A 144,179-nucleotide genomic window follows, 5' to 3' on the forward strand; every position below is an offset into this window, starting at 1 on the left:
GGGTAAAATACAGCATCAATGACCCACGACTATCCCTTGATAATTACCAGAAGATTTGAGGAAAATTGAGAGGAGAAAAGTGTTGTGATGGTGCAGCAACCTCACGCACAAGAAGCGTTGTTTTTGTATGTGAATTGTAGGGAATATCAAGGGGTTTTGGACAGCATTTAATTTGTGATTGAATGGGATTGATTGTTGGTGTAAATGGGGGGTTACTATGGTGGAAAAAAATGGACAGTAACAGGCCCTTGTATAGCCGTGAGAAATAGGAGAAGTTGGGCTCAAGCAACACATGTGATTAGAAAGCAAATCCCTATATTAAGAATGTTAATTGGATTAGTTTAAGAGGGTTAACTAAGGAGTAACATGGGCTTAAGGAGGGAAAATATAGAAGGGTATACAACTATACAAGCCCTATTGAACGGTTCATTACTAGTCCAAATTCTATTCCGAGCTAATCCTAGTTGGCCCAAAACTAGACTAAGGAACGAATGTAACATGAGGCGATTTGAAACGCGTTTGAAAACGATAATAAAGATTATATCATCGATATCACAATAATAATATCAATAATAATAATGAAAATAATAACTTAAATCACAATACAAAATATATATATATATATGAAGTTCATAAGTACCGAAAAGCGACATAAAAGACGAAATGTGAAATCAGTAATATTATTCATTTATAATGACATGATTAATAAAAAGACATTATAATGAGTTTTATAAATAAAAGAATTAAAGAATACTTTATAAATAATACCAATTTGATAAACGAGTTGACGGAAATCACCCAATACAACTTTATTTATCTTTATTGATACGATTGCATGTAAAACGTTTTTAAAACTCCAAAAATCATTTTATAGATTGGTACTTCAGTCAAGGAATCACCCATGATGACCCGTATCAATCGCAATAGGTTAAATATCAAAATTATATATAATTTAGTATCACTCACTGAATAAATGCTTAAGCTAAAGGAATCACCCTTTAAGGCTAATATCAATTCAGACAAGTCAAGAACAATTCGAAATGATTAAAACTCAAATATAGAACCTTTTTAAGTAATAACTTTCAAACGTTCTGTCAAAATACTATAATTAGGGTCTAATAAGGTTGGGATGACCTTTAAAACAAAGAACGGTCTTAATAATTAAATTAGCATTTTAATTTAGAAATTGAGATTTAAATTAAAAATTAGGCTTTATAGGTTGAAACACACACAAAGTAATGGTTCGAAAATACGGGGTGTTACAATCTTTTTATCTTTTCCATTTTAATTATATTTGCCAAGCATCTTTGTCACGCTTCTAATAGGATTCACGCGTATACCTACTAATCATATTTACAGCAAATCTAAAAGATAAAACTTAACTAAATTAATTTGTTGCGCCAATATTCTATATAAGTAGATTGCTTGGGCTCCACGCAGACCAGGACTGAGTTCCTACTATCACTTGCACTCTAGTTCTAAACTGGAACTTCACAGACCAAATTCTTCCAGAACTTGTTGTCTTCAACGCAGACCAAGTCAATTAACACTTTAACTTGCTGTCTTCAGGTTGCTATTAGGGAATGAACCTGTTAGGGAACTTAGTTCTTGTTAGAGAACTCTTCTTCTATTTTGATTAACCTTTCTTAAAGGTCTCTTTATGTCTTCTTAGTTTAGGTTACTCTTCCACCACCATGGTCTACTTTACCTGTTCTAATCACACACTTATAGAAACCTATATTAATCGAGTTTGCTTGAGTTTAAGATCATCATCATCAAAACCTTTAAGCTTCAACAATTTCCCCCTTTTTGATGATGACAAACTTAAGCAAAATCTTTAGAAAAGTTAAATCAAATAGGAGGACATATTTTTGCATTTTTTTTTTTTTTTGTTTATTGACAGAAAGTAAACATACAACTAAAAATAAAAACAAAAACAAAAACAAGAAAAGCAAATTAAACAAAACATGAAAGTAAACTAAACTAATGGCATCGTATCAGAAGAGAAATTTCTGATACTTTCTCAACTGGAACCCAGAACAACTTCAGCCTCCAAGTTTGCTTATTCTTTTCCACCGTTTGGCATTATCAAAAAGTCATGTTGTTTCAAGTTATTAAACATCTAGCCACAGCCCCACAAGCAATTCATCGAGTGTGGGAAACTGAAGGCAGCGCTGCTAACTTCCCTTAAAATAGTCCCACTGTCCTGCATAAGCTTTCATAACACACAAATACACACATGTATAGGAAATTTTCCAAAACATTCAATTAAAACCAAAAGATAACCATCCTGCTAAGAAAATTAAAGTTATTACAAACCAAAACAAATTGTTAAAAAACTAAAACTACAATTATTCATGACTGAAATAGAAAGAGGCTAGGGTATTTAGGAAAGATGGTAAAAGGGTGGTTGGGTTAACTTTGAAGAAGCTTCGGAATCTTTCTGTTGTCTTCCTTCTGCTGTGCAATGAATGCATCTAATTTTTCCTCTAGACTCTGAATCTTCTACTGGAACTCTAATTTCTGTTCCTTTAGAATTTCTCTTGTCCCTGCATATTTTTCTCCAGCTTCTGATTCTTTCTAGCTGCCTCCTTAAGTTGCTTCTCAGCCAACTCCAGTTTATCACAGAGCTCTACAACTTGCCCCTCAAGCACCCCTTCACCAGTATCCAACTCAAGAGGCTGCTCCATGCTAGTTTAAGGAAGAGAGCTTGTTGATAGCCTCTTGCTCTTTCTCACAGACTATTTAGGCACTTCTTTTTCTTTTTTCTTTCTTATTCCCCTCTTTCTTTTCCTCTATTTTTTGAACCTTCCCATTAACCACCTCTAAGCTGATACCTACTAGTGTTTCTTCATTTATCACATTCTCAGGTTTCTCATCCAAACCCCCATAATTTCCTTTCAAAACTACACCATTTTCGATTAAATTGCGATCGTTTATCTGCGACCGTCATAAAAACAGTCGCAAAAGTTGTAATCTGCGACCTTTTTTTTTAATGGTCGTAATACTGCTACAGTTTTAAAATCGTTTTTAGCTCAAAAAACAGTCCTAAGAGTGTTTGAACAACTCTTTTTTAAAAAATACATGTCTAAAATAATTGAAAAAAAATTATCCGAATAAGACCGTTAAAAGCGTTCGCAAATTGCACAAATTACGACAGTTTCTTACACAGTCGCTAAATTGCGACCGCTTGTAACGATCGTAATAATTTTATTTTTATATATTAAAAAAGGGATGTATAAGGGTCTCCAAACCCTAATTTTCATTCCCCTAGCCACTACATCTCTTTCCTCTCTATTTTCTCACACCCTTCTTCTTTCTCTCTTTTCTCTTTCCTCTGTCCTCATACCAGTGAACGCCCTTCCTTTCTCATTCTCTCTCCTCATTTAGCTCCACGGCTTCCATCTTCTCTATCCTTATTCCACATCTCACGACCCTCATCTTTTTCTCTTTCTCTCGCATCTCCTCCCTTCACCAACCCTAAATAGAGCGGCCACCATCACAAGCAAAGCCCACCGTCAAATGCAACACACAAAGTTTGGTGTTTATGGTAAAATTTGACAATAAAAATTCCAGATCTGGAGTTTTCTTGGTCGAATTTGACCATATTAACCTAAAGAGGAAAATATATTATGAAAGGTAAGTTTATTTTTCTGAAAATTTTGTTATTTTTGAATTTTGTGGTTGAATTTCGTTTTCCGTTCGAATTTCCATGTCTGTGTTAGTTTGTTATCGATTTTTGTTTAAGTTTCTATTCGAATTCCTTTGATTTTGGTTTTATTTCGAGTTTTTGTTAATTTTGTTCGAATTTGTTCTTTATTTGTTCAAATTTCATAGATTTTTGGTTTGATTTAGAGTTCGAACTTGTCGAATTTAGGTTTGAATTTATGGGTTTAATTGTCGAATTTAGGTTCGATTGATTAGGGTTTTATTTCGTTTTTGTTTTATTTTTTGTCGATTTTTTTTAATTTTTTGTTCGTTTTTTGGTTTAATATTTGTGCATTTTATTTGTGGGTTAAATTGTTTTGATAAATTGATGTTGTTTTTGGTCTAATTTTTGTTTGAAATTATGTGGGTTGTTTATGTTGGTTTAATCGATTATTTTAGTTGGTTAAATTACTAGGTGAATATTTTTTAAAAAATTTTTTTTTATGTTTTTCTGGGTTAAGGGTGGGTGGGTATTGGTGGTTGAAGGTGGGTGAAGGTGATGGTGGGTAGAGGGCGGTGGCGGCTAGTCGTTTTTTAGGTTGGCAGTGGTGGTGGTTTGGGTGGATCTGGGTTAAGGGTGGGTGGGTGGGTGGGGTTTTTTTTTTTTTTTTTGTTTTTTTAGTACTTTTAGAGACCGCTTATGACAGTCGCTAATTTCAAGATTTGGGACTGTTTCATAAGGCGGTTGAAATTTTTAATATTTGCGACAATTTTTTTAACGGTTGTTGAAAATAGTTAAAACGACCATTAAAAATCTGCGACCGTCAAACGGTCGTAATATTGTTTTTTTTTTTGCGACCAAGAGAATAACGACCACCATGTTACGACCGTTGACGATCGCAATTATGTTTTGCGACCTTTTTCACTCTTTTTAGCGGCCGTTTGCGACGGTCGCAATTTGTCCGATTTTTAGTAGTGCTACTCCAAGAGACTCAAAGACTGTTGACAGAATAGCTCTATATCCTACCTTAGTCTTTATAGGGACACGGTGTGCCGGGTGTTGGTACATTAGAGTAGGGATTTGACTTTTATTCTTCTAGACAAGAAAAAAATCACAGCCATATCCATTAGACATGCTTCCCCATTCTTTGCAGTTCTAGGTAGTATAGTCTTTTTAACAAGATTAAACAGTAATTTGTTTAAGGGACTTTAATAATTGTGACTCATGATATTCTTCCCCTTTAATCCTCCCAAAGCTTTAACTATATCACCACTCAAGAAATTTCCTACCTTAACACTTGACTTTCCTTTGATATAAGTCTCATATCCCTCAGTTGGAGTTTTTAGAATTTGACCTAGGGTTTCCACATTAAATTCAATTTTCACACCATCAAATTCACTAGAAATCTAATTTTGCTTGAAAATTTTTACAAAATTCAGTCATAGCAATCAGATACATGGAATTATGAGAAGCTTTAGATAACAAGTATTCCCATCCTTGAAACTTAATTAAATCAAGAAATTCTAGAAATCTAGCTTTCCTACACCAACTTAAGTCAATTCGATGGCTAACAACATACCTTCCTGCCTGTGATTCAAGTTCAGCTTGATCAACAGTTTCCTCTTCCTCCTCCTTCTCGGAATCCTCCTTCTTAGAATTTTCCAAATTCTTTTCAAATTCCTCAACCTCCTTGATGTGTTCTTCTACTGTTTTTCTCTTCTCCTTTAGTTGTTTCCACTCTCTTAATCTTTTGAGAATTTCTTCAAAAGTTAAATCCTCTGTTTCATTAGGCTTAGGGTTTTGCTTGTTCGAGGATAAGGTTGGTTCACTTTCGGCTTGAGTTTTTTTTAAGGTTACCATGGGAAGTGAGGTGACTTCTTCCTGTTCAGAATTTTGGTTGTTTTGAGTGTTTTTGGAAGAGCTAATGGAAGTAATGACGGCCATGGTTTTAGCAGTTAAGGGTTTTAGGAAGGCTGTAGAAAGTTTTTCACAGTGAGTAATTTTGATTTGACAGTGATGATGTAAGGTGGGTGAAGATGCCTTTTATATTAATTGAGGCAGTGTGAGGGAGTTGAATGGTTTTACTGTTCAGTCATTTAATTGAACAAGTTCAATTAATTTTACAAAACAATTTAAGCAGAATGAATTTACCAAAATCCTTTTCTTTCCAAATTCATTTAATTTCCAAAAGAAATTACTTTATGAAAATACGCGTATTTGGAACACGCTTTTTACACACATGCAATGTACATTACTAATTACTTACACAATTAAGTGTTTAGTGAACTAACCTCCAATGATCAACAATGGTGACACTTCAGCTATGTTTAGCACACCATAATTGCGCTAAATGCTCTTTTTGCTCTATTTACATTATTTTCGACTTTGACATATCTTGGAACTTTAGAAGCAATCAATTCAGCTTGATCATCCCAAGTTCCAGTCTCAATTTCTCAAATCTTTCTCTGTTCAAGGGCTTGGTTAGAATATCTGCAATTTGATTTTCAGTTTGACAAAATTCTTACTTAATATTCCCTTTCTCCACATTATCTTTAAGAAAGTGATGCCTAATGTGGATGTGTTTTACCTTTGAGTGTTGAACTGAATCCTTAGAAATACAAATAGCACTGGTATAATCATAGTTTATAGGAATACATTCAAAGGTAATTCCAAAATCTCTAACATGTTGCTTTATCCATAGGATTTGTGGACAACATGTTGTTGCTGCCACATACTCAGCTTCAGCTGTAGATAGTGCAACTGTGTTTTTCTTCTTGGAACCCTAAGAAACTAAACAAGGTTCTAAAAACTATACCATACCTAAAGTACTTTTTCTGTTAACCAAATCACCTGCATACTCAGCATCAGTAAAGTCATTTAAATCAAAAGATCACTTCTAGGATAGAAGAGACTCAAGTCATCAGTTCTTTTCAAGTATCGAAGGATTCTCTTTACTGCTATCAAGTGGGACTCCTTTGGATTTGCTTGGAACCTGGCACACAGACTTACACTAAAAGATATTTCAGGTCTACTAGCTATTAAGTAAAGTAGAGAACCAATCATACCTCGATACATAGTTTGATCTACACAAGTTCCAGATGGATCTTCATCCAATCTAGTTGCAAAACCCATTGGAGTTCTGTTGGATTTAGCATTGTCTAACTTGTATTTCTTGATCAGTTCCTTGATGTATTTTTGTTGATGGATCATGATTCCTTCTTCAGTTAGTTTGATTTGCAATCCGAGGAAGAAATTTAACTCTCCCATCATACTCATTTCAAATTCTCCACTCATTAAGTCAGCAAAATACTTGCACAAAGATTTGTTAGTTGCACCAAATAAAATATCATCAACATAAATCTGTACAACTAAGATATTAGTTCCATTTGACTTTAGAAACAAGGTTTTATCAATTTTTCCACGTTTAAATGCATTTTTCAAAAGGAACTTAGGTAGCCTTTCATACCATGCTTTAGGAGCTTGCTTCAACCCATAAAGAGCTTTGTCAAGCTTATAGACATGGTTTGGGAACTCTAGATTTTAAAATCCAGAGGGCTGTTCCACATAAACTTCTTCTTTAAGATTTCCATTTAGGAATGCACATTTAAAATCCATCTGATACAGCCTGAATCCCATATAAGCAGCAAAAGCAATAAGTAAACGAATAGCCTCTAACCTGGACACTGATGCAAATGTTTCTTCATAATCAATCCCTTCTTGTTGATTGAAATCTTGTACAACAAGTCTGGCCTTGTTCCTGACAATAATAACATGTTCATCTAGCTAGTTCCTGAACACCCACTTTAACCCAATAGTTTTCTTCTTCTCAAGTCTAGGTTCAAGATGCCAGACTTCATTTGTTTCAAACTCATTTAGTTCAGCTTGCATAGCACTAATCCAGTCAGCGTCAGTTAAAGCTTCAACATAGTTCTTAGGTTCCATGGAGGAAAGGAATGCATAGAATGGACAGAAGTTTCTAAGCTGAGATATGATCTAAGTTCCTTTAGTGATACCGCTCATGATTGCATCAATTGGATGTGATCTTTGATGTTTCTAGGGCTTTGGTGTAAAGTCCTTGATTGGATACAATATTTCTTGATTGTTGTTGACTGGTACTTCTGTAGGAACTCTGTCTTGAATCTCAGTTTGTACTTCTTCAGGAGCTTCCTCATTTTCTTCACTCTTTTCTTCATTATATTCATGATTCTATTTCTTCAGGTGGAGTTCTTGGTGCATTCTCCATTGTAAGGTCTTCATTTGCTTCAAGATTCGCTTCTCCTTCATTTTCCACTTGTTGCTTTTTGAATGATGTTGATTCCTCATATGGGTCTTGCTTGCGTACAAGTCCAATTTTAAAATCATCATCACAATCCTGTACATCAATTAACTGTTTACTTTCATCAAATATAATATGTACGAACAGATTCCTCAACACACATTGTTCTCTTATTATATACTCTATAAGCTTTACTGTTTGCGGCATATCTTAAGAATACTGCCTCATCACTACGTTCATCAAAAGTTCCCAAATTCCTTTTACCATTGTTATGAACAAAACATTTACAACCAAAAGATCTAAAGTAAGAAATATTAGGCTTTCTCCCTTTGATGAGCTCGTAGGGAGTTTTGTTGGTGATGGCTCTAACAGATACTCTATTGAGTATGTAGCATGCTGTGTTAACTGCTTCTGCCCAAAATTTCTTAGGCAGTCCACTTGAAATCAACATTGTTCTAGCCATGTCTTCAAGACTTTTATTCTTGCGTTCCACAACGCCATTCTGTTGTGGAGTTCTTGGGGCATAGAAGTTGTGATCCATTCCATGCTCAGTACAGAATTCATCAAACTTGGAGTTTTCAAATTCTATTCCATGGTATGATCTAAGATGTATCAATTGATTACCTGTTCTTCTCTGTTCTTTCTTCAAAAATGCAACAAACTCATCAAAAGTTTCATCTTTACTCACAAGAAAGAATACCCAAGTATACCTTGAAAATCATCAACAATAACCATTACATATCTCTTACCACTTCTACTTTGGATTCTTATTGGATCACAAAGATCCATATGAATAAGTTCCAAAGGTCTTTTGATGCTTACCATCTTTTTGGATTTAAAGGAAATTTGAGTATGTTTCCTCTAACACATGCATCACACATTTGATCATAAAGGAACTTAATGCAAGGGAGTCTTTCCACTAATTCCTTGGATTTGAGTTTATCAAGGAAGGTGAAACTTGCATGGCCTAATCTCTTGTGCCATAATAGAGGATCATCCTCAATAACACTACGACATGTTAAACTGCTGCTAGGAACCTCGTTAAGATCCACAATATATGTGTTCCCTTTATGAGTTCCTTCTAGGATTATGTTCCCAGTGTCATTGTGGATGATTCTACACTTATTAGAAGTAAATCTAACAGAGTGACCTTTGTCACAAAATTGTGAAATACTTAACAAGTTGTGTTTGAGACCCTCGACCAAAAATACATTATCAATAGCATGTGAATTTGACCTTCGTTCCTACTTTACCAATAGCAACTATGTCACCTTTCATATTATCACCAACTGTCATAGTCCCACCATAGTAGGCATCTAGTGAGAGAAATCTAGATTTGTCTCCAGTCATGTGCTTAGAACAACCACTGTCGAGGTACCAAGTGTTGTTCCCCCTCACTGGAACCTGCATAAAGAATCAAATGTTAGTGTCAAGAACCTAGGTTTCCTTGGGTTCATGTGTAACAGGTATAGGGTCATCTTTCTTGACCCAAATATGTTCTACATGTTTTTCATTCTTCTGAGCGATTTTTTCTTTCTTAGGACATTTAACCTGTTTATGCCCTGTATTACCACATAATAACAAACAATAATACTACTAGGCAGATCAACATACTTCTTTTCTTTTAGGAACTTCTTTTTAAAACCTAAACCTTTTGTCCTCTTAGTTTGAGCATTAGCAATCCAGTCTGGAACCTTATATTCTATGGGTTGATTTCCTTTCTTAGCCTTCTCAAGTTCCCCCTCGAGTCTTGCTTTATCCATTATTAGATCTTCCAAATCAGGTTTTAATTTTTCAAAATTCGGATACTGGATAAGTTGAGGAACTTCAGAATTAGGAGTATCAACATTATGTTTTAACAAAGACAATTCCACATTCAAAAGTATGTTATCATGTTTCATTTTTTCTATAGTCTCTTTTAGAATAACATTATCATCAAAAAGACTAAAGAACCTGTATTGAATATCAAACTTCATATTGTCTACCCATTCATTGTTTTCTTTGTAAGTTATTAAGGCTTTATCACTTTGATGTTTGGCTCTATGTAAGTCCTTTAGATCTTCTTGAATTTCCAAAGCAACATGTATTAGTTTCTTTTTAGAAAAATATCTTAAACCATTTTGAGAAAACCATACCTCAGATTCGAGTGCCTTTAGTTTGGCCTCTTCATCAGTTTTGGCCATTAAACATAGATATGCGGTTTCTTCTGAAGGTTGGTCCTCTTCCTCTTCTAAATCTGTATCTCCCCAGGCAGCTAGCATAGCTTTCTTCACATTGTCCTTAGTGAAGTACGACTTATAGACTCAGAAATATTTAGATTGATCCTTTACACTAGTAGAAAAATACAAAAAGGCAACCCACAAATGGCACCAGTTCAGGCCAAACCGGTGCCAAAAATAAAAAGGCCACCGGTTTGAACCGGTGCCACTGAACCGGTGCACAAAAAAAAACCGACTTTTTCCTTTATATACCCTAAGCTAACCTACCTCCTTCTCTCTCCTCCTTCTCTCTCCTCTGAACTCGGCGCCTCTCATCCTTCTCTCTCCTCTGAACTCGGCGTTCCTCCCTCCCCTCCTTTTCTCTCCGACTTCTTTTCTCTATCCTCTCTCCCCTCTCTGTCCTCTCTCCCCTCTCTATCCTCTTCTTTCGATCTCCGATCTCTCTTCTGTCTCGATCTCCGACCTCTCTTCTGTCTTCTACCCACCACCACCAATGCCACTAACCACCGCCGCCACCAAGTCCGCTTATTTTCAGGTCAAATTTGAGGTTAGTGCATGTTTCTGGGTTTAATTATTCGGGGTAAGGGTTTCTGGGTTTAATTATTTATGTTATATGCCTTAATTTTTTTGGGTTTGATTGTTGTAATATTGTTCGAAATTGATTGGTGTAATTGTTGAATTATTTGGGTTAATTAACTTTGTCATTTTTTGCACTTAATTGATTTTTCAAAATTTCTGGGTTTAATTAATTTTCGAAAGTTTTGGGGTTAATTGATTTTCTGGGTTTGTTGGGTTTAATTGATTGCTGGGTTTGACTGATTTTCGAAAGTTTTGGAGTTTGTAGATTTGCTGGGTTTTATTGGGCGATTTATTTGGGTAATCTGGGTTGAATTTCATTATAATTCATTGTTTGGGCGATTGATTTTCTCTTTCTCTTGGGCGATTGATTTGTTGGGATTTATTTGGGCGATTGATTTTCTATTTCTCTTTCATGCATGAGTTTTCTAGGTTATTGTTTTTCGTATTTTTTTTTTTAGTTTTAATAATTTCTGGGTTTTAATTGATGCAGGTGTTAATTCATGCAACAAGGATTCAAGACTTTGATTTTGGAATATTGTTTTGATGTTAGTAATTTTTTTTTTGTTGTACAATATCAATTTCTGAGTTGAATTTCATTATAATTCATTGTAATTTTTTAATTTTTTTTTGTATTGTACAATAACAATTTACTTGTTGAATATAATGTGATTATATTTCATTGTTTTTGCTTCTATTATATCGATTACTGATGTTTGGTTTGTACTCTGTATTTTATCATTTATTTCTGTTTGGTTCGTATTTCTGATGTTTGTTTTTAATATTATTTTTATTATTATTGCAAGAAAAAAGTTTAAAAAATACCAAAAAGGCACCGGTTAACCGGTGCCTAAAAGAGCTGCCACTAAAAAAATAATATTTCGCAAAACTATTTAAGGCACCGGTTAACCGGTGGTGCCAAAAAGGGGGGTAATTGGCACCCCCCACATTAGCCCCGGTTCAAATCGGTGCCTTAAGCCGGGTTTGAACCGGTTCCCTTTGCTATTTTTCTACTAGTGTTTCCTTTGGTATTTCATTTGTCACCTTCCTTAAGTGGATAGTCTTTAATGAAATGATCATTTGAACCACACTTGAAACAAGTAGTGTCCTTGGAACCTATAGCCTTCTTGTTCCCATCAAACTTCCTGTTATTCATCATCTTCTTGAATCTTCTGACTAGCATTGCCATCTCATCCTTATCAACTTCTGAGTCATCTGAGTCTTTGGCCTTCAGAGCAAGACTCTTGTTCTTTGAGCTTTCGGTATTAGAACTCAAGTGAAGTTCATGAGTCATCAATGATCCTGCCAGCTGTTCCATGTTGAACTTGGTAAAGTCCTTAGCATTGCAGTAACCTTGGATCTCCAGCGTTCATCTTGTGGTAGACTCCTCAAGATCTTCCTAGCCTGTTCATCTATAGGAATGTGCCTGCCAAAGGAATTCAGTTCATTAATTATATCATTAAATCTAGTAAACATCTCTTCTATGGTTTCCTTTTACTGCATTTCAAACCTCTCATAGCTAGACATCAATAAATCAATTTTAGAACGTTTTACCTCATTAGTACCTTCACGAGTTACCTCTTGTAGATCCCAAATCTGTTTAGCAGACTTACATCCCATGATACGATTATGTTCATGAGGTCCAAGTCCACAGTGCAAATATTTAATAGCTAAAGCATTCAACTCAAGTTTTTGATAATCTTCCTTGTCATAATCAGAAATAAGTTTAGAACTACCTCGTTTTTCTCATTGGTTGAAGTTACCTCAAAATCACCAGATTCAATTACATGTCAAACCTAGTAATTTTCAGCCTTGATGAAGATCTCCATCCTATTCTTCTAGTAGGTGTAAAACTTACCATTAAACATAGGTGGACATTGGGTAGAGTACCCTTCTTCAAGTTCTCCTTGTAATTCATCTCTCCTCAGGAACTTACTCAGCAAAGTTATCTGCTTGCACGTGAGAACCTGGCTCTGATACCAATTGTTAGTTGAGACGAACACTACAAGAGGGGGGGGTGAGGTGAATTGTATGTGAGTTCCTAGTGACTACTTTTTCGGAATATAAAAAAGAATATAAAGGAACTTGCAATGCACACAGAATTTTACGAGGAAACCTTCCAGGGCCCAACTGGAAGTAAAACCACGACCCTTATAAAGGATTTCCAAAACCAAACCACTTCACTATAATAGAGCAAACACACGAGTTACAACCTATTATAATCAGACCTTTACTCATAAGTTTCAGACTGAACTTGCTATCCAGTAGGACCCTATCCTACCCAATCTAAGTCCCACACTAATATGTCTATTTTATATAGTATTTTATCCCTGTCATGTGGTCATAATTGGTAGTGTTTTTGGCTCTTTAGAGTCAATTTTATTTCTAATTGGTGTTTTCTAGTGTTTTCGTAGTTTAGGTTGAGTTTTGTAGGAAATTGCACTTTTAGAGCTTTTTCTCGTGATTTTATGGAGCAACTACGAGCATTAGGGGAGCACGACTATTCTTCATAGCCCAAGGCCGGTTGGATTCATCAAACCGGTGATTAAGGGTTCGATACATGAGAAGACGAGGCCCCGCATTGGACCGAGTGATTAAAGTCCGAGGAGGATATTTGGTTTGGGCTAAGTTACGGAGCCTAAAAGAGGAGGTCCAAGTTGCCCAAGGTCTCTGCCAAAAGGCGCGCCCAATCGAGCAGGGTAGATAGAGGTTGCAGCATCATTCGTCCTCTCTCTACTTAGTTTATTTTCTCTCTCTTAATATCTCTCTACAACTTTTCTCTTGTTCTTGATTCAACTCTTTATTTCCGTTAACTTTGGTAACGATTTCTTCTCTATTAATTTCAGTAATTTTATTTCTTTACTTAATCATTACTTGTTTAATTTCTTAGTTTAGTTTAGATTTAATTATGCGTGGGTAGTTTTCTTTCTAGGGTTTGTAGGGATCCATAAATAATATGAAGGGGTAATTTACTATTGTTGATTTGTCAATGCTTAATTAATTTCCTATTTATTGATTTAATGCTATGCAATTAGATTAGGCCTGGTTTTATTGTATGAGTTTAGCAATATTGATTCGAGATTCGAGAGATGAGAATTGATGTTTAGGCTTAGTTTCAATAGGCAGACTAATTTATAAATGGTTAGTGTAACACCCCCAAATCTCCCTCTACGGAAATACTAGTATAATACATATAATTATACCGTAGAGATAGACTTGGGCGTATTACCGTCGCGTGATTACGCAAGGCTACTCAAAATACTTAACTCAATAACAAAACTTGCAGCAGAAACTCAACTTTCTTTTATTAATACTTATAACAATAGTAACATTGTTATGAGTACTCAAAATTAAAACCAGACCAACATTCCTAAACTAGGTGAAGCAAATCCCGGGACTCCCATATGCTCATTAATGACTCCACCTAAAAATAGTCAACCCTGCTTACCATTACGGTAAACAGGGCGAACCAAAACAAATAAGAAATACGGAATAGAAAAATATGCTAAGCACGATAAATGCAAGATAGTGTAAACTCAATTTATTTGCAAACATGCTTTTAAAACCAATTCCCATAATTTGTCCAATAAATTCAAAACTCATTATTCCAAAACCGATTCCAATGATTCACTCAAAATAATAGTTAATAAAACCAATTCCTTTATTAAGAACCAATTCCTTTTAATCCAATTTCTCACCAAAGTGTGCACACCCCCGAAGCTAGTCTCCTTATATTACAAGGCTATTCTTGAGGAAAGACCCAGTCATACAAAGTCCAAGGCCTTATCAATACACCAAATCCGCATAGTGGGATTACTAACATGCTTATAAAGCATTAATAATAATAATTCAATGGTTAATTAAATCCTTTTAATATCCAATAGTTTCAATATAATTCAAAAATCCTTTTTAATTAATTCCACATGCTTTCAAAATCTAACCTTGTAAATAAATACTTGAGAATAAAATCTCACATTAATAACTTTTCAAAATCAACAAATCTTCCTTGAAAAACCTATATTTAATTCAACAAACCTTTTAAAATCAATTCCTTTATTTAAACACGATAAGTAATCCAAACCGTTCAAAACATGATTTAAAAATCAATCATTCAAAATACTTTTATTAAAATCAATACATTCAAACATAATTTATTTTAAAATCATAATTCAAATCAATTTAAGTCAATCACCAATCAAATCATGTAAAACATGTTATTCAAACCAATCACTTTCAAAGGTATCTAGCCACCTAAACGTACATTGATCCTTGCTAGAGCAACCACACAAAAAGGACCTCAAGAACCTTGATCGAACACACCCTACAAATAAATATAGCCGTAATCAATATGAGGTTAACAAATAATTAAAACCCCCCAACTATATGTACTTGAACCTTTTAAATTAATTTCTCATAAACATTATTGAAAATCTAATTTTATATAATTAAAACCCTTCATAATAATATTTATAAATCCCCCATAATAATAATAATAATAATAATAATAATAATAATAATAATAATAATAATAATAATAATAATAATAATAATAATAATAATAATAATAATAATAATAATAATAATAATAATAATAATAATAATAATAATAATAATAATAATAATAATAATAATAATAATAATAATAATAATAATAATAATAATAATAATAATAATAATAATAATAATAATAATAATAATAATAATAATAATAATAATAATAATAATAATAATAATAATAATAATAATAATAATAATAATAATAATAATAATAATAATAATAAGAAACCAAGGAAAAGAGAAGAATTGGATTTGTGTTGAAAAGAACAGGCAGAATTTGCAGAGGCTATAACTAAACCTAATAAAAAACATCAAGCCTTAAGTCAACCCTAAGAAAAGTACTAGCAAAGTCTTTTGGCAATCTTTTGATTTTTACAGGATACAACTATTCAGCAAAGCTCCTGTTCGCAGCCAACCGGAAGATCGCAACGAACATTCAAGTATTAAATCTCTATTGTTCAGAGACGCGTGGACAATCCTTTCAAGCTCTTTTGTTTAGAGACGCGTGGACATATCATCAAAGCTCTTTTGTTCAGAGACGCGTGGACATATCATATCAAAGCTCTTTTGTTCAAAGACGCGTGGACATATAATTCAAAGCTCTTTGTTCAGAGACGCGTGAACATATAAAAAAAAAGCTCCATTGTTCAGAGACGAGTGAACATCAAAACAGCAAGATAACGTTCCCTAGCTTGTGGAAAGTTGTCACAATAGCAAACACAACAAAACGGTTACTACAGAGACGTGTGCTTGATGGAGCAAGATACGCGTTTCTTAACTCTCTTGTTTGTTTAACTAATGCTAGTTTGCAGGTATCAGCATTACAAGAATGATTTAGGATCGCAGAACGTTCTGAATCATTCTCCGTCCCTATCGCTACTTTGACTTTTGTTTTCGAAACTTGCGTTTCTCCAAACTCAGTCAAAGTGGGGGCTTCTGTAGACACCCATTTGTGTCTCCCCAAAACCAAACCCAGTGATGAGTACCTTTCACGTCCAATCATAATCGAATGAAGTGAAAGTGTGGAAAGTCTAGTGTTGCGTTTAGTTTTTATTTCTTCTCTGTCTCTCTGTATTTGAAAATGTATTTTATGAAAACAGCCAATCCAGTTTAGTTTGGTCCATGGCAAGGGTCCAATAATAGTATAGTTGGGTCGGGTTCAAAAAAAGCTTTCCAACGATATATTATAAGCCCAATTCCGATGAATAATGAGGAAGTTATAGCACAATTACTAAACTGGGCCCCGTTTGATCTTTATATGCGGCCCAATGATCTAGAGGAGGGCCTATTATTGATTTATCATTCCTAATGCGATTAGGACTGATTTTAGTCTTCTAGAATCTTCTAGAAAGTTCTTTTGAATCCTAATTTGATTAGCATTGATAAATTGACTTTTAAGAGTTTTAATTAGAATAAAGAAGTGTTTTTAAGGAAATTACAGTCTTACCCTCTCGTACGCTTAAATTTTATCAAAATAAGAAAACGCGTGGAAAACTAATTGCAGCGCCGTACGACACGTCTGTCGCCTAGCGACAGACCTGGTGTCTGTTGCCAGCCCTGTCGTCTGGCGACAGGTGCGTGTTTGGCGACAGCGTGGTGTTTTATTCTTTTCGAAACTCTGATTTGTTTTTTATCATATCCGGCTGATTTTCTCTATAAATAGCCTCCTAAAACATCCGTTTTCAATCACCAACTATCATCAATTCTCTCTAATCACCAACTCTCATCAAGAAATTCTTGATTACTCTCTCTCTTTCTCTTTTTCTAAACTAGCTTTTCACAAGCAAAATTCCGCATTCACAAGATCTAGACACACCTAGCCAAGTTCGAAGTTGCCTTCTCCCTCGACGTGAAAGGTTTTAATTTTTGAGGGTTTGATCCCAAATCTCTATTTCAATTATTTAATTTAATTGTTTGTTTTATTATTTTCCTTGAAGTTACTAACATGTGTATTTTGTTTTAAGAAAGGGATACGAGGCATCCAAGTAAGTGTTTTAATTGATTTATTGTTATTATGATATAGAAATCATGTCTAGGTTGTTATTTTGATTCCTAGTATCATGTTAGGATGTTTGATGTTTTGAATGACAACAATTATTCCTAGTATCATGTTTAGGGTAAAGGTTATAATTTCAAATATGTTTATTATGATTCCTGCGATTCCTCCTATTTTCTTTCTTAATATACATGTTAGTACCATGTTAGGGTTAAAGCTTTGATCTTTGATGTTTAGTGACATGCTAGGGTTTGTTATTAATCTTGTTAGTATCATGTCTAGGATCTTGCTAATATTATTATGCTTTATTATTAACATGATTATTTTCATGATTATTATTATAATTATTATGATTATTATGTTGCTTGATTTTATATATTGTTATTGCTTGATCACGCCTTTTATGCATGTATAAAGGGAATTTGTACTTGTAATCACACTTAATAAGATAATTAATAATCTTGTTTAGGGTTAATATGGTTATAATTCAAGTGATCACCAATAATAGATTTGTTTGTGCATTAATATTCAACCAACATAGATAAACAGGTTTAGGGTTAATCCTAATGATTGCATGTTAGTCAGAAAGCGCACAAGAATACGATCAGAATAAAAGTAGAGGCCTATTATTAGGGCAGGTTCAATCTCTTTTAGGTTGGATTTGCACCTTCATCCCCGAACATCTAGTCATGGTTCCAGATCTATTGGAGTTAACGATCTCCTGGATCGTTAAGGGGTGTAACCTTCACCCTGTGAACGGTTTACAAGTTCCTAAAACTTGTTGGCGACTCTTTTGCTCTATCTTCTTTCCCTTTGGACGCCACCGTACTTTAGTGTATGATCACAGTGGAGTTCAAGTTTGGGGTAATGCTTTAAATATTCCCTACAATGAGAATGGAACTTGGGATGAATAAGTTATACTAAGAAAAATGCATCAAGTTCCCTCAGGTATGAAACTCAAACTGGTGTGCTTAAAATCATTGTATATTGTGCACAAGTGTTATATGTTTAATTACATAGTTAATACAGGTTGTGATTAGGAGTAACATTTGTTAAAGGCATGTAAATTTGAAAGGCGTAGAATATGAAAGTCCAAAATTGGTAGCATGAGCCTTGTTAAATTGTTCTGTTTATCAAGTTGTATTTGCTAGTGGTTTTTACTGATTAAATTCAAGAGATAAAATTGTAGTGTTTATCTATCTTTCAAAATTCCAAATTCTTTTTATCTAAACACAAAATTTGGATGAATGCAACTAATATTAATCATTATCTTTTGTTCAAAATTAGCCCACTCACATTAATTACTCTCTTAAAACACGGTTTGCGTTTCCCTAAGCAATAAATATGAGTGTCAAAACAACTTAATTCACTTCACCTTCCAAGCGACACCTCACTTCACCAATTTACCTCCACCATAAAAGAGATGTCAGCCTCACAAAAATTTACACCACACAAAAATTACCTTCTCTCTCATCACTCTGATCAAAATTACTCTCCAATGTCTACCTCTCCAGAACTCAAGTTGAAACCGATGCAAACACAAACCCTATCCCAGACATCACTATGGAAATTCTACCAGAAAACACTCCCAACGAAGTTCAGGAGCCACCAAAAGTCGAATCGAGTACCGAATCTCACTTTTCTCGCAAAAGGAAATCAGATGACATGCAAGACGAAGAAGAGAGTGCTCGGGAACTAGGGGTCAATTACCGGAACAATCCTGCAGCTATGAAAAGGCAGAAGAAAATCGCTGACTACTTTGTGACAGGTTTGGCTATTAATCTTCCTTGGTTTAAGTCTGTTAAGCTTCTTGAATTGCTAGATTTGCTTGAGTCACAAAATTGGGTGAATTTGCTGAGTGAGTGTTTTAATCGAAGTTTGTATGTTGATGCTATGAAAGATTTTTGCAAAAATTTCAAGTACTCTAAGGGTACAATTCGTAGCATTGTGTATGAGAAGGAGATTGAGTTTGATGCGATGTACTTGGCTAAGTTGTTTGATGTGCTTAATACTGGATTTGATTTTCCTTAGTTGTTCAAAATCTTCACAAGCTGCCTACTCTATACAAGCAGGTATAATGTATATACAAGTTTTTCCTTAGTTGTTCATTTCAGCATTGATTTTATTTTCTTAGCATTAGTTCCCTTTCTGCACTGTACTTTGTTTTTGCATTTTCTTTCTTTTAGATTATGTTGGATTATCTCTGTTTCCTTGTAAGTAAGTTTTGTTTGTTTGTCATCATCAAAAAGGGGGAATATTGTTGGACTTAATGATTTTGATGATGACACAACCTCACTTTCTTACAGATTAATAAGAGTTTGATTGTTAAGTGTGTGATCAAATGCAATGAATAGGAGAATTAAGTGTCGCACAAAGATACCATGAGGAACAGGAAAGCCAGAAACAGAGCTATCCATAAAGAAGAGTTCCTTTGCAGGAACTGGTGCTTCAGAAATGAAGACTTGAGAATAGAAGGTTCCCCTTAGGGAACAGAAGCTTTAGAGAAGAAACCTCACCAGAGAAGAAAATTTCCTTCCAAGGAACAGAAGCCTCGGAGTAGAAGCTTTATCAGAGAACATGAAGACTAAATATATTTTTATATTTTAGAATTTATGTAAGTATAAGATATAAAGTTACACTCGAAAAATCTGTGTGGAATTGGTCCAAAAAGATAATATTGTGCTAGCATATTTTTAGGAAAGTAGTTAAGTTTAAAACGTTTATCTTTTTATTAACTAAAAAGATTTTATTTTTATTCTGATTTTCGAAAATATCTGTTGCAAATAAAATCTTCCACGTTTTATAAAAACTTGCGGCCTTCTCCTCCATGATCTTCTTCAAGTCATGGTCTTGCACATTGAGGAGTTCATGTTTCCTTAATTTTAGGAACATGATCTTCTTAGTGGGTTGGAGTAGTGGCATAATGGATTTGCTGCACAAAGAAGTTTTTCCTAAATGAATTTTGATCTATAAATAGCTGTTGATTTCAGATGGAAAAACTCACCCTTGCTCACATAAGTTTTCAAGCTTTTAATTCGAGTTAAGTGTCAATTCCACATAAGTAATATAAAGTGTTTTTATGTTCTTATTCTAGAGTTATTCATTCGAGTTGTAATTTGGGGAATGGGGAAGTTTGAGTGAACTTCTGTATGTGAGAAAGAGAAGTGAGAAAGAGAAGAGAAAAAAAAGAGAAAGAGAAGAGAGATAGAGAAGAGAAGAGTAACAAGTTAGGTGACTTGTTCCTCAGGGTTTCAAGTTCGTTGAGGAACTTGAAGTTTGAGTCTTTAGTTTGTAATAGGATCATTTTCCCTATTCTAGTGAAGATTCTTTTCCCAAAATCCCAAGTGGTCGTGGTTTTTCTTCTTGTTAGGGACAAGAAGTTTTCCACGTAAAAATCTCTATTGCATCTTTTAGTTCCTTCAGTTTATCTTTCCGTTCCTTTAGCTTACTTAGTTTTAATTCCGTAAAAAGTTTGGCTAAACTCTCATACTATAATTCAACCCCCCTTCTTGTACTATTCATTGAAACAACAATTTTGTTTTAAATAATAGACTCAAAAGGGATCAGCAAAAGCAACAAAATAACACTTCATTACATTGGAGGATACATATATAAGTTGGGCAAGAATAATCAAAAGTTAGGAATATTTAAAGAAAATTAGTCAAAATTAGGATTATTAAAATCAATTTTTTTTCCTTATTAAAATTAAAGATGGGCACGGGCCGTGCCGGCACGCGGGCGGCACGGGCCCGACTCCATTCTGGCACGGCAGCCCACCTGTGGGCCGTGTCGTGAACAAAAATCTGGGAATCGGCACGGGCACGGCACGAGGCACGGTGGGCGGCGCGGTAGCCGGCACGGCACTCATATTTTTTTTATTATATGTATTGTTGTTTTTTGCTAAATCAATAAAATTATTTATATAAACTTAAACATAATTAGATAAATTATTTATATAACCTATTAACCTTAATTAAAATAAAGTTGTTCAAAACAAAATATATTAACATTAACATAAACATATATTAATAACATTATTTATCTAAAATTAAGTTGTTCTAATGTATATATATATATATATATATATATATATATATATATATATATATATATATATATATATATATATATATATATATATATATATATATATCGTTTTTTATTTACATTTATTATTATTAAAAAAAAAGTGGCACGGTTTGGCCCGCGGCCCGGCACGGCACGACCTGCATGGCACATGGGTCGTGCCGTGTCGTGGGCTGGGGTGTGCCAAATTTAGGCACGGCACGGCACGGCCACCACCGCGGCACGGCAAGGTACGGCCCGCGGCGGCACGGCACGGCCCTGCCCATCTTTAATTAAAATAAAGGTAGATATGGAAGTTTAAATTTTAATGGAATTTAAGTTGTCCTGCAATAATGCAATAATTCAATCTGCATTTATCACCACCAATCTGTAAAATCAGTAACTTTAATAAAATTGAATTTAATAAAATAATTTCAATTGAGAATAATGAAATAAAGTCTTATATGTAATTTGGCCACACCGTGTGGCCAGATGAGATATCGTGTAATATGCATATTTTGAGAGTCTTTTTAGGTAGTTTTCGAGTCTAGAGTAGTTGTTCATGGCATATTTTGGCTTGATTTGGTTTAGTTGTGATCATACGATGCTTTTATGGGTATATTCGTTGTTTTTGATGTATTTTAGGTTTTAACGAAGATTTTTGGAGGTTTTAGGAAGTTGCGGATCGTGATCATAGCTTGCAATTCACCAAGAAAGCCAAAGTTTAAAGTTGAATTCATTTAAGGGTAATCTCCAGCTAGACACGCCCATGTCACTCAGAGACATGGGCATGTCAGTGTGTTTTGAGAAGGCAGAAAGTTGGAAGTTGAAGTTTCATTTGAGGCACGCCCATGTCAAGTGGGATGTTTCTAGCTAGCTTATATGTGCTAAGGGAAGCATGGTCGTGTTGAATGCGGGCATGCCCATGCCTCATTGAGTGAAGTTGGCCCAGCGAGACACGCCCATGCCAATATGAGACACATCCGTGTCTTTATGAGTGTCGTAGTTGTTTTGAGATTCCAGCGAGACACGCCCATGTTAGAATTTGACATGCCCATGTCTTGCTGGAAATTGAAGAACGAATGTTTCTGACTTTAGGGACGGGCATGTCTTGTGTGACACGCCCATGCCTGGTCAATTTAGGTCGGTTTAGTCCGATTTCTTTCCTTTATTAATCCTATCTTTTAGCCTTATTATAACGGCTATTTCACCAAATGCCACTGAAAATTTTAAAAATTCACCAATTGCCATCGAACTTTTCAGAATTCACCAAATGTCACTCAGTTTTTAAATAATTCACCGAGTGCCATTAATGACTAACGGTCGTTAACTCCGTTAGTCATTAGGGTCTAATCATGACACATGTCATGATATGATTAGTCTATTTATTTTAATTCTTAATAAAAGAAAATAAAATAAATTAAATAAAAAACAAAAAAAAACCCCAAATTTTCCCAGCCACCTTCCCACCACCGCCAAACCCTAGCCCCCTCCCCTTTTCTCGCCGGAAAATAGCCGGCCACCCCCTTAACCACCAAAAAATGGTCGATCGGCCCTTAAGCACTCCACCAGACCCACCGCCGACCCCCAAAACCACCCACACAACCTGCCCCGACCCCAAATGCCACCAACATGAACTTTGATTTAAACACCCATCGTTTTCCAACCACCGCGCAAAACCACTCCTCCTATCCTCCACCCTTGAAATGATGAAATCGGCCATAGAAATCGACCATTGTAGATTTCCATGGTTGATTTCGGTCGTTTGAGGGTGAAGGGTTTCCACAGTCGGGTTCTATTTTGGATTTCTGGGTTTCCATGGTTGGTTGTGGTGGCTATGTGATGCGTCGTGTTGGTGCGTGAGGTGGTTGCGGGGGTTGGGGTGGGCATCAGCGCAAGGTCGTCGGGTAAACGGAGTTTTGTGGGTCAGTGCGTGTGTGGGTACTGGAGTTTTTGGGCATTGCGTGAGATGGTTGCGGTGGTTGGGGTAGTTTTTCGGGGGATTAAGAGGAGTCGACGGTTTTGATGGGGTCAAGGGGTTCCAGTGGGACGTCATGGGTTCCGGCGGGTTCCGACGGAAGGTTAGAGGATTCCGACAGGAGGTCAAGGAGTTCCGGCGGTTGGCTTTGGGCCGTCGGTTGGCTTGGGCAGGTGGTTAGGTGGTGGGGTTGGGTTGGGTTAGGATTTAGAGTTTTTTTAATTTTATTTTATTTATACTTTTTAAACCAATAATCGATTGCCATGTGTCATGATTAAGCCTCCGTTAGTCATTCATGGCACTCGGTGAATTATTTAAAAACTAAGTGGCATTTGGTGAATTCTGAAAAGTCCGATGGCATTTGGTGAATTTTTAAATTTGTCAGTGGAATTTGGTGAAATTTCCGTTATTATAAATACTCTTGAGGATTATATTTTCATTATCTATCATCTTAGAACCCTAGTTTTCTCTCTAGACTTTATTTTTTAATTGTAATTCAAGATTATGCACTCAAGATTCTTCATTTATCTCTTGTAATTCATGATTTTGTATTTTCTTATTCTCTTTAATTCCTTTTATTATTAATTATGTTTTCTTTAATTCTTGTTATTGTTTTCATTAATATGTGTGAGTAGTTTCCTTATTCTAAGATCTAGCAAAACCCGAATATGATTAATGCATGATTTAATTCTTTAAATTCTCTAATGATAATTGCAATTGATATGCTTAATTGGTTGTGTTCATGCCAATACTAGATTAGGGATAATTAGTATTGTTATTAATCCATTGTTTTAATCGCAACGGGAGTTGGGTTTTGACGGGTTTGAATAAATCAATTAAGGGTTTGAAGTTCATCACGAGGGTAGTTGAATGGATGATTAGAAAGTTAGAGTAATGTGCTCAAAGTCTTTAATTTACATGATTCCATGGAAGTAGGCTTGATTGTGATTAGGAAAGCCATTGATAACTCGATAGAGACCATTGATACTATTCAGGGATTACTTTTCCTCATTAATCAATTGAATTATATGTTAGGGGTAGAACGACTATTGCATTAATTGTATTCGTGGTGGTGCTTGATCTTGGATGTTTTTAGCATTGATTTGTCATATTAATTAGATTTAATCGTTATAATTAGTTCTTTAGTTAATGATTCTCACTACCTACTTTGGTTACTTGCTTAGTATTTGTTTGAGTCTATTTAATTAGTTGAACCATAATCTCTTAGGATCCGACCCAAACTTGCCCATCTACATAGTAGTGGTCTTGTTAGGTTATTTTTGTTAGGTACATGATACACCTATCACCAGACATAATAGAGTTACATCGTTACTGTTACATGATCGAGTTACTCGTCAGTGTTACAAGGGTTACTTCATCAACTGTTATAAAGGGTTATTCAGTTAGTATTATAGGATACTCAGTCATTATTATAGGGTACTTAATCATTATTACAAGGATTTGGATTAATATGATGTGCTCAGCCGCATACAAGATATGGGTGAGCATGGGACGGGTACCCGTACTGTTATACTAACGGTTCAAGTACCCGATAACCAATATCACTAAAAGTGATTTCCATAAACTGAACCGATAAGTTCGGGTACCCGAATTTTTGGATCGGCTATCGGGTACCCAATAAGGTATCCAATAGTGATAATTAAACTTAATAAATTAGTTATTATGATATTTTTTAACACTAATTAACAACAATACCACATGATGTTTACCAAATTATTAATAATATTACTAATCATTGATATTATATAGTGATTATAAAGTAAAGTAAGAGTTTAAATATTGGAAAAATATATTTAAGTAGAAAAAGAAAAACAAAAAGTTGCTTATCGGATCGGAACGGATAACCGTTAATTTTAAAATGATACCCAAAAGCCATACCCGATAACAAGTTATCGGAACGAGTACCCAAACCGTTGTGGTTATTGGATCGTGTACCCTAATTTTCAAAACGGTAACACGGAACATGTTTTTGGTTTTTCGGGTAGCTTTGCTCGGCCCTAATACAAGACACATCGGAAAAATTTACGGGGCGTTTGGTAGGAAGGATGTGATTAAGTGGGATAGGAAGGTGGGATAAGAAGGTGGAATAAAAAGGAGGGATAAGGATAAAATAGTGTATTCCATTGTTTGGTATGGATTAAGACTAAATTGGAATAACTAATAAAAATACAAAATTACCCTTAGTATCTTTTCTTCATTCTCTTCTTCTTTCTCTTTAATCAAGGATATAAATGTCTTTTACCCATTAAATTAATCCCCATCCCTTATATATACTACCCCCTTAGTTATTAACTAGTTTAAGTCCCGTGCAATGCACGGTTTTTACTTAGCATGTTTATAAATTATAATGTTAATTTAACAATAATTAATTAAAAATAAAAATCAATATTTTTAATTGAAGCAAATACTTGATTTTCTTTTCCATAAAATACCTATTATAAAATATTATATGTCAAAATATTTTCATTGAATGCATGTAGAATATACTTTATATATAGTTGTCAAATTGAAAGTTAAATATTATAGGATATTATAAAATAATGTTCATAAATATTTGTTAAAAAAAGGAAAGTAAAAGTGGCGGGAATTTTTTTAATCAAAACCTGACAAGTGTCATACCAGATTCGCCTTTAGTATAATGTAATTGATGATTTGGAGAAATAACTCTTTTTTTTATATCTCCTCGTAATCCATCATAATCCACATCCCTTTAAACAAACAAAAGACTTCTTAAATTCCACCTTTTCTATCATATTCCCTTTTTTATCCCTCAAAACAAATACCTTCTTAAGGTAAATAAGGGTAAAAATAAAATGAAAAATAAATACGGAGTATGTCATTCAACTTAGAGCTTGTTCACATTTACTGAACTGAGCTAAACTGAACTAAATTGAACTGATTGGAGCTGAACTGAACTGAAATGAGCAAATGAATATTTTATGTGAGAAGAAAATTAGGAGCTAAATTGAAATGAACTGAATTAATTAGAGCTGAACTAAAATTAAGTAAATATGAACAGACCCTTATTTCGTACTCCGTACCTTGTAAATGTGAATGGACGGTCGCCGATGATGTTATTAGATCAGACGGTTGATACTGTATACGTCACTAAACTTCCTCTATGTTTGCATTTTTTTTTTTATCTCTTTAGAGCTTTTCATTTTACGCTGCAGTTTCTCTCTCCTCCATTGAAGCGTACTCTTCAGTTCTCCATTGAAGCGGCTTCTGAGCTTTCTCTCCTCCATTGAAGCGACTTCTAAGGTATGATGTTTTCTCTTATCTTTTAATCACTCAGTATAAACTTTACAATTCAGGGTTCAATTTCTCACTTTCGGCAATTTAATTGTCATTATTGTGAATTTAGGGTTCTTCTAAGGTTGATTTTTGAACTATTGTCTATAATTACCGAAGTTATGAAAGCTTTTGATGTGCAATTTTGTTGCTAGAATTTTGCTATGTGCAGTTTTTGTCATTTCTTAAGCTAGAAGAAGTTTATGTGATTTTTTGAGCCTAAATTGATAATTGAGTCAAATTTGGTTGCTAATGTGCTGCGTTTTTCGAGCCTACGAGCCGAACTGAACTAATTGAGCGTGAGCTTGAACCTAGTTTGATATTCGAGTAGCATTGGGAAAGAGTAGTTATTTTTGTATACATGTTCCGTATATTAGTGATTAGACATTAGTTGTAGGTTTGGGCAATGTAGATAATAGTATGTTGCTTACTGACTGAAGGAAAAGCTTTGGTATAGTTACAGTAGCAATTTGAGGTAGATGATGAATACTTATTCTCTTTGGAAGTCGGGTATAAAGTGGTAAAACTAAATAAAGATCATGATATTAGATACTATTAAGTTGTTGGCCTTTGGTATCTAAGATATCATGGTACATACTCCCTTAGGCCTTAGCCCCTATATTGGATCTTAGCTCTTTTGTTGGTACATATTCTCTTGGTAAATAAATTGTATACTCTTGGAATGGAGATTAATGTGAACATATAATGTGGAAGTGGCAAGGGGGTGGGGAGGAGAAAGAGTGCATGTAAGAAAAATGTTTACGTAGAACTGATTGTGGCACAATTTGAGAGGTTAAAATATGAGAAGTTCTAAGGCGAAGCAAGTCGAGAGATGAAATTATAAACGACAGGTGCAACCGTGCGACATACTTTAGGATATCCAAACTCCAAAGTAAAAAATATAGCGATGTAATTTATTTTTTTTTGGGATGGAGGGAGTAATATATTGTAGAGACTGGATTTATGATGTTAGATAGATATTGAGGCAATTTTGAGGAGTGGTATATTTTGCTAGTGTTTGGTTGGAGTCAAGGCAATAGCAATGTATTTTACACGTGATTAATTGATCAAGTTCTCATCTTGTCAATGTTGGACTATTGTCCCTTCAACTGCTTATTATTTTCTTTTGAGGGAGAGGGTGTGGGATGCTTGGTTGGGATTCAATCTATATTTTCTATGTATGATGTTGCAATTAACCACTTGCAAGTTGCAGCTTGGGCACTACTCTTTGTGAGCTTTTGGCAAGTCAAATGGCCATTTCACCTTGTGGAACCACATGGGGAGTTCAGTGGGGTGTTCGCCCCCTACTTATGTCAAGTCATTCGGTGGAAAGTAAATTTGCAACCATTTCAAGTTGGTGAGAATTCAGCACATTCTCTTTATTAAGCTCATGTCTCAACAATTTCCCTTGAAGTAACACACTTACACCAAGAATCTTAAGTATGTTGAATGACCAATGCCTACTTTATAAATTTGATATTTCCTTACACAATTTTAAATTTTTTTAAGTGTTCGTTGTTGCCTAAGCATCAATAATTTCACATCATGTACCTGAATTGAACATATAATTTATTTGATTCATAAGTTACACACTTTGGCTTTGTTTCATTCATCTTATTTTATCAGTATGAAGTTAACTGAACTAGTTTAGTTTGACAAAAAATAATTTATTGTCTTAAAATGTCCTACTTGACTATGATATTGTTTGGAAAAAATTGTCTATTTTTTTTTTCTTTGTATAAAAATTGTTTGAACTTATCGGAATAAGTTAACATGAGTTGAATAGAACGGGGCCTAACTCACTAATTCTTATTGACAGAGGCTAAGACACATGCCTTTTGGATACAAGATGCACCATTTTAGTTGATTTTTTTTTATTTCTCTCGTATTTAATTATTGGTATGGAATAAAAACCCAACTTATACTTGTCATAAACTCACAGCAGGGGTGAAACAGTAATTACAATAAAAAATGTGAAGGGGGGGAGGAGGGTGAGAGAAGGGGGGTGGGGGAGAGGAAGGACTGCGGAGGGGTTCACAACCTTATTGACTACTTTAGTGACTGGCTCACCACTTCAGAAGGTGCGGGGAAGTGGGGAACCTATCTAGATGAGGGTGACTGAATGAGAAAATTAAAGACAGGTGCTCTTTAAATGGTGGTATAGCTTTCAGATTGATAAACAAGTAAATTTAAAGAGTGGGAATGACTGAAACTGAAAGACAAATCAAAGAGAGAAAGATAAATTGAATAGAGAGAAATACAAACCGAAGAGAAGATATGAGAGAGAAAAAGAGTGGAGAATAAGAAATTACATACCGTATATCAACAACAATTGGCAAAAAAATTATTATTGAAAATTTTATCAGGGATTTGGGGTTATCTTAGACTAATCCTAAACCATGGTAGGTAAGTAAGTCACATGAGAAATCTTAGACGTACCTTGAGGATGGATGTGGACCCACTTTTAAAAAAGATCTTTGGCATTTTACTTATTTTGAATCGTCCTTGCTTTCTTTACATCCTTTTATAAACCCAATAAGCCATTCCATCTCTTTGTTGCCTTCGATATTTGAGAGGTACCAATTGTTTACACCCTTTATGGTACTTCCTTTGTTTCGATTCAATTGCACTACTATAAAAGGCACATTGTTTAATAAATAGGAAACAAAATGTTAAACATGTGACGCTACCCTTGTATGGTTGTGCAAAGAGATGTGAGTGGGGTCATGAAACGAAATTTGAAGGGTAATATAGTCTCTCGTCATAATATACTTACCGAATAAGGAGATAGTGCAATTATTATGACATTTCCTAAAAATATAGATTAATATTGTCAACAAATGTAAATAGGTGAGCATAATTACTTTCACCTTTAAAAATACATTCCTCTTGTGCACGAGAGTGTCAATTTTTAGTACCATTTCCTTTAACCAAGCTTCTTTTGAGCATGCATATTGTGTTTCCTTGCTTGGAACTTGAATTCATTTAGTTTCATATTTATCTCTTCATCTAGATTACCATGTAGAATTGCGGTATATTCTAATGAGAAAATATAGCCAACAAGGCAACAACATCCAAATAGTGGCAAGCTTCACACTATCTAACTAGCTTTATACGTGGAGCACCAACATAAGCCTATTGTTGTGGCCTGTGGGGCAAGTACAATCCCATCGAGGAATAAGAACGTTATCTTTTGAAATTCCCTCCAACTCTACTAACTCCTCTTCAAACTCCATATTTTTTTTTATCACCATAGTCCGTATACAATTTTTGTCTCATTAAAAGCAACATTGTAGTGTCTCAAAAATTTCCTTCCTCTTGGTTTTTAAAAACGATACATACATTTTTTTTAACAATATCCTATAAGGTAGCTTTTTTTTACCTTTGGGTTGTTATCCTCACAAAATTATTTTTGAAGCAACATAATCAATTTTTTTTATTTATTGATTTACTACTTTTCCATTCCATTACACTTTTATAACTGAAATCCATTTGTTTACCCGTCTAATAAGATGTGTTAGGCCGTCATTTCCCCGCATTCCCATTTGATTCAAAATAAATGCAACAAAGTGTTAATTTTATTAATTTGATAATATTGGGTACAATCTCTAATTTTGTCCTCTGATTCGATCTCCACTTTGACTTTGACGTAATTCACGAATTGACTTGATTCTCGAACGAGGGCCGTGTGAGGCTTGATCTCGATTGAAGATTTGATGCAAAACTTTGACTTATTGTTGATGTAGATCTTTGACTTGTTGTTGATGTAGACCTTTAACTTGAATTTTGATTGAGGGCTTGCGAGGCTTGATCTCAATCAATGACTATTTGATGTAGAGGTTGAACAGATGTTCTTGATGATTTAAATTCCTTCTTTCTTTTGTGTCGAGGGCCGTCAAGGCTTGATCTCTTCCATGGGTGATCTTCTAGAGTAGAACGGCACGTTGAATACTTGTTGTTCTTCTAGGTTTGAGAGGTTTTTTTTTTTTTTTTTTTTTTTTTTTTTTTTTTTTTTTTTTTTTTTAGGGGTTTAGAGTATTTGATGAGAGGTTTTCTCCGGAGAGGTTTTGAACATTTGAGAGGTTTTCTCTGTATTTTGATTCTCTTTGTTTACTCTAGGTTTTTTTCCCCTCTCAAATGAAATAGAGAGAGTGAGACACCCCTAGAGTTGGGGTTAAATATGTATTGGGCTTTTGACTTGTAATCATGCATGACCCATTTACAATAGCTTAACCCATTTAAGTAGGTTTATACTATCAAATAAACAATTTTAATTAAAATAACTAAAGTGGGCTAATTTAATTTATCCACCCAATTTAATTAATTTAATTAATAGTCAAATTAGCACAAGTCAATAAATTGACTTTGACTTATCCAACGTGACACTTTAGTTAAAATTTTCATGCCTACAATTGTTATATTTGTTTCCTATTAATCCTCTCAATGGTTTTCCATTATGTTGATGTAAGGTTCTCTTGGAGTGGTCCTCTTTAAACTGATTTTGTATTTCTTACCCCGTTATTATACTTAATGCGCCTAATTTAATCTTATCAATTTTATTCTCGACTTCTACTGATCACTTTTGAAGGTATCACAAACCTTGCACTTATGCTTAATCAAATAAATTCACACTTTCCTACTGTTAGATGATGCAAGCCTCCTTTCTTAAAGAAGGCTGTCAAACATTAGTGGGCACCAACTCTAATTTCCCAGCCTTCGACTCTTTATTGGCTTTAGTGAGTGTTACCCTTTGACTCTTTTCAAATAAATGTATCGCTAAATAACAATAACACATACAATGTGTTTTTTTTCCCTTAATTAATACTCCCATCCGTCCCTTAATAGTCCTATATACCTTTAGTCATATACACACTTATTTAGGTAATAATTTTAAAAAACAAAAGATGGTGGTGTTTGGTTGATTAAAGATGAATATAAAATAGAATATAGTGGGGTTTGATTGATTAAAGTTTTTAAAAAATGTGCGCCAATATCAATAAACCACCCAAACACTTGTCTATCAGCTTTTTATTGTCAGGTTGATACACCTTTTGGTACAGGTAGGTAGTCCTTAACTTGCATCTTACAAAAGGCATAATCTTTCCCATTGAACTTCTCAACCTTTGCATTTGCATCCATTATTGTTGATTATTTCTGAATTTAGACATTTCGCATCCTTAATTGTTGATTGTTTCTAAATTTAGACTTTTATTTGACTGATACCACTTGTAGAGAGCGGTTGATAATGCAATCTATCAAATAACAATCAAACAATAGTATATTCAACAAAATGATCAAAGGAAACGATTGAATGAAGGGACAAAGGGTTTAATGTGAAAAAAAAAAATCTCTTTGTCATAAAAGAGTAGAAAACCACAAACGTGCTCTAGAAGTGTAAGATGTTTAATAATGGTGTACAAATGCTCTCTAAATCTTTCGAAAGCTCTTTTTTGTTGTCTCTCTCTCTCTCTCTCTCTCTCCTAACATGAGAAGAATACTCTAGTTATGGCAATAATAGTTTATTATGTAAGTCTAACATTCTAATGTTGCGTTAAATAGGTAGGATATGTTGCTTCTGCGGTCGTTTGAGGTAGAGTTAGACTAATGGAGCAACTTGCACTCCAAGCAGACTCCTCCTTAAGCAAGCCAAAATCCTCTCGGCGAGTGAATTCCCAAATTTAGTTAATCTTCCCAGTATGAGTTGCATTTACTTGAGACGTCTTTCATGCTTAACCATGTCCACACACCAAACCTTTTCCTGTCTAATTAGATGGCCATTGAAATTTCATTGGACTTCAGTCCATATTTTCGTTGCAAATGATAATAATGAGGTTTAGAATGAGTGCTCCTGCTTGTGCAGAAGAAAGAAAGAGGTAGTATATGTGACAGTATATGCTCGCAAATGGGAAAAGAACTATGGGCTGAAGAGCAGAAGCACCTTTCTTTTACTAATTTAGTTTTGAGAGGTAAAGGGGGGGGGGGGGGGTAGTGAAGTAGTGATGGTGGTTTTGAGACACATTTAAGGAGGTCAAAGACTTTTGGGTGGAGGGAGTTAAGTTTGATACGAAGAAATTGGTTTATGGCTCTTGAAATTAGTAATGAAGGGGATCTCGTTGACAGCTACAAGTAATTGTTTGGATTTGGGCTCCATGATCAGATGCATTTGGTAATGATGATCATACAATCACTTATCACTCTAAATTCAAGTTTTTTTATTTTAAAATTTTTAATTCCTAAAAAAAAACTCTTACATAGACCCCTATAGTGACCCTCATATATGGGTGCCTCAGGTTATAATATGTTTTTGCCTTTTTAGTTTGGTAGAAGTTGGGTAAAGGTGTGTGTATGTTTGTGTCTTATTTTCATTAATTTAACACGGGGCTTGATCTTATAATATTGTACTTAAATGTGGCACTTTGGCTGCTTTACTGTTGTGTTTGCAGTGGACCAAGCAAGATAAGAGCGATTCAATCCCTGAGTTCCAGCATTTTTTCCCCTGAACCGGTGCATTTAATATTTAATGTGGGTTCAGCTCGAAATCCATGCCATAAAAGGGGTTTCCGCTTCATCGTTAGAGCTGAGTCTGTGAGTATCTCATTCCACTTTCTATATTTCATACCTTATTTGTTACGAAGTATTAAATATCTGTTAATCTTTTTCATGAATGTAAGTACTCAAACATTTGAATTCACAGGACTTCTATTCGATTCTAGGTGTATCACGAAATGCCAGCAAATCAGATATTAAAAGTGGTGAGTTGCAGTTTTGCATCATGACCTTAATGTTATCGTAGTTCGGTGTTCTCTTTGATACGAGAATTTCTCACTTTACTATGATACTCATTATATATAACAATTTGTGATATGTTAATCCCTTGGGTTTTAATAATATCATAGATGAGTCTTATCTGTACTGGAATTCTGCTTCCTATATTTTAATATTTCTTGCAAACTGTGAAATGTTATAATTTAAACCAAGCAGGATTTTATTGTCCTTTGCTGAAGTGGAGTAAATTTGCATTGTGCTATGTCTTGGCCAATCTGTAGTAGTCTAGTTAGGAGCAAAATTTAGTATGAAAAGTTAAATGAAGGATGTCAAAGAAGAAAAAAAAAGACAGAATGTCATGAAGCTATGTGCTATTTTTCTGTTTGTTTATGCAAATTATCTGAAGATATTAGCTTCTCTGTTCTCAAGAATGAAGCCAATGCCTTTGATCCTTATTTGACCCAGTCATGAGTTCCTGTTGGTCTTTCATTTCATTGGAATATTTTTTTAATTGAGATATTATATAATCCTGAAAGGATTTATATTCCCAATTTCATTTTGTATCCTATTCTGTTATGGCATTCATACCTCATGCTCATTTATCCGCTTTTTAGCTGAAGTGTTACATTTCTTGCCTTTAAGGAAATAATGTTATTTTGTGTTCAGCTTACCGGAAGCTTGCAAGGAGTTACCATCCTGATGTTAACAAGTGAGTTGTTTCTTCCCAACTTCTTTTTTGCACAATTTTTCTATCTTTATTAATGCGGGTGATTTGATTTTCTTACTTTTTGAGTAACTATTCAGTATTTGATTTTTTCTGTATACTTTAGCTACTTAGGGTCATCTGTGTGTGTTGTTGCTGTTGTTTCTTTTTTTATCCGATTAATTTTATCTATCACTTTTCACATGCATCATTATGGGTAGTTGAGGGAAGAGGTTCTACAGTTGTGCCCATAAAATTGTTTGAATGATTTTAATGGAAGTAAATTGGCTTTCATTTTAATGTTTTACGAGAAGCAACCTTGGTGATTACATTTCTTTCTGTGCACCTTTAGGCTCCCAGTTGAGCACTTGGTTGTTTATTTCAACTTCCTCCGTTGTGTTTGAGTTCTAGTTTCCTAATGGCCTGTTTGGTTTCAAGCATTTCATTTGAAATGCTGGATTTGGGCCATATAACAAGTTTGGGTAATGTTATAATTTGAATTTGTATTTGATTTAAATCCAGCCCTTAAAGAATTATACCCAATTTATCAAAATTTCAAATTCCATCCCAAAACCTATCATTTCAAACTCTTACGTTCTTAGAAAAAAAAAAAAAAAACGACTTTTCTCTCTCCTAGGGTTAGACCCGATTTCCCCCCTTTTGATTTTCTCTCTCCTCAGCTTGATTTCTCTCTCCTCCATTGAAGCATTTATGAGCTCTCTACTCCATTGAAGATTGATGTGGTTTTTCGTACTCAAATTCTCCATTAAAGCAACAAGTGAGCTTTAATTTGTCTTCTCCATGAAAGTGTACTCTTAATTCTCCAAGGATGCGTCTGAGCTTTTCTCTCTCCTCCACTGAAGTGGCGTATGGGCTTTCTCTCTCCTCCATTGAAACGGCGTGTAAGTTCTCTCTCTCTTCCATTGAAACGGTGTGTGAGCTTGATCTCTCCTTCACTGAACCGACTATCACTCCTCCATTGAAGAAGCTTTTGAGCTTTCTCTTGTCCTCCATTGAATCAGCTTTAAGTAACTGATGATATTGATTAATTTGACAGCTTTTTGGTCGAAATTATCAATTGTATATTTTAATTTTTCACTAATTAATTTTCAGGTTTTTCGATTAAATTTTTAATTACTGATTATAATTTCCTTAATTTTTAGTTAAATGTTGATTACTTGATTAGCTAATTTTTTTTTTTTTATTTTATTTTATTTTTTTTTCTACTTGTTTTATTTAATTAATTATCTATCATGACTCGTGAGTATTGATTAAGTAGATGTAATTTTTTATCTTAATGAAAATCTTATTTGCTTAATTCAAAATTTCACTCATCTCCAAATATAAGTTAGAATTTGAAATTTTGGAATTGAAATTCTAATGTTTCCCAAACACCCAACAATGGAATTGAATATCATGATTTCAATTTCTGAAATTCAATTCCAACATTTGAAATGAATATCATATTTCCAAACACAACCTAAAGGCTTTCAGCAATTTATTTTCGCCAGCCTCCTGAAGTCTCAATGAGAAAATATGATTTGGCATTACTTCTAGAATAGGTGAAGGCAGCAATCTCCACCTCCTTTCTTACAGCATGGGAAATCTGCTGTTTAATTTGGATCGTGCTGTCCGCCTGTCCTTTCAGATTTGTAATCAGTCGGTTACTATTGAGTCTGCTTAAACGAAAGTAAATTAATCAATCAATCAATCAATCAATCAAAGCCTTAATCCCAAAAGTGGGGTCGGCTAACATGAACCAAATTTGATTATTCCGTGTAGTCATCAACATAAATCTTTCTCCTCCATCCCTTACGATCCAAAACTTCATCCTCACGTAAATCCATGCACTTCATATCCTTCCTCACTCCTTCCAACCAAGTCATCTTTGGTCTCCCTCTTCCTCGTTTAACCCCTCCATGGTCCCACTCTTCCACTCTTCGCACCGGTGCACCCTCGGGTCTCCGTCTTACATGTCCAAACCAACGCAGACGATTTTCCCTTAATTTATCTACAATGCCCGCCACACCTACTTTCTTGCGAATAACCTCATTTCTGATTCTATCTCTTAAAGTGTTTCCACACATCCACCTTAACATGCGCATTTCCGTAACCTCCATCTTTTTAATATGCTCTTTCTTAGAAGCCCAACATTCTGTACCATAGAGCAACACTGGTCTTATGGCAGTCCTGTAGAATTTTCCCTTCAACTTTAAGGGAATGCTGCGGTCGCATAGCACTCCCGTGGCCGCTCTCCATTTAAGCCACCCTGACTTAATCCTGTGGGTCACGTCTTGATCAATGTCACCATTCTTCTGGATGATCGACCCTAGGTACTTAAAACATTCACTCATGGTCAAATCCTTTCCATCCAAACTCACCACTTCATTGCTTGTCCCCCTCTGAGTGCCAAAACGACATACCAAATATTCAGTCTTACTCCGACTTAGCTTAAACCCTCTAGATTCCAACCTTTGCCTCCATTGCTCCAACTTGACATTAACCCCATCCTTAGTCTCATCCACCAAAACGATGAGCCAAACGAAAGTAAATTAGAAATACAAAATTACAAATAGGCACAATAGAATGTCAGTATGAAGCAGGGGATGGGTCTAGATAAAAAATTACTTCGTATATAACATCAGCAAGAGAAACTACCCATTAGACAAACTAGGAGCATATAGGTACATTAGAGTAATTGCTACCTAGTTTGTTCTGAATTCTTATTATTTTTGGCACTTGGCCTTTCATTGGGGAGTACTGGAACTTGTAAGTTTATAGGCAAAGGTGTAACACTGGACTTGTGATAGGATGGTGATGTCCATTTGAAATGGCCTACTCAGTGCAAGTGAAGAACTGTACTTGCTGAAATAGTGAGATACGATGAGTTAGGATTTTGAAGCATCCTTGAATGTCTTATTAAACATTTAAGTTTGGTAGTTAGCACATTGGAGCTGATTACCTCCTGATTTGTGTAAAAACGTCACATAATGTCTTATTAAACATTTAAGTTTGTTAGTTAGCACATTGGAGCTGATTGCCTCCTTATTTGTGTAAAAAGGTCTCATACTCTGGCATTTGGGCTTTCATTGAGAAGTGCAGTATCTTGTGAGTTTGAAGGTGTTATACTATACAAGACCTCTGATAGCAGTGTCTCACTAAGAAAGTCAGCTTGACACAACTGAAGAATGGGACATACTAGTTTGAACTTTGAAGAAATCTTAAATGTCTTTCTAAATGATTTGGGGTTTATCCTTGAGAAGAAGATAATATATTGGCAAGCTCTTCTAATGGCTGTTTGACCTTATCATAGTTTGGACATAGAGCTGTACTGCTGCTGCTGATGTATAATTTACATGACAAGACCATGCAATGAACCCACTCCCACCATCTCCCATCTCCTGTGACTCTTACCTACCACAGAAGACAGTGAGGCAGCAGGGGCTTGCAGCAGTGGCTTTGCACCAACAACAACAACTTACTAGGACAGCAGCAGCAAAAGGGGCAGAGGACTGAGCAGGGGACAACACACCTTTAATTGTTTGTTTGTTATTGCACCAAAATAGGAAGAGGACAAGGGTAGTGCTTATAGTAATTAAGGCATTGTTGCCACTTATGCATTGTAGTAGTAGTATAAATAGTAGGAGTCTAGGGTAGAGAAGTTAGGCAGAAAGTATTAAGATAGAGAGTCTTGGAGAGTGATGGCCTAAAGCCATTGACGATTGTACGAAAGCTTCGAGCTTTATTTATCCAAATCAACCTTCCGTCCATTTTATTTATCAACACCACGCTAGTTCGTTGCAGACCACAGCTTCAATCCTTTTGATGCTGACATTTGTCACCGATCTTGTATTCCTATTAAACTCTGTTTTGCAAATGTCACATGTAACTGATGTTTTGTTTGCACTCCATATAGGGAAGCTATAAACTCTTCCAGAAGTTGCATGTTGGGCACACATTTCCTTCTCTTACCTATGCTATTAATCATACACTGATTTGTGGATCATACCTTTTGTCATGTTCAGCTCTATGTTTCTCTTAATAAACTGTTTAGTCTCAAAATAGATATTTTTCTTACTCATTTCAGTTGTTCCTTTCTTTTGAGCTTATCTTGTACATGTGAGTTTTGTTTAAGTTTAACCTTGTTATCCTGCTTTATTTGTACTGTAGAGAGCCTGGAGCAGAGCAGAAATTCAAAGATATCAGCAATGCTTATGAGGTATGTATGATAACGTTAATTTCATTGTGCTGCCCTTCATTGTCAAGTTGTCTGGCTGTTGCACATTTTTTTAGCTCACTTGATTCTTGTCTTTAGGTTACTGTGATTTATAGTCTCCCACTTTATAAACTAAGTTGACAGGTAATAATATTTGTAGGTCTTGTCAGATGATGAGAAACGGTCTATATATGACAGATATGGGGAGGCTGGTCTTAAAGGAGCTGCAAGTGGCCCAGGGGTAAATGATCTATTTAACTGTTTACTCCATTTATTTTTTGGTGGTTGTGAATTCTTGGTATTAAAGTTTTGCTGCTCTGAACAGGATTTCTCAAATCCCTTCGACCTATTCGAGTCTATATTTGACCTCGGTGGTATGGGAATGGGGGGAATGGGAGGACGAGGTGCTAGAAACAGGGCCACTGAAGGTGAAGATCAGGTTTACAATCTGGTGCTTAAATTCAAAGAAGCCATTTTTGGCATTGAGAAGGATATTGACATAAGTCGTCTGGAGACCTGTGGTACCTGCAATGGATCAGGTGCCAAACCTGGTACTCAGCCAACCAAATGCAGCACATGTGGTGGCCAAGGACAGGTCATCTCTGCAGCACGCACTCCCCTTGGTGTGTTCCAACAAGTTTCCACTTGCTCAGCCTGTGGCGGGACTGGGGAAAATTCTACTCCTTGTAATACCTGCAGTGGTGACGGACGGGTGAGAAAATCAAAGCGCATTAGCTTGAAAGTCCCAGCTGGTGTTGATGCTGGTAGTCGGCTGAGAGTTCGAGGAGAAGGTAATGCTGGAAGGAGAGGTGGGCCCCCTGGAGACCTCTTTGTTGCCATTGATGTCATCCCTGACCCTGTTTTGAAAAGGGATGATACAAATATTCTCTACTCCTGCAAAGTTTCTTACATTGATGCCATCCTTGGGACAACTATGAAGATCCCAACTGTGGATGGGTCAGTAGATATGAAAATACCACCGGGCACACAGCCCGGGACAACTTTGGTGATGGCTAAGAAAGGTGTGCCAATGTTGAACAAGCCCAACATTAGAGGGGATCAGCTGGTGAGAGTGCAAGTTGAAATTCCAAAACGTCTTAGTGATGACGAAAAGAAGCTTGTTGAGGAGCTTGCTAATTTAAATAAAGCCAAGGCTCCCAACAGTAAAAGATAGCCCAACTGATAAGTTATAAAACGTGTTCTATTGTGTTGATGGTGATTTTGCTCGACTTCCCCTGTCTGATTGATCTCATTAAGCTCTAAGCTGAAGTAGATGGAATAGGGATATTTCCCAAGGCGAATTTTGTTGTACGTATTATACGAATTTTTGAAGAAGGAATCAACTTAGGTATCTGTTCACATTTTCGCTGTTGTCACATCTTTTTGTTTCCAAATTTTTGACTTTGCTGAGAATATTGTATATTCATTGGTGCTATAGCCATTTAGAAACTGGTGTAAGGTTTTTTTTTTTTTTTTTTTTTTTTTTTTTTTCAAACAACGGTAGCGAATATAGCAAAAGAAATTTTATCTGAGAATGATGAACAAGGCCTCTTCACTTTTTATTTTATACTTTTCAGTTTATCTTGGCACTTCATCTATTTCCAGAACTTAAAAATACTGTTCTTTAAGTTTTAAAACACCCCAATATGCTTCCCTTCAAGTCCCTTGAAAACCTGTAAAAACCAGAGATGAAATTGGATTGGGTTTGGGGCGGATGGACCATCACCCGCATCCATCCACCCCACCCGATCCATCCACCACCCGCTATAACATTCACTCGAATTTTATACTTTTTTTTAAATGCATCACCTCTATAAAATAAATAAATGTTATTATATAATATATCATTAGGACATTAGATACATCATAAGGTCTAGTTTCATAGTATAATTTTGTTATAATTTTTACTAATTAACAATTAAAGATATTAATGGTCATATTGCGTCTCGACAAATGTGCTGATTAAACTGATGGACATAAAAAAAAAAAAAAAAAAAAAAAAAAAAAAAAAAAAAAAAAAAACAGAGGGAGTAGCTGTTTCAAAATAGGCAAGCCTCTTGGGATGAACCTAAACATCACATTAAGAGGAATGTGTCATGTGTGTACCTGGAGCCAAGGTGTATGTAGATCCTCAAACTGGTTTTGGGTTGGCCCGTGGTGGGTTGGTATTTATCATCGGCTAGGGTTGAAACGATTTTACTTGGTCAAATTGGTTAGAACATGTCACTATCAGGATGAATTCAGTTATTTATTTGCTTGCTTGAGAATGGTTTGGATTTTAGTCAAGTTAGGTTAGGTTGAATATAGTTATTACAAATATGAAATTAAGGATATATAATAATATACGAACAAAATTAATAATAAGGTGAAAAGAACCAAAGCCTAACTTGAGTCACGGATAGTGTCTTGAAGCGTCATATTGATATGTTTAGTTTGACAAGTCCATTAACCCAATTCATTCAACACTTGATAAAGTATAAAGTCATAGAACATATTTTCTTTGGTACCACTTCAGTCACCTTCTAGCTTCTATTTTTTTTTTTTTTTTTTTTTTGTGTGTGTGTTTAGATAGCCACTAGGACGGGGGTGAGAATCGATCTCAGGATCTCCTGAAACCGGGAGGGAAGCTCTAACCACTTGGTGTATCACTCACTCTCTACCTCCAGGCTTCTATAGTTCTATACCATAATGAGCTCGATTTTGTACAATGTAGCATGTATAATTAACGATAAACTCTTGCTATGTTTCTAACGAATTTAACTACCCACAACCAAATATACAATCGTATGCAATCTCTACTATGGGCAGTGAGCTGTTGCCGCTCTCTTGTGAATTGCCAAGCAATCCATGCCGTAGTAATCAAATCCCAATTCATTAATAATGGCTTTATTGGTTATCGTTTAGTATCAATATATACGAGTTTGGGCTTCAACGATTATGCACGTAAGCTGTTCGATGAAATTCCTGACAAAGATTTGGTTTCTTGGAATTCATTCATTTCTGGGTTTTCTAAAAGGGGGATTCTTGCTTTATGCTTGAATGCGTTTCAACGCATGCGAAATGAAACAAACCTCAAGCCTAATGAGGTTACCCTATTGTCGGTTATTTCGGCTTGTACGGTTGATGGAGCTTTGTGTGAAGGGAAATGCTTTCATGGGTTTGGTGTAAAAATGGGATATATGGAGGAAGTTAAGGTTATTAATGCCTTGATTAACATGTATGGAAAGTTGGGTATGTTTGATGCAGCCTATGTATTGTTTAATAGCATGAAATTGCGCAGTTTGGTTACATGGAACTCCATTCTTGCTTTACATGCTCAACATGGGCATTCTGATGAAGTTGTGGGTTTATTTAACTTTATGAGAAGAGCTGGAGTTAAGCCTGATCAAGCTACTATGGTTGCTTTACTTCAAGGGTGCACTAAATTGGGGGTTGTCAAACAGGCAACAGTTGTTCATGCTTGTATATTCAAGTGTGGGTTTGAGAGTGATATGCTTGTTTCGACTTCTCTTATGAGCTTATATGCGAAATCAGGACAGTTGATTGCTGCGAACATTGTTTTTGGAGAGTTAACAAATCCAGATGCAGTAGCTTGGACGTCTATGCTTGCAAGTTATGCTATGCATGGGTGTGGGAGTGAAGCAATCAAGCTTTTTGAAAACATGGTTGATGGTGGAATTTGCCTTGATCATGTTACCTTCACTCATTTGTTAAGTGCTTGCAGCCATGCTGGTCTTATTTCCGAGGGAAGGAAATACTTTGAGGATATGTTCAGAGTCTATGGAGTTCAGCCTAGGATAGATCATTATTCATGCATTGTTGACTTACTAGGCCGTGCTGGGCTTCTTGAAGACGCTGTTAATCTGATTAGGAGCATGCCAATGGAGCCAAATTCTGGTGTTTGGGGTGCCCTTCTCGGTGCTTGTAGGATTCACAACAATGTAGAGTTGGGGAAGGAAGCAGCAGATAATTTATTTTTGTTAAACTCATCTGACCACCGAAATTATATCATGATGTCAAATATATATTCTGCCTCAGGTCACTGGAAAGATGCTTCCAAAATTAGGTCTATGATGAAAGGAAGGCGTTTGGTTGGGGACCCTGGATATAGTCTGATTGAACATGATGACAGAGTTTATCAATTTGTAGTAGGGGATCAGTCTCATCCAAATTCGGACAAGATCTATGCAAAATTGGAAGAAATAGTCAGGAAAGTTCACGAAGCAGGGCTGGTGCGGCAAACAGAGTTCATCTTGCATGATGTTGAGGAGGAAGTAAAGATAGATATGATCAATAAGCACAGTGAGAAGTTAGCACTTGCTTTCGGTTTGCTGGTGACTAACACTAGCATTCCAATTACTATAATAAAGAACCTTAGAATCTGTGGTGACTGTCATTCCGTGATGAAGTTTGTGTCATTATCTGAGAAGCGTACTATTATTGTCCGGGATCCAAAACGGTTCCATCATTTTGCTGATGGGATGTGTTCTTGTAAGGATTATTGGTGATTATATTCCTTGGCTTCTGCAAATAGTTGCAACAGATGAGTTAGGTACTTACCAAGACCTGAAAGGATTTCCGTCAATTAATACATTAGAGTGAACATGATTTGTGCTCAACCGTGCTATAATACTCTTATTATTATCTCTGCCTTGTTAAAAGTTTGTCATGCGCCCTAGGTTATTCACATGGCTGTTTCTGTCATATTGAAGTCTGCACTAGCTTTTAATTCTAGAATGCAGTCCATGCCAAATACCAAGCTGATACAAGCACACTTTTTCTCAGGTCATACTACGGCACAGGTGCTCTTCAGATTGAGTATCACCTTGGACAATATGTTCTGCGTAAGCATTTACTTATTACCATCGTACCTATTATGCTTTCAGGGACTTGGAGATGACCATCAATGTTCAAGTCCCCTTCTCCATTAATATTGGAAACAGCAAACATCAAATCGAGATGCTGCTAGTAGTCATCTTAGCAACTAAACTAAGGAAAATTGAGTATCAAAAATGAATTGGAGCAGTTATATGGTCAAAAGAACTGGAAGGTTCTGTTAGATGCATTGAAGACTTCATCTTCATGAGCGAATTCCAAAATTTGAACAAAAGACACCAATGCAAAAAGGGAATTATGCATGAAAAATCAACTGTTTGTTCTCTATCTAAAATGAAAATTTATCAGGTAAATGAATGCCTTAATTACTTACAGATAACAGGAAAATTAGTTGTTGCGAGTAGGAAATGTCAAGACTGATGAGTAATGCAGCCACAAAGGTACAGGGTAAAACCAAAAAAGGATGAATGCAAGAATCATATGTCAAGCTGCATACATTAATGGTTTGAAATTTTTATTTGACATCATTAAAGACTACTCACAACCTAAACAATAGAAGTGCTTAAAAGTTTTCAGGAGTAAGTAATCCTGCCCTACAAGCAATAGCAGCATTTTGAGCTTGACAAAATTGAGATCTTGAGACCTTGTGCACACAACACCAATTCAACTGCAAAGCTTGACCTCTGATTTCCTGGATTGTCCATAATAGTGTAATGTCCAGTGGCATACTTCCCTGTAAAAGCTCTACCAGATTACGAGAACCAGTGTAGATGCTTACATTGTGTAATCGGTGTGTTGCTGCCCATTTGATACCATGTAAACAAGCCAAAGCATCCATCTGTAAGGCAGAGACTCCAGAGGTCTGCAAGCAGCTACCATGTATTGTCTGCAATCGATCATCCTTCATAATCCAGGCTGCCCCGCCTGTCATAGACCTTTTGTGCCATGAGCCAGCAATTTGCAAGACAGTATCAGCTTCTCCACATGGATTTCGCCCAATATTTGCTACTCGGGAATCCAGGCGTTGAGCTTCAGGAAGTTGGTACTGCATTACTGCATTCGATGCTTCTGCTAGGATACTGGCTGAATCATATGGCAAATTTCTGAACACCGCATCTCTTGCTGCAAAATGACCCTTTGAAACTGCTTGAAATAGTCTTAAGGACCCCATGTTGGACTCAATCTAGGGACAACACTCAATATTTGAATTGAACGCTTTCGCTCACAGTTCACTCCTGCTACATATATGAAAACCTTAATAATCCATTCTTACACAACAAAATGGAGGAATTTGCATTCCAAAATAGATAATGAATTCCAATCAACAGATATGAAAAAAAAAAAAACTCTACACTGAATTACCAACAAAATGGGGAAATTGTATCTCACAAAGAACCTGCATATTATATAGTCAATCAACAATGTTTTGGGCAATTGTTCATTTGTTCACGAGTTCATTCGTATTGATCATGAATTAAATTCAGAAATACTCCATTATAATCACGTAAACGGACAATATGATTATTAATTCCGGACAGAGTACATTAAGCGAAATACAAAAAAATTACACTAGGAACCCAATTTCAGTTGATAATTAATTCAACCATTACAAATTTAAAAGCAGAATAATAAGACGAGGTTGAAGTTTAATACAATAATAATCAAAATATGAGTAGCTAATAAAGTAATTAAACAAAAACCAAGAAAGCCGTACTTCTATAGTTCATTAGTTCTATTAGGTTAAAATGAGCAGCACAATTTTGCAGAGTAATAACACGAAAATAAATATGAAACAAAACAAAGATGAGGAATTAATATACATACAGTTGTTTCTTTGATAAATCGAGGTTTCTGAGTTAAGAGAAGGGAATTCCCAAGTATGAAACAAGCAGATCTTAATGTATTCCAAAGTTAATTAACCTAGATGAAGACAGGTTACCCATTGCCCAAGCCTAGAGCAGAGTAGTAATACTCCCTCTTATTTTTCTGTTGAATAGTTTTTATAAGAGCAATTTTTTGGTGCACTAGGCCACACCAATACATCATGCGGCAAGGATTATTTGAGGGTTTTTTTTTTTTTTTTTTTTTTTTTTTTTTTTTGTTAAAGGGTCACCCGAGTGATTCAATTATGGGTTACTCGAGCTACTCGCTTAGGGGTTATTTCAGGGTTTCGGACATAGGTTACTCGAGAGGTTCATTTGCTCAAGGGTTACTTGGTCAGAGGTTATTCAAGTTACTCGGTCAAGGGTTACTAGGTCATGAGTTACTCGAGTTACTCGGTCAGGGGTTATAAGAGTTCGATCAGAGGTTACTCGAGTAATTCAGTCAGGGGTTACTTAAGGAGCTTAGTCAGAGGTTACTCGGTCAGGGTTTACTTGGGGCTAGTCAGTCAGGGGTTACTTGAAAGGTTACTCGAGGAGTTCGGTCATGGATTACTCAAGGGGTTACTTTATCAAGGTTACTTGAGGGATTACTAGGTTAGGAACAATAACTCAAGTAACCCCTGACTGAGTAACTTAGTCAGTCAGGGGTTACTTGAAAGGTTACTCGAGGAGTTCGGTCATGGATTACTCAAGGGGTTACTTGAGGGATTACTCGGTCAAGAACAATAACTCAAGTAACCCTTGACTGAGTAACATAGTCAATCAGGGGTTACTTGAAAGGTCACTCGAGGAGTTCGGTCATGAATTACTCAAGGAGTTACTTGATTAGGGGTTACTTGAGGGATTACTCGGTCAGGAACAATAACTCAAGTAACCCCTGACTGAGTAACTTGAGTAACCCCTGATCGAGAAACTCGAGTAACCCCAGACAGAGAAGCTCAAATAACCCCTGACCGAGAAACTCGAGTAACCCCTGATAGATAAACTCGAGTAACTCTTGCCGCACTGTACATCAGACCGCATACAAAAAGTTGTGTTTTATAATGTTTACGGTTATTTTTTCTTTACCTAAAATTTTGCAGAAATGATATTTTTACTGAATTAAAAATATTTATAATGAATATTATTTTTTAAGGTGAAGTGAACAGGACGTACTACATGAACATGGGTACATCCTTCGTATTTTTTAATATTTGATTATTATAACTTTTGCTTAGGCTCCGTTCTCTTCACCTTTTTTTTTTTTGAACTGGAATTATTTTTACTGAAATAAAATTATATTTGCCGAACTTAAATTATTTTTACTGAACTTAAATTAATTTTACTGAAATAAAATTATTTTGGCTAAACTGAAATTATTTTAACTGATTTTCTGTTATAATTCTTCTTTAAGAAAACTGAATTTTACTAAGTTGAACTTATTTTTACTGAACTAAAATTAATTTTACTGAATTGAACTTATTTTTACTGAGCTGAAATTATTTTTACTTAATATTATTTATTTAAGGTGAAGAGAATAGGGCCTTATTGATGATTAAAGATATTATTGGTTAAATTTTACATTGGATACATATCTTAAGAGAAACATTCCACATTTCTTTTTTTAAAACAATGAATTGAATTAAGTAAAAAAAAATTATTTCCGTAAAAAAAAAAGTAAAAATAAAATAATTTGATATTATGAAAAAATTAGGATGAATCTAATAAAATCCCATATTACTATAGGAAAGCAAAGGAATAAAATTAGTATAAGATGTCCTATGCAAAAAACCATAAATTTGATTAATGACTTTATTAATTTATTTTGATTCATGTTGGGACTAACCAACAAACCATGACCAAAACTAAACAATCTTACATAGGTTCTTTATTAATTTACCCAAGTTGTCACGAAAGTAAAAATGAAATTATTTGAATTAAGTAAAAATAAGATAATTTGATATTATGAAAAATTTAGGATGAATCTAATAATAAAATTCCACATTACTATAGGAATAGCAAAAGGAAAAAAAAATTGATATAAGATGTCCGATGCTAAAAAACCGAAAATTTTGATTAATGACTTTATTTTGATTCATGTTGGGAGTTTGGGACTAACAAACAAACCATGACCAAAACTAAACAATCTTACATAATTTCTTTATTAATTTACCCAAGTTGTCACGAATGTAAAATTCCGATGCTTAATATTATACAAGTAAATTCCACTATCAGTTGCTTTCCAAGAACAATGACGACCACCACAATAATCATCTACAAAAATCTTGTTATCTTCAAATGCAGCGAACGATAAATGACCGTGATTAGGCCATGTCAAGTTACATTCATAAGATATGCTCTTCACAATACTGGTGTTGAACGTCCAACTATAATTACCATTTCCAGGAATATGAGAAATCCCAAGATCTTTGGATTTAAAACCAGATTTTTTACAATGAATATCAAGAATATCCATAGTCGTTAATCCATTCACTACTTCAACCGAATACTGTCTTGGCAACAAACTCCAACCCATTATCACAAGTGGTTGATCTATCAATCCCATACATAAAATTAGGACTAGTAAATTTTTCAACATTTTTTTTTCTTGAGAAGTTTCTGAAATTTTTTTTATAAATTTTTGGGATTAGCTATTTTATTGTATTTCACATTAATTGAGCACTATATATAACAATTACTATGGAAGGAAATCATACTAATATGGTAGATAATCAGGTTTAATATCAGTACAAAGTATTTCTTAATGACATTTAATTTTTTTATTAAATTTGAATAATTGCAATCATTTAATTTTCAATACTTTTAGAAAAAATATTAGAAATTTTACCAAAATAATTTTATATTTACAAAAATAAATACTTCCTCCGTTTATTAGGTGGATAACAAGAGACTTAAGCTAGTGATAATAATTTAGTGAAAGTCATGCGTAGCATAGCATGACACTTAAGCTAGTGATAATAATTAAGATTTGTTCTGATTTACTGAACTGAGCTGAGCTGAAGTGAACTGATTGGAGCTGAACTGTTTATAAGAGAGGAAAATTAGGAAGTGAATTAAACTGATTGGAGCTAAACTAAACTAAACTGAAATCAAACTGAAGAAAAAAACTATTTTTTTTTATCATGTTGTCTTTTGTAATTTTCAAGATTTGATAATATCATACTTCATATTATTTTATTGCTTAAATTGTTTTTCAAAGCCAATCAATCAATTATCAATAGGTTCAATTTCTATATTTTTTGTCACAAAGGTCTATAAATTATTTATTTTTGTATTGCCTCCATTTTAAGTACTACATCCATTCTTGTATGCTCTACTCACTTATTATATTGTAGATTCGAATTGTAAGAAGTTAATAACTTATTGAAGAATGTGAGTAAGTATAGAATTAAGTAAGAGAGAGAATCAGAAAATATAAAAAGGTGAGGTTGTGCAACAAAAAGGTGAATAAAGTAAGAGAGCATGAAAATTAAAGGTGATCATAAATGCCCCAGACCGATCCGGCCCAAAAATAGGGCGAGTTTGGGCAAGCCTAAAACACATTTTTAGTTAAAAACTCGAACCTGACGCGAAAAGGCTCGAAAAGCCCGCTATTTTTTTTTACGAGTTTAGGAACAAGATATGGTGTTAAGGCCCGGCCCGACCCAATTTTATTTATCAGCTATAATGAAAATATGTAATTATTATTGTGGGAATTGAGGGGGTAAGACCGTTAGATAATAAAAAGGATATGTCATAAATAGAATAAAGCAAAGTGAGTAGAATTTACAAGAACGATCTAAAATGAAAAGTGAGTAGAACAAGAAAAATAGGAGGGTCATCACTACTTTATTATAATGAAATATATATTCAATGTACTTTTTTTTTGGAAGTCTATATTCAATTGAGGAATTCTTGGACTCTAACTATTAGAGTCTTTCATGACTCTAATAAGGGCATAATCGTCCTTTTATTGTGTACCCACTTAAAAAAAAAAAAAAAAAAAGACTGTAAAGTTGAATAGAACAATAAAGTAAGGTCGAGGAAATGGATTGAAAATGACAAGTCTTTCTTCTCCTTGCAAGTGTCATAATATATATTATCCAACAAATCAAAATCAAAGTTTATATATTATACTTAATATCTACAAGAATACAATCAACGACAAATAGAAAAAAGGAATACCATCAATGATTGTTAGATAATACCATCAAGGGTTGTTAGTTACTAAAAGAATACCATCAAAATTTGTTGGAGAATACCAACAAGGATGGTTGGTATCTAAAACAATACCATCAAGAAGTTGTTGGTATCATAAAAAGTACCATCAACAGCAAAACATGTAACAAGAACAACACCAGATTAGTAGTGGAAATTCGGGTCATCGGGTCGGGTTCGGGTCGGATTTCGGGGCAATTTCGAATTATGCTTAGAAACTATCATAAATAGTTCAAAACATAATATATTATGAAATATGAAATTTGGGTTAAATCAGGTCGAATTCAGGCTGTTCGGGTTGGGTGATTTTGGGTTTCTCTTAGTAACTTCAGGTCGGGTTCGAGTTATCGGGCTACACCAAATACCATCAAGGATGGTTGGTATCTAAAAGAATATCATTAAGGACTATTGGTAACTTGGTATCTAAAAAAATACCATAAAAAATTGTTGGAGAATACCATTAAGTTCGGAATTGGGATTTCACCATCATCGCAGTCCGGAATAGGGATGTTCAAATCCAGCAACGCCGCCATTAGCGGTTAAATTCAGTAGTATTTGCTAAGATGATGAATTTGGTATTTTGTATTTTGAAATACCTAGCCCATTTCGCCATTTCTATCTATGATCGTTCGAAATTTGGACCGAATTTGCAAAGGTATGTACCAAAGCTTGATGAGTTGTTACTTGTAGGCCGTAATTGTATGGACTTGAGATTTAATTTTGGTCAGGAAAAGATCGTCTTTAATAGGATAGTCGCCGGAGATATTCAACCAATTTAGAGACAAAGCTTGTGAAAATTTAGAGAGGAGGTGTAACACCCCCAAATCTCCCTCTACGGAAATACTAATATAATACGTATAATTATACCGTAGAGATAGACTTAGGCGTATTACTGTCGCGTGATTACGCAAGACTACTCAAACTTACTAAACAAAGCCAATACTTTGCAGCGGAAAACTTCAATACTCTTTTTTTTTATTAATAATAGACTATAAATAGTAACCATTGTCATGAGTACTCAAAAAATAAACTTAAAGACAAACATTTCCTAATCTAGGTGAAACCATTCTCGGGACTCCATATGCTCAGTTATTGACTCCACCTGAAATTAGTCAACACTGCTTACCATTAAGGTAAACAGGGCGAACAAAAACAAAATAAGAAATACGGATTAACAAGATATGCTAAGTACGATAATTGCAAGATAATTAAATTCATTTTATTAGCAAACATGCTTTTGAAATCAATTCCTTCCATTCCAATAATTAAACCAACAATTCCAACTCATAATTCCAAAACCAATTTCAATAATCAATATCAATTGACAATTCAATAAAACCAATTTCTCAATAAAATCCAATTCCTTTAAAACCAATTCCTCACCCAAGTGTACGCACTCCCCAAGCTAGTTTTCTTATATTACAAGGCTATCCTTGAAGAAAGACTCGGTCATACAAAGTTCAAAGTCTTATCAAATAAACCAAATCCGCATAGTGGGATTACTAACATGCTTATAAAGCTTTAATAATAATAATTCAATAAATCCAATGATTCCAAATTTTAATAATTCAAACTCCTTTTTATTAAATTGCACATGCTTTAAAAAATAAAGATATTCAAACATGAATAATAATTTTAATTATTCAAATAAGATTATAAAATCAATACTCAAATTTAATTGTTAAAACCAATTATTTAAACATACTTTTATTTCATAAATCATAATTCAATTCAATTAATTTAATTCAATCATCATAAAATCATTCAAACATGCTTATTCAAACCAATCAATTTCAAGGTATTTAGCCACCTAACGTACCTTGATCCTTGCTTAGCAAAAACACACCAAAAGAACCTCAAGAATCTTGATCGAACACACCCTACAAATAAATATAACCTTAATCAATATAAGGTACATGATCCTTTAAAATTAATTTCTCATAAACATCATTAAAAATCAGATTTTATTTAATTAAAACTAGTTATAATAATTTCTATAAATCCCCCATTATAATAATAATTAATTGAATAAGAGAAAAGAAGAAAAGATAAGAAACCAAGAAGAAGAGAAAGAGGAAGTGGCGCCAAGGGAGGCTTCCAGCGGAAGCAGGTGGTGCCGGAGAGGTGGTGGTGCACGGTGGAGGTGGTGCGCAAGGAAGAAAAAGAAATAAGAAAAGAATTTGAGGGAGAAATAAGAGAGAATTATGAGAGTTAGAGTGAGTGTTTATCATGAATTGAAGGGGTATTTATAGGCTAGAATGAGCATGAATTATGGTAGAAAAATGTAGGAAGAATTATGACAAGTAGGGTTTATTGGATTACTTGGAGAAGTGAATGAAAGAATAACGTGGAAAGTTTTGTATTAAGGTGATTGTGTATGTTAAAATATGGAAGGTATGTTTGTCACGAAAAATAATATGACAAGGAAGATTACTTGGGGAATAATCAAGGGAATAAAAGGTAGGAAAATATGATGATCAAATATTAAGAATATGGAAAAATAGAATTAATTTAAGGAAAATAATAGATTTTTGGGAGATAATTAAAAATACAATTTTACCAAAATAAATTCCCCCAAAATAATTCAAGAGGGCCGAAAATCTTGACCTTCCCATAGCTCAGATTTTCGGATTTCTCTAGAAGTATTTAGGAAGATTTTGCTTGGTTTTAAGGAATAAAATAATTGTGTAAATAATATTGAATAATTGATTGATTAATTAATTAAATGCCAATTATTCACCAATAAATAACAAAGAAAAATCAAATTTTCCATACATGGAAAATCCGAAATCCCTAGCTAGCTAAATATTGGGAATTTTCGACCATTTAATATAATTAATAAAATATTATTTTTCTTTAATTAAATTATCCGAAATATATAAATAATCCGATTTTTAAAATAAGATAAATGGATAATAAATCTTAGCCAAAATAATGATTAGTTTTCAAAATACTTTTGGCGCCAAAATTCAAATATTATTTTGGCTCAAAATAATAAATTTACTAAAATACTTTTTTTATAAAATAATTTCTAATTAATTAATTAGAAAATACGGGGTATTACAGGAGGGCGTAATTAAGAGAGAGAAAGTGAGTCATGAAATTTTTTGACTGTTGTCATTTCCTCCTTTTTGGTTTCTTTAATACCATAAGCTGTCATTTTCCCACCCTTGGTTTTGGTTTTCCTTTTCATTTTTTTTGCAACTAGGTACACAGTAAAAGGACAATTATGCTCTTCTTAGAGTCATGGATGACTCTAACAGTTAGAGTCCAAGAATTCTTCCCAACATTCAATGTAATTTTTTTTTTACTGCTGTCAATTCCCCTTTTTTGGTTTCTTTAATACCATGAGCAGTCCTCTTCCCATCCTTGGTTTTGGTTTTCCTCTTCATTTGTTTGGCAAGTGGTTACACAGTAAAAAGGACGATTATACCCTTGTTAGAGTCATGGATGACTCTAACAGTTAGAGTCCAAGAATTCCTCCCAACATTTAACGTACTAATTAATATGAATTTTGCATAGCAGTACTCAATTTGCGGATAGCCTATTTCCATTGGTTGATTTTAATATGAGTACTGAGGACATATTACAATTTATGGAGTTTGATCTGACTGGTATTTCTTTCTCCAAAGGTCTAATTTTCAAAACTATTGAATTAGGCCATGTTCATTTCATCTTATATTTGCTTAACTGATATTATATTGTTTTTACTAAAATTAGATTATTTTTATTGAATTGAAATTAATTTAATGAACTGAAAATAATTTTACTGAACTAAAATTATTTTTTTTTTTTATTGATTTTCTATAATACTTCTTCATTGAAATGACTGATTTTTACGAAATTGTAATAATTTTACTAAAATGAACTTTTTTTTACTTAACTGAATTTTTTTTACTATTTTTTTTAATTATTATTTTTTTTTTTTTTCTTTAAGGTGATGTGATTTTAACATGACCTTAATCATATTTTTGTTTGAAAAGTCACACCTCACACCTAAATGTCCTTTACAGAAAAAAGTCCTACGTTAAATATGTGGAGTATATAGTGATTTAAAATACGGTTTCTTTTGAATATCCGTAAGTATCCTCTAAAGAAAAGGTCATACTTACTAATGTGGAGTATATATAGACTAATTGAGAATATTTTTGAATCAATTAGATTGGTACACCAGCTTACATTAGAGTATATCAATGAACAAGATTAGTAAGAAACTAACATTACTACGAGTGACTACTTAAAAAGCATATCTCATTTATTCTGATAGAGTTCAAGAGTGTACAATCTATATATTGAGAGAGGTGTAATACGAAGCTGGGTCGGGAGGTTCCGGTACTTGTACAAGTCCTTCTAGCATTGCTAAAACCACCCTCATTGTCGGCCTTAGATTAGGCTCATCATGAATACACCATAAGACAATCTTGAGCATTTTCTCTAATCTTTCCCTGTCATTAAGTGCCTCTGTATCGTGGTTGACAAGTTCATCAATTGTTTTCATCTCGTAGCAGTCCAAGGCTCGATCAGTGAGTAGTACAACACCTTCTTCTTCATTATTTCCTGTTTGCACATTCATCTGACAACAAATAATCTCTAGTAACAAAATCCCAAAGCTATAAACATCCACTTTCGTCGTGATTGGCATATTCTTGAACCACTCAGGGGCAACATACCCTCTTGTTCCTCTTGCCGCGGTATTGGTTTGTGTCTGGTCTGACCTCAAAAGCTTTGCCAATCCAAAGTCTGAAATCCGAGCACTGAAATCATCATCCAGCAGTATATTCTGTGGTTTTATATCACAGTGGATGATCTGAGTGTTGCAATGCTCATGCAAATAGAGGAGACCTTGAGCAATCCCTGTTGGAAATGGTAATGCAAACGGATTCTCGCACCCGATTGGACGGTGGTTCGCCCAACCGGGCGGAGTTGGCTAAGGAAAATAGGTAGGGCTCTCGCGCCCCCGATCGGGCGGCTCTCGCCCGATTGCTCGCCCGAGGTGGGTTTTCTAGATCGCCCGATCGGGCGGTAATTCGCCCGACCGGGCGTGACACCAGGTCTGGAAAAACTTAATCTCGCGCCCGATCGGGCGGCTGGTTGCCCGATCGGGCCCGCCTTTTTCCTAGGTCGGTTTATTTTATTTGTTTCCTAATTTCGGGACACATATAAATACGAGCATTGCCTTTCCTGTATTCATAATTTTTAATATTATTAAACCCTAAACACATAAACAAAAAACCTACCCTTTGAGATCTGAACAGTTCTCGAGCAATTCCACTCTTCGGGTTCGGGTGCACGAATTACGGGGAGAGTTGCGTAAAACTTGGGGGGCGTGCGTCATCAGGAAACCTGTATCGATGGTGGCGTATTTCGCTTATAAGGCAGTGGATTATTGTTCCACGGCGCGACCGTAAGTTTGAGATCTTCAATCAAGTATTTTCCCTTTCATCTTCTTTATTTTTTTTTGTTATTGGAATCGACAGGTATTTTACCAATAATTTAGAAGCGAAATAGTATTAATTTATTATACCGTTGATTCCTGGATTATTCAATTATAAATCGTTTTGATCGAGATGGAGTTTATAATGATTCGGATAAGTATATTTGGACTAAGAATAAGGAGTATTAGTTGTGAACAATATCAATTTAATTGATCGTTTGCTGATCTCCTGGTATTTGTCATATTGATCATTGGACATTGGCTTTAGTTGAATGGAAAAAATTAATTTGTTCCGTCAAATATGTCGGTGAAGCAAGGAGCTTTATTTTTTGATATGATGTTGCCCATTAGTTGAATGGATATTATTACAAATCATGATGTGTAGCTTCGTGTAAGGTAATTACTCATTGATTTATGGTGATATTTTACCTTGAAGTCCGCAACAAGATCTTGAGGAATATTGCTGCTGATCAATTATCATTATATGACAAAGGAAAGTCAAATGAATTTCCTTGTGACTTCATGATTTTGTAATGGCTGTGAGTCTTTGACGACGGAAGGGTCATTAAGAAAAGTATATGTTCCGGGTAAAGTGGATGTATGGTTGTTTATAAGCAGTTGATTGAAATCAACTGAGATAAAGTACAACAGATATATTGGTCGCTCATGGCTAGGGATGGCAACGGGTCGGATCTGGACAGGGTCTGAATGGATTCGGATCCAGATCCGTTTTTGTATATAGGATCCAGATCCGACCCGGATCCATCGGGTCTAGAAAATGAAGACTCGGATCCGGATCCAGGTCCAATGTAATGTTCGGGTCAAAAAATTTATTTCAAACTTACGTTGTTGGTTATTAAGTTCAACCCCAAATTAACCAACTTATACACTCATATTTTGAATTAAAATTATAAACAACAAAAAAAAAAAAAAAATACGATGTTACATATGAGCTAGTAAAAAAACAACGATCATGTATATAATATGAGCATCCGAAATTCATCTCTTGAAAGGGTTAATCTTTATCATTACTAATATTATCAACATTTTTAATAAAGAAACAAACAATTATAGTTTTTTTTAATAGGAAAAAAAAAACGGGTCCACGGATCTAGATCCAGATCCGTTTTTGTCAGCAGGACCCGGATCCGACCCGGATCCATCGGGTCCAAAATTTGAAGACCCAGATCCGTGAAAAACGAATCTGGATCCACGGATCCGGGTCGGGTCCAGATCCATTGCCATCCCTAGTCATGGCAGGATGATTCAGGTTCGTTGATGATTTATGTAGTCTATGGACGAGTATGTGGCAACGAGATCGATTAAGCCTCGTAGCTGTACAAGCATTGTACAACAATGAAAGTCACAACTCGAAGGAGTCGATCATGCTCGATATACCAGGGAAGTTCCTTCTCGTATATTAATGTTCATCAATTTCTAATTTTACATAATATTGGTGTCTAATATTATGTGACCCTGTTTTATATGCATAATTTTATTATTATGAGCTATTGCAACGCAATGTGGGGATGAGGTAAGTTAGATCTTGTGACTAACTAGTAAGTTATTTAGTTGTTTGTACTCTTGTTGATGAGTGGTATAGAGGAGGAAGGTCTCCGTAAGAGACGTTAATATGTGGTTATTTGCTTGTTGGTTTGCAAGTAATTTATTTCTGCTAATGTATGTTTCGTCCAATGGTAATTTATTTATGTTCATGGACTATGATGTGTTTTGTCCTAGTAGATTAGGGATGACATTTGTTCTATCTTACGATAATGTTTTTGTTGTTATTTCTCCTAATCATGGATAATGTTTTATTGAGCACGGAGTATGTGATAAGCTTGTAAGTGTTCCTTTTTAGATTAAAAAAGGGATTTAGAATTATTGATTCTTTTAATTCTTGTGATCTTAATTAGCTTTGTTCACGAACTTGAAATGTATTTATTTTGCTAGAGGTTTAGCAATTATTTTTTCCTTGTTGATGGTCTAGTTGAGACCGGGTTGATTTCCGTGCTTATTAGCAGAATAAAAGTTAGTATTGTGGGGGTTGCAGATATGTATCAGTTGTTTATTTGTTTAGTAAGTATTTCACCCAAGAATTTGGTTTATACTCCCTAATTTGTTACCTGATTCATGATTATTTTCATGTGGTATATGTGATGTGGGGGTTTCCAATAATAAAGAATTGACTTCTAGATATGTTTCACGTAAGGCATGAAGGCTTGTGGGACTGTGAGTGATATGTATGCTGAATATCTGCTACGTTTATCATGTATGAGCTTGATATGTTAAATCCTTGAAATGTCTCAAGTATATGTTTTCCTATGACATGACATGTTAGTTTTGCTCGTTCATAGGATTTGTACTTGCTTCCTAAGCTTTATTCTGCCAGTAAAGTTGATGAGTTCATCATCTAAGGTGTATTGGATTAAAGCTTAAACTAGTTGTGTATCATCTTGGGTTTTACTTTCTTGATCGAAAGTTGTATGTAGATGGTTGGTTGTGTGGTATATATTCACGTAGTGGTGGATGAAAACCACCTGAACCATATGAATACACTTTGATTAACTAGTTGTTGAAAGAAGCATGTTAATGCTAGTGTGCGCTCCTTTGAGTCTTATATGCTTGAGAATAGTATATCTTTCCTTGCTATTATAAATCCATCAGTTATAAGTATCTTTCAAGGTGAGTTGAAAGGTGGTTGATTGAAAATGGGCTAAAGGTAAGATACTATGTTGTTAGGATTTATTCTGTAAGTTTGGTGCTGACCAACTCTTATGACTCACCTGGTTTGTTCTAAGCTTGTCTGGTTTGCAGTAAGGTTGCTTAAGCTTCCTAGCATGATTGATTGTAAATCAAGGGTGTGTATTTAAAACGCATACACAGGTGACAACTTAGAAGATGAGGTTTTTTTTTTTTTTGCTCATGATGTTATATCCTTTGTGATATGTATGGTGAGTGGGGGGTTATATTTGAGTACTCTAACGTGTTATGTTAAGTTTTTCTTGGCATGTGAGTTGAACTTCTTGATGCATGTGTGATGTTACTATGGTTCGCATTGATAGAGTTCATTTGCTAGAATGATCATAAGTTGTTAACTTCACATGCATGTTGTTAATTGAGATAAAGATGTATATGTATCTCTAAGCCAAGAAACAAGTACAAGATAATGAGATAAGCAGAATGGTTCTAGGCAGTATGCCAATGAACTAATAAAGGCACGCATCAATCTCATTATTGTGATGTAGAGAAAGTGGTTTGGTAAATTATATTTATCATGTCTAAGCCAGAGTTATCTTTATGATTTGGCCTTGATGTTTGATTCAAATGTGCTAATGTTTTGCAATCTAAATGATGAACAAACTATTCTTGACGTGTAGTGGTTTTGTTGTGAACTATATTGTTCATTCTGTTTGTCAAGAGAGAATTACTCAATTATTTTATGAGTTTTAGATAGTACAGGGATGAAGGTTAAAGTGAGAAAGTTTTTCAAGTACCTATCCAGTAAATTCTAAGAGACAATGATTGAATGAACAACGATGATTAGTTGAACCTCTTCAGTGTATGGCTTTTACATGATGAAGGGTGGTGCTCTGTTTCGAGTGAGCTGCAAAACAAATTGTTATACACTATCCATTATGAAGCAAAGGTTCATTAGATTGGATGACGTGTGTCAAGAAGATGATTGTTGCAAAAAATTAATCTCTGGAATTCTTGTCCATTGTGGGGGTAAGTTAATCCTCATGTTCTCTACATTATTTTTCCACAAGTGTCTATGTATGTTGTCAGGAACTACAGATGTAGTGACAAAGTTAGACAGATCTTGTGGAGGTGATGCTCATGTTAGAGTACATGAAAGCAAAGAAGAATCAAGCAGGTCCTTATACAAGGATGAAGCACAGGTAAGTGCTTGATTGTCTAAGAGAATATATTTAAGATCCTGTGGGGTATTTTAAATTATTCTAGTGACGAAGTTTAAAAATTGAGTCTACGTCCTGAAGTGATCTGGTTTGATAACCCTCTAATTTATATGGTTATGAGATGCTTTGGTAGACTTGTTGCTTGACGTTTGCAGGTTGAGCTTTAAGTGCTCTTAATATGTCCATAACCCAGGTTGGGTGGTCAATTGAGACAGCTTACATGGACACACAAATGTTTTAATTTGTTGAACTTTTGTTCTGAATGGGTCTGGAGCCTTGTTTTGGTTGACTCATTGCTGGATTTACACCATATATGTTTATTGAATCTATAACTCCTTTTTGCGGTTTGTTGACCAGGTAGATAGATTCAGTAAGGTTGAGCGTGGCTCTTAATGTCATTTGTCCAGTTATTTTTTGAGCAGGGATTGATAATGGTTCTTAAGTGGATTTAAGGCCGTTAGCCCAATGGCTCTTAGAGTAGGATTGAAAAATACACCGAAGGTGGAAGGTTGAGCATTGCTTGCTCTTAATACTACTAGCCCAGTTACTTGAGAGTAGGGAACGATAGTGATCCTTAAATGAATTAGAATCACTAGCCCAGTTACTACTCGAGTAGGGAACGATAGTGGTACCGAATGACTGAGGTTGGAAGTATCCCTTAATACATCTAGCCTAAGAGCTCATTGAGCAGTGGATTGGTAGATGCACCGTCGAGTTGATAGGGTTGAATTTTTCGTTCTTAATGTTCTTATTCCATTGCACAGAAAATCTTGGGTTTGCAAGGTGCTTGAATGTATTTTAAGCATGCAAGGAAAGACCCTAGATGTGCTGGGAATGTGTATTTTATACACAGACGGAACACCTACGTGAGTATGAGGGGTGACCTCCTTCAAGGGAAAATTGTGGTGTAGTTTTCCTGAATTACTCATGAGAGCCCAAGGTGTAGGCCAAGATTGGCGGAGTTGCTTAAGCTCTAAAGTCAAGGTATGTGTATACAAGGTCCCTTCCTCGCTCCTAGGAGTTCAAATATTAGGATACTCACTAGGGAAGTGTTGAAAACCTTGTGCACTAATGTGTTAGTTCAAACCTTTGGATACTAGCATTTAAGTACTAAGACTTTCATTTACTGTTCAGATTTCATGTTTGATGATCCGCTTGCATTAGTGGGGGATTGTTGGAAATGGTAATGCAAACGGATTCTCGCACCCGATCGGGCGGTGGTTCGCCCAACCGGGCGGAGTTGGCTAAGGAAAATAAGAGGGCTCTCGCGCCTGACCAGGCGACGGAGTCGAGTTTTGACGAGCCCGATCGTGCGGCTCTCGCCCGATTGCTCGCCTGAGGTGGGTTTTCTAGATCGCCCGATCGGGCAGTGGTTCGCCCGACCGGGCGCGACATTAGGTCTGGAAAAACTTCATCTCGCGCCCGATCGAACGGCTGGTTGCTCGATCGGGCCCGCCTTTTTCCTAGGTCGGTTTATTTTATTTGTTTCCTAATTTCGGGACACATATAAATACGAGCATTGCCTTTCCTGTATTCATAATTTTTAATATTATTAAACCCTAAACACATAAACAAAAAACCTACCCTTTGAGATCTGAACAGTTCTTGAGCAATTCCACTCATCGGGTTCGGGTGCACGAATTACGGGGAGAGTTGCGTTAAACTTGGGGGGCGTGCGTCATCAGGAAACCTGTACTGGTGGTGGCGTATTTCGCTTCTAAGGCAGTGGATTATTGTTCCACGGCGCGACTGTGAGTTTGAGATCTTCAATCAAGTATTTTCCCTTTCATCTTCTCTATTTTTTTTTATTATTGGAATCGACAGGTATTTTACCAACAATCCCTTGAGCAATTGGCCACCTTTTCTCCCAAGATGGTCTAGGGGTTCTACAAAGGAAGTCAGATAGAGTGCCATTACTCATAAACTCGTACACAAGCAACCAATGCTCACCTTCCACGCATTAGCCGATGAGCTTGACCAGATTCTTATGATGTGTTTGACCTATGGCATTCACTTCCACCTTGAATATATTTTCAGCATCTTGTATAAGACTGTCCAATTTTTTTACTGCAATAAAAGTTTGAGAACCCGAAAGTTCTCCCATAACGCCTTTGTAAACCACACCAAAAGCCCCACGTCCTAATTCTTCCCTGAATCCATCAGTAGCATCAGTGAGCTCCTTATAACTAAAGCTAGGAACAATGTATGTTTCCTGAATTTTGTCCCTAATGCCCTGCTTCAGTGTTTTACAGTCGAAAATGAATTGAATTCCCTTTAATATAACACCTAACAAGATAATAATGGAAAACCCGGAGATACATAGTAAAATAAGTAGAATTTTGTTTAAGCTCTTGAAAGATTTATTTCTGCCAACACCAGGTTTAGTCAGACCACTATTATTTCTCACCTTGATGAATGCAGTTCTTTCGACAGATCTGTTGCTCTTCCCGTTGGTGAGTGGTAACTTCTTTTTCCAGCAATCTCCGTTTTCTTTGTAAATTGCTACTGCACACAAGCAATCCAGCAGGCACATATTCCTGCACCAATCAATGGTTAAATTCTGATAACGCTCGTAGTCTGACAGTGGCCAATCCACACTCTGCAGCACCTTCATATCAAATTGATGATTTTTCTGTGATGCCTCATCACAACTTTGCTGGACAAGTTTCGGATCGCACCCACCCATCTCATCGTTTGGATATGAGAGTGTGTAATCCGGAGGACATATGCAGTGTGGTTTGCTGTCATCTCCTACCTTGCAGTAGCTATTGTAGCCACACACCCCGCTGCCTGTTTGCTGGTAAAGAGTAGTACATATGTTACTGGGGGCGTAGCCCTTAATTAACTAGACTCCTGAATGAGAAGATGGTTTTGGGTAGACATAATGTCTTAATACGCCATCATAATCAAGAATCACCCTCTGGTAGAATATATTTTCAATGGATTTTTCACCAAAAAATATGTGTATAAGAATGCTACCATTTTTGGCTATGAGATACATGAAGCCAGACTGATTGAACACCACCTGGTGTCCTAACCCTTCCATTGTGTTCGTGTAATCCTAATAGTCGGAGTTTATACTTGTGTATAGAGGGAAATTTGTAGTGAATAATGAGAGGTTTCCACTCTTTGTTAGCTTAAACGAGAACCTGCCACCGGAATAATTGTGTTCTTTATAACGAGCAATGAGCTGCCCGCCTGGGTTCAGTACCTGTGTGGGCAAAAGAGTGTTAGTTGGCTCATCAAAGCTTTGCCAAAGTGTAGCAGAAGCTTGAGTCGCCAGCACAAAGTTGCCAGTGTCGAGCATGGCATCATAAGCGAGTCTTTTACCACCACTACGGTCAGGTAACTTAGCTCTCCATATCTCTTGGCCACTAGGGTCAGTAAGTATTAGGCCTTTATCAGTGTTTAATTCTACTTTTGAACCACCGGGTAAAGGTTGATCTCTGTTGGCCGACCATGTTATTGTTTTTTCAGGGACTTGATTGAACCAAATGGCTAAGAGGAAAGTTCCTGTAAGTTCGATCTTGTTGTGAAAACCGAAAGCAAAGTCATTAGATGGAGACAACCATGATGAAATGGCACCTCCAGCTGTGAGGGATGAGCCTAAGGTTATATTTTGGTAAGTTTGAGCCACAATATTTAAAGGGAGAAAAAAGAATATATAGATAAAATCGAGTCGTATTGGTAATGCCATGCTTTGCACACTAAGGTAGCTTATCACACAAAAGATAGTTTTCTTTTTTATTTCGTAAAGGATGGACAACAGTGGGAAGTGCTAGTGGAGAATGGACAACAGTGGGGAGTGCGAGTGGAGTGATGAATTACGTTGTAGAAACGCTAGTGTTGGAAATATTGGTATACTATACTCAAATATTTCTTTGATGAATTCCTTTAGAGACTTGGTATGCATGACTTCATAGCTAGGCCCTGCATTTACGCTGTGGCCGTGACCACACAAGTCACAGACTCACAGATGTGCAATGACAGAAATTGAATTGACTTGAAGACTTTTCTTCAATGGAAATTTAATAGCTGATGGTTACAGGAAGACAGCCAAGTAGCCAATCTATACTATCATTGATACTAGACAGTAAATACCATCTATACAAATGCAGCCATCTTATACGGGGTGTTATATATAATGACATGGGGCATCAAGCTGGGTACTAAAACATAACTTCAAAAGTGAAGGATGAAATGAAGCAGAATGGACTGATGTCTTGACTTGGTCAGAACTACTACATAAATTGAAAGGATTAAGGGCTCAAACTAATTGCAATCAACCCACAACAATGAAGAACATGCAAGCACAACAACTAAGAACAACCATGAAGAAATTAAAGCAAATAAAAGGGAGACAAAGTTACCGTGGGAAAACCCGAGAACCGGGAGAAAAAACCCACCTTTCACTATGGAGTAGTATTGATGATGAATGAATCAAGATTACAAGCATGAATTGTATAGAATTCCAATGCTCCTCACAAAACCTCTCATAAACCCTCTCTTAGTGTTTAAAGTTTGTGAATACTTGGGGAAGAAGCAAAACAAAACTATATATAGTCTAGGTAATAAACGAAAATCCAAGGGCTAGCAATAAATCAAGTAACACGGGCTGAAATCGCACCGTAAAACAGAGTCGCACAGAGGTTCGGCCAAACCAACCCAGGGTTCGGTCGAACTTAGGGTGGTTCGGCCGAACTTAGAGTGGTTCGACCACTCCTTCACTTTTGCTGAAATTGCACAACTCCCTGTCTCAAGGTTCGACCGAACCTCAGAGTATGTTCGGTCGAACTTCCTTCAACAAGCTTCCTCTTTGATTCTTCCTTATGCCTCCATATATTGATGCATCTCCACACTAATCCTAACATAAATAACCTAATGAAAAAGTATGAGGTTTCATCCATATATACAAGAATTTTAAACATAATTTTCACTTCCTAATAAGCTTAAATAAATAATGTCCCCTTTTTTTTAAAAAAAAAATCTGAGAAATATTTAACTTGAAGAATTCCTGCATCTCTTCCACTGTTATCCCATCTGAATTTTATTTAGCCTGACACCCCAACCCCCTCTTCCCAGCCAAAAAAGTAAAGAGAGAATGCACCAATAAAGTGAAAATAGTATAGTGCACCCGAGTGCACCATGCGCATGGTGCACCCGGAAAGAACATTAGGCTTATTTTAAAGAACATGAGAAAAAAAAAAGAACATACGAGTGTTTGAAAAAGAACATGCTAGTATTTGAAAAAGAACATGCATAATAGTGTTCAACACAAGAACATGTTTGTGTTTAACAAAGAACATGGCCTCCGAAAAGAACATTAGGCATATTTTAAAGAACATGGAATAAAAAGAACTTGTTAGTGTTTGAAAAAGAACAAGCCAGTGTTTGAAAAAGAACATGCTAGTATTTGAAAAAGAACATGCATAATAGTTTCATTAAAAGAACATGTTTGTGTTTGACAAAGAACATGACCTCCGAAAAGAACATTAGGCATATTTTAAAGAACATGGAATAAAAAGAACATGTTATTGTTTGAAAAAGAACAAGCTAGTGTTTGAAAAATTAACCTTGCTTGGTTATCTTCCAGTTGGCTTCAATTCATTACTATTCTTCTTTCTCCTCTAATTGTTCTTTTTTGAACAACTTGTACTTTATAGCTTTAATTATTATTTTTTTTTTAAAAAAAACAACCCCAAATTCACAAAATTAAACACTTTAACTTTAAAATTATTGAAGAAAAACAATTTGCATGTACAAAATTTATACTTACATTTTACTTGAATCCACCATTTGTTTAAGTTTGAAGGTTGAATTGTTGAAATAAGTTCAATTTTTTTCTTGGGTTTCACTTTGAAGATGAACAATTTTGCTATTTTGAAATTTTTTTGAAAAATAGAAAAAGATAGAGAGAAAAGTTATGGAGAGAGAAAATGAGTACTTTGAAAATGATTTTTACCCAAATTCATTGAAATTCTTAAATGAAAACGATGGTGTAAAGGAGAGTAAAAATTGGTAGCAAGAAAGAGAGTGATAGGAAGGGAAAGAGGAGTGAGAAATTGCAGGAGAAGAGAGTGATGGATTTGCAGTTGTAAGAAAATAAAAACATGTTCATTTTTTACCCATGTTCTTCTAAATATACTAACTGTTCTTTTGGGTGCACCATGTGCATGGTGTACCCGGTGCACCAACCACAAATTACCAATAAAGGGGTAAATGATGTAGGAAAGTTGGAACCTTCTAACAGTTCTAAGCATGGCAGTATCATTGCCTGAGTTAATTTATATTTTTCTCTTTCTCCCATTTCATATTATGGCTCAACCTTACCAAAACATAACCTTAGGTTCATCTCTCAAGGCCGGAGACACCTACTCATCATGGTTATCTTCATCTAAAGACTTTGCTTTCCGGTTCCAGGAGATTGATCCTGCAGGAAATTTTCTCTTAGCCATTTGGTTCAATCAAATTCCTGAAAAAACCGTAACATGGTTTGCTAACAGAGATCAGCCACTACCAAGTGGTTCAAAAGTAGAATTAAACACTGACAAAGGCCTGACACTTACCAATCCTAGCGGCCTAGAGATATGGAGAGCTAAGTTTCCTGTTCACAGTAATGGTGAAAGACCCGCCTATGCAGCAATGCTCGACACTGGAAACTTTGTGCTAGTGAACCAGACTTCTGCGATAATTTGGCAAAGCTTTGATGAGCCAACTGACACTCTTTTGCCCACACAGGTACTCAACCCAGGTGGGCAGCTCATTGCGCGTTTCACAGAAAAAAATTGTTCAGGTGGAAGATTTGCATTGTCGCTAACAAACATTGGAAATCTTGCATTATACACCACAAATTACCCTCTTTACAACAATTTAAATTACAACTATCTGGATTACAAGACTGAAGGGTTCGGACTCCAAGTGGTGTTCAATCAGTCTGGCTTCCTGTACCTAAAAGCCAGAAATGGTAGCATTCTCAGCTTGTTCTCTAATGAAGTATCCGTCGAACAAGAGTTCTACCAAAGGGTGATTCTCGAATACAATGGTGTCTTAAGACATTATGTCTACCGAAAACCACCGCCTCATTCAGACAGCAGTTGGTCAATCAAGAGTTTCACTCCTTGTGACATTTGTACAGCAGTTACACAGCAAACAGGCAGCGGAGTGTGTGGCTACAACAGCTACTGCAGGTTAGGAAATGACAACAAACCACTTTGCATATGTCCTCCAGATTACACACCTTCAAATCCAATCGATGAATTGAGTGGATGCTTCCCAAACTTTCCTCGACAAATTTGTGAAGGAAATACACATGATGAGAATTACTATGTTATGAAGGTGCTGCGAGCTGTGGACTGGCCACTGTCTGATTATGAACACTATCAGAATGTTTCCATTGATTGGTGCAGAAAGCATTGCCTGATGGATTGCTCCTGTGATGTAGCAATTTTCGGAAGAGACGGGGACTGCAGGAAAAAGAAGCTACCACTCACAAATGGAAAGAACAGCAGCTCTGTCGATAAAACAGCATTCGTCAAAGTAAGACTTAATGATACTGTCATCAAAAGTCTTCATTCTAAGCAACCAAACCGGGTACATAATCTTCTATTAATTAGTCCTTTCGAAGTTTTGGCCATCTTTTGTTTTACTAATTGCAGCATTTTTTGTCCTTCTTTCCCAAATCTCACTCTGCATTTACCACTTACTGATTACTTTGTTAAATAATCTGTTTCCTTTTATTGATTTAATACCTTTGATTTTGCAGCATATAATAAGGACATTAGCTGTTACTATCCTTCCTGTAATTGCTGTAATTGTGACAGCAATAGTTTTCATAACTTGTTATAAGAATGATCAAAGGAAAATGAAGCGAATTTGGGGAATCAAAGGTATGTATTTTAAGGAAGCATTTGTTAGTTGCAATAGACTTCATCTTAGAGTCTTTATAGGGATAATGGCTTTAGACTTATTGCATCAGATCTTAAAATGATTAAGAACTTTTTAGTAGCTCTGACAGAAAAATGATTTCTTTTTAATTATTTGTACCGAGATTTTTATTAGTCATAAAAAAACAATGTAAGATGGCATAAATTCTTGCCTCTATTATCTAAAATGTTGTGAGGTAAATGCTGTTTTCTGAGAGACTTATTTTTCACTTTGTATGTTCATTTATCCATGCTAAACAGATGACGCAACTAGATCTGAGAGTATAGAGTCATGCTTTGAATTCAGCTTTAGTACAATAAGAGCTTCAACAAATAACTTCTCCAGTTCCAACAAGCTTGGACCAGGCGGCTTTGGTATAGTTTACAAGGTAACCTGAGATGTTAGTTTGTATAAATATATTGATTCAAATTAATTTCATGTGTTAGTGTTGTGCAGTATCTCGGTATCTATTAATAGCACACATACATACAGGGTAGGCTTCCAAATGGCCGGCTAATTGCTGCTAAGAGACTAATGCGTCATTCTGCACATGGTGAAGTGGAATTTAAGAATGAAGTGAAATTAGTGGCCAGACTTCATCACAACAATCTTGATAGGCTCATTGGATTTTGCGTGCAAGGGAATGAGCGGATCCTAATCTATGAATTTGTATCCAATGGAAGCCTAGATTTTGTCTTATTTGGTAGTTTCTCCACCTTTGAAATTTACTGTATGTTGTTTGATTGTCAGTTTTGTCACAACTAAAATGGGTGTCATATAAGTGTTACATAAGATATAGAAAATGTCTTGTGTGATTAATTGATGTTTACTTTTCCTATTGTAGTGACTAGTTAGTCTTCATTGTGCAGTAGGCAATGATACTTATCAGATTTGCATTTAATTTGCAGATGCTATGAGACGAGAAAATTTAACTTGAGAGATTCGATACAAAATCATACAGGGCATAGCGCGTGGATTGCTTTATCTTCATGAGGAATCTCAAGTGAGGATTTTTCACCGTGATCTCAAAGCCAGTAATGTTTTACTAGACGAAAACATGAATCCTAAAATTTCTGATTTCGGGACTGCAAGACTGTTTCTCGAAGATCAGACCAGTGCTTCCAGAATTGTGGGTACATAGTGAGTGCCTTCTGTTAAAGCCAGAAAATTATTGCACAATTTTTAACAACATTATCAGCTGGCCTGAATCTATCTATTCCTGTAGCTTTCTGTTCATGCCGAACCATATATTTCCTCTCTTGCTGATAACTGATTTTACACTGCAGTGGTTACATGGCTCCTGAATATGCAAAGTATGGGAAGATCTCGGTAAAGGTTGATGTGTTCAGCTTTGGTGTCTTACTCTTGGAGATTGTCAGTGGGAGGAAAAATAGTACATCTCACAGCCCCAAACAAATGGAACATCTATTAAGCAAGGTGAATATAGACAGCTCTAGAAATTAACAACTCTCATCTAGTTGACAATGCAACATCTAAACATAAAAAATTGAAAAAAAAAACAAATATATAAGGTCAAAAAATCAGTTTGTTAAGCTAAAAATCTGCATACATTTAATGCAGATCATGCTCTTGAAAGAACATACGGTCAAATAGTAAAAGTGCAAAAAATTTAAAACATACAGTCAAATACTAATGTTTTAGCTTTACCTTCAAATGGCATAGCTGAAAACCAAAGTAACTCCAATTTCAAACTGTTCCTAAATAATAATGCTAATTCATCACGGTTTAAATTTGGATTCTGTGTAGATAACTTAAGCATTAAGCCTTGATTCAGATTTCAGAGGGAATTAAATGGCTGTCACTTAATTTCTATTGCTACTTGTTAAGTGCTCTAGCTGTATGTTCTTGCAGTCATGGAAACTTTGGACATCAGGAAAAGTTCTGGAATTGATAGACCCTATATTACTGAAGACAGAATCTCCAGTGGAAGAGATAACAAGATGCATCCATATAGGGTTACTGTGTGTTCAAAAAAACGCGGCTAGTAGCAAACAACTGACTTTACATTCTCATTATATATTGTTGTCTTTGAATTGTATCTGTAATACATGTATAAATCCATCCACAAACTTTTAAAAAAATCGGGTGTACAATAATTATTGTACATCTATTATAAAGATAGCTTAAAGTGATTAAAAGTTACCACTGAAATAAATAAAAGTTACCCCAATATGCGTAAAAGTAACCCAATTCAAACAAAAATTATCTACACTTTATTAGTAAAGAATTACATTTTAAATGACTAAAAATCAATTATTAGTGATTGAATGTAATTAAATTACCTTTATAAAACTTTTCTTTTTGTCTATTTATATAAAAATTGTATTATGTCTAAAGTTACCCAAAAGCAGACAAAAAGATACCCTAAAATTAGCTAAAAGTTACCCTTATACTGCTCGATGTACACTAATTTTAGTGTAAACCGGATGTATACAAAAGTTTTTGAAATCCATCATCACATGCAGATCTACTAAGACCTATAATCCTGCTCTATAGTTTTAGATAGAATTATATTGAAAAATATATAATTCTAGGGACGGAAAGAAAAATTCTTATAAATAACTGTAATAATTTAATCTATATGAATGATACGAAGCATAATTTAACAAAGAGTTTCTATCTATACTGTATTAGAGTACTGTCATGAATAATACTGTCTTGCATGAAAGATTTGAGTAATTTCCAACTCCCTTTTTAAAATAACAAATTTCTCATGATTTCTTTCAACTCTCCTTTGAGTAACACTGGAAAACTAGTTTTGAGAATCTGAAGTCATTTCCAGATTTGAAGCATTAAAGGCTTTATGTACAGCATTTTTCCCCCTTCAGTATCAATCTGATTAAATGAAATCAAAGAAATTGAAAGGCCTTCCCCTGTTTCGAGGATACCTTGAAATATTAAGAAGTAGAGTAGTATATAAGTGATAAAGTTTAGGGAAATATGTCAATCGACTTGTATTACTTTGCGGAAGCTTTACAATATATATAGCACTAGGAATACAGAAAACCCTAATTATACATTGACTAGGTAGCCGACTTAACCAAACTTAGGAAACAAATACTTGTTTCCTTAACACACACAACTTCCCTAAATTATATCCACAATACTCCCCCTCAAGTAGGAGCGTAAAGATCACGAACGCCCAACTAACTTGGACAATAGAAAAGAAAAAGCAGGAACCCCAAGGGCCTTAGTGAAAATATCTACCAATTGGAATTTAGTACCAACATGTGTCATAGAAATGATACCACGTAGCAACAAATCACGCACGAAGTGACAATCGATGTCAATATGCTTCGAGCGTTCATGAAAAACCTGGTTTGAAGCTATGTGGATTGCAGCCTGACTATCATAGAACAAACAAACAGGTTGGAGATGTTGGACCCCAAGGGAAGCAAGCAACACGTGCAGCCATTTAACCTCAGCACACGCATGAGCCATAGCACGGTATTCAGCTTCTGCTGATGAGCATGAAACCGTTGACTGTTTCTTTGTTTTCCAAGATATTGGAGACCGACCCAAGGTCACAAAATAACCACTAACAGACGGACGCAAAATGGGACAACTTGCACAATCAGAGTCACAAAAGGCATAGAGTTGCAAGTCACAAACAACACGTAGCATTAGACCTTGCCCGGGGTGTCCCTTTAAATACTTCAATACACGAATGACAGCATCAAAATGATCTTGTCTCGGGGCTTGCATAAATTGAGACAAGATATGAACAGCATATGATAAATTGTTGGCAAACGGTTTCAAGAGACAAGGAAAACAAGGAATAAAAGACTTTCTTATCAATCCCCTTAATGTTCATTATAGTTTCAAAGCCTCTTAAGTGAAGATAAGGATTATCTGTTGCCTTGAATTTAGGGATGTCAGTGGCATTGAACTTCTGCGGAAGAAACTCTTTGTCCACCAAGACCCCTTGTGAACTAATGCCTTGAAACTTGTAATCACTAGATAGCTTGCTCAAGCTTTCTTGCATAAGGTCCATTTGTTGTTGCTTCACAGGGTCATTGATTTTGAGGGTTAAAGCCTTCAACGCCCCAGTCACGTCAGTCAATTGATTCTTAAGTTCGTTGACTTCTTACTGAGTTGCCATTATCTTTTTAGCTTTCCTTTTCCAACTCACTGGTTTATCAAAAAGTTGAACTTGAACAACTATGTTGTCCTTGATTAATCGTTCTTCTCTCCTTGACCAAGTACTGTGGAAAGGGAAATTAGGGATATTCATTGTTAATTATTTGACTCAAACTCTATTCAACATGCAATAGATGGAATGAATATTGTGATATGAAGGAATCATGTAGGCGGGGAGATATGAAAAAATTAGGAATAGAATAATGTACCCCCAACTCAAATGATGGAAAAATTTGACTCATGCATGAACCTAAGACATGGTCATGGTGACATATACTCAAAGTGTGTGCTAAGACTAGTGGGTGTAGTGAGCGTAGGTGACATATTAAGACTCTTGTGTAAGACCATGTGGCTAGACTATGTGACTAGACTCAATTAAGGACTTAACGAAGGCGTTGTTACTAACAAAATAATCGAATTGATTAGCAAACTGTTTAATTAGACTCATAGTGATGACTCAAGCAAAATACCGAACTGTCATCAAAGCAACAAGACTGGCGCCGCACTTTGCAGTGTAGCGCCAGACGACAGATTTGTCGCCAGGCGCTGCACAACAAAGTGTGGCACTGCAGTCTAAATCTTGGCGCCATTGCTGGAACGTTGATCTGGGACTGCTTTCAGTATTATTACTCTACAGGACATGTCTAAAGTCGTACTAAGTCAGTTCCGATTAAATTATTAGACTTTAATTACTCAAATTAATTATTTAATTAATTAGGCAAAGTCCTTTTAGTCATTAAGCAGTTTATTTAGTCTTAAACACAAGTCAAACAAACGGTTAGGAAAAAAACACATAGAGTATGCACAACAAATAATGCACAATAATTAGGCAAGTAGGCACAATATGATGCAATGAGTTTGCAACCTAACCATGGCTCTAGTTCTCTAAAGTTCGGGATATGGGTTAGTCAAAGAGGGTCCATGGTTAATTGTCCGGATGCACCACGGGGAAGCCTTACCTTTGAAGGGTTGGCGCGAGTGGAAGGGACACCGCGAGTAAAAAATTCGCTTCCATGGTTTGGTGAATTCAACATTCTCGGATGTACCCTTTGTTGCACAGAGCGTTCAATCAGGTAGATGGAGCATGAATTCCCAGAGAGTTATGTCCATATGTAGAACACATATGGGTTTCAAAAAAGTGAGAAAAACTCAATCAGGAAGTAGGATCGAGCAAATAGTGCTAAAAACTGGTCAAAATTAGAACGCATATTTCTGGCTTGGGAAGAACTTGTCGCTAGAGAAAAGAGGCCGGCGCCGCGATTTGGCTCTGGCGCTGGAGTCAAGTCCTCGGCGACAGACTCGGTTTTCTGACCCTAGTTCCTACATGCCTTAGCAGCTTTCTGTGCTCGATAAAATTTTTCAGTTTCGCGCAGCATTATTTCGATCCTAGTTGTGAAAGATATTCCTCAATTTCCTACGTGTAAAAATCCTATGTTATAACTCATTACGGATGGTCTTTCCAATGAGATCTTTTTTTATGCATATGACAATAATGTTAATCAAAATTACGCACATGAAATACTTAGAACTTTTCGAGTCTCATCCACTCATTCTAAATCATTGCCGAAATAAATTTCAGGAATTAAAATAGAAATCCTCCCCAGTGGAGTCGCCAAAAAACTGTAGAGAATATTTCAAGCATTACCCCAAACTTGAACCCCACTATGATCATACACTAAAGTACGGTGGCGTCCAAAGAGAAGGAAGCTAGAGCAAAAGAGTTGCCAACAAGTTTTAGGAACTTGTAAACCGTTCACAGGGTGAAGGTTACACCGCTTAACGATCTAGGAGATCGTTAACTCCAATAGGTCTGGAACCATGACTGGCAGTTCGGGGATGAAGGTACAAATCCAACCTAAAAGAGATTGAACCTGCCCTAATAATAAGCCTCTACTTTATTCTGATCGTATTCATGTGTGCTTTCTGACTAAAATGCAATCAATAGGATTAACCTAAACCTGTTTATCAATGTTGGTTGATTATTAATGCACAAATAAAACTATTATTGACGATCACTTGAATTATAATCAAATTAAACCTAAACAAGATTATTAATTGGCCAATTCCCTTTAAACATGCATAAAAGGCGTGATCAAGCAATAACAATAAATATAAGCATCAAGCAACAATATAATAACAATCATAATAATCATCATAACAATAATTATAACAATTATAATAATCATAATAATCACAATCATGTTAAAGCATAATATTATTAGCAAGATCCTATGCATGATACTAACAAGATTAATAACAAACCCTAGCATGTCACTAAACATCAAAAATCAAATATTTAGCCCTAACATGGTACTAACAAGAATATTAGGAAATAAAATAGGAAGCATTGCAGGAATCACAATTGTCATATTTGATATTAGAAATTATAGTTATTACCCTAAACATGATACTAGGAAGATCAAAAGACCCTAACATGAAACTAGGAATCATAATAACCTAGACATGATTTCTATATCATTATATCAATAAATCAATTAAAGCACTTACTTGGATGTCTCGTACCTCTTTCTAATAACAAAATACATGCGTTAGTAACTTCAAGGAAAATATAAACAAACAATTAAATTAAATAATTGAAATAAGGGATTAAAGAAAGTTTAGACTAGATTTTGGGACTAAACCCTCAGAAATCAAACCTTTCACGTCTAAGGCGAAGGCAACTTCGAATTATGTTAGGTGTGTCTAGTGCTAATGTATGAGGAATTGTGTACATAAAAGCTAGTTTAGAAGAGAGAGAGAATATCAAGAATTTCCTGAAGAGAGTTGGAGAGAGAAAGAATTAGAGAGAATTAATTGTTGTTGATGATTGAAAACCGAGGTTTTAGGAGGCTATTTATAGAGAAAATCAGCCGGATGGATAAAAAAACGAATCAGAGTTTCGAAAACAATAAAACGAATTAGCGCCAGACGCCAAGGTTAGCGCCAGACGCTAGTCATGTCGTAAGACGCTAGACAACGGTTTCCATGCGTTTTCTAATTTGCTAAAATTTAGCCGTACAGAAGGGAAAAATCGTATTTTCTTTAAAAACACTTCTTTTATTCTGATTAAAACTCTAAAAAGTCAATTAAAGTCAATTTATCAATGCTAATTAAATTAGGAATGAAAAGAACCTTCTAGAAGAATCTAAAAGACTATAATCAATTCTAATTGCATTAGGAATGACAAATAAATATTAGACCCTCCTCTAGATCATTGGGCCGCATATAAATATCAAATCGGCCCAGTTCAGTAATTTGGCCATAACTTCCTCATTATTCATCGGAATTGGGCTTATAATATATCGTTGGAAAGCTCTTTTCGAACTCGACCAAACTACACTATTATCGGACCCTTGCCATGGACCAAAACAAACTGGATTGGCTATTTTCTTAAAATAGGTTTTCAAAATCAGAGAGAAAGAAAAGAAATAAAAACTATCCGCAACACTAGACTTTCAACACTTTCACTTCATTCGATTATGATTCGACGTCAAAGATACTCATCACTGGGTTTGGTTTTGGGGAGACACAAATGGGTGTCTACAATATGTCACATAGTAAGAAATAGGAAACCGCGTAACTGAAGACGACGTCGGCTCGGGTGTAGAAATGGGGTGTGTATGTGTTGCTGAGTGACAAACATTATCTGTATGTCAAGAAGGAGGGCGACGCTGATGAGTCGTTTGAGTTGGGGTAGCAAGTGAAGGGGCCGAGGCATCAAGAGGTGTAGGTGTAGGAGCCCCTGCAAGCACAACCTTATCATCGCACACACGCACTGTTGGTGATGGTGATGTGTTGTGAAGGTCGACTAGTACTAGCACGCTGACTTGTGCGTGGTCTACGTGTGTAGACAAGATTAGTAGGAGCAAGAATAACAGGAGAAGGAATAAGAGTGCTCCCCCTGTCATCAGGCACATGTGAAGCAGGGATGGAATCATCAAGAACACCAAAGTCCAAATCTGCAAACTCCTTTGACATATCTTGTGGGGATTCAATTTGTGAGTCAGTAAAAAAAGGAAACACATATTCAATAAATCGAACATCTCTTGAAACAAAAAATTCCCTTGTCTCCAAATCATATACTCGCCATCCTTTTTGCCCAAATGGATACCCCAAAAACACACATTTTCGACCACGCGGAGCAAACTTATCCTTGTTTCGTGGTTTGTTATGATCATAACATAAACACCCAAATACTCTCAATAACTCCAAATTCGGAGCTTTACTAAACAAAATCTCATACGGGGACTTTCCATCAAGTACTATAGTCGAAGTTCTATTAATTAAATGAACTGCCGTTTTAACACAACCATTCCAAAACTGAATAGGAAGAGAAGCTTGGAACCTCAAGGCTCTAGCTACTTCCAAAATATTCCTGTGTTTGCGTTCAACTCGTCCGTTCTTTTGTGGGGTACCTACACAAGAAGACTGAAACAAATTTCCACTTCCTAATAAAACTGTAACAAAGGAGTAGTAGTGAACTCTGTGCCATTATCAGAACATATGATTTTTACAACTGTATCTGATTGAGTTTTAACCATAGCTCGAAAACTATGCAAACAACCTGGAACTTCACTTTTCTCTTTAATCAAATACACCCAAACGCACGGGAATGGTCGTCAACAATATTTAAGAAATAATGAGAACTAGAGGAAGATGATTTTGTATAAGGACCCCATAAATCACAATGAATTAAACTAAATAAATCATCAGCTTTCTTCTCACTTAAAGGAAAAACCGTGCGAGTTTGTTTAGCACGAAAACATATATCACAAGTCTAACTCTTTCTTTATTTTGCTATTTTTACTAGCACTACTAACATAAGATAAATGTTGGCTTGAGGGGTGACCAAGATGACGATGCAAGAAAAGTGTCGAGTCTGACGTAGTAGCATGAGACAATATAGGTTGCTCCAATTCCCGAAAGACATACACCCCATTCTTTAGCTCACCGAGTCCAATCCCATATTTGTTAAGCGGTCCTGCACAATACAACAATGATCGGTAAATGTGACAATACAATGTGAGTTAAGAATGAGTTGTCCAACAGAAATCAGATTGCAAGTGAGGTGAGGAACATATAAAACATTCCAAAGTATTAAACTGTTTCCCAATTTCACAGTGCCTTGAGAAACAACCGCTGTTTGTACATCATTGGGAAGACGGACAGGAATATGGGGCAAGTCCGACAGAAATCAGATTGCAAGTGAGGTGAGGAACATATAAAACGTTCCGAAGTATTAAACCGTTTCCCAATTTCACACTACCTTGAGAAACAACCGCTGTTTGTACACCATTGGGAAGACTGACAGGACTATGGGGCAAGTCACAAACATCAAATAAATAGTCCAAAGTCCCTGTAATATGGTGGGATGCACAACTATCAAGAAGCCAAGTACACCCATTATTCTTACCAAACAGTTTGTTGCTCGATTGGGCACTTTTGAGCAAGTTGATTACATGCTGCAACTGATCATTGGAGCATGTACCAGAATTATTAGGGATTGAATATGTGTTACTGCTGCTGCTTGTCAGCTGTGCGGCATTGGCCGTGGCTGGTTGAGATGAAGACTGTACTGCGGTCACCTGATGTGCCTCCCCTACCGCGAGCACCCTTGCCACGTCCACCACAACCTCCCCGCGTACTAGGAGGAAATCCAATGTGCTAAATAGCAACGTTCATAAACATGGACAGTGCGACCACAATGAGTACATGTTGATGGAGATGACTGAGAACCCGCAAGGGCTGGAGTGGCATTGGAATTTGCAGCCGAGGTAGGAGCAGATTGCACCTTAAAATTCACAATTTCAGTTTTATCATCACGTTCTCGAACAATATTTCTGTGATATTCCTCTTGTGATGCTAAAGAGAATGCCTTCTTGATGGTCGGAAAAGGATCCATGCTAAGAACTTGAGTACGTAAACTCTTGTACAATGCATCATCAAGACCTAAGACAAAATCATGAGTTTTATCTCGTTCAACACTGGCACGGATCTTAGAAGCTACGGCACAAGTGCAACCACAAGTCAAGTCTTCCTTGTTGTATAGCTCATCCCATAATGCCACAAACTTGTTATAATAGAACACAACAAACAAGTCCTGTTGACGAAGTAAGTGGTATTCAGATTTCAATTGATTTATGCGAGGACCATTCGAAACACAATAGCGTTCCTTCCAATCAGACCATAGTTCCTTAGCAATTTTTTGGGACACAATGCTCGGTTGTATAGATTCATCAACAGAATTAAATATCCAGGAAAAAATAGTAGAATTAATGGCCTTCCATGCTACCAACTTAGCAGCTTGGTCAGCTCTAGGTTTAACACAATCATCATTGATAAACCCATATTTATTTTTACCTTCCAAAGCATTCACAATAGCTTTCTCCAATACATCATAATTATCCCCTTTTAGCAGATATTTAGAAAGGGAATTACTAGGACCTTCTGACGGATGTAAATAATAAATAGAAGAAGCATCATGAATCAATTGGACCTTAGACCCCATTGAAATGAGAATATGAAGAACAAACTAACCAATTGGTCGAGAAACAAAAATCTGGGAATTGGTACTGCTACCCTGCGCTGACCCAAAGTGCGCCACGAAGAGGCTGCTACGGTGGAGGAGCTGCGGAGGAGTAGGGTTTGAATAACAGAAAAAAAAATTATGAACGATCAATTAACCATTGGCTGTGATACCATGATAAAGTTTAGGAAATATGTCAATTGACTAGGAATACAGATTACCCTAATTGTACATTGACTAGGTACCCGACTTAACCAAACTTAGGAAACAAACACTTGTTTCCTTAACACACACAACTTTCCTAAATTATATCCACAATAATAAGCATGAAGTCATAAGGGATTTCTTAGAGCTCGATCAATTCCACTAATAATTCTTTGGTCATCAGTCCCCTAATTACTCCATGAATAAAACCATTCCATTCTCCTTATTATTGATTTTCAGTTCAATAAGTTCAGTCTAATAAGTGATAAGTAGATAACATTCCCATTTTCTAATTTTCTTTATGCTCGGAATAAACAAGCATTTACCACCTGATATTAGCCAGGTTGGCTGCAAGTAACTCTTATTATCATTTTAATTTCATCTACGACTGCCTCTAAACAGGAAGTGTATGCTCTATCATATGAAGTAGATACAACAGTAACTTGAAAGAATGGAGGCCTTGCTTAGTCTTCTTATCACAGACTAAGCAATGAACAAACTGTTCTTGGGAATCTGCCCAAATCCAAAACATGTACAAGGGAGTATTCTAGATTCCAACCTACCAGCAAAGTAGTAAACAAATATTATGAGGTTGGACAGGGGAATTCAGGAACTCGACAAGCCCATCTAGTATCGCTGCAAACATTATCATTAAAGAGCGTATGTCTTAAGGCCCTGTGTGGTAATTAGCGATTAGCTGATTGGTAAGAGCTGGTTACATTGTTAGCTGTTTTGACTACCTGGTTGCATTAGCTGTTTTGGCTAGCTAATTTATAAGAGTTTTTTTATGTAGAGTTGTTTGGTAAAATTAGCTTATTATTTGTACTTGTTTGTTAGTTGAACATATGAAATGACAATTTAAAACATTGCTAATTTTTTTTTTTTTACTTGACTAAGGTAAGAAATTGGGAGGGCAAGAATGTGTCTTTTGACATCCATTACTCAATAAGCTAATCTAAAAAGCTCTATTTTTTTAGCTTTTTACAAATTAGCTTATTTGCCTCAATATGCTCATTTAAAATGCTCTTTTACCAAACAACCAAATTAGATGATTTATGTAGTCAAACCTCTAACTTGGTCAAATAAGCTCATTAATTTGGTATCAGCATATGAAGCCTGGAAGTTCACTGAAAGTGCTTTAATTTGGCACCTGAATTCTACCTTGTAGCTCAATCTTACCCTGAATCCATTCATAGCATAGTGCTTTAGGGCTCATCCACCTTTAATCTTTTCCCTGAATGAAAATTGTCCTGTCAGCAGGCTTCTTTTTCCGAATTCCAACTGATCCTTCTTGGACGAAATTATCAACTTTGCAGAAGCAATTGCTATTGTCTTAACAAACTTCCTTCGTCCTATAATACCTTACACCTTGACTTTTTGTGCTATTCATGTGCTTACTTTGATGATTAAATTTTACTTATTGACAATTAAAAATATTATTAGTTTAATTTTACATTGGATACATGTCTTAAGACTTTAAGAGAAACATTCCACTTCTTAAAAAAAAAAAAAAAAGAGATATCTAATTGAATTAAGTAAAAATAAAATAATTTGATATTATGAAAAAATTAGGATGAATCTAAATAAAATTCCACATTATTATAGGAAAAGCAAAACGGAAAAAATTGATATAAGATGTCCGATGTAAAAAACCGAAAATTTTGATTAATGACTTTATTTTGATTCATGTTGGGACTTACCAACAAACCATGACCAAAGCTAAACAATCTTACATAATTTCTTTATTAATTTATTACCCAAGTTGTCACGAATGTAAAATTCCGATGCTTAATATTGTACAAGTAAATTCCACTATCGGTTGCTTTCCAAGAACAATGACGACCACCACAATAATCATCTACAAAAATCTTGTTATCTTCAAATGCAGTGAACGATAAATGACCATGATTAGGCCATGTCAAGTTACATTCATAAGATATGCTCTTCACAATACTGGTGTTGAACGTCCAACTATAATTACCATTTCCAGGAATATGAGAAATCCCAAGATCTTTGGATTTAAAACCAGATTTTTTACAATGAATATCAAGAATATCCATAGTCGTTAATCCATTCACTACTTCCACCGAATACTGTCCTGGCAACAAACTCCAACCCATTATCACAAATGGTTGATCTATCACTCCCATACATAAAATTAGGACTAGTAAATTTTTCAACATTTTTTTCCTTGAGAGGTTTCTGAAATGAATTCTAGAAATTTTGGGGGTTAATTAGCTAGTTTATTGTATTTTACATTAATTGAGCACTATATGTAACAACTAATGTGGAAGGAAATCAAGCATATATGGTAGATAATCGTCACACATTATTGACATGATTTCTTAATTAATGATATTTGTCTCTTTTCTAAGAGTGAAGGATAACTCAAGTGGATAGAGAATAGAGATTCTAACCCGGTATGGGACTGATTTTCATCCATGCCCTTGTGGCTCTCTCTAAATACCCAAAAAAAAAAAATATATATTGTCTCTTTTCTCCCCTCCCCTCCCCCCTTTTTTTAAATAAAAAATAAAAAAGTTCACTTCACTTTGTTTAAACCTTTTGTTCCTATTAAAGTTTGACTGTATATGGAGTAATGGAATAATTAAATATTCTCTATTGATATTATTTGACACATTTAATTTAGACATGAATATGTTTCAGTCAGGTTTAATAAGTTAAATAAGATTCAATAAAAACTAATAAGGTCTAATAAATTCAATCAGATCTAATAAATTTTGATAAGGTTTAATAAATTAGATTAGTCCCGATTCAATAAAGTGAAGATAACACACCCTTTATTTTAAAGAAAAGAAGAGAACACACCCTTAATCAACTAAATTCAACTATTTTATTTCAATTCATCACTATTAATAAACCAAATTCAACTTATGATCTTGTATTAGTTGTACATAGCGTGGTATGCGTTAATGAATTACTACTAGTTTAATAATGCACCCGGGTGCATAAGCTAAGGGGTTCCAACAAAAGTTAGTTAATGAATTGAAACATGGTGATTGAATTGTTGAAGGTAATATAGATATATACAAAATACATTGCTTCTAAATTATTTGAGATTTAAAATACAAGCGTACATATCTTTAAACATTACTACATTCATGAAAAACTAACAAATAAATACAAATCATACAATCACAACAAAATGACCACAGATAGCATATATTAATGTCTTAACTAATCTGGAGACAAAATAGAAGAGCTAGGTAGTCTCGGATGTTGAGTATGAGGTTGGGCACGGAGGTTCCGGAACTTGAACGAGTCCTTCTAGCATCTCTACGACCCTCCTCATCGTGGGTCGTAGACATGGGTCTTCTTGAATGCACCATATACAAATTTTTATCATTCTTTCTAATCTTTTTTTGTCATTTAGAGCCTCGGTATCATCCTTGACAAGTTCGTCAATTGTTTCCATTTGATAGCAGTCAAAGGCCCAATCAGTCAGCAGGAAAACACCCTCCTCTTCATTGTTTTCACCCTGCACATTCCTCTGACAACAAATTATCTCAAGTAACAGAATCCCAAAGCTGTAAACATCTACTTTTGCTGTGATGGGCATATTCTTGAACCATTCAGGAGCCACATATCCTCTTGTTCCTCTTGGGGCGGTATTTGTTTGGGTCTGATCCAATCTCAAAAGCTTTGCCAATCCGAAGTCTGATATTCTAGCATTATGATCATCATCCAGGAGTATGTTCTGTGGTTTAATATCACAGTGGATGACCTGGGTGCTGCAGTCTTCGTGCAAGTAGAAGAGTCCCCGAGCAATGCCCTGGGCAATCCGCAACCTCTTCTCTCAGGTTGGCTTAGGAGGCTGATAGAGGAAGTCAGATAGTGTACCATTGCTCATAAACTCATACACGAGCATCCGATGCTCTTCTTCCTCACAGAATCCTACAAGCTTGACCAGATTTTTGTGATGCGTGTGACCTATCGAGTTTACTTCTGCCTTAAATTCCTTATCTGCATTTTGTGACAAGGCGTCTAATTTTTTGACAGCAATAGGAGTTTGAGTGCCCAATTGGTCACTGATAAAACCTTTGTAGACCACCCCAAAAGCGCCTCGTCCTAGTTCTTCATTGAACCCATTTGTAGCCTCATTAAGCTCCTTGTACCTGAAGCTGCGGACACTGTAGTTTCCACTTACTTTTGGTTTCTTACGATGTGCAAAGAAATAAAATCCGATAACAGTACCAAGCAAAACAATATTGGCTGACCCTGACGTAGCTAGAAGTGCTGTCAACACCTTTTTTACTCTGTTATATCGCCTTTCTTTGAAGCCACTGCTGATTCTGACCTTGATAAATGTTGTTCTATCAACAGAGCGGTCGTTCTTCCCGTTTGAGAGAGGAAGTTTCTTTTTCCAACAATCCCCATTTTCCCTGAAAATTCCAACAGCACAGAAGCAATCTGCTAGACAAGCTTCTCTACACCAATCTATGGAAACATTCTGAAAGTGCTCATAATCAGACAGCGGCCAGTCCACATCTTTCAGCGTCTTGAAATCAAACCGATTATTTTCTGGTGTTGTTTTGTCACAGCTCTGTGGAAGAAAACTCTGAAAGCATCCGCTCATCTCATCTTCAGGATCTAAAACTGTGTAGCCCGGAGGGCATATGCAGTGCGGTTTGCTGTCGTTTTCTAACTTGCAGTAGCTGTTGTAACCACACACCCCGCTGCCTGTTTGCTGTATAACAGCCGTACAAATGTTATCCGGAGCAAAAGACTTGATTGACCATCCACCACCTGTAATAGACGATGAGTTTTTGTAGACATAATGTCTTAAAACACCGTCAAATTCAAGAATTACCCTCTGATAGATCACTTGTTTTTCAGATAGTTCATTGGAGAACATGTCAGTAACAATGCTACCATTTCTGGCTGCAAGATACAAGACGCCAGATTGGTTAAAAACCACCTGGTGTCCTACCTCTTGGTAAAACCAGTAGTATTCGTTTAAATTGTTGAAAAGAGGGAAGTTTGTGGTGTACAATGCAGCATTTCCACTTCTTTTTAGTGTAAATGAAAACCTGCCACCTGAATAGTTTTTTTCTGTGAAACGAGAAATGAGCTGCCCACCAAGGTTCAGTACCTGCGTGGGCAAAAGAGTGTCAGTTGGCTCGTCAAAGCTTTGCCAAAGTATAGCAGAAGCCTGATTTGCAAGTATGAAATTGCCGGTATCAAGTATGGCTGCGTAGGAGAGCCTTTCACCATCACTACTGCCAACGCCAACCAACTTAGCTCTCCAAATCTCTAGCCCATCGGAGTTGGTTAGTGTCAAACCTTTGTCAGTAGTGAACTCTACTTTCGAGCCACTCAATACAAGATGATCTCTATTGGCACACCACGTTATGGTCTTTTCAGGGATTTGATTGAACCAAATGGCTAAGAGGAAATTTCCGGGTTGAATCTCCTGGAACCCGAAAGCAAAGTCCTTAGAAGGAGATACCCACGACGAAGAGAGATCACCTGCCTGGAGGATTGAACCTAAGGTTATGTTGTTGTAAGCTTGAGCTGTGGTAGGAAAGGGTAAGAAAATGCTAATGAAGATAAAAAAAAAGGTAGTTGTAATGCCATGGAATAAGTTTAAGTTGTCACAAAAATTCCCTATTATTATTTGGGGAGTGTGGAATAAACTCTGCTTTGATAGAGGTTATATATATTTTTGCTGTTACAAAATTTTTTTTCCACACTGGCGTGAAGTAAGGGCAACTGGGCAAGTAATTGTGTTAAGTTTGTGAGGGTTTAAGTGATTGATTGACATTGACTTTTTTTGAAAGAAGATTGACATTGACTTTTGTTATAAACGAATATCGAATGAAATGGTTGCGCATGTGGCATGTCCCAAATTTGAGAGCCAAGGGAGCTATTTACTACCTCCTGTTCAATTTACTCGCAACAAAGGGGTATTATTTGTGAGATATAAAATATTCCTTTGTTGCGAGTAAATTGAACCAGATGTAGTATATTAATACTACTCGTACAAACGAAATGTTTTCTATAACTTAGTTGATTTTTATTTTTATTTATTTATTTATTTATTTTTGACGATTACCACCTTCTGTTATGTCCATTTTAGCAATTACCACCTTGTATTTTTTTTTTTGAAAATTACCACCTTCTACTTTCAAAAATATCAAAAGTTACCACCTTCTTGCCCCCCAACTACCACATGACGTCATTTTGGGCTCATTCTTTCCCTTCCCTCCCTATTTCCCTCACATTTCTCATTCTTATTTGGATTCTCATCTCCCCTTTCACTTTTTTTCCCCCAAACCACCAATAATTGTTCGTCAATTTTGATTTGGAGGAGTGAATTGAAGTGTTTTTTATTGTTTGGGGGGAAAAAAAGTGAAAGGGGGGATGAGAATGTTGGGGTTTGGTGAGTCCGACTCACCGCGGAAACAAACCCAAAAACAAGACCGCACTCGCAATAAATAAAACCATAAACATAATTAAATTAATCACAAGATTAAGATAAGCTAATTACCTTTGACGCGTGCTTTGCTTCAAAATGAGCTCTTACTTGAAAGCTTCAAGTCCCGCTCACACGGAGACCTCCAACGAAGTCCACCCGCACCAACAAAACCGACTAGGTCCAATGTCTTGGGGTTAGCAAGACCCGACCAATAAAACCCGAGTAATTATATTGAGTTCAAAGGTTTTCACTAATTGTGATGCCTTTTCCAACTCTTACTCAAGCATCATTCCCAATGCCCATACTTGGGTATTTATAGGAAATGACGGGAGTATCATTTACTCTCCCATCAATGTGGGATAGTATGATTTTTCCATTTTATTTTAAAGCTAAAATAAAATTAATAATCAAGCTAGTAATAAATCAACAACTGGCAAGCTCATGTGAGTGGTTAGGTGAGTACCACTTGGAGAAGGGGGGGGGGGGGGACCAAACTTGCTCCCCACTCCCTCTCCCATAACCGGTCACCTCACTCCACACACACTCAAGGACCACAAGCCACATGGCACCCACCCTTGGGCACCAAGGCAGCCAAGGTGGGCTGCCATGTGCTGTTGTCCGTGGCAGCCACGCCCAGCAAGCCCAGAAGGCCCAGCACTCGCATGCGGGCTGCCAGGCGCTGCTGGCCAACAAGCCCAGCATGCTTGTGCGGGCTGCTGCTGGCCTTGTGCCTTGGCCAGCGCTGCTAGGCAGCAAACAATGGCCTAGCCATGCTGCTGCTAGCTGTGGCGAGCTGGCGCGCCTAGCGTGCTAGCTGCTGCAGCTTGTTGCGGCATGGCTTGCTAGCCATTGCGCGCACAAGGCTGTGCCTAGCATGCTAGCACGCACTAGGCAGCGCCTAGCCTTGCGATGCTAGCATGGGTGCGCTAGCACGCACCAGCCAGCCTAGGCTCGGCTTGGTGCGCATGCTAGCCACCATGCTAGGCCATACGCCCTTAGCACTCGGTTTGCTTGGGCATTCCGATGCTAGGGGTATTTTGGTCTTTTGTTGATTTATTACTATTTCTCGTCTCGTCTTTCACTATTTTTCGACTCGACTTCCGACGCTCGGTTTCGACGCTCTAAGCTCGAATTTCTGACGTCTAAATAAATATTACTCGGTCGACTCATTAATTCCTTCCGAATTAATTCGTCGTTTCGGTTTGTTGAATGCTTGGGTGTGACCCGAAGGGTTCAGTCAAGATTAAGCTGTAATATTAATTATTCATTAATATTACTAATCGGAAGTGGCCTCCACCCAGGCATTCCGATCACTTGACCTCACTGAATATATTAGCTTTCTAATAATTCTGAACCCACTAACGGAATAGTACACTTGTTCGAAGGACATCATTCCTTTCAGAGAATCGAGTTAGGAATGAGAAATGTGAGGGAAATAGGGAGGAAAGGGAAAGAATGAGACCAAAATGACGTTATGTGGTAGTTGGGAGGCAAGAAGGTGGTAACTTTTGATGTTTTTGAAAATAGAAGGTAGTAATTTTCAAAAAAAAAAAAAAAATACAAGGTGGTAATTGCTAAAATGGACTAAACAGAAGGTGGTAATTGTCAAAATTTCCTAAATTCAAAGCATATAATATCATACAAATGGCTGTCCTATATATCCAACTACGGAGTAATTAAGATTCAAACTCCATGTGAGCAAATTTCAAGGTTAGTGACTGGTTCTATTCTTACAATTAATTGATTGCGCGCACTATAATAGTGGACATTCACTGCTGGTTGAAATTTCAAACCTAACTGAATACATCATTCGGGTAGAATCCAAGATTGTCCTAATCGGGATCCTAATTAGGATAAACATTGTCAAAATATAATATTATACTACCTCCGGTCCACTTTAGTTGCAACTTTGGGGAGGTTTGTGGAGGTCGAGGCAAAATTTCCTAAACATGTTTATTGAAAGATAAGGGTATACAATTAAGTATTAATCAAGTAATAAAAAAAATCAAAATTCAACCTAATTTTAAAAAAGAAACCCACCACCACCAACCCAGCCACGACCACCAACCCAGCCACAACGACCAAACCACCGACCCCACAAACCCAACGAACCCCCAACCCACCGATTCCAACAGCCACGACCACCAAACCACCGACCCCCAGCAACCCACCGACCAGAGAAACCCAACGACCCCCGAACCACCGACATCGAAACCACCAACACCGAAACACCAACCCCGAAGCCCACCGATTTGAAACCCACCAACCCAACCCACCGATTGGAAACCCCAACCAACACCGCCAACACAACCAACCCCGAAACCACCAACCGCGAAACAACCAACACCAAAACGACCACATACTATCCCCTCAACCGCCGAAACAACCAACACAGAAACCCACCGGTGAGCCGCAATAACCACCAACCTACCACCAAACCCACGAACCCACACACCCACGAACACACAAACCTACAAATCTAGAAAAATAATAGGAATGGTTGAAGGAGGAGAGAGAAAAAAAATGGGGATGAGGAAGAAGATGTAGAAATTTGATGAACAATGGTGATGAGGAGGAAGATGAAAGAGGATGAAGGTGGCTGGAATTGGTTTTGGTGGCTAAGGGGTTGATTTTGGTGAAAATAGATAACTTAATTAATGTTAGGGTTTAAGCTAATTAGATAAAATCAGTTTTGTAATTAGGGTGTTTTAAAAAAAAGTAATGGTAAATGGTAATTTTACCACTAAAAAATTACTAAAAAAGGAAAGAAATGGGAAAGTTGCAAGTAAAGCGGACCGGCCCAAAAAGGAAATAGTTGCAAGTAAAGTGGATCGGAGGTAGTATAATAACTAATATATAAAGCTAAACTTTTAGCCAGAGGCAGCGACAATTGGCGTTCCAACTTTTTGCCAAGTGTCGCGTCACGTTGGATAAATTTAAATAGACTTCATAAGATGAAATAGTTAGTTTAGAATTCTATTTGGATAGAATTTTAGGATAAAAGTGTTAGCTTAGAGTTTTTTTTTCGATAGTATACCAATATTTCAAATGTACAAATTGAATTATATTTTTATTCAAAAAAGTTATTAGATTATAATTCTAAAAAATTATCATGTAAATTTATTTTTTATATCATAATATTTTTTGGGGCGAAGGAAGCAGTTCAAAGCGTAAAACATCCATTTGTAATATATACTAATCGATTAAAATAATATACTTCACAATATAATAGAATTTTATTACTATGTAGACCTGTCAATTATGGTCGGGTAATGAGTCATCTCGGACTAGGTTATTTCAGGTTATTTAATTTATTTTTTTTTGCTAATATTTAAATATTTTTTTAAGATATTTTTTTTAAACATTTCCACCAACATTATTATTAGTCATGCTTACTAGATAGCAAATCGTTACAAAATCACATCAATTCCTAACTAACTTTGCATCAATGATATATTTTAAAATTTGACACATAGATTAAAATTTTATCTTAAAATTTAATAAACAAAACGGGCATCGCACGGGACACAAAACTAGTATATATATATATAAAGGGGAGATTTTCCCCAAGTTTTTAGAGAGTCACGTAAGATTTAATTTTCTTAGCGCGCCGCGTAGGATTATAACATTTGGTTGTAGCCAATTAAATAAGAGATTATTATTTCTTTTACAATTAAATAATTCAAATGTCACGCAAGCAAAATTGACGAATGAGGTTTTACCGTTTAAATTATTTAAATACAAAAAAATTATCTTTTGAGATTAGGAATTTTATCTAATGTTTTAAATTAATATAATAATAATTTTAATCACATAAATATAAATAAAAAATAGTAGATGTTAATTTAAACTTAAAAATTTCATTCGTCAATTTTACCTATGTAGCATTTGAATTATTTAATTCTAAAAGAAATTAATAATCTCTTATTAAATTGGGTACAACAAAAATTTATAATCCTATATGGCGCGTTAAGAAAATTAAATCCTACGTGGCTCTTCAAAAACTCGGAAAAAAAACTCCCCTTTATATATATACTAGTTTTGTGCCCCTGCGATGTTCGGGTTGTTTATTGACATGTCTCAATTCTATTAGATTGTGAAGTATATAATTTTAATGGATTATTATATATTAGAAATGGATGTTTTACGCTTTGAACTACTTCCTTCGCTCGAAAAAAATATTATGATATAAAAAATAAATTTATATGATAATTTTTTAGAATTATAATCTAATTTTTTTTTGAATAAAATTAGAATTCAATTTGTACATACTGGTATTTAATCGATAATAAAATTCTAAACTAACAATTTTTTCTTAAAATTCTATCCAAATAGAATTCTTAATCAACTTTTTTTATCCTATGAAGTCTATTTAAATTTATCCAATAGGGCGCGACACTTGGCGAAAAATTGGAATGCCAAGTGTCGCAATCTCGTGACCTGGGTAAAAGTTTAGTTTTATATATTAGTTATATGATTTGATATTAGTTTTTAAAAAAATATTAACAAACCGTGCATCGCACGGGCTTCTTCTAGTAACGTTAAATTTGGACTAGCTAGTCTATAATTAATGTCAAAATACTCGGTATATACTACTGAAATTATCTTTAATTGTAAGATCATACATATATAGATCCTACCCCTCATTATTTTTACAAGTAGGATTGCATGATCCTACCAAGTACCAACCAACCTTAAAATCCTACATATGATCTGGGTCGATCTCATGGTTTTGGATTATAGGATCATAGGATCGAATCAAGGTTTTACAATCAAAACTTTTATTTGGTTGATTTGCTCATTTAAAACTTCTAGATGAGCAAACAAGACAAGATACAACAATGATGCAATGTAATGTAATGCATTTGCCCTTTAAATTAGGGTCTTCAAAAACAATGATATTTGTGTCACACTTAAAATATTTAGTCATATTCTTTGAGAAAAAAAAATGTTTAGGCACATGATTGATCCCACACGCACCCTTCGAATTGTTTAAAGAGAATAAAATATAAACTATTTTATTTTGAAAAGCTTGTTACATTTTAATTATAGTACACCACTTCGGTTTGAACATTATACCGTTACTAAGATTGAGTGATTGAAAAAGTACGTGCTGACGTGCATGGTTCAAATTTAAATTAAATGGGCAATTAATCAATCAACAATCAAGGAAGCTTACTTTGAATTGATTTTTATAATTATTTTAAGTGTAATAAGCAATCAAAGCAAACTACTTTAAGGCAGCTAGTAAAAAGTTACAAGGGCTTAATTTAGAACAAGCATCAGTCTTCCCAATGCATAAAGAGTACTTAAGATTATATACATTCATCATCGAGGTGCAGGATATGTATGACTGAATGAAACTTCGTTTACTGATGTGAAGCCAGCAGATGATAATGATGACAGGCCACTTGTTGCCTGATCTGTATCTGATGCATGGCTCCTCGATGCCAAATTTTTCTCCATGGTTGATACACTTGGCTCACCACTGACAATCTCCATAAGATATGCTGGTTCTGAAGGAGATGGGAGGCTTTGGGAACAACCTTCAAGCACTAATACTACATCTTTCATGATAGGCCTGCACCCAACATTTTCTTGTACACACAGTAGTCCTATATGAATGCATCGTGTTATGTCATTGACTTGCCCATCTTCCCTCAGTAACATCGAGTCTATCAGTTCTAGAAGTTGCCCCTCCTTCCAGCATTTCCAAACCTGCACAAAGTGATTTTAAGAAAATTGTAATTGAAGATGAGCTAGTTATATTATCATTTGTTATTGGTGTATACAGAGTTCTGTGTTCACCTTGCTTAATAGGTGCTCAAGCCGCCTTGGATTGTCAGATGCACTGTTTTTTCTCCCAGTAACAATCTCTAAGAGAAACACACCAAAGCTAAACACATCAACCTTTGTTGAAATCTTTCCATATTTTGCATACTCCGGAGGCATGTAACCACTGCAAAATATCAGCAATATCATGGTAAGAAAATTTCCTGAATACTTGTTGAGTGCCATATCTATACCACAATTTACTCTTCCGTTGTCAGTGGATTATAATTCAGAAACTCGACCTTTTTAGTCTATAGTCAGACTCAGCTGACTTCATGCCTAATTGCATTTACAGGATAGTGATACTACTCACTTTACTTACAATGTACCAACAATTCTAGAAGCACTTCCATGGTCTTCAACAAAGAGTCTTGCTGTCCCAAAATCAGAAATTTTTGGATTCATGGGCGCGTCTAGTAAAATATTACTAGCTTTAAGATCACAGTGAATAATCCTCAGCTGAGATTCTTCGTGCAGATAAAGCAGTCCACGTGCTATTCCTTTAATTATGTTGTACCGGATCTTCCAAGTTAAATTCTCCCTTCTATGCGGATCTACAACACACCCACAACAAAAATAAAATTGAGACAGAACTGTATCCTGTATTTAAGATTAAAGGATTGTAGAAAGGTTGAAATTTACGAAATAAAATATGATCAAGGCTTCCGATGAGTGCTAGTTCATATATTAAAATCCGTTCTTTAACTCCTAAGCAAAATCCAATGAGCCTGACTAGATTTTTGTGATGAAGCCTAGCCACTAGCTGTACTTCATTTATGAATTCGGCTTCTCCATGTGCAGTACGACCAGTTAGCCTCTTAACCGCAACTAGCAGGCCACTTGGAAGCCTTCCCTGTATGTACAACCACATACATAACATACACTTTATTAAGATATAAAATCCTTTGAATTCTCAGGAAGCTAGATAAGCTGCCATACTTTGTAAACCACACCAAAACCACCTTTTCCAAGCTTGTTGGATTCAGAAAAGTCATTCGTCGCAGATCTTATTGTTTTGAAGCTAAACTCGAAGCACGACTCTATACTTCCAGCTCCAACAATGTCATCTGTTATTGTATATACACTATTAATATCTAAGTTGAACAAAGTATAAGTGAGCACCTGTCTTTAGATTGTTACATTAGTCTAACAATGGATGTGAGTACTGAGAGTCTATTGTCATTCATTCTTTTTTTCTAAATCAATTTTTTCATCTTTCTAACATACAAAAATAGTTCTAAAAAAAAAGGCAGGACATACATAGAAAACAAGAACTAATTCCAAACGTTTCAATAAGCAAAATCTTTTCTGCTTCATATCTGATAACTTGTTATGTGTCTGAACTCTGAACTTCCTAATACTGTCAGCATGTACATACAATGCCCTCCTTTATTTTACTAATAAAACTTACAACTATTCAATGCATCCCTAATTTATGTTGAGATGTAAACCTATTTTTAAAATCCGGAATCACATGTTAATGCTAATAATGCATTATTCCTCATAACAGTATAACTTGATAATTATCCTTAGGGAACTGAATTGAACAATAAAAGTTTATCATTTGTAAAATTCTTAGCTGATGACCATATACACTAATGTGATAAAAGTAATATCCTAGTTCAAAAACTTCAAACTTTGTCATAAGAAATATTCAATAATCAAGAAGTTCCCACTTATATTCACACCAAAATAATGAAAATAAAACTCCATGTTCAATTCCTTTCATTACTTATTGAAATCCTATTTTAATTACTCGTAATTTTATTCTGAAAGACTTTAAAAATTTATCTTAGGACAGAAAAAAAAATAATAAAATTAAATAAAGAGAGAGAAGAAGAAGAAATTTACTTACCTTTGTGGTCCCAGTGTTGCTTCCTTCTCTTCAAGATCATCCTAGTGCCAATTATGAGGACTAGTAGTGTTACAACACTGATTATAGGAAGGATAATAGTAAACACGGCTATTCTGTTTTTTGCTCTACTATCTGCATAATCAAAGATATGGACATCAAATTTAATTTGGAAGTAACATCTTTTCATGATATATATTAGATACATGAAGGGTAAACAAACTTTTTCTGGTGTTAGAAGAAGGAGAAACTGGTGGTGATGGAGTAACAGATTTGGTGGACTTGTAGAATGGATAGAGTTTAAAACGAAGAACACAACCGGGAGTAAAAATACTTGCTCCATTCTTTCCATTACAGTATTTATCACTTTGATTTGCGGCTTCTTTCAGGCAGGCAGTACAACCACTTGCAGATAAGCTAGGAAGACAATAGCCACCTGCATAGATGGTCAGATGGTTAGCAAATTTTGCTTCTTCAGTTGCAAAGTACTGAGGCTCGTTGTATCCGGAAGGGAAAGAGGATGAAGTTCCTTCAGCAGCAACTTTAACAGCAAGTTTAGCTGTTACATTAGCTAATGTCCCACCAAACCGAGAGAAGTTAACAGCTGAGACACCGGTAGCATTGCAAGTGTGTTCTGAAGGGTATGTGTCATCTTTTTGTGGCTTTAGGGTGGCTGGAGGGATGCATTGAACCATACAGTCGGCGTCTGCCCCCCAAGCAACAATCTGTTTTTGGACAGGACAATTTTGGCTGAGATCAGAAGCTGATTTGTTGATGCAGTCGTAACAGTCATCAGAAGATATCAGGTCTTTCCTACAAAGGCCTAGACAGTCAGGAACTGGTGTTGGAGGATACACTCCGGCAGTAAATCTGTAAAAACCACCCTAGTCTTTAACACCATCAGCAAGTGCCGAGAGTAGGCTATTCCGAGTTTGGATATACTGACTGTCACTGCTGAAGTTGCCGGTGGAGTAGCATCGGTAATAAGTATTACCTGCTGCTAACATTAGGCTATGATTCATGACAAAGTACAGAAACCAAAATTTCCCCATTTATGTCAGAGTCATTTGGTAAGAAGATCAATAAATAGTTGTTTGAGTAGGAATTCTCATAGTAAGAGGAAATTTGTAACAAGCTGCCTAATACTTTAATAGTTAATGACTCGGTTGACTTGATAAGTATGTCAAGGGCAAGATATAAACGCAGTCCGATACCGACCTTATGAAACTTATGAAAATTATCCTAATACTTTAATCAGCTAATCTAATTAACATCCACGTAGTATACCAACAGTCCAATACCGACCTTATGTTTTTTTGGTGTAGACTCTGTAGAGAGTCCAAGATTAAATTCGATTTCACTTATAGGATTATTTTCTTTCTCTAACTATAAAATCCAGAAATTTTGCGTAAACATTGTGTCATTTGGAGTATTTGATTTGGAGGTATTTGAAATATTACATTCAAAGGCCGTAACAGTAAAGACTTAAAAACTTATGCGAGACCGTTGAAATAAAGGAATTTTCATAAAATTTGTGGAAAAGTCATGTAATCAAACAGTACGGGCGTATAACTCCATTCTCCAAGTCCTTTTCTTTAATTTACTTTATCTGTTTGGTCAGATACGTAAAAAATAAAATTGACCCAATAATCATCTTTGCCTTACTTCGATCTGATCCGATCTTTTTTCTTTGTTACGGATAGAGTACTCTTTTACTTTCATACTACTATATGAAACTTTGAGCTTGTGTAAAAAAAAAAAAAAAAAAAAAAAAAAAAAAAAAAAAACTTTAAGCTAGAGTAAAAAGGATTGGAGGGAATACTCTACATCCTTTTTTCTATCTTGTACAAACCTCAGTTACAACATTTCCCATTTTTTTTTATAACTAGTTGTGCCATCGCGCGCAATGTGCATGATACCCCAATTCACAAATATCGGATTGAGATAAATCGAGGTTTCAATGGATGTGGCATAAGGATCTGTTTTACTCGTTACTAAAAATGGGTGTGGTTGTTGCTATCTAAGATAACTATTTTGAATTGTGGGAAAATTTGGTAAGAACAAAAATATTAGAAGTAACACACAATGTAATAAGGGGGAATTCCAAGTTTACCTTCATGATTGACAAAGTTTGTCAATCATAGGGTATATATATGGTATTTCACCTTGGTTAGTTGAGGACGAAATTGTCAATTTCATCAGCTGACTGGATATAATTGCCTTGACTAAGCATCCACATGTGCAAGCCCTTGCCTTGTCGGACTTTAACGGCACATGCCCAAGCTTTGTTGGATTTCACGAATGCAATAAACCATGTTCTTCCGTTAGTTAAACAAACTCTTCATGAATACATGCAAATTTGTTTTAATGTAATTGCCCCACAAATGGCAGAATATGATTTGGGAAGAAGGAGACATATTCCCTTTAGTATATTTACTTTCTTTGTTTTGTATATATCAACATGCAAATTTGGATTGACTTTCAATAAATTGATTTTGAATATTATAGTAAATTAATATTGTAATTCGGTTGATTTGGGAAGAATGAGGCATTTTTCCAAAGTATATTTACTTTCTTTATTTGTATAAAACAACATGTAAATTAATATTTTAATATATAAATCAACATCTAAATTAATATTGTAGTTAAATTTGTAAGGTGTTATATTTATCTTATGTTTTTTAAAATTTTTTTGGTATTTTTATTATTTTCTAATGTTACGGTTTAATGTAATTGTAGATATGACGAAATTGAAAATGATTTTTTTTTTTTTTATTTTTTTTTTGAGTTGGTGAACATTTGGTAAGAGATAATTTAGCAAAGGAAGCAGCCCAAAGAGATAATTTAGGCCAGGCTCACTGAAGACACCGATGTAAAATAGTTGTGTTGGCATTTAAAGGCCCAATGACACATTGTAGAATAGATGTGTTGGCATTTAAAGGCCCAATGACACATAGTGCATGTATTTTAAGGATTACATTATGTTTTGTTTGGGAAATAATTACTGTGTGTCGAATCAAATGGAAGTCAATTGCACTCAACCACTCAACCAAGGTAGTTGAATCAATTAATATTATTATTACTCCCTCCGTTACATATTACTCGCAACAAAGGGGTATTATTTGTGAGACATAAAATATTCCTTTGTTGCAAGTAATATGTAACTAAGGGAGTATTAAAAATATTATTTCATTATGATTTTAATTATTATTATTATTAAAAAATAATAATTAGTATTATATTTCATTATTATTTTGAATAAATTAAAGTGAAAGTCAAATGCATTTAACAAAAGCTAATGAAGTAAAAAAAAAGTCAAACACATTCTAAACAAACGTATATGAATCAAATGAAAGTCAAATGCATTTAACAAAAGCTAATTGAGTAAAATGGAAGTCAATTGCACTTAACAAAGCTAATTGAATCAAATTAAATTCAAACACATTCAAACAATGCATTTTGAATAAAGTGAAAGTCAAATGCATTTAAAAAGCTAATTAAGTCAAAAGAAAGTCAAACACATTCTAAACAAACGTATTTGAATCAAATGAAAGTCAAATGCATTTAACAAAAGCTAATTGAGTAAAAAGGAAGTCAATTGCACTCAACAAAGCTAATTGAATCAAATTAAAGTCAAACAAATTCAAACAATGCGTTTGAATAAAGTGAAAGTCAAATGCATTTAACAAAAGATAATTAAGTCAATAAAGAAAGTCAAACACATTATAAACAAAGGTTTTATAGTCAAACTAGTGTGTAGCTCAGGCGTTGCACCGGGTTGCTACTTTAATTATTATTTGTGATTATATGTACTCTATTTGATATTTATAATTTTTTTTTAAAAAAAATTAATTTTTTTATTTAGACCGTGTGATAATCAATTATATACATTTATTTTCATGTTTATAACATAGTTAATAATTGGTTTAGATTTTTAAATAAACATCCTTCTCATAATAAGTTGGGTGTTCAAATCCCCTTATCATCATCTTTTTATATAAAGTAACATTGGCCGACGTGGCATAATGATTCATGTTGATTGAGTAGTGCTGATGTGGCATAATGAGAAATGGAGTACGTGACGTGGCGTGGTCTACTTGGCACATAGACGTTCTTAGTAACGTTTTTTAATATATAAGTTTAGATGAAAGTTAAATGCATTTAACAAAAGCTAATTGAGTTAAAAGGAAGTTAATTGCACTCAACAAAGCTAGTTGAATCAAATTAAAGTCAAACGCATTCAAACAATGCTTTTTGAATAAAGTGAAAGTCAAATGCATTTAACAAAAGCTAATTAAGTCAAAAGAAATTCAAACGCATTCTAAAATCTATAACCCTTCTAAAAGCCCCAAACACCAAGGCTGTAGCAATTTTACTGTTCCTTATGAACATGAAATTGACGTTTCTTCCCTCCTCTGCCCTTAGAACCCTTCCTTAATAGACAGGGATATTTTGGTCTTTTCGGGTTCCCTATTTCTCTCTCCTGCTTTTGCTCCTCTCATCCTCACTCTTCTCCTAAGCATCCTCAAATTTCTCTCTCTATCTCTCTCTCCACCATTATTGAAGCGCACTCTGAGTTCTCCATTGAAGCGCACTCTGAGTTCCCCATTGAAGCCTACTTTGAGTTTTCACTTCTCTGAGGTATAATGTTTTTTCTAAGCCGATTTTACTTACAAGTCCCACCGAGGATGAACCCAGGCGGAATGCTAATTTAGGGAAGGTGTAGACACTCAAATGTGTCTCCCCAAAGCCAAACCCAGTGATGAATACCTTTCATGTCATTTGATTATCGAACAAAGCAAAAATGTGAAAAGTCTAGTGATGAGGATGTTTTTATTAAAATATCTCTTCTTTCTGTTTTTGAAAATATTTCTTTTCTTACCTTATTTATGAAAAACATGCATTTCAGTTTAGTTTGGTCCATGATAAGGGTCTAATAATGATGTAGTTGGATGGGGCTTGAAAAGACCTTTCCAACGATATATTATAAGCCCAATTCCGATGAGTAATGAGGAAGTTATGGCCAAAATACTAAACTGGGCCCGATTTGGTTTTTATATGCGGCCCAATGATCTAGATGAGGGCCTATTATTAATTATCATTCCTAAAGCTATTAGGATTGATTATAGTTTTCTAGAATATTCTAGAAGGTTCTTTTAAATCCTAATGGAATTAGGATTGATAATTATGTTTCAAAGAGTTTGCAATTGAATAAAACTACTCTTTTTAAGAATCCTTGTTTTGTACGAAGTGGAATATATTCATATTTTAATTTCTTGCCTCATAAAATTTATCCAAATTTTATATGGTTGGATAGATATTGAAATTATCTTTCCAATGATATATTATAATATTAATTCCGAGCTATAACGAAAAAGATATGAATTAGATACAAAACTCTATCCAAAACTGACACCCTTCCACTATTTCGGCCATATATTTTTATCTAAAAAATATTTGAATCTGATTCTAATTGTGTTGGAAATTAGACTTCAAGATCTTTCCAACGACATATCATATGCCTTATTTGCACTTCTGGATCAAAAGATATGATAAAAACAAAATCCGCAAAAACTGCTGTCCATCGAGTTTTATTTCGATTCGAATTCGGATTCTCTTCTTATTCTTCGACCCTCTTTTTTCTCTATAAATAGAGCTCATATCTCCCCTTTTTTCAATCATCAATTCTCATCAATTCTTATTCTTTCTAATTCTTTCTTCTCACCAATATTAAGTTTGTGTTGTAGGTAAGCACTGCTAGAGAAGCTTGGGTTCAGCTTTGAAAAACGATTTTCTATGCCTAATGGATCTAGAAAATATAAACTAAACAAAGATTTGTACAATTTAAAACAAAACAATAGCACCATCAATGCTTATTATACTAGCATGACTAGTTTTTGGGAGGAAATTAATGCTATGAATGTTTTTCCAGTTGTGTCTGAGTCTAATGCTAAGATTAGAACTTTGTTGAATGCTATTTCCAAATATCAAGAAGAACACATGTTACTTCAATTAATGAATGGTTTGGGTGAGCATTTTGTGCCTATAAGAAGCCAACTGCTCATGCTCACTCCATTACCAACTGTGGAGTCAGCTTGTTCAATGCTCCAACAGGAGGAGAGTCAAAGAGAAGTGTTGCTCGTGACTAAAAATGACCCTGATATTTTAGTTATGTATAGCAGGAATTCTAGTAATCATGGAAATCTAGGTTATGCAAATCCTTCTATTACAGCTGATAAGTTGCAAACTAGGGGTATACCTTATGTTTTCCTAGGGTACCCAACGACTCATAAAGGGTATAGGTTACTTGATATATAGACAAAGAAAATTTTTGTTTCCAGAAATGTGACCTTCCATGAGACAATATTTCCTTTTTAGTTGTCATCTCTTAATCATTATATGAAGCCAATTCCCCTAGTTCTTACCCAAAGAACCAACTTCAATACTGCTTATATTGATGAAGTTGATGACTCTGAACCTGTTACTGATACTACAGAACATACAGAACAAGAAAACCTCTTTGAAACTCCATCCTCTCCTTCTTCTCCTCAACATTCTGCACTTCATTCTCTTAATGTTAATAACCAAGTATTTGATACTGTGACTGTTCCCAGACAAAGCACTAGACTATCAAGGGCACCAGCCTAAATGAAAGATTATATTCAACCTAAGAAGAAATTTGATAGACATATTTCTAATCTGGCATTTCAAGATATTGCTCATGATTTTCATTGTTTCATGACAACTCTTGAGAAATATTAGGACCCTCTTTTTAACAAACATGTTGTAATTGAGCAACACTGGATTGATGCAATGAACCAAGAATTGGACCAATGTGAGAAAAATGGGACTTGGACAGTCACTCCTATTCCCCCAAGAAAAAAAGTCATAGGATGCAAATGGATTTTTAAAACAAAGTACAAATCCAATGGTGTTATTGAAAGACACAAATCAAGAATTTTTGTATTGGGAAACATGCAGCAATATGGACTAGGCTATGGTGCAACCTTTGCTCCTGTTGCCAAAATGACTACTGTTAGAGCTCTTATGGCAGATGCTGTTATGCAGGGTTGGTTGATATTTCAAATGGATGTCACTAATGCTTTCTTACATGGTGAATTAGATGAAGATGTCTATAAGTCTATCCCTCAAGGCTATACTAGTCATGGAAGCAGAATAATAGTTGATCCTCAAGGGAAATCACCTGTTAAAGATTCACAGCTTGTGCGCAAACTTAACAAGTCTTTGTATGGTCTTAAACAAGCTCCTATGCAATGGTTTGTAAAGCTACCACCTCTCTTGTCTCTTTTGGCTATACTCAGTCTAAGTTTGACTATAGTTTGTTCACTAAATCTCATGGAAATTCTATTACTGTTGTATTGGTGTATGTTGATGATTTACTCATCACGGGAAATGATACCAATGAAATCAAGATCCTTAAGCAACTTCTGTCTTCTCATTTTCATATGAAGGATCTGGGAAACTTGAGATATTTTTTGGGGCTGGAAATTGATCATACAGATTAGGGTATCTTTGTTTCTCAGAGAAAATACATAATTGACTTGTTGAAGGAGCAGGGAATGCTTAATGTTAAGCCTCTCAAAGTTCCCATAGATTCTCATCTCAAACTGTGTGCTGATAAAGGCACTCCTCTGCTTAATCCAGTTGTGTATCGGAAATTGCTTGACAAATTGATATATTTAACTGTTACCAAGCCAAATATTTCATTTACAGTTCATCTGCTAAGCCAATTCATGCATTCTCCTACCTCAAATCATCTATAGGCATTTCATTCTTCTAATCATGACTTTTGTGAGAACTCTTAAATTCTCACTGAAAATTAATGGCTCTATGCATGTTTTTTTCAATGCAAAAAGGGGACTTAGGCAAGGAGATCCCCTTTCTCCTCTGCTTTTTGTTCTTTTCATTGAATACTTGTCTAGAATTTTGAAGATAACACTAGTAGAAAATATCAAAAAGGCACCCCCTAATTGGCACCGGTTCAGTCCAAACCGGTGCCAAAAATGGCCTACAAAATTGGTGGGAAGCTGAACCAGAGTAAAAGGCACCGGTTCACTTCAAACCGGTGCCAAAATCATAAAGGCCACCGGTTTGAACCGGTGCCTTTGTGAACCGGTGCCTTTAATTATTTAAAAAAAAAAACCGGCCAGCATTACTTATAACCCTAAATCTATCACTCTGCCTCTTCTCTCTCCTCTCACTCCGCCTCTTCTTTCTCCTCTGCTCTCCCTTCTCTCTCCTCTAGATCTCCTTCATTCCCAATCTCTTCTCTTTCTCTTTCTCTTCGAGCATCTCCGCAACAACAACAACAACACCACCGCAACAACAACAACAACAACAACAACACCGCAAAGCCGCCGCCACCACATCATCACCACCACAAAGTTTGACGGCCGCCGCAAATCCCACCGACATCAACATCAACAACAATTTCTGGGTATAATTTATACGAGGTTAGGATTTAATTTGATTTTAATCGATTTTGTTGGATTTAATTTAGGGTTTAAAGTAATCAATTTTGGATTTTAATCAATTTTTCTGGGTTTATTTAATCGATTTTTGGATTTTAATTCGATTTTTGTGGGTATAATTATCCAAATTTAATGGGTTTTGTATTTTAATTCGATTTTTTCTCGTTTTTTCTGGGTTTAATTTTGGGTTGATTAATCAATTTTAATTACATGCATGTGTTTTTTTTGGGTTTTTTTTTTAATTACATGCATGTGTTTTTTTTTGGTATAATTTATACAAGGTTATGGTTTAATTTATAAGTTTAATTCGATTTTAATCGATTATGTTGGATTGAATTTAGGGTTTAAGTAATCGTTTTGGATTTTAATCGATTTTTCTGGGTTTATTTAATCAATTTTTGGATTTTAATTCGATTTTTGTGGGTATAATTATCCGAATTTAATGGGTTTTGTATTTTAATTCGATTTTTTCTCTTTTTCTGGGTTTAATTTTGGGTTGATTAATCAATTTTAATTACATGCATGTGTTTTTTGGGTATTTTTTTTAATTACATGTATGTGTATTTTTTTTTATTTTGAGTTTCTGGGTTGTTTTTTTTTCGGGGATTTTGTATTTTTTTTCAATTTTATTTTTTATAATTTTGTGTTTTCTGGGTATAATTATCTGAATATAATCGTTTTTGTTTTTTTTTTCAATTTTCAGTTCGTGAGTTATCTTCGTCGAAAATTGGTGGCCAATACTTTGCTTCTGCAATTCAGCTACTGAGCTCGTTCGTCGAATATGAATTAATGTTATACTTTGCTTCTGCCATTTGGTTTTTTTTTTTGGGCAAGTGTAAAACTACTGATTATAAATTTCAATTATATTATGTATTAATGTATTATGTAACATTTTGGTGATTATGAATTTCAATTATATTTGGTGTGTTATTACTGATTATGAATTAATGTTATAATTGGTGTTGTATTAGTTTTCTGCCAATTTTCAAGTGAACAAAGAACAAGAACAAAAACAAAACAAAACAAAAAAAAAAAAAAAAAAAAAAAATTGGGCAGTTTTGGCACCGGTTAACCGGTGCCAAAACCAATGAAATAAATATTTTGGTTCATTTTTGGCACCGGTTAACCGGTGCCTAATTGGATATATGGCACCGGTTTTGAACCGGTGCTAAAAAGGGGGTATTTGGCACCCTCCACATAGGCAGCGGTTCAAACCGGTGCCTTAGACCGGGTTTGAACCGCTGCCAAAGCACTTTTTTCACCTAGTGTAATGAGCAACAATTCCAATTTCAAGTTGCACCCAAGATGTAAGGTTGCTGGTCTCACTCATCTTTGTTTTGCTGATGATTTTATTCTCTGCTGCAGAGGTGAGGTTAATTCAGTGAAATTGTTGATGAGGGGCTTTAGTGCCTTTTCTAAGGCTACTAGTTTACAGGCTAGCCCTGAGAAAACATTTGTGTACTGTGCTGGTATGAATGATGCAATTGTTCAGGAGATTTTGAGCATGACAGGTTTTAGCAAGGGTGCCTTTCCTTTTAGATATTTAGGAGTGCTTATTTGTTCGAAAAGGTTGACTGCTATTGATTGCAAACATCTGGTTGACAAGATGCGTGCAAGAATTAGAATTTGGGGTTCTAAACATATGTCCTTTGCTGCTAGAGCATTTTTAGTGAATGCTGTGTTGATGAGTATTTAGGTTTACTGGGCTCAAATTATGTCTACCAAAAGCTGTTTTTGAGAAAATGAATGGGATATGCAAAGAATTTCATTGGCATGGGAGTCTACAGCAAAAACCAGGTTATATTGCTTGGGATAAAGTGTGCTGAAAGAAATTAAAAGGGGGCCTGGGTATTAAGGATGCTGAAACCTGAAATCTGGCACCTATAGGGAAACATTTTTGGGTTATAGCTTAGAGGAAAGAAAACTTATAGGTGAAATGGGTTAATGTGATGTACTTTAAAGGGAGAAACTGGTATACTTACCATCCTAGTTTGGATACTAATTAGTACGGGAGAAAGACCTGTAGTATCAGGGATAAGCTTTAGAGTATTCACCCTGTTAGCTCTTTTGGGCAAGGAAACTACAAGATTAGCAAGGTGTATAAAGAGATGATGACTGATGCTACAAGGTGTAGATGGGATAAGCTGGTCTGGGAAAGAATAGTTGTGCCCAAGCATCATTTTATAGCTTAGCTAGCCATTCAGGGTAAATTGTTAAGCAAAGACAGATTGCAGAAGTTTGGTATATCTAGTTTTGCTGAGTGTCTGCTTTGTGGGACACAAGATGAGTCTCATGCTCACTTGTTTTTTGGATGCTAGTACAACAGAAGAATTTGGGAAGACATTAGTAGCTGGATTGGTGTTTCTGGTAGAGATTACAGCTTACAGAATGCTGCTAGAAGAACTAGAAATTATAAACCTACTTTCAAGCAATGTCTACTTAGAGCTTGTATTTTGGCAGTGGTGTATTGGATTTGGAAGGCTGGGAATATGGCTCTTTAGAGCTGAAAAATTCTGTGTATTCACACAATTGTAAAAAATATCAAAGCAGAAGTTAGGAATAGAATGTTAAATGTAAATTCAAAGAAAATACATAGTGTAGATAAGGATTGGTTACAAGAGCAAAATGTATAGGCTTGTTCTTGTTTGTTTTTTCTTTCATGCAGTTTGTTATACCTGTTAGGCTGTTCCCGTTTTGGGACTAGTTTGTAAATATGATTTTGAGCTATAAATTTTACTTACTTACCACAAAAAAAAAAAAAAAAAAAAAAAAAAAAAAAAAAAAACCTCATCTGTAGGCTGCCAAGAGACTCCTTAGATATCTTGCTGGCAGAAGATCATCTCAGGGTATACTTTTAGCTTCTTCATCTGCACCTCAACTAAGTTCCTTTTGTGACAGTAATTGGGAAAGTTGTCCAACTTCTCAAAGATCAACAACTAGGTACTGTATTTTACTTGGAAAGTCTCTAATTTCGATTCCTAGAAGCCAAGAAACAGAAAGTGGTTGCTAAATCCTCTGCTGAGGCATAATATAGAGCTATGGCTCTAACAGCTTATGAGGTTACCTGGCTTAAATCTCTTCTCAAGGATCTAGGTATTACTTATCTTGGTTCTACATTACTCAACTGTGATAATCAAGCTGCAATTGCTATTGCAGCTAATCTTATACTGCATTTAAGAACTAGGCACATAGAAATCGATTGTCCCTATGTTCAAGATATGGTAAAGTCTGGTGAACTTATTCAAGCACATGTTTCTTCCAAGAATCAACTTGCTAATATTCTGACTAAGGGTCTATCTGTCAAGCAGCATCAAGATATTCTTCTCACGCTTGGTGCTAGTTCTTCCTCTTCTAGCACTCAGCTTGAAGGGGGGTATTAAGGAAGGGGTAACTTAGGGGTTGTTTGGTAAGTAGCTTTTTGTATAGATTTTGGCTTTTAGCTTTTGAAAGTGGTCAAACAGCCAAAATTTGTTGTTTGGTTAATTGGGTTTTTGGTTGGCTAAAAAGCCAGCTTTTCCGCCAAAAGCCAAAAGCTAGTGATAGTAGCTTTTTTGGATTGACTTTTGGCTTAAATGATAACAATTACAATTTTTTCCCTCATTACTTTATCATCTCAATTTCCTTTCTCTCTCCTAAAACAAAAAAAACCCACTATACTACTACTATACTACAGAGAGAATTTGGGAGAAGTTGGGGTGAACGTATCACCACTAGAGCAGCGGGAGCGGCGGTGCATTGATTTATCAAGCTCTGACATCTGCTATATGGTAACTTTTTTTTCTTTTTTTTTTGGTTATTAAGTTTTTTAATAGATTTGTAGAAAATGCCCATTTAATTTGGTGAAATTTGATGTAGAATTTACCATTAAGCTCTTCAATTATCTTTTAATTAGGGAAGAATTTAATAAGAAGCCTTATTGGTTAGTTAAAACAAAATTGTTGAGATCTCAATTTGCAGATGTATGGGTTTTGATTTGCTTTTTATAAAAAAAAATAATAATAATAAAAAAAAAAAAACAATCTCATTAAAAAAGTTAGATCCCAACTAGCTTAATGCATGAGCAAAATGAAGAGGAAGCAAAATGACGTCTTTATTAGTGTTTTCTCCTTAGATTTACTACTATCACCCTGTTCACCCAAAATTTAATTATACAAAATTAAATTGTACAGCAGTTGCTAACATGTATTAGAACATTGAATTTGCAATTTACATCTTTTAGGAATGAATTTGCTATTTACATCTTTCATATGTCCTGTCCTGTGAGTATATAATTTTAAAAGTTTGAGTTTTAAACTTGCTATTCTAAACTTTAGTTATCTTGTTATATGTAGTTGTTATTTACATCTTTCGTATCACGGTTTTGTTTTTCATTATACTATGTAATATATAAGCTGAAATAGCTGTGTGATAATGTTTTTACTTACTTGTTTAGATGGCCCCAAAGAAAAACAAAAGTAATCACATTGAGGAGAGAAAATAAATGATGGAGAAATCCAAAATTTGGTGAATGTAATTAAATCGAATAGCTTGGTCTAATGAATTAATCCATAAACTTTTTGACCTTTGTATTAAAAACACATTGTGGAGTAAAGGAAAAATGGTGCTATTACTCCACACAAGTTTTTGTGGAAAAAAGTGGTAGAAAATTAGGAAAATACCACAAACTTAGCATGGGATAAAGGCCTAAATGGGTACTTTGGAAACAATTGAAATCGAAGGAAACCTGCTTAGGGAAGGATCATGAGAAAGGAACGGTGGCCGGAAAGTGATGAGTGGTGGGCTTTAAAAATAAAGGTTATTTTTTTTAATGTTATTATAGGAGTGTTGTTTAATGATTAACAAGATGGGGGGAAGGTAAGAAAAATTTCAACTTATTATTGTTTTTTTTTTTTATTAGAAAATGCAAATTTTGAAATCTTTCGTGATGAAAGAATTGAACCTGAGCTTGAATAAAAAATGGATCAAGTTTTTGGGGGATGTGCCCAAGGAACCGAAAAGCTTACTTTAGTGGCCGATCCTCCTACAATGGATGATGAAGCATATGTCCCTTCTCCACCCATTAGTTCTCGTCACGCTCATTCTCCTCATGTATGTGATTATGATGAAGTAGGTTCCAATTTGGGAAATGAATGGGATGTGATGTGGAGTGAACAAAGCCCTTCTTCCCCTAACCCCATATCCACCCCTAATAAGATCAATGATAAAGGAAAAGGAAAAGGGTAATGGAGAGTGGTTCCTTTCAAAGTAACAGGAGTGCAAGGTCTGAAAAAAAAATAAAAAGTCTGGAGGGAGTGCTGCCCTTAGTAATAAAATTGATGGAATGATGGAAATAATTGCTGAGAGGAATAGTTCCTCAAAAGAGTTTCAAACTACTATGGTGAATATGATGAATTCTATGAATGTTGCTACACCAAAATATAGTGTAACTGATGCTATGCTAAAATTGTGTTCCATGGATGATTTTGATTCCAGCTCACCTGAATTTTACTATGCTTGTACACTCGTTGAAGATCCACAAAGAAGGACAATCCTTTTAGAATTTTTGGATGATAAGAAAAGAGTTGAATACATTCAGTTTATGTATGCACAAAATGTAGGACACAAGTGATATGTGCTATTGACTTTACTAACTACTTAGAATTACATATGGTAAATTAGGAATTAGATTAAAAATGTTACTGTAGTGTAGACACCCATTTGTGTCTCCCCAAAACCAAACTCGGTGATGAATACTTTTCACGTCGAATCATAATTGAATGAAGTGAAAGTGTGCAAAGTCTAGTATTGCGGTTAGTTTTTATTCTTTTCTTTCTCTCTATTTTTGAAAACATATTTTATGAAAATAGCCAATCCAGTTTAGATTGGTCCATGGCAAGGGTCCAATAATAGTGTAGTTGGATCGGGTTCGAAAAGAGCTTTCCAACGATATATTATAAGTCCAATTCCGATGAATAATGATGAAGTTATGGCTAAATTACTAAACAAGGCCCAATTTGATCTTTATATGCGGCCAAATGATCTAGAAGAGGGCCTATTATGAATTATCATTCCTAATACAACTAGGATTGATTATAGTCTTCTAGAATCTTCTAGAGGGTTCTTTTGAATCCTAATGTGATTAGCATTGATAATTGAGTTTTATGAGTTTTATTTAGAATAAAAAAGTGTTTTTAATGAAATTACAAGTTTACCCCCTCGTACGCTTAATTTTATCAAAAATATGAAAACGTGTGGAAAATTGCCTGCAGTGCCGCACAACAGACTGTCGCCCGGCGACAAGCCTATCACATAGCGACAGAGGCAATTGCGGCGCTGCAGTCGTGTTTTATTCTTCTTAAAACTCCGATTCTTTTTTATCATATTCCTGCTTATTTTCATTATAAATATCCTCCTTAAATCTCCGTTTTTAATTACCAACTCTCATCAAGAAAATCTTGATTCTCTCTCTCTCTCTTTCTCTCTTTCTAAACCAACTTTTTACAAACAAAATTCTGCATTCACAAGATCTAGATACACCTAGCATAATTCAAAGTTTTCTTCGCCCTAGACGTGAATGGTTTGATATTTCTGAGGGTTTGGTTCCAAATCTCTGTTTCAATTATTTTATTTAATTGTTTTGTTTATATTTTCCTTGAAGTTACTAACGTGTGTATTTTGTTATTAGAAAGAGGTACGAGGCATCCAAGTAAGTGCTTTAATTGTCTAATTGATCTTTTCATATAGAAATCATGCTTAGATTGTTATTTTGATTCCTAGTATCATGTTAGGATGTTTTATTGCTTCCTAGTATCATGTTTAGGGTTAATTAATATTTCTAATATCAACTATGATTAAAATAATGCTTTATATCTTCTTTCCTAATATCATGTTAGTATCATGTTAGGGTTAAAGCTTTGATTTTTATTGTTTAGTGACATGCTAGGGTTTGTTATTAATCTTGTTAGTATCATGCCTAGGATCTTTCTATTATTATGCTTTAACATGATTATTTACATGATTATTGTGACTATTATTATGATGATTATTATCATGTGGCTTGATATATTTATTGTTATTGCTTGATCACGCCTTTAATGCATGTTTAAAGGGAATTTGTACTTGTAATCACGCTTAATAAGATAATTAATAATCTTGTTAGGGTTAATTTGATTATAATTCATGTGATCGCCAATAATATATTTGTTTGTGCATTAATATTCAACCAACATAAATATATAGGTTTAGTGTTAACCTAATGATTGCATGTTAGTCAGAAAGCGCACATGAATACGAGAAGAATAGAGTAGAGGCCTATTATTAGGGCAGGTTCAATCTCTTTAAGGTTGGATTTGTACCATCATCCCGGAACTTCCAGTCTTGGTTACATACCTATTGGAGTTAACAATCTCTTGTATCGTTAAGGGGTGTAACCTTCACCCTGTGAACGGTTTACAAGTTCCTAAAACTTGTTGGCAACTCTTTTGCTCTAGCTTCCTTCCCTTTGGACGCCACCATGCTTAAGTGCGTGTATGATCACAATGGGGTTCAAGTTTGAGGTAATGCTTGAAGTATTCCCTACATGTAGACACCCAAATGTGTCTTCCCAAAACAAACCCAGTGATGATTACCTTTCATATCATTTGATTATCGAACAAAGCGAAAGTTTGAAAAGTCTAGTGATGAGGATGTTTTTATTAAAAATCTCTCATTCTATTTTCAAAAACCTACCCTATTTATGAAAAACATGCATTCCAGTTTATTTTTGTACATGATATTGGTCCAATAATAGTGTAGTTGGATGGGGCTTGAAAAAACCTTTCCAACGATATATTATAATCCCAATTCTGATGAATAATGAGGAAGTTATGGCTAAAATATTAAACTGGGTTCAAACCGGATTTTACCTACGGCCCAATGATCATGTGGAGGGTCCAAAGGTTTAATCCTATTCCTAAATTAATTACAATTAATTAGAATCTTCTATGAGTTCCTAAAATATCTTAATCATCCTTTTTGAAAAGATAAAATCAAAGAATTTGAAGTTGAATAAAACTTTCCTTTTTTTTAAATCCTAATTTAATTCGAATTTAAAGATATTCAAAGAAATTCAGATATTATTTTTGTGCCTCATAATCTTTATCCAAATCTTATATGGTTGGATAGATCTTGAAATTATCTTTCCAATAATATACTATAATATTAATTCCAAGCTATAACGAAATAAATATGAATGGAATACAAAACTCTATCCAAAACTGACATCCTTCCACTATTTCGACCATATATTTTTATCTACATAATATCTTAATCTGATTCTAATTGGGTTGTAAATTAGACTTAAATAGATTTTCAACGACATATTATATGACTTATTTAGACTTCTAGATCAAAATTTATGATAAAAACAAAATCCGCAAAAAAGTTGTCTCATCGCCAAACGACAAGTCTGTCGCCTGGCGACAATACCAGTTGCTTGTCGTCTGGTGCTGACTCCTCTCGTTGGCGACAAGAGTTCATTTATTTTGAATAGGACTCAAACTTTTTTCTATCGTTCCCGTGCTATTTTTTCTAAAACTAGGAGTCGTATCATCCTGTTTTCAAATCATCAACACCCAGAATTATCTTCTCTCTCTCTCTCTCTAAAAAGCTAGAAGCTTTCTCTCTCTCTCTCTCTCTCTTCTTTTTCTAAACCTTCCCTCTCTCAAAATTCCTCATTCATTAGCTCTAGACACACCTATCCAAGTTCGAAGTTTCCTTCGCCCTAGACGTGATAGGTTTGATATTTCTGAGGGTTTGGTCCCAAATCTCTATTTCAATTATATAATTTAATTGTTTGATTTATATTTTCCTTAAAGTTACTAACGTGTGTATTTTGTTATTAGAAAGAGGTACGAGGCACGAGGCATCGAAGTAAAGTACTTTAATTGTTTTTATTGATCTTTTGATATAGAAATCATGTTAGGGTGTTTTGCTTCATGTATCATGTTTAGGGTAATAACAAAAATTTCTAATATCAAGTATGTATATTATGATGCTTCCTATTTCTTTCCTAATATCATGTTAGTATCATGTTAGGGCTAAAGCTTTGATTTTTATTGTTTAGTGACATGCTAGGGTTTTTATTAATCTTGTTAGTATCATGCCTAGGATCTTGCTGTTATTATGCTTTAACATGATTATGATAATTTTAATTATTATTATTTTGATGAAGATTATAGTTATTATTATGATGATTTATTTATATTATTGTTGCTTGATATTATATATTATTATTTTTATTACTTGATCACACCTTTTATGCATGTTTAAAGGGAATTTGTACTTTTAATCACGCTTAATAAGATAATTAATAATCTTGTTTAGGGCTAATATGATTATAATTTAAGTGATCGCCAATAATAGTTTCATTTGTGCATTAATGTTCAACCAACATAGATTCAACAGGTTTAGGGTTAACTTATTGATTGCATGTTAGTTAGAAAGCGCACATGAATGCGAGAAAAATAAAGTAGAGGCCTATTATTATGGCAGATTCAATCTATTTTAGGTTAGATTTGTACTTTTATCCCTGAACTTCCAGTCATGGTTCCATACCTATTGGAGTTAACGATCTCCTGGATCGTTAAGGGGTGTAACCTTCACCCTGTGAACGGTTTACAAGTTCCTAAAATTTGTTGGCGACTCTTTTACTCTAGCTTCTTTCCCTTTGGACGCCACCATACTTAAGTGTATGATCATATTGGGGCTCAAGTGTGGGATGGGTTGAATTGTTCCCTACATTTTTTTTTGGCGACTCCACTAGGGAGAATTTCTATTTTAAATCCTGAAATTTATTTTGGCAATGACTTAGAATAAGTGGATGAGACTCGAAAAGTTCTAAGTATTTTATGTGCGTAATTTTAATTGACATTATTGGCATAAGCATACAAAGGTTCTCATTGGAAATACCATCTGTAATGAGTAAAAAACATAGGATTTTTACACGAAAAACTGAAAAACTAAAGTCGAAATAATAATACGAAAAACTGGAAAATTCAAGAATAGAAAGCTGCTGAGGCATGTAGGAATTAACGCTGAGAAAACAGCGTCAGCGCCAAACGATGGCGATGTCACCTGGCGACAAGCTTGTCGTTTGGAGACAGTGCCAGCGTCTGGCGACGACGCTATTTTCTCGCGCCAAATTCTTCCACTGTCGAGCCAGAAATATACCTTCTTGTTTTGACTAGTTTTCTATTACTGTATGCTCGGTTTTACTTCCTGATTGAGTTTTTCCCTTTTTTCTAAAACCCATATGTGTTCTACATATGGTCATAACCCTCTGAGAATCCATGCTCCATCTACCCAATCGAACGCTCCTGACAACGAAGGGTACACCCGAGATTGTTGAATTCACCAAACCATGGAAGCGAGTTTAACTCGCGAGGTCCCATCCACACGCGCCAATCCTTCCAAAGGTAAGGCTTCCGCACGGTGCATCTGTTGGGGTTTGGTGAGTCCGACTCACCGCGGAAACAAACCCCGACCCGAGGAACCACTCGCAATAATTAAAATCATAAAGCATAAATAAATAATCACAAAGAAAAGATAACGAATCTTACCCTCGAAGCGAGCTTCGCCAAAAAACCGGGGCTCTTACTTGACAGCTACGAGCACGTCAAGCGCCATGCCTCCGACGGTATCCACCCACAAAAGGCGAACACAACTTTAAGGTCCGCTACCTTGGGGTTAGCAAGGTCCGATCAAAACCCGAGTGTTATATAAGTTTAAGAGTTTTCCCAAAAATTATGGAATGCTCTTTTTAACTCCCACTCAAGCAAAGAATTCTCAAGCCATGCCATGACTATTTATAAGGAAGTATGCCTTCTGAATTTCACTCATCTTTCAATGTGGGACTTTTCACAAAAAGATCCCACATGGAAAGATTGGTGAATTCAACCCTTAGTTAAATAAACAAAGGAACAAGTAACAAGTGTCACATGGTTAGGTGTGGACCACTTTCTCACTTGGTCCCCAAGGCATTTCACATGCAATGTGAACTAACCATGTGTCACCCAACCTTGAGCCCCAAGTTGGGTTCGGTTGGCCCATTTTATTTTGGCCCGTGTCCATGACCCATCAACCCGGGTCCACGGCCATTGCCACATGTGTCGCCACCGTGGCGCGCCGCCATCATGGCGCTGCCACGTGGCACGCTGCCACCATGGCGCTGCCACGTGGCACGCTGCCAATTGGTGGCTGCCACTAGGTGGCTGCCAATGTGGTGGCTGCCAACGTGGCGGCCACGTGTGCTGCCACATGGCGTTTTGCCATGTGTGTTGCCACGTGGCATGCTCCTATTGGGCATGCATTCCTAGCCTTTTGCGTGGCTAGGATTTTACTTGTTACTTGATGCATTTTCCCGTCTCGCCAAATCCTAAATTTTGGCTCGACATTTGAGATTCTCAGACGCTCGGTTTCGACGCTCCAAGCTCGAATTTCCGACGTCTAAATGTTTAACACTCGGGCGACGAATTAATTTCTTCCGAATTAATTTGTCGAGTTGGTTCGTATATTTTGCTTGGGTGTGACCCGAAGGGTTCAGTCAAGATTAAGCTGTAAAATTAATTATATTAATATTACTGATCGGAAGCGGCTTCCACCCAGGCATTCCGATCACTTGACCTTACTGAATATATTAGCTTTCTAATAATTCTGAACCCGCTATCAGAATAATACACTTGTTCGAAGGACACCATTCCTTTCAATCTCCCACTTGTCCTTCCGGACAAGTTTGCATTTAGTGTATAGCCCTTATCCTATGTCTCTTCATGTCTCTTCATGAACTACAGAGTAAGATTACTAGTAATCTCTATTACGTCCAGAAGTGTTTCTCGAAATCCGAGTTTGACTGTTAATAAGCAGATGATTTCTAAAATCCATTTGTGCACGGCCATGCATTTTTCACAGTCTCGCTCTTCGAGAGGCCTTGTAAACAACAAGACATGTTCCCTATTGTTAGTAGGGGGACATTTCCATTCTTGTAATATAGCTTCTCTTACTAAGAGGACTCACCCGCCCGATATCTGTCTTTATAATCCCCAGTTACGGCAGACGTTTGGCGGATACCAAAGCGGACCAGTACTCAAACAAGAGATCTCCCACTACTCATGGTCAAAGGAAAAGAGTTCCGATAGTAATAATGAGAAAATACTTATGACGATTTTTAAATCTCTTAAAGTATCCTCATAGGTCAATCCAGTATAGTTCTAAACCAATACCTGTGCAAATGATTTATATCCTCATAGCACAAGAAACGGTGCTACAAATCATACTACACACTAATCTCTGATGGTCATCAATCGTCCACAAAATATGACCTTTATTAGGGATAATTTTCGATTAAAATATTCAATGTTCACTTAATAGGTGTTTCTTTATCCAAGTCATTGACTTGATACCCTATTTTGAATATTTATTAAAATCGAATGGACTCATTATTTAATTCTAAACCACAATTAAATAGTTTTGCGGAATATTTAGAAATATTTTATTCCACTATGAAACTTCACAATGTTTCATCTTATGATAAATGGTTTTTCCCAAATGTTTAAAGAGTAATACTCTTCATAAAACATTCATAGAAATCACACCCATATTTGATATGCTTGATTTTTTTCATGCAATTATGAATGTTGTCGTTCACTTATTGCAAAGGTTTAGTTAAAATTACTTTGCAAACCTTAGCATCTTCATTATCCACCATTTCCATAATAAGATGATAAAATTTTGAGAGTGTTAATAGATTACATGTGATTCAGGATTTATTGTCCAAGCAATGGCTCCCACTCATTTTCATGATTTGAGACCTTCTACTTGACAATTTACAATCATTAATGTTCAACAACGAACCTTTCCATTTAACATCTATCTTATTATTGCCTTTAAGGCAACAATATTCTCAACATATATTTTAGTAGACTCCCCGATGATGCCTTGCTTGGGTTTTACTCCAAGCGACTCACAACGATTTGGGATACCCTAATCACTTGTGATCATGGAAATTTTCCTTAAATTCCCGCACATTATACATGGATGCACATCCATGTTACCATTCTCAAGCCACGACACTTCTTGCCTCGTGCTTATAAATGGCTTCCTTGCTAAGGATCTAATCCTTGTTAAGGTTTGTGCTTGCAATATCAAAACTCAAATTATATTTGTTTCCAAGCGTCAAGAACTCATCCAACTACTTATCTAAGTTCTTTGGATGTTCTTGACTATAATCTAATGATCTAATACTTAGATTAATGTCGATTGGTATTACATACGTACTTCACATGCTCTAAGCATGTAAGTCATCTGACGATTCCATATCATAGCCTTACATGATGGATTTAATTCTATAATGATTCTCAATATTATTCCATCCATGTGACATTTAGCTCATACAGTTACACTGAGTCTTGCCAAATTGTTCGCTATATGATATGATTGAAAGTCTCTTACTACAGTCTTTCTTGTTTGATTTAGTACTTAGCCTAGCTTATACTTAGTTCAAACATTTACTTAGCTTCATACATATGGGTCGAAAGCCTTTCAAAGTCTTTCATGTTTAACATGGTAATTTCTTTTACTCATTTAAACATTTAATTAAGTCTATACCATAGAACTCAATTCCCAACATGTACTAAGTATCGTCTTTATCTCGGTCCATTGTCGAAAATACTTTCAAATCTAAACATTTAGCATTTGATGGTTGTTTCACAATAGAGTTCGTAAACTTCTTGTTGGACCATTACTTTTGCTCCCACTAAACTTCTTGTTCATCAGATTTTTTTTTTTATGTTTCTCCATAAGTCAATCCTCTTATTAACTTTATGAGAAAACACGTTCCAATTCCTTCATGCAATGCTTCCTTTAATCCCATGACGGATTCCATGTGCTTGCTTTCAAATCTAGCATTATTTAGATTTTCAAAACCCTTAGACTATTCCATAGTCACTTCCAAAATTCCATTTTGGGAAGGCGGTTTTGGTATCTATTTTGCCATATTTCATATGCGCAATTTTGCTAGATCAATCACGAAAAGACTTGAGCATTCCGATTGGTGAATGGAATTTTATTAAAATCAACTCCTTGAAATTAATTATATCCTTTACAACCAATCTAGCTACGTATGCATATACATTTCCACATTTGTTAGTTTTCTCCTTGAAAACTTATTTGCAATCGATGGGTCTTTCACCTTTCATGCAAATTAATCAAGTTTCAAACATGATTTTCAAACATGGAGTCTATTTCGGATTTTCATGGCTTTTAACCATTATTCGGAATTTGGATTTGTCGTAGCTATCTTACAAGACATTATTCCTTTACTATCTAATAGTAAACAGTATGCTTGTAAGTCTTAGGTTTGTTTCTAACTTAATAGAAAATTTATAGGATTCAATCCAAGCCTTTGGTGAATTCTATACCTATACGGGGCATCAAACACTGAGTTTTAAGGCGCTTTCAAAGCCCTTTTATTATGTTGATCTTACTCCAACATCTTTAATGTTTTGTGAGTAATGAATTCTCTTTTAAGGCACTTGTAAAGTCCTTTTGAGTATTCTTGATCAAGCATTATCACGAAGTCCTTTAAGGTCTTCCGAGATTCTCAGTTCTAGTTTGTTGCTAAGATCGATGGTCATCGAGTTCATTTTCCTCCCACTTGTCGTTTTGGAAACGTGTTACTTTCCAGAAAGACACTACTTAGAGCAACAAACAATTTTTTGTTCTCAATTAGGATGTGGAGGTAATACCCGTAGTCTCACTTGAATGCTTACAAAGAGACATGTATATTGTCTTTAGGTAAAAGTTCGTTGTGAAACAAACAGTTAGCTCCTACTTGAGCTATCTTAGTCTTTATTGAGCCATTCAGCTCCCACTGAGTCACCTAGCTCCCACTGAGCCACTTTGCTCCCACTGAGCTAGTGAACTCCCACTGAGATTAAGAGCCTTAGACATATACTTGAAAAGACTTTTAGAAGTTATTTCTATCCATAACTGAATATGGCGTCCTTTCTTAGCTTCGACACATTGTTTAGTGTAACATTAGTCATTTGTGCAAATCTTTAAGAACTTTATAGGAAGGGTTGTGAACCATCATCGTTCGAGTCATTTTCAAATGACACCGAGGTCTCCGTGAAGACACACCATGTTCTTTGTGGAGTTATTTATGAAAATTTCTATTCATAACTTTGAGATAGTCACGCTTGGCTCAAGCAAACATCGCTCGATCTAATCTAGACATTTTGATATCTTGCCAAGTCGATTCTGTACTTCACCGAACTCTTGAGCTACTCAAGTCAAGTTTTTTCACATTTGATGAATATAGCCATATCCTTTCAAATTCTTTGTGAAACGTTGAAGTAATTGAATCCTCTTTAGCCTTCGGAGTCAATTGTCTATACCAAGATCAATAGCTCTCTGCTTTGTCGGTTTCAACAAGTAAGACTTTCTTGTCTTAGAACGATTCCAAATCGAGCAACTATCAAGAGTCTATCTAATAGAGCTTTTGAGTAAGTTCTTGTCGATGTGACATTGCTAAAGATGTTTGAAACGCAAATCAAGCCCATGACTTGAACTTAGTGAGTTTATCATGTTAGAGAAATGTTTGTTTATAATCAAGCATTCTTAACTCAACGCTTGGATAACCATCCCATTCAAATAAATCTCGCAACTATTGCTCATTACTTTGAATGTGATTCTTTCTGTGTGTAAACGGATCAGTTGCTGATTATGGAACATAATAACCATTACTTGTTCCAACCTTTGGCTTAAAAGGTCTTTAAACAAAACATACGACCTTACAACTGATGTAGCTCTTCTTGCTTCATTCTAAGCTTGTAAGTCGATAACTTAGCTTAACTTCAATAGTTTGAGGTCACTATCATAGTGGAACACTCAAGCAGTATCCGATACTTGTGAAGATAACGAATTGCTAAGTAAACTACAATAACATGAACTCATGAGTTGAAATGAAATCTAATTCCTTTTCTTCGTTCTTTCTTTCCTATATTTCTTATCATACAATATCTCATAATCTTACTTTAAGAATCATTTCTTTAAGTACCTTGACTCTTATACTTTTTTAGGCATAATCAAGCACCTAGTGCGCCGTAAAACAAAGTTCCATCTTTTCCATTAATTCTTACTCGAATTACTACATCAATGAGTCCTACTCAATTGCGATGCGAAAAGATACGTTGGTTGTCAAACATTGACAATCTTGAGTTTGCAACTCAATACCTCATGTTTTATCAAAATTACCTAGTATTTTGAATACATGATGTCCAACCGTCCTTTCGGACTTAATTATAAAAGTCATTTATGAGAATTGTATTTTAGAAATGCTTTTCCTTTCTTTGAGAACTATTCTCAAGGATTTCCTTTACCAATCATGGAAACAATATTATTTGATTTAGAATACTATAAATATAAGTGCAAAGTATAACCATTTATCAAGAACATAATAAGTTTGAAATTTAATAGCATTCATGCAAACTTCAATCTTATTAAACGTCTTATTTACGCATAATAATTGTCCCTATTTGGCGAAAATAAGGCGATTCCAAGATCCGAAGAAACAAAGAGTGGTTAAGCATGCTTTGGCTTGTCTTAAACACTCAATCTTCTAGGGTAAGCATTGCCTTGCTAATGGCTCTAAGCCACTCTTGGTTAGACAATCGTCGCATCTAATGCATCTTTGACGATGTATCTCTTTTGCCATGGTATGTGAGGACTCCTCACTCATACCGATGAGTTAAACCAAAACCAACGTGCACACCCGGTGTGCCTTATGCCCCTTGGAGAAGTGATGGCACCTCGATTTGGCGTAGCGTACCATCACTCTCGTTCGGTTAGTAAATGTTGTTTTGGAAAGGCAAGTTTGACTCAATATTATTAGGGACCTAGGATTTCTATGTTGGTTGATTTAAGTGAACTTAACTAATCATCGCAACATCAAGAAAACCTAAACATGCATCTAACGAATAATTCACACATATATATATATAAGCATAAAATATAAAGCGAAATTATAGATGCATATTGGCAACTAGCATGACCCCTTGAGATCTTCATATCTTCAAAAGGTCTTCATTTGCAATTCAAGGCTTTGTCTTCCAAGATACGCCGTCTTCAAGACTTAACCAACCTATGCAAAAACTACTGTCTACAACTAGGAATGATCTAAATATTAAAGTACAAAAATACTTAACGGTGCGTAGACCGTATTTAGATATACAAAAATACATAACGGCACGTAGTCCGTATTTTCTATCCTAGTCGGGTCCCACTAGTTGCCATTTCATAAAACCTGTGAGAGAGAATATATATATTCCATTCATCCATTCACTATTTGTGAATGGCCCATGCAATTTACAAATTAAAACAAAGTAAAATGCATTTAAACAACGCGCGCACTAGTAACTAATCTAGGTGGTTAATCCGATTAACACGCCTAATTAAAACTAGTCAAAGTTGTTTAACCAATTATATAATTTATGTCATTAATAATTGAAGCTCCCACTAAATTCCGCATTTCCTTAATTAATCTAATTAATTAAGTCGGTAGCACCCAAACTTGTCAAAATGAAATTTTGCCAATGCCGCTCAAAACCGAGGCCTAGCCTCCCAAAATTTTAATTAAAATAAACAAAATTAATTAAAATAAATAAAACGGCAAAATAAGCAATATTACGGCTAGTCACCTCACCGCACTAAGCATACGCACATGCCAAAAAACACGAACACACGACCCACGACACACGCCCGCGAGCTGCTGCCACGGCACAGCCGCGCGTGGCTGCTGCAGCCCGCGTGCTGCTGCCGTGCGTGGATGCTGCCGCGCGTGTGGCCGCAAGCAAGGCGGCGCTGCCACCTTGGCAGCCACATATGGGCTGCTATGCAGACCGGCTCGCCAAGGTGATGCATTGCCTCGTTTTACGTGCCACGGCCTCGGGATTTGATCCCTTTTCGCGAGACAACAATAATTAATTCTAAATTAATTTTAGAACTAATTTAGAGAGCAAAATAAAATTTTAAACAAGTCTAACTTAATAAAATTTTCAAAGTGAAAATAACCAAAATAATTCCAAGAACCATTCTTAATTAAATTGGTTTAGCTTGGTGCAACATAAAATTGAGGCAATTTCTCATTTTCAATTTAATCAATTTAAATTAAACTTGAGAATTTGACAAAGTAAAGGGAAGTTGGAAAAATATGAACTTTAATGCTCATAATGAAAATTCCAACATCTAAATTTTTGTGAATCCTTGAAAATTATGTCTTCCAACATGAAGATAACCAAATTTCTATCACAAAAATCGAAACTTTATGTTTCCAATCAACTCAAAATGATTAAAACATCAAAGTTTAACACAAAATAACATGGAATTTAGTGGTTTTTAAAGTTTCAATCACTTATCACAAATAAAGATTGAATCTTTAACACTTAGGAAGCCTCAAAAATAAAACTTTCACACTAAAAAGCAATTAGTTTGCAATTATGTGAAAATAAATCAACCTTTAAGCATCAAATACTACCAAGTAAGTGTGCTTTAAGGGGACATAAAAATGCAGAAAATAATGCAAATAATCAACCATATAATCAACAATTTATGCCATTAATTTCAAGGTTAGAAAAGACTTAAAATTTTTCGTCAAAAACGAAAAACCCCTCGAAAAAGGCATTTCTGGTCAGAATTTGGCTAAAATCACAGTCCCCATGGGGATAAAAACCTTTCCAGAACACGTTTTCCACCCAAAATTCACTAGTCTTGGGCGAAAATCTGGGTTCTGGGCCAAACTCGACATTAAAAACGGGATTAAAATAAATAAAACCGAGCTACTAATCTAATTAGCAACTTAAACCAGAAAATTAACCCAAAATAAACCTTGAAAAACATGATTATAAAAATAAACGAGCGGGGCTCCGATACCGCTGTTGGGGTTTGGTGAGTCCGACTCACCGCGGAAACAAACCCCGACCCGAGGAACCACTCGCAATAATTAAAATCATAAAGCATAAATAAATAATCACAAAGAAAAGATAACGAATCTTACCCTCGAAGCGAGCTTCGCCAAAAAACCGGGGCTCTTACTTGAAAGCTACGAGCACGTCAAGCGCCGTGCCACCGACGGTATCCACCCACAAAAGGCGAACACAACTTTCAGGTCCGCTACCTTGGGGTTAGCAAGGTCCGACCAAAACCCGAGTGTTATATAAGTTTAAGAGTTTTCCCAAAAATTATGGAATGCTCTTTTTAACTCCCACTCAAGCAAAGAATTCTCAAGCCATGCCATGACTATTTATAAGGAAGTATGCCTTCTGAATTTCACTCATCTTTCAATGTGGGACTTTTCACAAAAAGATCCCACATGGAAAGATTGGTGAATTCAACCCTTAGTTAAATAAACAAAGGAACAAGTAACAAGTGTCACATGGTTAGGTGTGGACCATTTTCTCACTTGGTCCCCAAGGCATTTCACATGCAATGTGAACTAACCTTGTGTCACCCAACCTTGAGCCCCAAGTTGGGTTCGGTTGGCCCATTTTATTTTGGCCCGTGTCCATGACCCATCAACCCAGGTCCACGCCCATTGCCACATGTGTCGCCACCGTGGCGCGCCGCCACCATGGCGCTGCCACGTGGCACGCTGCCAATTGGTGGCTGCCAATGTGGCGGCTGCCAACGTGGCTGCTGCCACTTGGCGGCTGCCAACATGGCGGCCACGTGTGCTGCCACGTGTGCTGCCACATGGCGTTTTGCCATGTGTGTTGCCACGTGGCATGCTCCATTGGGCATGCATTCCTAGCCTTTTGCGTGGCTAGGATTTACTTGTTACTTGATGCATTTTCCCATCTCGCCAAATCCTAAATTTTGGCTCGACATTTGAGATTCTCAGACGCTCGATTTCGACGCTCCAAGCTCGAATTTCCGACGTCTAAATGTTTAACACTCGGGCGACGAATTAATTTCTTCCGAATTAATTCGTCGAGTTGGTTCGTATATTTTGCTTGGGTGTGACCCGAAGGGTTCAGTCAAGATTAAGCTGTAATATTAATTATATTAATATTACTGATCGGAAGCGGCCTCCACCCAGGCATTCCGATCACTTAACCTTACTGAATATATTAGCTTTCTAATAATTCTGAACCCGCTATCAGAATAATACTCTTGTTCGAAGGACACCATTCCTTTCAGCATCCAGACTCATAACCATGGACTCATAACTTGTGCATTATTTGTTGTGCATATTTTATATATGTGTTTCCCCTAACCGTTTGTTTGACTTGTGAATGACTTAAATAAATTAATTAATGACTAAAGGATTTTGCTTTATTAATTAATTAATTTAAACTAATAAATATGTCTAAAATCGAGTCATAGTTCCTTTGAGTCTACCCGAATTTTTATTCCCGTATACTGCACAAATGTCAACTTATTTTGGTCATAGCCGGAGTTCTAGAAAGAGTTACAAGTCGTAAAACCTGTGGATCTATAGCCCCGAGTTTTATCTTTAATTTGGCGTTGGTTTCGTCCCAATCAGAGTCACACATAAAAAGTTATGACTAATGTAGGGAATATTTCAAGCATTATCCCAAACTTGAACCCCACTGTGATCATACACTAAAGTACGATGGCGCCCAAAGGGAAAGAAGATAGAGCAAAAGAGTCGCCAACAAGTTTTAGGAACTTGTAAACCGTTCACAGGGTGAAAGTTACACCCCTTAACGATTCAGGAGATCGTCAACTCCAATAGGTCTGGAACCATGACTGGTAGTTCGGGGATGAAGGTACAAATCCAACCTAAAAGAGATTGAATCTGCCCTACTAATAGGCCTCTACTTTATTCTGAGCGTATTCATGTGCGCTTTGTGAGTGACATGCAATCAATAGGATTAACCCTAAACTTGTTTAATCTATGTTGGTTGAATATTAATGCACAAAAAAAAATCTATTATTGGCGATCACTTGAATTATAATCAAATTAACCCTAAATAAGATTATTAAGTATCTTATTAAGCATGATTACTAGTACCAATTCCCTTTAAACATGCATAAAAGGTGTGATCAAGCAATAACAATAAATATCAAGCAACATAATAATAATAAAAATAATCAAAATCATAATAATGTTAAAGCATAATAATAGCAAGATCCTAGGCATGATACTAACAAGATTAATAACAAATCCTAGCATGTCACTAAACAATAAAGATCAAATATATAGCCCTAACATGATACTATTAGGAAAGTTAATAAAAGTCATCATAGAAATCATAATTGACATTATATTCTTTACCCTAAACATGATACTAGGAACTTATTGTTGTCACCCTAAACATCAAATTAAGAAAAACATCCTAACATGATACTAGGAATAATAATAACAACCTAGACATGATTTCTATATCATAATATCAATCAAACAATTAAAGCACTTACTTGGATGCCTCGTACCTCTTTCTTTCACGTCTAGGGAGAAGGCAACTTCGAATTATGCTAGGTGTGTCTAGTGCTAATGTATGAGGAATTGAGTTTGTAAAAGGGTTGGTTTAGAAAGAGAGAGAGAATCAAGAAATTCTTGATGAGAGTTGATTTAGAAAAGAGAGAGAGAGAATAAGCTTTAGCTTAGAGAGAGAAGAGAATTAGAGAGTTGTTTTGATGAAAAATGGAGATTTTAGAAGGCTATTTATATAGAAAATCAGCCAAACGGATAGAAAAACAAATCAGAGTTTCGACGAGGATAAAAGAAGTTAGCGCCAGACGCTGAACATTAGCGCCAAGCATTAGCGCCAGGCACTAATGTCTGTCGTCAGGCGCTAATTATTATTTTCACGCGTTTTCTTAATTCAGATAAAATTTAGCCGTACAGAAGGGAAAAATTGTATTTTCCTTAAAAACACTCTTTTATTCTGATTAAAAATCCAAAAAGTCAACCGAAGTCAATTTATCAATGCTAATTGAATTAGGAATGAAAAGAACTTTATAGAAGAATCTAGAAGACTAAAATCAATTCTAATTGCATTAGGAATGATAAATCCATATTAGGCCCTCCTCTAGATCATTGGGCCGCATATAAGTATTAAACCGGGCCCAGTTTAGTAATTTGGCCATAACTTCCTCATTATTCATCGGAATCGAGCTTATAATATATCGTTGGAAAGCTCTTTTCAAGCCCATACAATTACACCATTATTGGACCCTTTATATGGACCAACCAAACTAGATTGGCTGTTTTCTTAAAATAGGTTTTCAAAAACAGAGAGAAAATAAAAGAAATTAAAATTATCCGCAACACTAGACTTTCCACACTTTCACTTCATTCGATTATGATTCGACGCGAAAGGTACTCATCACCGGGTTTGGTTTTGGGGAGACACAAATGGTTGTCTACAACTAAAATATTACAACTTGTCCAGTTTAATGCACATACATGAGGTATTAACTTAGTCTTTGTTCAAGTGTAGTCACATAGTCTAGTCATATGGTCATGACACAAGTCTTAACATGTCACCTACACTCACTAGTCTTAGCACACACTTTGTACATACTCTTTTCACACCATGACCATGTTTTAGGTTCATGCATGAGTCGTTTCCCATCATTTGAGTTGATGGTCCATCCCATTTCTATGTCCTTCCATGTTCTCTTCCCATCCATTGCATGTTGAATAGAGCTTGAGTCAAAAATGAAAAACTTATCCCTAATTTCTATTTTCACAACACTTGGTCAAGGAGGGAAGGGCGATTAATCAAGGAAAACACCTTTGTTCAAGTGCTACTTTTTGACAAACCAATTAGTCGAAAAAGAAAGGCTAAGAAGATAATGGCGTTTCAGGAAAAAAGTTAATGAACTCAAGAAGGATGTAGCCAACCTAACTGAATTAATGAAGAGTATAGCTCTTCAAGCCAATGACCCTACGAGGCAACAACAAATGGAGCTCATGTAAGAAAGCTTGAGCAAAATATCCAGTGACTATAGATTTCAGGGCATTAGCTTACAAGGGGTCTTAGTGGACAAGGAACTTCTTTCGCAGTAGTTCAATGCCAGTGACATCCCTAAGTTCAAGGCAACAGATAATCCTTACTTCCACTTAAGGGCATTTGAGACAATAATGAACATTAAGGGGATAGATAAGAAAATTTTTCATACATTGTTTTCTTTATCACTTATAATCGTTTGTCAACAATGGTTATTTTCTCTTGATAAAGAGAAAACCTCTACTTGGGATGCTATTGTAAACACTTTCATTGTTAGGTATAAATGTAATATTCAAGTCGAAACCGGCTGTAGAAAACTTAAGATGGTAAGACAAAAAGAGAATGAATGCTTTACTTCTTTCTTTAATAAGTGGAGGGAAACTTCTGCTAAGATGATTGAGGTGCCCACCTGTAGACACCTAAAAATGTCTCCCCAAAACCAAACCCGATGATGAACACCTTTCACCGCCATTATTGGTCGGGTTGAGTATTTAATCTTTGGAGTTCTTAAATCCATGTTCTATAAATTATATTTTATGAACCAATCCAATTTCTTTTTTTTTTTTTGAGAAAACCAATCCAATTTCTATCTCATTTCCCTAAACCATAATATATTTTCCACTTTTCGTGTCCACATCACAACACCGAGCTGAAATCATTTTATGGATACATATAATTGGTACAATTATTATTTGGTTGTATAGGCCTTTTAATAATCTTTCCAACCATATATCATAAGCCCAATTCCGAGCTATAACGAAAAAGATATGAGCAAAACACTAAACTCGGCCCAAAACCAACACCCTTCTACTAAAATGGCCATATTTTAAAATATAAAAATGATTTTGACCAGATTCTAATTGGGTTGGAAATTATACTTGATAAGATTTCCAATTATATATTATATGCCTTATTCCAAGCTACGGATCAAAAGTTATTGCAATTTTAAAAAGTGTAAAAAAAACTGAAATTACCGCGCACAGTGCAAAAAGCACCGTGTCACGATGCCTGATGACGTGGAACGGTGCCAGGTGCCGTGACACGGTACTTTACATCGTGTCACGGTGCTATTTTCAAAGCTTTTTTACGTCAAATTCCACCGTTTCCGAGGCACGGTACCTGTTGCCGTGAAACGGTGCCTACTACCGTGACACGGTATTTCTCACCGTGTCACGGTGCTTTTTCCGTGTGATTTCCTCGTTTTCCTATACCGTGAAACGGTGTACTGTACCGTGCCACGGTGGAAACTTCCATGTCACGGTAGTTGTGCTGTGTCACGGAATTTTCTCGTGTCTTTTCCGCGTAAACCCTTCACGCGTTTTCACTTCCCGTAGGTCAAATATTTCCCGCGTCGCACTGTTTTCCACCGTGTCACGGGAGTGTGCCCCGTGTGATGGTGCCTGGAACTGTGTCACGGTGTTCTCTTCCATGTCGCGGTGTTAATTTTTAGGGTTTTTATCTTTTTAGGGTTCCGTGTGCTCATTTTCCCTATAAATAGGACCCCCCTTTCTGCAGTTCGGGGCACCAAATCCTTCTCTCTTTTACACCAAAAATCATTCTCTTCTCTTTCTCTCATATTCTAAGCCTCAAAACTATATTCCTAATTACATCATTCTTCCCCTAAGCACTCCAAGGAGTCTATACTTAACCCGAGGTTCCGTCCTTAAACCAAGGCGTGAAAGGTACAAATAACTGAGGGTTTGGACCAAATTAACTCTACTTTTTTATTTAATTTAATTTAATTTTCATTTGGTTTATATTTTTTATTTAAGTTACTAACAGTTTATTCATGATGTAGCAATTTAAAGGAACGCACGGAATGTGAGTAATTAATCAATTTAATTACTCTCATTTTATTTTTATATTGCTAGTATCATGATTAGGTTATTTATTATTTGATTTGACTAAAGCTATTATTGTTAAACTACTTCCAATATTAATGTTTATTCTATTATATTTATTGATCATCATATCGCATGTTAAAGGGAATATGTAATTGAAATCACGCCTAATAAGATAATTTGGACAACCGGCTTAGGTTCCTTTTTAATCTTGTTGTTTAATAAAGTGATCACGATATATTAGAATTATATGTTTCATTAATATTAAACCAATTTAGCCTAATAATATATTGGAGTAAATTGAATATTTTATTTGCATGCCTTTGAGATCGCAGGAATCACTTTTCACTATAAGAATCGAGTAGAGGCCAATACGGGCGAATATGACTCCATGACTCACTTCGTACCATCATCCCCGATCCTCCTTTCGTGGTTCCGAACCATATGGAGTTAGTAATCTCATGGATTATGAATGGGATGTAACCTTCACGGGTCAATCGTTGTCCCTAATTTGTGGTTGCCTTTTATGATCCGTGAACGGTTTACAAGTTCCTTAAAACTTGTTGGCGGCTCCCTACTTTGCTTTGTCCCTAATCGTATTATGTCAATTCCCACTTCATATGAGTGCCAAGCATATTCACACATGCTTTAACGTAGGCGCACTTCAAACGACACCTACACCACCGAAAAAGAATCTGTAAGGATGTTCATCAAGAACCTTCAAGACAAGTATTCGAAGCATTTGAAATATCAACACAACTTTAATAATTTCAAAACCGTTTATGACATAGGAATTGAAATAGAAGATGACCTCGCAAAGCAAAAAGCTACTAACAATAGCAACAACAGTGGCTAGAAAAGAAAGAAGAACGACAATCCTTCTTCTTCCGAAAACGCCCACTCTAGTAACAATGTTAGTACCTTTGATCTCAATGAAGTCTTAGCCATGGATAATCAAGGGTCTAAAAAGCAACTAAGGAAAGATTTCACTCCTAGTGGGATGAGCTATGATACTGCCTTCGATCGACTCCATGCCAAGGGACTCATTACTCCCATTGGAACTATTCAAGATCCCGCACCTGAGAAGAGATTGCCTAGTTGGAACCCAGATGCACATTGCAAGTACCATCAAGGTAGGAGTCATACTACTGAGAACTGTTGGAAGCTAAAAGAGGTCATCCAATACTTGATCGATAATAACAAGCTTCCCATACCTCCAGCTAGCAAGAAGACCGAGTGATAATAAGGCATAAGACAAGAGGCGAGCTTCAACGACAAGATTTCGTGACCTCTTTTTTCTATTTCTTTTTCATTCTTCCTTTCCCCAATAAGTCTAGCATAGGCACCCTGCATTTTCCTTAGATTTACTTTGTAGGTTTTTTCTTTTTCCCTTTTAATAAAATGAGCAGTTATTTCCTTGCATATAAACATTACATTGCAAAATAAATAAATAAATAAATAAATAAATAAATAAATAAATAAAATAAAAAATAACAATGTCGAACTAAGCACAAGGTATACTAATTATTTGAGGCACCCTTTTTAGCCTATCATATCATCTTCACCCTTTCAAATATACAATATTTTTTTGATAAACCACTTTGAGCCTCACCTAACGATAGGATTTTCTTTTTTCAACCCACTTCTACCTAACCTTGGGATGGGATAGTGTGCAATTTATGCAATTTTCAAAGAATAAAAGCTTGAGTGATTTTATAAAAATTTCAAAAGAATAAAATAGTAATAAAAGTGTGCAAAAGGGCAAGCGTTCCAATGTCATTGATATGAACATGTCTCATATTGCGTCTCTTATCGAGTGCTCGGTACCGTGCCTGAGAAACATGAATGCCAAGTAAGTGATAGACCACATGACCGGGATTGCCCACACTTATCAAAAAAGGTTCAAAATAAAAAAAAAATGCAAAAGCCAAAAAAGAGAGCAAAAATAAAAATAAAAAAAGAAATAGCTTAAAAGTGAAAAACCTCAAGCATAATAATACAAAGATTCAAATGCAAGGTTGCACACCTTGGGGGCTTATCTAGGGTCTTGAGTCCTTATCCCTTTCTTCTTCAACCTTTAGCCTAACCAAGTTACAAACCTTAAAAGACCTCTTTGAGGTATACACATACTTGTGCGAGGTTCGGCCTAATTCCTAACGGATACGTAGGCAAACCTCACATTGGGGTGCAGCCGTAATAAAAATGCATTCATATTTACGTTCATAATTGATCATATCAAGGAGATCTCCTATGCTCATCCTTATGCATTTAGAGATAGACTTGGGGGCTTAATCCCTACATCATTATCTTACCTAGCCTAAAGAGTCATCATTATTTGGTATTTCTCATAATACTTTCTCATACACTTGGCCTTTGCAGCCTAGCTTTAGTGTCACTTTCACACACTACACAAATACATGACCAAATAGTACTTCCTTTAGGAACCCTTTGTCATGAAATCTTAATATAATGTTGAAGCATGCCTCGACATATGAAGATCATATTTGTCATTGCATCACGAAGTATGAAGTGCTTAGCCTCCGTGCCTAAGTTACCTAAATACTTTCATCCAAAATTAACAATGGAGATAGCCTAGGATGTTACAATCTTCGCGCCCTCAGATTCGACATTGATCCATACATTTGTTAAAGCTCATTCAACATGCACCTTCAAGACCTTCACTTCCTGTCTTTTTCCATCTTTCTTTTTCGGGAGAAAGTTGGTACCCTCCACAAAAATGACAGAAATTTTTTGTTTTTCTACGTTTTCGAGTCTAATGCACACATAAGTCATGTACATATCGAGTCTCATGAGTCAATACTTTGCACACACAAGTCACAATCGAGTTGAGTCGACCTCGAGTCGGTCAATCGTATTAAGTTAAGTTTACACCTTGAGTCATGTCAAGCCATGTGTGTCAAAACGCTTTGAGTCGAGTCATGACAAGTCATATGTGTTAAAAACACATTAAGTATTATGCAATGAGTCAAGCAACACTAAGCCTTAGTTCAACCCCTGCAGAAAAGATGAGCAAAGTCTTATAGTCCAAAATATAAATGCAGGTACAAAAGATTTGAAGCAAAAGTACGCAAATGGCTTAGCAAATTAACTAGAGCCGACCTGATCGCAGTTAGATTGACGATCGTCCTAATTGATCGAGCACTTCCAGATTTTGATCAAGCACCTCAGACTTGGTAAAATCATGAAGAATAGAGTTTTCAACAAAGTTTCAAGGCATAGGAAACTATCACTCACAAAGAGCAAGCGAGCAAAAATGTTCCCGGATTTTTCGAAAATCCGCGAATATATACGCATGAAATTCTTCCAAGATAAGAGGAGTTTGAGCAAAACTTACATGGATTGGTGAATTAGAGATGAAGAGATTTATTAATTTGCAAAAGATTTAAGAAGATTTGGTTGAAAGGAAACGACCAAGTTGAAGGTTCAGAGCGAAACCGAGCAACGAAAAACAGCAGCAGCGGAAATGGGGAAGAAAGGAGTTCAAAAACTCGACTTTGTCGCCAAACGACAATATTGTTGTCTGATGCCGGTCTTTGTCGCCAGGAGACAGAGCTAGTTCCTTGCGACTGTGCGTTCTTGACAGGGTAAAGTCGTATCCCCTAACCAAAAATAATTACCTAAGTCCTCTAACTAAAGTAGATAGGGAAGTAGGGTCGAACTCCACAGGGAAACAAGTCTTTCTATTCCTAATTAATTATTATAGTCTAAATTATCTAAGTAACTAATATTTTTGTGAATTAAATCTAAACTACGGAGAATAAGGTCGAAAGAAATAAAGTAAGATAAAATCAAGTATTAAAAGGCCTAGGGCATAGGTTCACTAATAAACAATATTCCAGGGCAAGTCATAATAAGCAATCATCAATCATTGGTTAATTAGATTATAAAGGGCTTTCGCTACGTATTATAATCACAGAGTTAATTTACCGGTATTAAATCTCATCTGTCGAATCTCGACTTAACCATTTATAAATTAATCCGCCTATTGAAACTAAGCCTAAACATCAATTCTCATCTGTCGAATCTCGAATTAATATTGCTAAACTCATACAATTAAATCTGGCCAAACCTAATTGCATAACATTAAATCAATCATTAGGAAATCAACCAAGCATTGATAATTAACAATCACAAAATTACCCCTTCATATAATTTATTAGATCCCCATAAACTCTAGAAATAAAACTACTCACGCATCATCATTACTAAACTAATCAAATAAAAATATAAAAGCATAATCAAAGAAGTAAGTAAAATAGCTGAAATTAAAAGAGAAGAAATTGTTACCAAAAGAAATCTGGATTAATGGAAAATAATTAAGAACAAAAGTTGAGAGAGAATTTAAGAGAGAGAAATATTCTAAGTAGAGAGAGAAACTCTAAGAAAGAAGGTAATAAAAAATTACGTACAAATCTCGTACTTAAGCATTCCCTAAAACAAAAATTAAAACTAAACTAATCAGGTCCCATAAAAACACGCGCCCGATCGGGCGAAGGGCCGCCGGATCGGGCCTGCCTTTTTCCTTGCGCTCCTTCTCGGCAGCATCGCCCGATCGTGCTAGACGCTCGCACGATCGGGCGCGCTATAAGCCACGCACAGCACCAATCATGCCGCGCCCGATCGTGCTAATCCTTGCCCGATCGGGCCCTTGCTTCACTTTGAGGCTCGGACTTCGATTGGGCTTGATTTCTCGGCCCAATCCGAATTTCCTCTTCGGGTCTTGAATACTCGGTCCAAATACCTCGGAGTCCCAATTACCGAGCCCTTAATCACCGGCTCAATGACTCTAACCGGCCTTGGGCTTCAAAGATGGTCGTGCACTTCTAATTCCCGTAGTCGCTCCATGAAAAACCCAAGAAAATGCTCCAAAGGCGCAATTTACTACAAAACTCAACAAAGACTACGAAAACACTAGAAAACACCAATTAGTAATAAAAGTGGCTCGAAAGAGCCAAAAACACTACTAATTATGACCAAGGGATGGGGGTAAATTACTATATAAAATGGACATATCAAACTCCCCCAACCCAAACCTTTGCTTGTCCCTAAGCAAAGAGCTCATCAATGAACATATAAAACATACTTCACCCCAATAATCAAATCAAGCACGAACGATTCAAGGAAAATCTAATGAACATGCTTCAACATCAATCAATCTTATTCATCTAATCACCCTTCCTCCCCAACAATTGTCAAGTAGAGCAAACCACAAGAGCATATAGAATTCAAGACTAGTGCTCACACATTCAACTCTCATTTATGTGGCGAGTAAAAGATGTACTCGATCGCTCTCCAACCAACCCCTTTAATGTGAACAATGCCCTCCCAACTCACACTCTCGTGTGTATAAAAACAATGTACGCTCAACCTACTAGTCGACTCGAAATATGTTAAGTCATAACTTGCATTGATAAACAACACTTTCACATTTACATAACTTCTATGCACAAGGTCGGAAGGTCTTTAAAGCTTGTAATGTAAGGCTAGGGTAAAGGGTAGGATAAATTTGGGAGTATGTGAGAGAAAAGCTATGCATTAAGGGAGCCAAATCCTAATAAACCCATGATCAAAATAAATGATGATCATACATCTCCATCAACATAACTAACTCCAACAAAAACCACCAAATACAACTCCAATCATCATAAACAATCCCAACACTTACAAAAATCACTCATAAAAATATGATAATGTAGAACTTGAGTGAAAAACAAACTTTGAACTCATTCTTTTTTTTTTCCTTTTCAACTTGAATTTTTTTCTTTTTTTTTTTCTTGAACAACCTTCAAATAGAACATTTGAGCATTAAATTTTTTTTCTTTTGCTCTTTTTTTTTTCTTTTAAACTCATATTGGAAATTTCAACTTTGAAACACAACATCAATATTTTCCAATCAAAAATCAAAGAACAATAACTCTTCTTTTATTCCCACGTTGTGCAAATAATGTGCACACCACAACTCCCTCACCTCACCAACTAATAGCTCCCCCAAGCCAAGCTTGGGACTAGTAACCAATGGGGCTCATATAGGCTTGTAATGTGACTAAATAAACAATAAAAGGGCACAAGCAACAACATGGGTAACAAGAAGGGAACAAATGTATCTAATACTCTGAAGGCTACCTAAAAGAATGAACGCCTTCGTCCTCCTCATGTGCATAATAATAAGTCATGAAACACTACTCATAGTTGCAAACTAATACTCAAATTCATTGACATACCAGGAACTATGGAACTATCACACATTTCCTAACCAAATCAACTAGTCAATCACTATATTCACAAGTAGTTGGGCAAAATTGACTCATGTTTAGGAATCGAAGCAATTAAACTTCAAATCATGACCAACAAATTCACAATGCTCATTATCAATAACCAAGAATCAAAACAAAATTTCTCAAGTAAGGGGCACAGGGAAGCATGATTTACAATTCATTGGAACGTATTTTTGATTTTTTTTATTTTTCAATTTTATTTTGTATTTTTCATATATAAGAAAGCAATAAAAACTACACTAGGAAAGCAATAAAAACTATAGTAGAAAGCAAATAAAAAGAGAAAAGGAAGAGAATTACCAAGCGAAAGATCACCCCCCCAAGCCAAATCAAGCAATGCCCTCATTGACTTGGGAGTGTAGCCTACTCCTCATCCTCATCCATCCTCAAATAGCCCCCTCTGTGGCTAGAACCGGCTCCTCCATGGCTAAAGCCACCACCTCCATAACCCGAACCACCTGCAAAGTAGTTAGGGTCCACACTCCCCCCAAGCCCACCAAAAGGTACATCGGTCCCATAACCATGGACCGATGAGTAGTCTACATAGGTACCGTAGGCACTTGGGTTCGTATATCCACCTTGCGGATATTGGAACCAATCGGGGGGAATAGCCCCCCGACGGGCATAATCATCATACATGGGGTATAAACCCCTCCCGAGGTTCCTCTCCACATACCCCACCCGTCTATCTAGAGACCCTAATCTAGTGCTAATCCTTGCCCGATCGGGCCCTTGCTTCACTTTGAGGCTCGGACTTCGATTGGGCTTGATTTCTCGGCCCAATCCGGATTTCCTCTTCGGGTCTTGAATACTCGATCCAAATACCTCGGAGTCCCAATTACCGAGCCCTTAATCACCGGCTCGATGACTCTAACCGGCCTTGGGCTTCAAAGATAGTCGTGCACTTCTAATTCCCATAGTCGCTCCATGAAAAACCCGAGAAAATGCTCCAAAGGCGCAATTTCCTACAAAACTCAACAAAGACTACGAAAACACTAGAAAACACCAATTAGTAATAAAAGTGGCTCGAAAGAGCCAAAAACACTACTAATTATGACCAAGGGACGGGGGTAAATTACTATATAAAATGGACATATCAGTTCTAGCATGCGCTGGTGCAACGACGGAATGTGTGGCCCGCATAAATGACTATGTGGACCTTGTGCAGCAATTTCGGGTTCCTTAGTACGCCAATTAGTCCCTATAAGCAATCTGACATGATTAAGTAATCGGCCCATTACAATCACAGTATGTGATCGACCTGATAAAAGATCGTCTCACTTAGCTTAAAGCGCCTAAATATTGGCTCATCGCAAAGGCACCGACATAATGGTTAACAAGCAGCAGGATGCACCGACATAATGGTTCATAAGCAGCAGAAAGCACCGACATAATGGTTCACAAACAGCAAAACGCGTTGATGTACTGGCACCGCGGAAATTTCAGCAAGTATCACATTAGCAAAGTTCAAGCGAGCTTTAAGGATCGACAAGCGTTGGTCTTCGGTAATTTTCTTCGGATTATTATCGCAACGACTGAGGATGACTTCAAGCGAAGTTATCTTCGACAGCGTTCTTTAGGATGTGGAAAGTTGTCAGAAAACTGAGGATGATTTCAAGCGATGTTATCTTCGACGACGTTCGCTAAGATTGAGGAGGTTGTCACCTAGATTTGAGAAGATACCACAAGATGGGCAGTCTTCGACAACGTTCGCTAAGATTGAGGAGGTTGTCACCTAGATTTGAGAAGATAGCACAAGATGGGCGGTCTTAGACAACATTCACTAAGATTGTGGAGGTTGACATCTAGATTTTAGAAGAATAGTTTGTGATGAGGCGATCTTTGACGACATTCGCTATGATTGGGAAAGTTGTCACCATGATTCAAGAAAAAAGCTCAAGATGTAGCAGCATTAATCGACGGCGTTCCCTTGCTTGTGGAGAGTTGTCACAAACAACTAAAAATGACCTCAAGCAAAGTGATCTTCGACGGCGTTCCCTAGGATGTGGAAGGTTTTCAAAAGTAAGAGGTGATTTCAAGTGAAGTTATCTTTGATCTTGTTCCCTAGCTTGCGGAAGATGGTCACAAAACGGTAGAAGGTCGTTTCAAGCAGAGCAATCTTCGATAGTGTTCCCTAGCTTGTGGAAGATTATCACATCGGAAATTGAAGGCAGCTGCAAGTAGGGGTGTTCAAAAATATCCGGTCCGAAATATCCAATCCGAAAATCCTATGATTCAATACGAAATTTTGAATATCCGATCCGGTTTTTAAGGTTTCGGATCGGATATCCGAAAAAAAATCGAATTTTGGGATCAGATACGAATAGGATTTTGTCCGAAAATTTTAACTGCCCGATCCGAAAACCCGACTATACGATCCGAAAATCCAGATATCCGAACATAAAATCCGGATATCCGATCCGAAAATTCGGATACCCGAAAATTTCGGATCACAATTTCTCCGATCCGAAAATTTTGGATATCCGAATTTTCGGATCGAATCGGATCGAATATCCGAAATTGAACAGCCCTAGCTGCAAGCGTGGTAGTCTTCAGGCGGTATCCCCTAGCTTGAGGAAGATCGTCAAACAAATCAGTTACTCCAGAGACCTATGCTCGACGGTGCAAGATACGCGTTTCTTAACTCTTTTATCTGTTTTAACTAACGCTAGTTTGCAGGTATCGGCGTTGCAAGAATGATTTAGGATCGCAGAACGTTCTGAATCATTCTCCGTCCCTATTGTTACTTTGACTTTTGTTTTCGAAACATGAGTTTCTCCAAAATCAGTCAAAGTGGGGGCTTTTGTAGACACCCAATTGTGTCTCCCCAAAACCAAACTAAGTGATGAATACCTTCCATGTCATTTGATTATCAAACAAATAGAAAGTGTGAAAAGTCTAGTGATGATGATGTTTTTATTAAAAATCTCTCTTTCTGTTTTCGAAAACCTACCCTATTTATCGAAAACGTGAATTCCATTTTTGTTTGGTCCATGATATGGGTCCAATAATAATGTAGTTTGATGGGGATTGAAAAAACCTTTCCAACGATATATTATAAGCCCAATTTCGATGAATAATGAGGAAGTTATGGCAAAAATACTAAACTAGGCTCAAACCGGATTTTACCTACGGCCCAATGATCATGTGGAGGGTCCAATGGTTTAATCCTATTTCTAAACTAATTAGGATTAATTCAGGATTAATTAGAATCTTTTATGAGTTTCTAAAAGATCTTAATTATCCTTTTTGAAAAGATAAAATCAAAGAGTTTGAAGTTGAATAAAACTTTGATTTTTTTAAATCCTAATTTATTCGAATTTAAAGATGTTCAAAGAAAGTCGGATATTATTTTTTTGCCTGATAATATTTATCCAAATCTTATATGGTTGGATAGATCTTGAAATTATCTGTCCAATGATATATTATAATATTAATTCCGAGCTATAACGAAAAAGATATGAATGAAATACGAAACTCTATCCGAAACTAACACCCTTCCACCATTTCGGCCATCTCTTTTATCTAAATAAGATTTTGATCTGATTCCAATTTGGTTGGAAAGTAGACTTCAAGAGCTTTCTAACGACATATTATATGACTTATTTAGACTTCTGGATCAAAAGATATGACAAAACCAAAATCTGCAAAAAAGTTATCCCATCGCCAAACGACAAATCTGTCGAAAGGCGACGAGCTTGTCGTCTAGCACTGACTCCTGTCGTTGGCGACATGATGTCTTTTATTACAAATAGGACTCGAACTCTTTTCTATTTTTCCCGTGCTATTTTTTCTATAAACAGGGGTCATATCTCCCTGTTTTCAAATCATCAACACCCATAATTATCTTCTTTCTCTCTCTAAAAAGCTAGAAGATTTCTCTCTCTCTCTCTCTATTCTTTTTCTAAACCCTCCCTCTCTCAAAATTCCTCATTCATTAGCTCTAGACACACCTAGCCAAGTTCGAAGTTGCCTTCGCCCTAGACGTGAAAGGTTTTATATTTCTGAGGGTTTCCCAAATCTCTATTTCAATTATATAATTTAATTGTTTGATTTATATTTTCCTTGAAGTTACTAACGTGTTTATTTTGTTATTAGAAAGAGGAACGAGACATCGAAGTAAGTAATTTAGTTGTTTTTATTGATCTTTTGATATAGAATCATGTTAGGGTGTTTTGCTTCCTAGTATCATGTTTAGGGTAATAACTAAAATTTCAAATATCAACTATGTTTATTATGATGCTTCCTATTTCTTTCCTAATATCATGTTACTATCATGTTAGGGCTAAAGCTTTGATTTTTAGTGTTTAGTGACATGCTAGGGTTTGTTATTAATCTTGTTAGTATCATGCCTAGGATCTTGTTGTTATATTATGCTTTAACATGATTATGATAATTATGATTATTATTATTTTGATGATGATTATAGTTATTATGATGATGATTTATTTATATTATTGTTGCTTGATATTATATATTATTATTGTTATTGCTTGATCACACCTTTTATGCATGTTTAAAGGGAATTTGTACTTGTAATCACGCTTAATAAGATAATTAATAATCTTGTTTAGGGCTAATATGATTATAATTCAAGTGATCGCCAATAATAGTTTCATTTGTGCATTAATGTTTAACCAACATAGATTAAAAAGGTTTAGGGTTAACTTATTGATGGCATGTTAGTCAGAAAGCGCACATGAATACAAGAAGAATAAAGTAGAGGCCTATTATTAGGACAGATTCAATCTCTTTTAGGTTGGATGTGTACCTTCATCCCCGAACTTCCATTCATGGTTCCAGACCTATTGGAGTTAAAGATCTCCTGGGTCGTTAAGGGGTGTAACCTTCACCCTGTGAACGGTTTACAAGTTCCTAAAACTTGTTGGCGACTCTTTTACTCTAGCTTCCTTCCCTTTGGACGCCACCATGCTTACGTGTATGATCACAATGGGGCTCAAGTGTGGGATACTTGAAATATTCCCTACACTTACTATATGCACTTTTGGAATCTTATGCTAGCTTTTGTTTGTTAGAACTTATTCCAAAATGGATCTTTAAGCCATAATTCATATATATCTTATTTTGTGAGTGTACAACAAAAAGAAATAGGAAATGTTGTATGCATCGCCAACCCGTATATATTTTTATGTTTTAGAGATAAAATGTATGGGTGTTTGGGATTACTTTTGCTACTTTTGTTGGATGATTGAAATTCATCCTCGTTGTGTACATTTAAATCTTATATATATATCATATTAATATTAGTTATGTTATATAATTGATTTTGAAATTAAACTTGTTTATTTGTAGGTATGGATTATGATATGCAACTTAAGATGCTCTTGTTATGCAAAGAGTACTTAGATGAGGAGGATAATTTTTGAGATTTGATTACTTGCAACGCATGTTATATTACAAAGTATTATTTGAACCATATATATAAGGAATCTTGTATGACCTCGTATTTAACCGGCCAAATGTGGATGATTAAGTTACTTAACGGTCATGAAACACGTTGTTTTAATGCTCTTAGGATGTACCCTCCTTTATTTATGGAATTATCCACAGATTTAGAAAGCATGTATGGTTTAAAACCATCGTATAGAATGTCAATTATAGAAAAAGTGGGCATATTTGTGTATGTCCTTGCACATGGTGCCCCAAATAGATTAACTCAAGAACGTTTTCAACACTCTGGCGAAACAGTGAGTCGAGTATTCAAAGAAGTTTTATATGCTATGGATGGAATGTCAAGGGATATACTTGTACCTAGAGATCCTATTTTTAAGGAGGTGCCACGACAATTAGCAAATGATGCTAGATACCTGCCATATTTCAAGGTAATACATTTTCTCTTTTGTTAAAAGAAAAAAAAAAGAAAATATTTACAAGTTTCGTGATATAATTTAATAATATTGTTTCATTTTAGGATTGTATTGGAGCTATGTATGGTACACATATATCAATAATTGTTCCAGAAGAAGACCAACTGCGTTATAGAGGAAGGAAAGGCATACCAACTACAAACGTTTTAGCTGTATGTGACTCTGATTTGTTGTTTACGTACGTGTTAACGGGATGGGAAGGCTCAGCTCATGATTCACGAATATTTCTTGCTACAATTGGTGATCCAAGACTCTAGTTTCCTAAACCCCAGGAAGCTATTATACATTATTATTCCTAATTCCCCAAAATTTTTAATGAATGTTAAAGCTAAGTTTTTTGTTATTAACTTTCTTTTAGGTAAGAGAAGGTTTTGCGTGAGACCGGTCTCACGTGATTCCAGTCTACACGACAACAAATATACAACAACAATAACAACACAACGCAACAACCTGCACGGCTGCACCACCATTGTTGGCTTGTTGTTATCACCCACCACCGTCACAAACGACAACCAAACATAGCCAGCACAGCAAACCTAGCCACAGATCCACTGCACGATTCCTCCTCTCTCGCTTCCATGCCTCCGACGCATCGTCGCCGTCCCACCACCACCAAAATCAATGAAAACCTTCCAAATCTACTGCCGACAGCAAAAACTAACCACGGCAAGCCCGCAAATCAATTTGAAAGATGATGATGATGGAGGAGAGAGAAAGGCATATGGGGGGTTTCGGAAGTGATGCTGCAACAAACTAGGGTTGCTACTGTCATTGATTATTTGAGATAGGAATTGAGGAGTTGTGATTGCCGTTCGATTTGATTTTCACCATGGACGATGGTGATGATGATCGATGTGTTTGGATAAAATGTGAAGCAGAACAATATTTTTACCAGTCAGGTAATGTTTAGGAATTGTAATTTTTTTTTCAGGTATAAGAATATTTTAGTCAGGTATTAGAGATTTTTTGTCAGGAATTACAAAATTTTAGTCAGGATAAAAATTTGTCTATTCCTGATAAAAATAGTCCAATTAATGACTATAATATACTAATTCCTGACTATAATATTTTTATGTTTTTGACCTGATAAAAATTAGTATATTCCTGATGAAAAAATACTCTATTCTTGATGAAAACTACTCAATTCCTGATGAAACGTACTCTATTCCTGACTATAATTTAATAATTCCTGATAAATTTGATAATTAATTATTCTATTCCTGATGAAAAGTACTCTATTCCTGATGAAAAGTGTTCTAATCCTGATGAAAAGTACTCTATTCCTGATAAAAATACTCTATTCCCAACTATAATATATCAATTCCTGACTATAATATCTCTACTTTGATAATTGACCGGACTCATGTGAGTCCGTTCTACACAATACTTTTCCTTTAGGTAAATATTATGTTGTTGACAAAAGCTATCCGAAAAGAATGGGGTATTTGACTACATCTTACCCTAATGTTGAGGGTAAAAATACCTCGTATACGTGGACCAATCCCATAGTGACACGTGGCCCAGTTATAGGGTGACACGTGTCACCACGGGAAGATGCCACGCAATTCAGAGCCCTTAAGGTCTCTGGCCAATCTCGTAGCGACACGAGGCCCAGTCAGAGGGTGACACGTGTCGTTATGAAAAGATGCCACGTGTTTAGGGCATGTGTTCCCTCTTTAATCAGCACGCCAGGAAGCCCTAACAACGTCAGGGCCCAAGTCCCGAGAGATATCAATGAAAGCCGCAAAACGGCGCCCCCAGAGTAGCACGTGGCATTCACTGATTGCACAACCAATCACGCCACGCAAATCTAGGGTACAAACCCTAGAAAGGGGCACGAGTCCCACCCCTATAAATACCCCAATCATTTATGATGGAAGGGGTGGATTAAGACATTTACAAACAACAGAGCATTAAATAGCTCCCACTTCTCTCTACTTTCTCTCTCTAGCCTTTTCCGTTCCGATCATTAACTTGATCGTCGGAGGCGAATATTCCGTTGATCGGAATATTCGTTGTTTTGCAGGTTGGACCATCTCGTTGCCAGAAGAGCGTGACCAGTATCTGAGGAAATCCAAAAAACACCCGAAACATTTGGCGCCGTCTGTGGGGATACTCGTACGTTATGGCGATAGACGGTCAGACACCTAATCCAGGCGAGGATGGACATGTAGAGGATTTAATCCCTACAATCCGTACTAGCGATCCTCTGATAGCCACATTTCACGAAGCTGATGACCCTCCTGTTACCGCAGCCTCTCTTAAGGCCGCGCTTAAAAAACTTAGAAAAGAGATTGAAAACAATGGAGCCTCTACCTCTAGGCAGCCGCCTAGTGAAAGGAATGGTGTCCTTCGAACAAGTGTACTATTCCGTTAGCGGGTTCAGAATTATTAGAAAGCTAATACATTCAGTGAGGTCAAGTGATCGGAATGCCTGGGTGGAGGCCGCTTCCGATCAGTAATATTAATGAATAATTAATATTACAGCTTAATCTTTACTGAACCCTTCGGGTCACACCCAAGCATTCAACAAACCGAACCGACGAATTAATTTGGAAGGAATTAATGAGTCGACCGAGTAATATTTATTTAGACGTCGGAAATTTGAGCTTAGAGCGTCGAAACCGAGCGTCGGAAGTCGAGTTGAAAAATAGTGAAAGACGAGACGAGAAATAGTAATAAATCAACAAAAGACCAAAATACCCCTAGCATCGGAATGCCCAAGCAAACCGAGTGGTAAGGGCGTATGGCCTAGCATGGTGGTTAGCATGCGCACCAAGGCGAGCCTAGGCTGGCTGGTGCGTGCTAGCGCACCCATGCTAGCATCGCAAGGCTAGGCGCTGCCTAGTGCATGCTAGCATGCTAGGCACAGCCTTGTGCGCGCAATGGCTAGCAAGCCATGCCGCAACAAGCTGCAGCAGCTAGCACGCTAGGCGCGCCAGCTCGCCACAGCTAGCAGTAGCATGGCTAGGCCATTGCTTGCTGCCTAGCAGCGCTGGCCAAGGCACAAGGCCAGCAGCAGCCCGCACAAGCATGCTGGGCTTGCTGGCCAGCAGCGCCTGGCAGCCCGCATGCGAGTGCTGGGCCTGCTAGGCTTGCTGGGCGTGGCTGCCACGGACAGCAGCACATGGCAACCCACCTTGGCTGCCTTGGTGCCCACGGGTGGGTGCCATGTTGCTAGTGGTCCTTGAGTGTGTGTGGAGTGAGGTGGCCGGTTATGGGAGAGGGAGTGGGGAGCAAGTTTGGTCCCCCCCTTCTCCAAGTGGTTCTCACCTAACCACTCACATGAGCTTGCCACTTGTTGATTTATTACTAGCTTGATTATTAATTTTATTTTAGCTTTAAAATAAAATGGAAAAATCATACTATCCCACATTGATTGGAGAGTAAATGATACTCCCATCATTTCCTATAAATACCCAAGTATGGGCATTGGGAATGATGCTTGAGTAAGAGTTGAAAAAGGCATCACAATTAGTGAAAAACTTTGAACTCAATATAATTACTCGGGTTTTATTGGTCGGGTCTTGCTAACCCCAAGACATTGGACCTAGTCGGTTTTGTTGGTGCGGGTGGACTTCGTTGGAGGTCTCCGTGTGAGCGGGACTTGAAGCTTTCAAGTAAGAGCTCATTTTGGAGCGAAGCACGCGTCAAAGGTAATTAGCTTATCTTAATCTTGTGATTAATTTAATTATGTTTATGGTTTTATTTATTGCGAGTGCGGTCTTGTTTTAGGGTTTGTTTCCGCGGTGAGTCGGACTCACCAAACCCCAACAGTGGTATCAGAGCCTCGCTCGTTTATTTTTAAAATCATAATATTTTCAAGGTGTTTTTATGGCTTAATTTTTCTGGTTTTAAGTTGCTAATTAGATTAGTAACTCGTTTTCCCAATTTTTACCTCGTATTAGAGCTGTCTTCAGCTCCCGAACCCAGATTTCGACCCAAAAATAGTGAATTTTGGGTGAAAAAGGCGTTTTGGAAATGGTTTTACCCTTTTAGGACTCGGTTTTTAGCCAAAAAACGACCAAAAATGCATTTTTCGAGGGATTTGTCGTTTTGAAGAAAAATTTTAAGTCTTTCTAACCTTGAAAATTGATTGCATATTTATGGTGGTTATGTATTTGGTTCTTTCCTTTATTTATATGCAATTTTAGACCACTTTAAGCATGATTACTTGGTAGTAATTGGTGCTTGAAAGTTTGGTTTTATTTTTTCACATAATTGCAAATTAATTGCATTAAGTGTGAAATAGTTGTTCTTTGTTGCTTCCAAGTACTAAAGATTCAATCTTTATTTATGATAAGTGATTGAAACTTTGAGTTACTAAATTCCATGAATTTTGGTTAAACTTTGTTGATTTAATCATTTTTTAGTTGATTGGAATCATAAAGTTTAAAACTTGTGATTGAAATTGGTTTATCTTCATATTGGAAGATATAATTTTTTCATGGAGTCACAAGTATTAAAGTTGGAGTCTTTATTGAACTTATGTTCATTTTTCCAACTCCCTTTTATTTTGTCAAAATCTCAAGATTAATTTAAAGTGATTAAATTAATAGTGAGAATTGCCCTAATTTATTTTATTACACCAAGTTAAACCAATTTTATTAAAGAATGGTTCTTGGAAATAAATTTGGTTAATTGCATTTGGATGAATTATTTAAGTTGGACTTGTTATTTTTCATTTTTCCTCAAAATTGATTCTAAAATTAATTTAGAATTGATTCATAATGTCACACACAAAAATCGATAATTTTCGAAGCATTAGCACGCAACACGAGGCCTAAGAGCCCCGAGCTAGCTCTCGGCCAGCTGGGCTGCTCACGCAACCCATATCTGGCTGCCGAGGCTGCTGGGAACTTCGTTCTTAGGTGCTTGGTGTTGTGTGTGTGTGTGTGCGAGGAAGGGCGTGGGCTGCTGCTCGCTGCCAGCAGCATAGCGCGCCAGCCAGCAGCAAGCAGCAGCATGGCACAGCAGCAGCATAATGCTGTGCGCGCTGTGCGTGCTGCTACGCTTGGCTGGGCTGGGCGTAGCGCATGCGAGCACAAGCAGCCCACATGCATGCTTGGTGTTGCGAGGGTGCGCATGGGCATACTACGTGCTTGTTGTACGGTACGTACAATCCCATAATTGGCACAATAACCCCGGGTTATTAAGGCGATGCTATTTTAAAGTTAATTTTAGCGTTGCTTAATATGTAAATAAGGGTATTTTTTTTTGGACTCCAAGTCTTAGTGCTAGGCACTTAGACTTTTTGGAATTCGTAATTTTGCTTAAATTGTCGTTTTAATTATTTTAATTATTTTGTTTATTTAATTAAAATTTTTGGAGGCTAGGCCTCGGTTTTTTAGCGACATTTGCAAAAATTAATTTTGGCAAATATTTGGGTTCACCGACTTAATTAATTGGATTAGTTAAGTTGGATGCGGAATTTAGTGGGAGCGTCTCTTAGTTATTTCCATAACCGGTTAAAACAACTTTGACTAGTTTAATTAGGCGTGTTAATTGGATTAACCACCTAGATTAGTTACTAGTTCTCGCGCGTTTTATGCATTGTTACTTGTTTATCGTTGTAAAATGCATGGGCCATTCACAGATAGTGAATGGATGAATGGAATGTAAATTCTCTCACAGGTTTTATGAAATGGCAACTAGTGGGGCCCGATTAGGAGAGAAAATACGGACTGTGATCCGTGATGTATTTTTGTAAATCTAAATACGGTCTGCGAACCGTTGAGTATTTTTGTACCTTAATATTTAGATAAGTCCTAATCGTAGATACTAGCAATTGTAATATTTTGGTCAAGTCTTGAAGACGGGGTTCTTAGAAGACAAAGCCATGAAGTTGCAAATGAAGACCTTTTGAAGACTTGAAGATCTCAAGGGGTCATGCTAGTTGTCAAATGCATCTCTATTTATGTTTTCGATATATATTTATGTTTATATATATATGAATTATATGTTAGATGCATGTTTAGGATTTCGAATGTTGAGATGATTAATTAAGTTCACTTAAATCAACCAACATAGAAACCCTAGGTCCCTAAAATATTGAGTAAAACTTGCCATTCCAAAACACACTTACCAACCGAACGAGGGTAGTGGTGGGCTACACCAAAGCGAGGCATCACTACTTCTCCAAGGAATGTAAGGCATACCGGGTATGCAAGGTGGTTTTGGTTATACTCAACGATATGAGTGATGGAGTCCTAACATGTCGTGGCAAAGTGAATAAATTGTTTAGAGAGCATTAGATGCGACGATTTATTCAACCAAGAGTGGCTTGGAGCCATTAGCAAAGCGTTGCTTACCTTAGGAGATTGAGTGTTAAGACAAGCCAAAGCATGCTTAACCACTCTTTGTTTCTTTGGATCTTGGAATCGACTTATTCTCACCTAAAATGGGGACAATCTTTAATGTGTGAATAAGACATTTTAAATAAGTTTGATTAAAATGTATGAATTCAATCTTATTTAAGTATAATGAATGGTTTTTCATTTCAAATTCTTTCAATTGTAGAATCATGTCTTCAAATAACTCAAACAACCAATTCTCGTTACGCTCAATTCTCGACAAGGAGAAGCTGAGTGGGCCAAATTTTCTTGATTGGCAAAGGAACTTGCGAATTGTTCTCATGCAAGAGCAAAAGGAATATGTCCTTGATGAGGAAATGCCCGAGGCTCCCAATGAGGAGGTGACTCAAGCTGCCCTAAATCGATGGCAAAGTGCCAATCGAGATGTCAAATGCATCATGTTGGCCACAATGTCTCCTGAGCTTCAAAAGACTTTCTTTGAAAAAGAGACGGCTTTTGAGATCATTTCTGAATTGCAGAATATGTTCCAAGAGCAGGCCCGAACTGAAAGGTTTGAAACCCACAGGCAGATCCTTGAGAGCAAGCTCAAGAAAGGAGAGCCAGTCAGCCCACATGTACTCAAAATGATTGGATTGTTTGAAAACATGGGAAGGCTTGATGCGGGGTATTCAACCGAGATGGCAATTGACATCATTCTCCACTCGCTGCACAAAGGCTATGATCAGTTCAAGATGAACTATAATATGCACACCATGGAGAAAACCCTCACCGAGCTTCATGGTATGTTGAAGCAAGCTGAGCAAACGCTCAAGGATGAGGGAAAGCATGATATGCTCAT

At 35.9% G+C, this 144,179-nt stretch overlaps 6 protein-coding genes and 3 pseudogenes across 9 annotated transcripts; 3 read left to right on the forward strand and 6 right to left on the reverse strand.

Annotated features, from left to right (window-relative positions):
- The first annotated feature begins 26,468 nt into the window (after positions 1-26,468).
- LOC145638841 (chaperone protein dnaJ A6, chloroplastic-like) lies at positions 26,469-39,780 on the forward strand. The gene is made up of 8 exons (XM_081689882.1): positions 26,469-26,598; positions 27,842-27,985; positions 33,072-33,213; positions 33,323-33,380; positions 34,060-34,102; positions 38,267-38,315; positions 38,473-38,553; positions 38,638-39,780. Exons 2-8 carry the CDS (start codon positions 27,879-27,881, stop codon positions 39,484-39,486), a joined length of 1,329 nt encoding a protein of 442 aa, XP_081546008.1. The 5' UTR covers positions 26,469-26,598; positions 27,842-27,878; the 3' UTR covers positions 39,487-39,780.
- Positions 39,781-40,903: 1,123 nt separating this feature from the next.
- On the forward strand, positions 40,904-43,227 carry LOC145640817 (pentatricopeptide repeat-containing protein At5g40410, mitochondrial pseudogene; annotated as a pseudogene). Of its 2 annotated transcripts, XR_014114976.1 has the most exons (2): positions 40,904-42,864; positions 43,098-43,227. The product of XR_014114976.1 is annotated as a pentatricopeptide repeat-containing protein At5g40410, mitochondrial pseudogene, transcript variant X2 (transcript). The 2 variants fall into 2 exon arrangements; XR_014114975.1 differs by lacking the exon at positions 43,098-43,227 and having other exon boundaries at positions 40,905-43,023.
- Positions 43,228-43,501: 274 nt separating this feature from the next.
- LOC145640818 (uncharacterized) lies at positions 43,502-45,117 on the reverse strand. Of its 2 annotated transcripts, none has more exons than XM_081692056.1 (2): positions 44,973-45,117; positions 43,502-44,383 (listed from the first exon to the last, which is right to left on the reverse strand). In XM_081692056.1, the coding sequence occupies exon 2, from the start codon at positions 44,317-44,319 to the stop codon at positions 43,711-43,713; it is 609 nt and encodes a 202-aa protein (XP_081548182.1). In that variant the 5' UTR covers positions 44,320-44,383; positions 44,973-45,117; the 3' UTR covers positions 43,502-43,710. The 2 variants fall into 2 exon arrangements, with proteins under 2 accessions (XP_081548182.1, XP_081548181.1); XM_081692055.1 differs by having other exon boundaries at positions 43,502-44,386.
- Positions 45,118-47,174: 2,057 nt separating this feature from the next.
- Positions 47,175-47,546, reverse strand: LOC145639909 (S-protein homolog 1-like). The gene has a single exon (XM_081691232.1). The coding sequence runs from the start codon at positions 47,544-47,546 to the stop codon at positions 47,175-47,177; it is 372 nt and encodes a 123-aa protein (XP_081547358.1).
- Positions 47,547-53,513: 5,967 nt separating this feature from the next.
- LOC145639910 (G-type lectin S-receptor-like serine/threonine-protein kinase LECRK3) lies at positions 53,514-62,279 on the reverse strand (annotated as a pseudogene).
- Positions 62,280-64,897: 2,618 nt separating this feature from the next.
- On the forward strand, positions 64,898-68,511 carry LOC145639911 (G-type lectin S-receptor-like serine/threonine-protein kinase LECRK4). Its single transcript, XM_081691233.1, has 7 exons — positions 64,898-66,172; positions 66,345-66,468; positions 66,766-66,893; positions 66,998-67,174; positions 67,467-67,645; positions 67,792-67,942; positions 68,362-68,511. Exons 1-7 carry the CDS (start codon positions 64,898-64,900, stop codon positions 68,509-68,511), a joined length of 2,184 nt encoding a protein of 727 aa, XP_081547359.1.
- A 1,147-nt stretch (positions 68,512-69,658) lies between these two features.
- Positions 69,659-79,516, reverse strand: LOC145639912 (uncharacterized). The gene is made up of 6 exons (XM_081691234.1): positions 79,154-79,516; positions 76,379-77,198; positions 75,933-76,310; positions 75,551-75,647; positions 74,443-75,149; positions 69,659-70,224 (listed from the first exon to the last, which is right to left on the reverse strand). Exons 1-6 carry the CDS (start codon positions 79,514-79,516, stop codon positions 69,659-69,661), a joined length of 2,931 nt encoding a protein of 976 aa, XP_081547360.1.
- A 977-nt stretch (positions 79,517-80,493) lies between these two features.
- LOC145639913 (G-type lectin S-receptor-like serine/threonine-protein kinase LECRK3) lies at positions 80,494-87,116 on the reverse strand (annotated as a pseudogene).
- Positions 87,117-89,019: 1,903 nt separating this feature from the next.
- Positions 89,020-92,737, reverse strand: LOC145640819 (cysteine-rich receptor-like protein kinase 44). The gene is made up of 7 exons (XM_081692057.1): positions 91,743-92,737; positions 91,523-91,654; positions 90,607-90,734; positions 90,310-90,520; positions 89,990-90,221; positions 89,644-89,794; positions 89,020-89,553 (listed from the first exon to the last, which is right to left on the reverse strand). The coding sequence occupies exons 1-7, from the start codon at positions 92,212-92,214 to the stop codon at positions 89,164-89,166; spliced, it is 1,716 nt and encodes a 571-aa protein (XP_081548183.1). The 5' UTR covers positions 92,215-92,737; the 3' UTR covers positions 89,020-89,163.
- Positions 92,738-144,179: the final 51,442 nt, after the last annotated feature.

The sequence above is a fragment of the Chenopodium album genome, chromosome 7 (genome assembly GCF_948465745.1).
Source record: "Chenopodium album chromosome 7, dcCheAlbu1.1, whole genome shotgun sequence".
Taxonomy (NCBI): domain Eukaryota; kingdom Viridiplantae; phylum Streptophyta; class Magnoliopsida; order Caryophyllales; family Amaranthaceae; genus Chenopodium; species Chenopodium album.

What these genes read in the sequence shown, in the direction of transcription:
- LOC145640818 (XM_081692056.1), bottom strand. Translation starts at nt 44,319, where the DNA reads ATGGGGTCCTTAAGACTATTTCAAGCAGTTTCAAAGGGTCATTTTGCA.
- LOC145639909 (XM_081691232.1), bottom strand. Translation starts at nt 47,546, where the DNA reads ATGGGTTGGAGTTTGTTGCCAAGACAGTATTCGGTTGAAGTAGTGAAT.
- LOC145638841 (XM_081689882.1), top strand. Translation starts at nt 27,879, where the DNA reads ATGGCCATTTCACCTTGTGGAACCACATGGGGAGTTCAGTGGGGTGTT. An exon ending in TCATCGTTAGAGCTGAGTCT is followed by an intron (nt 33,214 to 33,322) that starts GTGAGTATCTCA and finishes TTGAATTCACAG; the next exon opens with GACTTCTATTCGATTCTAGG. An exon ending in GAGCTGCAAGTGGCCCAGGG is followed by an intron (nt 38,554 to 38,637) that starts GTAAATGATCTA and finishes TGCTCTGAACAG; the next exon opens with GATTTCTCAAATCCCTTCGA.
- LOC145639912 (XM_081691234.1), bottom strand. Translation starts at nt 79,516, where the DNA reads ATGGGTTGGAGTTTGTTGCCAGGACAGTATTCGGTGGAAGTAGTGAAT. An exon ending in ATATTGTCTCATGCTACTAC is followed by an intron (nt 75,150 to 75,550) that starts GTCAGACTCGAC and finishes ATAATGGCACAG; the next exon opens with AGTTCACTACTACTCCTTTG. An exon ending in ACACATCACCATCACCAACA is followed by an intron (nt 70,225 to 74,442) that starts GTGCGTGTGTGC and finishes AATTTATGCAAG; the next exon opens with CCCCGAGACAAGATCATTTT.
- LOC145640819 (XM_081692057.1), bottom strand. Translation starts at nt 92,214, where the DNA reads ATGGTTCAATGCATCCCTCCAGCCACCCTAAAGCCACAAAAAGATGAC. An exon ending in TTCTTCTAACACCAGAAAAA is followed by an intron (nt 91,655 to 91,742) that starts GTTTGTTTACCC and finishes TTGATTATGCAG; the next exon opens with ATAGTAGAGCAAAAAACAGA. An exon ending in GCAACACTGGGACCACAAAG is followed by an intron (nt 90,735 to 91,522) that starts GTAAGTAAATTT and finishes ATACAATAACAG; the next exon opens with ATGACATTGTTGGAGCTGGA.
- LOC145639911 (XM_081691233.1), top strand. Translation starts at nt 64,898, where the DNA reads ATGGCTCAACCTTACCAAAACATAACCTTAGGTTCATCTCTCAAGGCC. An exon ending in GCTTTGGTATAGTTTACAAG is followed by an intron (nt 66,894 to 66,997) that starts GTAACCTGAGAT and finishes ACATACATACAG; the next exon opens with GGTAGGCTTCCAAATGGCCG. An exon ending in GGATCCTAATCTATGAATTT is followed by an intron (nt 67,175 to 67,466) that starts GTATCCAATGGA and finishes AAAATCATACAG; the next exon opens with GGCATAGCGCGTGGATTGCT.